This window comes from Sander lucioperca, chromosome 7, assembly GCF_008315115.2.
Source record: "Sander lucioperca isolate FBNREF2018 chromosome 7, SLUC_FBN_1.2, whole genome shotgun sequence".
Classification (NCBI taxonomy): domain Eukaryota; kingdom Metazoa; phylum Chordata; class Actinopteri; order Perciformes; family Percidae; genus Sander; species Sander lucioperca.
Genome location: NC_050179.1, coordinates 14,083,465 through 14,225,308, shown reverse-complemented (window position 1 = coordinate 14,225,308; position 141,844 = coordinate 14,083,465). Strand labels below are relative to the sequence as shown.

The 141,844-nt window shown below is 41.6% G+C and overlaps 9 protein-coding genes and 1 long non-coding RNA gene across 21 annotated transcripts in view; 6 read left to right on the top strand and 4 right to left on the bottom strand.

Moving 5' to 3' along the window:
* Positions 1-14,171, bottom strand: part of si:ch211-233h19.2 (uncharacterized protein LOC565175 homolog) — a 16,663-nt gene extending 2,492 nt beyond the window's left edge. The window contains exons 1-16 of the mRNA XM_031293541.2: positions 13,868-14,171; positions 12,207-12,327; positions 10,787-10,976; positions 10,562-10,709; positions 9,552-9,641; positions 8,490-8,595; positions 8,223-8,375; positions 6,378-6,466; positions 6,094-6,274; positions 5,863-5,991; positions 4,970-5,060; positions 4,757-4,859; positions 4,499-4,636; positions 1,640-1,903; positions 405-578; positions 109-295 (exon numbers count right to left, since the gene is read on the bottom strand). Coding sequence (XP_031149401.1) covers positions 109-295; positions 405-578; positions 1,640-1,903; positions 4,499-4,636; positions 4,757-4,859; positions 4,970-5,060; positions 5,863-5,991; positions 6,094-6,274; positions 6,378-6,466; positions 8,223-8,375; positions 8,490-8,595; positions 9,552-9,641; positions 10,562-10,709; positions 10,787-10,976; positions 12,207-12,327; positions 13,868-13,963 — 2,260 coding nt within the window. The 5' untranslated portion in view covers positions 13,964-14,171. The remainder of the gene's footprint in view (positions 1-108; positions 296-404; positions 579-1,639; positions 1,904-4,498; positions 4,637-4,756; positions 4,860-4,969; positions 5,061-5,862; positions 5,992-6,093; positions 6,275-6,377; positions 6,467-8,222; positions 8,376-8,489; positions 8,596-9,551; positions 9,642-10,561; positions 10,710-10,786; positions 10,977-12,206; positions 12,328-13,867) is intronic.
* A 14,316-nt stretch (positions 14,172-28,487) lies between these two features.
* On the top strand, positions 28,488-50,079 carry fam107b (family with sequence similarity 107 member B). 3 transcript variants are annotated; one of them, XM_031293560.2, is made up of 5 exons: positions 42,688-42,915; positions 45,175-45,346; positions 48,571-48,727; positions 48,939-49,104; positions 49,138-50,079. In XM_031293560.2, the coding sequence occupies exons 1-4, from the start codon at positions 42,873-42,875 to the stop codon at positions 49,056-49,058; spliced, it is 492 nt and encodes a 163-aa protein (XP_031149420.1). In that variant the 5' UTR covers positions 42,688-42,872; the 3' UTR covers positions 49,059-49,104; positions 49,138-50,079. The 3 variants fall into 3 exon arrangements, with proteins under 3 accessions (XP_031149421.1, XP_031149420.1, XP_031149419.1); XM_031293561.2 differs by lacking the exon at positions 42,688-42,915 and adding an exon at positions 28,488-28,698 and having other exon boundaries at positions 48,939-50,079; XM_031293559.2 differs by having other exon boundaries at positions 48,939-50,079.
* Positions 50,080-51,739: 1,660 nt separating this feature from the next.
* Positions 51,740-54,430, top strand: LOC116045713 (glycine cleavage system H protein, mitochondrial-like). The gene is made up of 5 exons (XM_031293558.2): positions 51,740-51,936; positions 52,150-52,232; positions 52,376-52,439; positions 53,318-53,449; positions 53,850-54,430. The coding sequence occupies exons 1-5, from the start codon at positions 51,786-51,788 to the stop codon at positions 53,945-53,947; spliced, it is 528 nt and encodes a 175-aa protein (XP_031149418.1). The 5' UTR covers positions 51,740-51,785; the 3' UTR covers positions 53,948-54,430.
* An 87-nt stretch (positions 54,431-54,517) lies between these two features.
* Positions 54,518-63,472, bottom strand: si:ch1073-390k14.1 (deoxyribodipyrimidine photo-lyase). The gene is given in 13 exon segments (XM_036002952.1): positions 54,518-55,006; positions 55,472-56,244; positions 56,247-56,389; positions 56,391-56,431; positions 57,249-57,298; positions 57,424-57,649; positions 58,496-58,687; positions 58,858-59,086; positions 59,192-59,274; positions 59,398-59,570; positions 59,713-60,006; positions 60,185-60,845; positions 63,159-63,472. Coding segments are annotated over 12 exon segments (2,589 nt in total). The 5' UTR covers positions 63,393-63,472; the 3' UTR covers positions 54,518-55,006; positions 55,472-55,981.
* Positions 63,473-67,325: 3,853 nt separating this feature from the next.
* On the top strand, positions 67,326-70,311 carry LOC116045718. Of its 2 annotated transcripts, none has more exons than XR_004103988.2 (2): positions 67,326-67,550; positions 67,691-70,311. It is a non-coding gene; the product is annotated as an uncharacterized LOC116045718 (long non-coding RNA). The 2 variants fall into 2 exon arrangements; XR_004897823.1 differs by having other exon boundaries at positions 67,326-67,587.
* Positions 70,312-72,889: 2,578 nt separating this feature from the next.
* On the bottom strand, positions 72,890-90,210 carry LOC116045705 (zinc finger homeobox protein 3-like). The gene is made up of 11 exons (XM_031293540.2): positions 89,883-90,210; positions 85,757-87,458; positions 85,141-85,679; positions 84,769-84,982; positions 83,993-84,100; positions 83,723-83,859; positions 83,415-83,525; positions 81,771-81,921; positions 76,845-81,592; positions 76,042-76,707; positions 72,890-75,908 (listed from the first exon to the last, which is right to left on the bottom strand). Exons 2-11 carry the CDS (start codon positions 87,420-87,422, stop codon positions 75,792-75,794), a joined length of 8,457 nt encoding a protein of 2,818 aa, XP_031149400.1. The 5' UTR covers positions 87,423-87,458; positions 89,883-90,210; the 3' UTR covers positions 72,890-75,791.
* On the top strand, positions 89,397-99,008 carry gtf3c6 (general transcription factor IIIC, polypeptide 6, alpha). Of its 7 annotated transcripts, none has more exons than XR_004897821.1 (8): positions 95,858-95,953; positions 95,988-96,077; positions 96,517-96,597; positions 96,721-96,784; positions 97,624-97,668; positions 97,753-97,860; positions 98,069-98,291; positions 98,338-99,008. XR_004897821.1 is itself a non-coding variant. In XM_036002950.1 (7 exons), exons 2-7 carry the CDS (start codon positions 96,054-96,056, stop codon positions 98,197-98,199), a joined length of 453 nt encoding a protein of 150 aa, XP_035858843.1. In that variant the 5' UTR covers positions 89,397-89,510; positions 96,044-96,053; the 3' UTR covers positions 98,200-99,008. The 7 variants fall into 7 exon arrangements, 5 of the variants coding, with proteins under 5 accessions (XP_035858843.1, XP_035858842.1, XP_035858844.1 ...); XR_004897822.1 differs by having other exon boundaries at positions 95,859-95,953; positions 98,072-98,291; XM_036002950.1 differs by lacking the exon at positions 95,858-95,953 and adding an exon at positions 89,397-89,510 and having other exon boundaries at positions 96,044-96,077; positions 98,069-99,008.
* Positions 99,009-99,105: 97 nt separating this feature from the next.
* calub (calumenin b) lies at positions 99,106-103,652 on the top strand. 2 transcript variants are annotated; one of them, XM_031293557.2, is made up of 7 exons: positions 99,106-99,330; positions 100,354-100,601; positions 100,786-100,979; positions 101,124-101,290; positions 101,383-101,443; positions 101,623-101,822; positions 102,572-103,652. In XM_031293557.2, the coding sequence occupies exons 2-7, from the start codon at positions 100,381-100,383 to the stop codon at positions 102,674-102,676; spliced, it is 948 nt and encodes a 315-aa protein (XP_031149417.1). In that variant the 5' UTR covers positions 99,106-99,330; positions 100,354-100,380; the 3' UTR covers positions 102,677-103,652. The 2 variants fall into 2 exon arrangements, with proteins under 2 accessions (XP_031149417.1, XP_035858840.1); XM_036002947.1 differs by lacking the exon at positions 99,106-99,330 and adding an exon at positions 99,371-99,475 and having other exon boundaries at positions 102,572-102,676.
* Positions 103,653-104,552: 900 nt separating this feature from the next.
* LOC116045696 (cadherin-related family member 5) lies at positions 104,553-112,694 on the bottom strand. Of its 2 annotated transcripts, none has more exons than XM_036003516.1 (16): positions 112,440-112,694; positions 111,580-111,708; positions 111,272-111,486; positions 110,236-110,292; positions 110,055-110,147; positions 109,833-109,919; positions 109,635-109,745; positions 109,016-109,186; positions 108,472-108,562; positions 108,277-108,383; positions 107,964-108,164; positions 107,708-107,839; positions 107,395-107,473; positions 107,111-107,301; positions 106,988-107,008; positions 104,553-106,350 (listed from the first exon to the last, which is right to left on the bottom strand). In XM_036003516.1, exons 2-16 carry the CDS (start codon positions 111,668-111,670, stop codon positions 105,325-105,327), a joined length of 2,673 nt encoding a protein of 890 aa, XP_035859409.1. In that variant the 5' UTR covers positions 111,671-111,708; positions 112,440-112,694; the 3' UTR covers positions 104,553-105,324. The 2 variants fall into 2 exon arrangements, with proteins under 2 accessions (XP_035859409.1, XP_031149368.1); XM_031293508.2 differs by having other exon boundaries at positions 111,580-111,706; positions 112,434-112,674.
* Positions 112,695-115,067: 2,373 nt separating this feature from the next.
* LOC116045666 (kielin cysteine rich BMP regulator) lies at positions 115,068-141,472 on the top strand. Its single transcript, XM_031293453.2, has 46 exons — positions 115,068-115,773; positions 116,650-117,182; positions 117,380-117,452; positions 118,200-118,504; positions 118,596-118,764; positions 125,500-125,570; positions 125,695-125,788; positions 126,969-127,051; positions 127,136-127,229; positions 127,321-127,400; positions 127,488-127,573; positions 127,802-127,892; positions 128,343-128,442; positions 128,531-128,616; positions 128,918-129,011; positions 129,116-129,265; positions 129,350-129,456; positions 129,539-129,632; positions 129,749-129,922; positions 130,000-130,082; positions 130,186-130,279; positions 130,980-131,162; positions 131,353-131,523; positions 131,658-131,831; positions 131,949-132,031; positions 132,124-132,214; positions 132,290-132,372; positions 132,455-132,628; positions 133,304-133,483; positions 133,623-133,887; positions 134,504-134,586; positions 134,666-134,759; positions 134,836-135,009; positions 135,110-135,192; positions 135,512-135,632; positions 135,718-135,800; positions 136,182-136,281; positions 136,401-136,489; positions 137,142-137,244; positions 137,415-137,557; positions 137,836-138,008; positions 138,892-139,003; positions 139,088-139,189; positions 139,296-139,460; positions 139,563-139,863; positions 140,767-141,472. Exons 1-46 carry the CDS (start codon positions 115,671-115,673, stop codon positions 140,985-140,987), a joined length of 6,315 nt encoding a protein of 2,104 aa, XP_031149313.1. The 5' UTR covers positions 115,068-115,670; the 3' UTR covers positions 140,988-141,472.
* The last annotated feature ends 372 nt before the right edge of the window (positions 141,473-141,844 follow it).

Genomic DNA, 141,844 nt, shown 5'->3' with positions numbered 1-141,844 from the left:
ACCTTTTCTTGTCATTATACCTGTATCTTTAAAAGCAATGACGGCAGTATAAAACCCACCGAATGCGGCTCTCCGCACCACCACTGTCTGCTTCTTATGCTCACTAACCAAGTAATGTGTCAGCCAGGTTAATGGACTGCGAGGCGAGTGCTGTGTGGAAGCCTCGTCCAGTAGCTGGGATTATTGTTGACTGACAGATGAAGGTCTTGACAGCGTTGGCTCCCTCGCCGTTCTCTCTCTGGGAGTCCGTGATGGATAGGTCTGTTACATTGTCTGTGCATTCCGCCAACTGACTCTTAAATGAAGAAAAAAAAATAGAGCAAATAGCAAGGACAGTGCATTTGTACACACAAACTTTTGATTGTATTTTCTCTGCTGCATGTGTGTGTGTTATCTCTTCACACCTTTCCTCCACACAGGCTGATATTGAAGTGGTGGAAGTACTTTGTTCCTTTGGAGGTAAAGCTCGGACCATTCATCAGTGATCCTACAGACCCAAGGAGGCTGAAGTCATAAGTCAGAGTGGCATTGCCCTCTGCGTAGGTGAAGTGACAGTCACTGTAACAAAAACTGTGGTCCTGTAAAAAAATAAAAATAAATACAGGTATATGAAGCTCAGTGTAAATTATTTCAGGAAGACGTCTAACTCCGGATTTCCACTGGATGCGGAACGTCTGCGGACCGGCTCCGCTGCGGAACGGCTGCGTGCTCCGCCGTCCGTCAATACCCACCAGGTCCGGATTTGTTGCGGCACGGCTGCGGCCATGACTGACAGCTGTAGTCACGAGGACCCACAATATCTCGCGAATTCACGTAGAATAGAACCACAAAACCAACAACTGTTTGTTTCCATCCAGAGGAGTAGAGGGGAAACAACGCTGTGCTGTGTTTTCAAGGTGTAGTGCAGGGAAATATGATCGGCCGTGAGCACGATGTATTTTATTTTGAAAATTAACCAGATTTTGTTTCTGTGCTCGACTTCCTGTCCCGCACTATCTGCCGTGTGCTGAATTGCTGCGGAGCTCTCCGGCGTCCAGCAAAAATAGAAGCTCTGCGTATCTGCTCCGGAGGGCTGCGGACTGCCAGAGCTGGGACGGAGTCGGAACGCAGCCGTTCCGCAGTCAGTGGAAATACACACATTGACTTTAATGGAAACCTAATGACTCCGCCGACGTTCCGGAGCGGATCCGCAGCCGTTACGCATCCAGTGGAAATTGCCGGTAAAGCTTTCTCCTCTCTCTCTTTTCTAAACTGATTAGCTGATTCGGGGCATTGACGCTTCAGTTAAACCAATCAGAATTTGCCATGAATCCCATTAGCCAATCACATCATTACATCCCTGCTTTAAAAAAAACAACCTGTTCTTCTCTCTGCTGCTGTCAGTTGTCATTACAGGCAAATCGAGCAACCCTCCTCGTCATCATTCACAGCACCCTGGGTCCTCCCTGAGAAGACCCGCTCCCCTACATCCATCCAGTTCTTCGGGCGGGTTCAATCTTGTGCATTATGTGATGAATAAACTTATTTGCACCTGTCAACAAAGTCTCTCCTGATTGATATGGTTGCATGTCATAAATAATTAAAAGTTTCACAAAAACAACTAATCAGAATAGGATTTCTTTCCACATCACCAACAAACCTTGTCGCACTTGCTGGCCGGTCCGCAGGGTTTGCAGGCATCGGGGCCCGGCGTGGTGTGAGGGATGAGGTATGTGTTAGGCGGACACTCTGTGCACTGGCTGGTGCGCGTGTCTATGTAGTGTCCAGGTGGGCACGGCACACATGCAGAGCTGGAGGGTTGGGTGCTGAGAGCACAAGCCCGGCACCCAGAGGACACCCCATCGACAGCGTTACTCACTGAGATGGAGTAGATTCGCACCACGTCGTTGACATACCGGCGTACCTGAGAGAGACAAACAGGTACAGATTGATGTTGCGAATAGGTGCTGTGGAATTTAAAAAGGTGCTGTACTCGATATTCAGAACTTTAATATAGCAGCAAACTAATATTTTCTATGTAAAGATATAGTTGAGTAATGGTGTCCTGCGCAGAGAATGAAGTCACACTTCCTTCTTTGTGTTGTAATCCGAGTTTCTCTGTTATTTGTTTGATAGCCGGTCTGGCCGCGTGTGCATGTTAGTGCATGTGGCTGTGGAAAAAAACTCAATATATTTTCACATATTTGGGAACGGTCTGCGAGACCCATGTGGAAGAAATCCCAGCCCGCTGTTCTTTTCAGTATTTCGAGTACCGCCCCTTAAAGCTATAGTAAGTAGTTTCTGTCTCCCCCATGAGCAATTCTAACGGTGCAGATCCACCTGGCCGTGCGACGCTTCTGTCGCGCCGCATCCACTCTATTCCTATGGGTGACGTCAAGCGACTTCAACGTGCACGCAAAGCATTCCGGGAAGGCGGCGCTGCATTTGAGAAAATGTTGCGCGTGAAGAAGCTCGCCGATGCCCATCTTTATGCAAATGAATCCGTTGAACGCAAGGCGACTATCCAGTAGAAGTAGACGAAAATCTTTTAAACTGACCTTTGTCGATCTGAAATGAAGACAGATTCAGCAACTGTATGGCCTATTTCTCGCTTAAAATGTTTTCAGAAACACGTTTCGGTGAACTATTTTCGTAAAATACTAGACCGTATTCTTAACGAGCCGCCATGACACTCTGTTGAAATTCTCGAGAAGCCAAACCCACGTCAGGCGTTCGTCCAATCAGCTGCCGGTCAAGGGCGTGGAGCATCAACCATGGATGTATGACGTCGCGACACCACACTTCAGTCGTGTCGGACATATGGATCTGTACCGTTAGTAATGACAACAATTCTGTCGGTGCATCCACATGACACAAGCCTTCCGTGATCGCGCTTCACCCCTACCCCTCCTCCACACAGTTGCTATGTAGCCAAGGAGGACACGGAGGATTAAAAAACATGATGGACTCTTCAGAAGAGGTAGTTATCTTTACTTGAGTTTCTGCGCACAAAAGTCGCCGGACGACACCATTTCTAAACACAGCCATACTGAGAAATACAGAGAGAGTTGTGTGGAGCTGATAGTCATAATTAGCTTTGTATCTTTACTTGAGTTAGTCATAATTAGCTTTGTATCAACTCATTTGGCAATGGCTTGAATGTACCGGACGTCCATTAGGACGTAGGAGGTTTATACAAAAAAATTAAAAATAAATTCCAGGGACTCCAACACCAACCCCTACACATGAGTGGATCGTAACACACAGTATTGAACCTTTATACAAGATGTAGTTCTGCCCTCACTTGAAATGCCCACATTCCTGCAAATCAGGTACTTTAAAAGGGCAAGTTAAAGATTTAAGCTCCACCTACAGTAAGTGAGCAACAGTCTGTTTGATTTATGGTTTCGTTTAAACACTAACACCACCACAGATAGCATCTTTAATACCAAACAGAAGGGAGTGTTGGGTGTACCAAGTGTGGAGTGGATTTGCACGACTAAAGGTTGTCCCAGCAGTTGTTTGAACTTGCTGAATAAGCTCTGAAAAACTGTCAGGAAGTTTTCTTGTTTCTGGACATAAGACAATGAATATGAAGGCTGAACCACCAGACGGCAGGCCAGTTTGCCTGACTTTTTGAAGGACCAAGAAGCCAAATCCTGGGTCAGTGGCCTGGCCTCCACGGCTGAGCACATAGAGAGAATGGCATTATATATGTGAACTTGCTGTGTGATCTTCTTTAACCCTTGTATGGTGTTCGGGTCTGTGGGACCCGTTTTCAATGTTTGCTAAAAGAAAGATTATGCTATTTATTATTTCTTCTAACTCAAACTCATTGGCCTTGGCTCATTTTCTGTGAAGAACATAAAAAATAACTTATTTCCCCCTACACATAACTATTACATATGAGGTGTTTGGGTCTACTGGACACGAGTGTATTTAATTGTAGGTGCTATGAAACTATGTTGTCTTTCTGCACCTGCTATTCCCACATAAAATTAAAACAAAGGTTACATTTCAAGCACTTTAACCTGTTCTGATTAAGTAAAAATCTTGTTTATATATTTTTTTACCTTTTTTATAATTGAATTTCCTTGTTTTCTCACAAAAAAACGAAAATGATCATGTGCTCATAAATGTGATCTCATAGGGGTAAATGGCAAATATGAACCATAAATGATGTATATATCATTGGTAATTGAGCTAAAGTAAACATCTGTTAAGTATTTTTACATAAATTGTCATGGCTGTATTGATTTAAAAGCCTAATAATGTGGTGGGTCCACCAGACCCGGGAACATTGGCTGTGTAACAAAAATATGAACACCACACAAGGGTTAAGAAATCATTTCAGGGGGGACATTATTGAATAATTGCTTTATAGAGCTTTTAATAAAACAAGAAAACTGAGAATACAAAAAAATGCCACAAAACAATAATATAAATAGTTACTAAAAAATAAACATTATATTGCCAGCCCTAATGTGAATATAAATGAAACTGGGCAGCTAATACTTACATCAGAAGGTTGGTTAGTCCTCTGGAAAGCCCATGTGTAGGAGACCGAGGCATTCTTTGTCATAACATGTGTGTAGGTCTGTCTTGTTTTCGTTTTCTCCCATGATTCCACCACCGTAGTACTCTTCCTGTTTACATCCTGAAAAAAATAAATAAAAAAAATAAAAAATAAAATAAAAACACACATGTTCACTTCATTCACATCACCTCGATAACAATGTATATATAGCAGCAAACATTTGTCAGGAGCTATTCTCACCATCATGAAGTAGAGCTCACAGTCAGCTACACACACAGTTTCAAACTCAAATGTAATGCGACCAAACTCCGTCGCAGAATGGCTTGACATGGACGTAGGGAGCCTGGTGGCAGATTCAAACAGAGAAGGCTGGAATTTGTGACAACAAAAAGAAACAAACGGCTGAGTGACGAGAGTGATGGATACTGAAAAACATAACATCACAGTACTAACTTGAAGCCAGGAATATGGATGTTGAGGATGAGGTAATCATTATCTGAGCTCCCTGCTCCACTCTGGATATGATCACCTGCCACCTCCCAGCCTAAAGTACAAAACAAATCACATTACTGATGAGATTTTTTTATATATATATATATATATATATATATATATATATATATATATATATATATATATATATATATATATATATATATATATATATATACACACACACACACACACACACACACACATATCAGTACATTGACTTGTCAATCACATTGCGTAACATTGCTTATTTCCTTTCTTGCAGACAATCAGATGAGAGAATCAATACCACTCTCATGTCTGTATGGTAAAAATAAAGGTTAGCCGGTTAGCTTCACTTAGCACAAAGACTGGAAACAGCTACAAGCTAGTGTAAAACCAATTTGTTGTAGTTTTACAGGGGGCTATGTGACAGACTATTTCTTGGGGATTAACCTCCTGGAGTGTTGGTGTCACTGTGTGGTTGCCAGGCAACCAGTGGAAACTCCAAAAAGTTATTAACTCCCTGCAAAGAAATACTCCAATATATAATCAGTGAGCTTCACAGGTGCTGGTAGGTGGATTTTGTTACCTTTGGACAGAGCCAGGGTCACTTTTTCCTTTTATTTACAGATGTTGTGTTGTGCTAAACTAAGCTAAGCTAAGCTAACCATCTCTTGGCTTTAGCGTCATATTTACCATACAGACATGAGAGTGGTATCAATCTTCAACTCTTAAGTTTTCGCAACAAAGCGTATAAGCATACTGTATATCCCACAATGTTGACATGTTCCTTTAAGAGAGGCATACACGGAGAGAAAGGCCAAGATAAAGAGAGAGAGCACTACTAGACGTTTGTTGCCAGAAATACCCACCATTCATATTGTCACATTTGTTGTTGCCCACATTGAAACAACTGGTCTTCATGTTTGGAGGAAGAATATTCCACCATTTAAACTCATAACCCAAGGAGGGCTCAGTGCCTGCTGGGCACCACGTACAAGCTGTGGGATGAACATAAAGACAAATACAATTAGGAAAAACAAAAGTAACTGAAGGAAAATAACAGGGAGGAATAAAATATATATCAACAGAGTTGTCAGTACGTTTCATCCCATCAGAATAGGTCCCAGGTGGGCATGGGGAGCAGGTGGCCGTGTCGTTGTTATAGAAACCGGGGTTACAGGGGGGGCAGGGCTCCCTTTCTCCACTTGGAGGCAACGACTCAGCTCCAGTCACACCCTCCAGACAGATTTTAGGTTCAATCCACTTATATATGACCTGCGTCTGAAATTACACAGAGATGGAGGATGATGGACTAGAACAGAAACTATGATCACAGAATGGGACTTCTGAGTATTTAATCTAGCTGTGTCCTCATTTCTCTCACCTTGCCTTCGTGGTCACATTTTGTGTGGATCTGGAAATAGTCCTTCCTGGAACATGGAGGTCTGTCCTTACACATAGCGGATCCCTGGGCTTGGAAAATTGGTTATAAGGCAAAAATAAAACTACATTAGCAAAAGAAAATATGTCATCAATCATTTAAAAATGCAACTGCAGAATATATTTTAGAATTTACACAGAACCCCACAAATACTGTAGCACTTTAATGAGTAAAGCAAAATATATTTGCTATCCGCTTCACTCATTAAATAAATAAGTGCAGTTGAGGAATAAAAGAATAGAAAAAATAATGTGCTCTTGAAGAAGAGCGCTTTGGCAGCAAAGCAAAAGAGTCATACAATATGCAAAAAGAGGTATACTAAATGATGTAATGTGTTCCGAATACTCTAGTAAATGCATTAACAGCATCATATGATATGAATTTTAACATACCAATGGGAAGATATATACACAAGATATAGACTTGATATCAAAGCAAATGATAGAGGAGAGGGGGAAAAGCAGTCTTTCATTAGACTTTCATTTCATTAGACCACGTTACACTATCACAAAAGGACAAAAACTGTCAGGTTATTCAGATTTCTGTTATCATAACTTATGTACTATTTGGAATAACAGGGTCTATTACAGTGACTGCCTTACATGAGGCAATGTATTGTAATCCCTGTTGAGAAAAAAGCAATATGCTCCCAAGATTAGGGAGCATATTGCTTTTATCCTCAGAAGCAGCATATTAGAAAACAAAAATGTGTAAAATGTATTATAGTAGCTTTATGAAAAATACAAGAGTATATTCGCTACATCATTTGCCAAAATCTGCTACTCCCTTGTGATCACACAAGCCCTCCGCACTAGAGCTTAGATCGGCCCAAAAAAATCAAGCCCGAACCTACCCGAGCCCGAGCACGTTGAGTCCGAGCCCGGCCTGAAACATTAACTGTAATTATGAGCCCGAGCCCGATTTAAACCCGACAATTTTTTAATACGTGGGCCGTTATAACTGACGTTCTCAACTACAATTCAGAGTTGTTTGAACTGCAGAAATCTGTTTAGAATAATACAACAAGGACTAAGCATGTAAACTGCGCTGTTTGTTTAGAATGGAACGGATCGCAAGTGGATCCGAGTGAAGAAACGTAAAAAAACAAAGAAACAATGATGAACAACATATTGTTGTCACTGCCCACGACTTGTTTAAACTGCTTCCATACCTCCGACTTTCCTCCACACTTGCTCAAAGTTAATTCTCCTGTTTTTCTTTTTTTCTTTACATCTTCAAGCTCCCGGTGTGATGCGTGCGAGAGGAGGAGACTCCGCGCATGACACGTGCTGCATTTTGTAACTGCAGCCTAACTTTTGTACACATTTGTTACTTTTATATAGCCTATATATATATATATTTATAATATTTCTGATTATGGCATAGCTATCTCCCCACCCAAATAGGATAATAAGGTAATGGATAAAAAAAAAAAAAAAAAATTGCTTGATCAAGTGTCCGGCCCAGGCGCGGTCCGGCCCGAGGATGTGGCGGAAAATAACGGCCCGAGGTCCGGTCGGGCACGGGTCGGGCTCGGGCTTGGGCCGAGAATCTAAACTCTACTCCACACTGAACTAACAAGCATGTTTCTTCTTTTGAAGTTGGACTAATGTGGGTGAAAATAGGACGAGCTCCCTTTCTATCCTTTGGCTGTGTTATGTGCTTCTGCGAGCAGCACTGATAACAATTAGGCTACACTGAACACTGCACTGCAGTGCAGTTTCATTGTGTTGTTCCAAAAATTCAACATGTGCACATCTTTTTCTGTGTGTCAGAGTGTGTTCCTACCTGCATACTGAGTGGTAGCGTTACAGGGGGTGCAGGAGCTGGCACCGTGGCCAGCGTAGGTGTCCCGAAGACAGGGTTCACATTTGGTGGAGCCTGGGACTCGGCTGAACGTCCCCGGCTTACACGGGAAACACTCTGATGTGTAGGCGACTCCTGGTAGAAGGAAATGACAGATAGAGAATGAAAAGGAAAATAAAAACTGAATTATTGATTGATTTGACATTGATTACAGCGAGAAGTTTGGGAAAATTAAAATGTGTTGCCGACCTTCTATTTGAACATTTTTCAGCAAAACAGGCTTCAACCCTTTGCTCCCCATCAGGACCCCACGTGTCCTCCAGTACAGGATATTGGTGCCAGATTTCAGGTTCACCTAGAATACACATGATTTCATGCAATATTCAAGCAGTAGAGGAGAAAAAAGGCTTCAAACTTCAACAGAAAACACTGTAATTGGATTGGTGTATACAGCATGTCAATTAAACTGACACAAAACTATGCTGCATTAACACATGCTACCTATAGCTACCCATAAGCTAAAGAAAAAAATACTATTAATATGCTATTTTAAGAAGATCCATATATTGATCCCACATTACAACTAATTGTTCTACCTACAGTGCAACAACTGAACTATGTACATATAGCAACTAATTTCACAGTGTGACAACAATAAGTGATGCCAGCATCTTAAGCATGATTTATGCTTCTGCGTTAAGTCTACACCGTGGCTACGTACGTAGATACGTGGTAACCCGGACCATACGGCGTAGCCCGACGTGCACCTCTTGAATAATGTAACTATATACGTCGCGGCGACGCAGGTCGCTCAGCTGTGTCTTGGTAGCGTTGCATTTCCCCCTACTCATTTCCTGGTTCTCCTTCTCCATAAACATGAAATCAAGGAGAGGGTTAACATTTCCTGCTACAGATTTCCCACTGTGGTCAGAAAGCACAGGGGAGACACATTGTTTCTCTCACTATGACTCTAGAGTCACTACTCGCTCCGAAGCTAATCGCCGTCACTCTCTCACTCGCTCTAACACACACACACACACACACACACACAGCTATTCTCTTAAGGAGACCGACGCACAAGTATAAACTTCAGGCCACTTAAGTAGGCTACAGCGAAAGCTCTGCGTGGAGCCTCCGCAGGACCATAAATCACACTTTACTGTGTACTAACAGGCTACTACTTCCTACTTGTATCCACCCATTTCTTGCTGCTCTGCCTGAGTTCAACACATTTATTTTGAGAGACCCAGGCCACCTGCCAAAGATGTGTCCTCCGTGGCTATTGTTTATCTTACGGCATGCAATACTTACCGTATGGGTTGCCCATTCACCATTATTGGTGAGCTTGAGCCACTTTGTATCAGCAGACTGATCCATCTCCTGACATTGGTCATTCTGGATCTAAACACACACAAATCATCAGTGTCCATCAGCTGAAACTCTCACCTATTTTATGGTAGTGTTTTATAACTACAATATACATTACATACACTGATGCACAATACAAAATATTTACGTGACTTTTTGTTTCGAGACAGAAATGTGTTTTTGTGGGGGCAACTCTTTTAAACAATAAAATATCGGTCTTTCATAATGTAAAAAAAAAAAAAATATATATATATATATATATATATATATCTGAAATGTCCTCAGTTTACAGATCACCAACATTTGATTAACTTCAAATCTTAAATCTTTTCAGCACACCTGCCTTCAATTAAGCACGGATTATGAGACTCGTCATTTAACTTGCCATAGCAAACAAAAGCACAGGTGCAACTAATAACATTAATTATGGCTCTGTACTATTTAGTGCCCCAATCTGTAAGCCATGCCAGTGAGCCAGCATGCACAATACCAGGGCCCTGGAACTGGTACAGCCAATGAATGCAGCCAATAATAGTGTTATTGCTTTTCCTGCTAGGACGTGTCAGTATGCCTGCCATGAAAAAGGTCTATTAACAGATTCTCAAATACAATTTAGGTCTAGTGTAGTATAGTATGCTGTCTGATTCATGCATCTAATTAGAATGACAAATATCTGGGGCAATTTGTAATTAGATCTAGCATTTTTTTTCCATTAACATTAGCATTGTGGCCATTACATTTTTAGGGCATTCATGACGAGTAAATTGCTTGAGATTTAACAAAAGAAATACGGAAGTACTCTACAGGGTGTCCAAAAACATTTCACTGGCAGTGAACACACAAACACACTATGTAAGTACAAACAAACAGCATCCACTTAAACAGATAGATAAACAGATCGACAGACAAACAAGAAGGAAAAAGATATAATCTAATGAATGTTTAAAACTTACAAAGAACTCAAACAGCAGATTGTTGTCTGGATACTGGTACTCAAAGCTGACAGAGCCCTTTTTCTTCAGATGAACAGCATAAATGAGAGAGACTGTGCATTCATCCCTGTTGGACTCAAGATAGTTTCCTTGAGGCAACCAGGAAGAACTACAAGGAAGAATATCTCAAATTAATTATACACTTCAAATCCGAATTTCTGTTTTTCTTGCGGTCTACTCACACACCTGTTGCAGGTGGGCCTATCATCTCCGTTTGGACTGTTTTCCAGTGAGGTTGCCAGGCTACTGAATCCAACAGGCATGGAATCCCATTGGTCGAAGCGGATGCCACTGCCGAGGGAGTAGCTTCCTGCTGCACACTGGGTACACTCCTGAGCCGACATCTCAAGGAACTCCCCAGCCTTGCATGAGAAGGCTAGAGGACACAGAGAGACAAGGTACAGAGGGGTGGAAAAAAGAAGAATATCACACTGAATAAGTCATTTCTTAACCGTCTTTGCATTCTGCTGCAAAAATCATACACCTAATATAGAACACACACAGACTAAGGTGACAGAGAAATAGTCATGAAAATCACTGCCACATTCAGTAAAATGTAGCCCCTGTGATCAGGGAACTTAATCCTTGCATCCTGTTTCACACTGTCTTTTTTTTCCCCACGGAGCCATAATGTCTTCTGTGTTTTCCAATTGTTTGACTGTTTTAACAGCGCCAGCTTTTCATCATGCCTGAGTTGGTCAAATGCCATTCATTGGGATGCCTTTTTATGCTTCAAAGCAACCAATGCAAAAGGTGTGTCGTTAGGCTAGGGTGTAGCATGCTGTGAGGGTAAGTGCTGTGTGTCAATGTGTGCAGCAGGAAGTGCTCGTAGGTGTGATTTGATTTAAGGATAGTTTGCTGTGGAACTCATTTCCATGGTGACATAATTAATAGGTGACAGTTAACTTTATCAACTGGGCCTCTTGCAGTGCATTATGGTGCAATGGATAGCACCCTCATAACCTATGCCAGATAGTGTGTCCAATTACTATGAGGAAACAAGTGGCTGGTGTTCTTCTAGTGAAATATGTACGAGTTTGAACAGGAAGAAGAAAACAGAAAAACGTCAATATAACAAAAGGTGTGTAGAGAGTTACCTCTATGAGCCATTTCACCTTCCTGATCCATTATCATGTGAATAGTTTCCATTTTATGCAGTTTATACATTCAAATATCTATGTTAGAAAACACTAGTTGACCATTAACATGCACCTTATTCTGTGAGTGATCTTTCAAGATCTTGCACGTAGATTTTACCAATGATAATCTCATCTGAGCCATTAGTGAAGCGGTGTTGTGACAGCAGTTCTCGAAAGGTCTAACAAAGAACAAATTGTATGATCGCCTCATATTAGACACATACAATTATTGTGTGCAACAACATGACCCATTAATGATTGACCAAAAAGCAATTATGTGACAGCGTTTTTCTCAGAGTATTGGCCTGTGGTTTTGCTCTGTGTTTGGTTGGAGAACATCCAAACTCGGTCAGCCAGGTTGTGGTGGTGAAAATTCCAGGCTACTGATAAGGTGAGATACCCACATCAACACACACACACACACACACACACACACACACACACACACACACCACAAATATACTTACTGCACTCTGTGCCATGTACTGGTTCTGGTAGTCCAGTGCAGGCCCCGGGGCTCTGTGGGATTGCCACTCTCCACCGAGATCCTGTGCTGTCACACTCTGTGTACTCATAATAGTAGTCCGTCTGCCAATTACACACACACACACACAAAACATCTGCATAAGAAATCAGTCGCCACGACAGTCTTGGACCCAAACTATGAGCAAATGTAGGTCAGAGGCAGGTCAGTAAACATCACACCACAAGAGGCCTCCACCCACATCAGAGCTCTGACTCATCTCATTCTGGGTGACAATACATCAGAGCAGACTAAATGGCTGGTGCTACTGCATTAGCAACCAGCACTGAAATTAACTTCCGTATCCAGCTGCTTGGGCCTTACAAAACATGACTGCTTGTTACGCTGCGTTATCTCTCAAGCCACAACCACTCTTCTGCCCTGGATACACAACATACCATCTCCACGGCGATGGGAATAGGGGGGATGGCAGCAGGCGGAGGCGTTTTACCAGCAGCTTTTCACATTTTTCAGCTTCATGAACACTTAAGACATTTGGTAATCACACGTTATAGTTATAATTTGTGGTCTAGAGTGAACACCATTAGCTTGATGTTCTCGCCTCCACAGAGCTTTTCTCCATCTTTCCATTTACAGAGGAGGGTGGCCTAATATCTGACAGTTTACATAATGTTGCTCCTTGAGCAAAACCAGATTTTGACACCGCAGCACATGCAGGCTGTTGATGTGAGAGGAATGATTTCCACTGGTGTCTGTGGGTCTGGAGATAGAGCTCAGTCACACTGATGATAAGGGGGGGAAAAAAAAGCAGAATCGAGCATAATTATCACCCAAAATCAATGTTTTAACATCACAGCTGCAGTGATTTGAGACATGAGAAATGTACTGAGAATAGGATTGTATTCTGAACTATGTTGCACTCATTATCTCTTGGGACTCCTACAAAGAGCTATGGTCAGTCACTGATATGGCAGACTTTCAACACTCATCTCAATCCATGTTTCAGCACGAAAGTCTACGCTCCTGAATGCACTTCGAGATTTAAAACAAGATATCAGCTCTGATGGCATACGTTGTCATCCCAGAAACTTTAGCACCATATAGCACTTCACTGGAGAGCTGCAGTAATCTCTCGGCCAGTGTGAAAAAGAGAGATTGAGCCAATAACTCAAAGGAATGTTGCTCCTCTATCTTGGGACTGTCTGCTGTGTGACTGAGCTGCCAGCCTGGACTGAGGAGGTGTTGAGCTGAGCCAGACCAGAGGGGAAGGAAAGGCCAGTCCATGCAGGAAACTGATAACAGCCTGAACAGCACTGAGTGCTGAAGTTCAACATACACCAGACCCCATCAGAGATTCGTGCTCCCCCATGTTGTTCAAACTTGTTCTCTTTACAAAGAGAGCAATGAGCATTTTGTCTACCAATCTGCTGCAACAGATGATGTGGGAATTCATTTTAAACATCATACCATAAATCGGCCCGGAAACGTGTCATCAATTTTTAGTCGTAGGCTATTTGATATCTGGATTACCAACTAGCTGCGCGTTTTTCTTATTGCCATCCCCTGTAGTGAGCTCAATAAACAATAAAAACGGAAGCACTGAGACATGATGAAGCCTTATCGATCGACTATGGCATCTCTCACCTCGCTACACAGTCGCAGTCCATTGGCCCAGTCAATCAACCGGAGCGTGCAGAGGATGAGAGCGCAATTGGCCACGTACCAAGCCGAGGACCGCATTGTAGAGCATCAAGGGGGAGAAAAAACAACAACCTCGATCCAGGATGGATAATTGTATCTTAAACGTGAGCCAGAAATATTTCTGGTCCAGATCGACACCCGCTTCTGTCGCCTCTTGTGGGCAGATTGTAACCCTTACCACCTGCGATTATCCTCAGACTGTGCGCTCCAGCAGGGCGGCCTCATCATCACAATCACACTGGGCAGAATAAAAGAGTGCTTCCGGTTAATGTTTTCAAAGTAAAAGTCGTGACGCATGTGTGAGGGACAGATTTGTCACCAGTTTATTTATCCATGCCTGTTTTTCCCCCAATAGTTTTGATATAATTTAGTTTGTATGTAGTCTACATCAGTGTTCATTGCCTCCAATGTTTAGGAACTATTTTGTCACTTTATTTTGAAGATGAAAATGTAATACGTCTGGTATTTGTCTGGCTGACTTTACGCTGCTTTGCGTGTGTGCCCCGCTCTCTTAATATATCCATGGTGTGCCCTTAACCACCGCCTCTGACGCTGCTATGACGTCGCTCAGGAAGAAATATATTTTGTTATCTTGACGCTTTAACAAATCAAAACAAACAAACGCGATATAATTTGTAAGCTATATTTAGCTTACGTGAAATGTTATAAAAGTAAGACCTAAAGGCAAGTTAACAGCCTCTAACGAGGTCATTGTTGCATATTTTTTTAGGCTAATGTCGCTGTGAGAATACTATTTTCAAAGCACCAAGTTGCATTTTGTATTCATCTTTGTCTTGAAAACAGCTTCGGTTGGACGCACTGTAGGCTATTGTTCTCAAATCCCAACCATTGTAGTCCATATCACTGACCGCCAGAGGGAAGCAGAGCTCTGCTACATTACTGCTAAAAAGATGGATCACATACTGTAGGCTGCTGTGTGTTAGCCTATTTATCAGCCTGTAATGAGAACATTCAGTTTGTATTTTCGTGCCTAAATGGAATGATTTTCATACACATAAATGGCTCATTTGCAACTATGGAGGTCTGGCTTGTGGAGCAGAGTTTACTCAGCTGCAAAGTGCAGGACCTGTGCTGTGGCAAAAAGGCAAACTGTAGCTTCAGAGAGGCTAGTTTTATGCCTCTCGGTAGGGTGTGAATAGTTGGTTAAAATGAACACAGTAACAGCTGTGCTGATGAGGCTTAATTCACCATACAGAGGTAGAGGAAGCAAGAAATGCAATTATTGTAAAATAGTGTTCAGCTGTGAACCTTCAGAATATAAGGCCCTCTCAAGACACCCTTGCAATCATTTCAATCAAGCTTGCTGCACCAATTTATTGTTTACATTGAGCAAAAGTGAATATACAATATGCGTCTAAACTGTATATTCAGGAATTCCTGTTTATGACAGAATTCTTCTTTATGATAGTTATCAATTTCCAAAAGGTGTATTTCAACATCTAACACCCTATTTATTAATGTAGTGCAATGGTGGTTCTTTAGTAGTGTAATGATGGTTGGGCACCATTGTTCTACTTCTTAGAGGGAATCTGACTGAATCCAATGTGTTACTGTCTTTAAGAGCCACAGTTACGCAAGAATATGACCAGTAGCTGCTCCGTCATTCTTTTTTTTGCTGCTGTCATATAAGTAAAATATTATCCAGCTTTCTCTTTTAACCAAGTTTTACCCTCATACTGTAAGTTAGCTTTAAAGGTGCTGTAGGTAGGATTGCAAAGATTTAGGACTTAGCCAAAGACAACTTCTCAGTCCCTCCCCCCTTTCTGCTAAAGCCCAAAACGTTCTCCTAAGCCCCTCCCCCCACAAGGGAGAATGAATGGGTGTGCATGAGCAGTGATTGACATGCAGTTAGACACACCCCCTTGTCTCTGATTGGTGCATCTGAACAGGGAGCTGTGGATTTTTGCAAATCGCACTACAGGCTGTAGGTGGTACCAGAGGAGCTGGATTTTTTTTTTTAAATTACCTGCTTCATGTAGTTCTACTGAAACATAGGGTCAGTTTCAGCAAATATGACAAAGTTATTTTTATAAGTCTTACCTACTGCACCTTTAAGTAGCCTATTCTATCAGAATTAAGATGTTGCAGACAATATATATCTTCCATAGCAATACACACAGTTATCACATGCTTTTTATTAAATACTCTGCAACTCTTGCAACTATATCCCCTCACAAAAGAGCTCATGCATGTTTCAGGATCACACCCAGGTTCAATTTGTCAGGGTGTGTTACACTCACAACACGGAGCTGCCTCAAGAAGAGAGTATGTTGGAGAGACTCTGTGTGTTCATAACAGATTTAGGTTTTTTATAATGAGAAAGAGAGGGAAATAAACTGAATATATTTACATGAGGGCTTATTGAAATACATTTTAGAAGACAGATATTACGATTGAGGTCTACTACCTAAACAATGTCTACTCTTAAATAAATAAATGCAAGTGTAAATGTTTTATTAATATTAGTCAGTCACATCTACAACTACAAGACTGAGTCTTGCTGCTATCAGAGTGTACCACAATCTTCCCAACCTTCAGGAACAGATCACTGCTTAGGAGAAGATGTCTTGTGAGCAAGAGGGTCACATTACCATTGTAAAACAGAAGAGCAATATAGATTAAAGTGGGCAATATATATAAAAAAAAAAAAGCAATACTGTGGCAATTAATCAATCAACAGTTAGTATAGTATTTACTCCTACATTTCTGGGCCCTGCCCTATATTTCTGGGCACCAATAGTATATTTCTTAAATCTCAGTCATCTCTGCACTATGACCAAACTGTAACCTATTCATTTGAACTTGCCACCCAATGAATCAGTTGGACCAAAGGTACACCTGTAATTCATCTTTAAACACAGTTGAATGAGGTATTTGATTTTTCTGGAAGTATAAATTCAACCCTTTTATTTTGAAATGCAGAGTGTTCACAAGTGTTGCTCCCCCATATACTTTATGGCCAAGACATACTGTCGCACTATATATTGGCCATCCTGGGCGAGTTTAATGGCAGGCTATTTAACCCCTGATGAAGCTGAGATGCTGGATTGGGTGTTTGCAATGGAGATTAGTGTTTTTCCATAACCCACCTGCTACCACATAGACTATCCGTTGCATTTTATTGGTATATAGGTTTTCAAACATACATCGAAACAGTGTCTGTACTTGTTAAATAACTAGTCCAAATCCTGGGAAACAATCTGAAACCCAATGGCCAATAAGATGCTCTGCATTTTTGTCATAACTCTACACTTGATGTTGTTTATAAAAAATACATATTCACCAGTAGACCAGGCTGGATAAACTATTGATGCAAGTCTGCTTTATGTGATTATATTAATATTTGAGTAGCCGTTACCCAAGAGCAGCTGGGTTTTTCCTGTCTCACACATTCTGTCTGAAGGTCTCTCTCTCTCTCCCTCTCTTCCCTCCTTTCTCTTTCTCATCTAAGGCCTATCGCTTACGTGTTTGCCTGTAACCTGAACTCTCATATTCAACCATCTGTAATACTCCAAACACCTTTACACTCTAGGCCACTGCTCTGTGATCAGATGGGTTCATTAATTAATGGTAGGGAAGTTTAGAGCAAGTGTATTAGCAACTGACCCTGAATCAGATGGTAACCAGAGCCATTGTGGCAGCACCCCTGCCTCCAAACTCACAATAGACCAGGGACTACCTGTTCAAGTAATGAGACACCCAGCACTGACACACTGCAACTCACACACACACACACACACACACACACATACATACAGAAAACCCTGAGACTCTCACACTCACACAGACAAAGGTTGTAGGGAGGCAGATAAGGGACTACGAAGGGCTGAAGAAAGAGTGACCCTCGCTTGTAAAGAGTGGTTGAAGAAACCTGGCTAGGAATCTATTTTCTGTGAGAGAAAGAGAGAATGATGTGCTGACAGATTGCCCTACTGACCGTGAGATGGCCGACACAGACTGGACTTTTAAGGTTAAGTCTGGGATAAACTGATGATCCATTGATACAGCTGCTGCTGCTGCTGCTGGTGGTTAAGTGGACAACTAATGTTGCTATGACACACCAAGACATGCTGACATGGAGGACAGCTTTTGAAGATATTTGTTGGCATGGATCAAACTGAATGTCTTCCCTGGATAAAGAGATGTTTTTATTTCATTCGTTACTTCAAAAGTGGGGAAATGGTTGGCACGTTGTTATATAGTGCATTTGCCTTCTTACCACTTAAAGGGAATTATGTATATTCCTTACTGGTTATTGTTCATACTCTGCTCAAGTGTTTGCTGATGTACAAAATGCTACTCCAGATTAACTGCCTAATGTTGCCCCACACACTGAAAAACCCCAGATCCACCTGATGTCAGTGCAATTAGGGTTTATTTTACTCTCTGTTTTGGTCATTTCTGAATCCGCCAGCATGCACGGACTACCTTGTTCCTCTCTAGGCCACTGTTTTGATAATTCATCTGATGTTAACACTGATCCAGCACCTTCTCAGGAGCAAAATAATTCCAGGCAAAGCACAAATAACCATGGACATCCGGCAGCAGACCCAGTTATATCCCAACCAGAAGCCCTACCATGCAGCCCACAGGAGCAGCAGCACAAACAGCCTCAGAGGACTGTCAGCTGTATCTCTAACCACTCCACCAGAACCATTAAAAATGGAACCAACTCAAACTCTATCTGCCACCTGCAGGACACAGATGACGACCCATGCCTTGAGTCACCCCCGGCCTGCCGAAGCCTCTCCCAGAGCTCAGAGGATGATGAGCTGGAGGTGGAGTTTAGTCCTGAGCTGGAGCTGAAATATCCTCAAATACCCAGACCCTCCATTATTATCAGACAACCTAAGGTAAGACGGCTGTGGTCAACTGATGTTGTCAATAATAATCAATAACGTAATTCAGTATGACAGCAATCATTTTGACAGGAAGCAAATAAATTATGGAGTAAAAAAAAATTCAGTTGTGTCGATTTCCTGTAATACATTATATCACCACAAGGTGGGTATAGAAGATAAATTAATAAGTTATTCACATGGTGGTCTAAGTAGACACTGCTCTCCCCATGTCAGGATTTAATTAATTCATTTCTCATCAGAATACTACAAAATCTTCTTATCAATAAGATGTAAAGCTCTGAAACACACACACACACACACACACACACACACAGTTTGCAGTCTGAGTGCCTTAGTGACTGTAGATTAGGTGTCAGTGAAATGTGAGCTCCTGTTCAACATGATCTGTCTCATGACACGTGTGTCTTGTCTGGGTGTTTATGCTTGTATATGTGACTTACCGGTATTTAGTCTTGACTAAAACTCACCAAACAGTCTTTCTGCACACAACCCTCCCCCACCCCCCATTCCAAGAAGAGGATAACACATTATGTAAGCTGGGCACCTCAGGCTCTGATCAATAATGCTGATCAGCAGTGGAAACTGCATGAGAATGAGCGGGAGGAGGGGCTGGTGTTAATAGGAATCCTGGAATTTACATTGTTGATTACTTCATCCAAAGGAAGACATTTCATCAGCAGATGTTTTGACATCTATTGGCTTGATCGTTTTAAGCCAGAGGATTGTCACTTTTGATACAGTCTAAGTTGAGAAATGTGCCGTGAAAGCTGAAAGTATGAGAAATCCTTGACCGACTAAAACATTGAGCCTACTGTAACCATTATTTAACGGTTTACATAAAGGCGCCCTTTAACTACCTTGCACCAGCCTCACAATAAAACTGCAGCAAAGCTGCTCATAGGCCAACACTATAATACATGTAGAGGACACCTCCCAGGGTTATAAGACTGTGAATGTATACAACTGTGACCTCCTCCAACATAGCCATTATTGTGCTGTTACAGAATGAGTTGCAAAAGAGTGTTTTTACACAATCTATGTTTCTGACATTGTCTGGAAACAGGAAGGAGGTTTCACAATGTTTACTGTAGCAAAGCAAATATTAAACGTGTAAGCTTACACCCAGGGTTGCTTCCTTATTGAACTGTGATCTAGACAGCAGTATCAAAGAATTGATCCAGTGGAGCCCGGGCATGATCTGAGCATGTCCATTAAGCCTTGTAGCCCCCCAACTCCTCAGTTGACCCCTCACAAATCACAGCCAAAAGCCTTAGTGATTCCTGCCCTTGAGGCACTAATTAATGTCCTCTCTGTTGAAGAGCTCAAGGGACTGAATGTGAAAATGCTGGCAATTAACGACTGTATACGGCTGTATAGTGTGTCCAAAAAGAGAAATGAGTAGGAGTGTGTGAGCATGACTAACAGAGGGTGACTTTTGGTGTATTATGTGCCAGTCCATCGTGTCATTCCACAGTGTGCAATTCCTCTGACTTGATCATTAATGTCTTTGTTGAGATATATCCAGCAAAGCAACATACTGTATGTAGCTTTGATCTCCTGGGCCCTGAGGCTGTATCTTTGTGTGGGTGTGTTTGTGTGTGTGTGTGTGTGTGTGTGTGTGTGTGTGTGTGTGTGTGTGTGTGTGTGTGTGTGTGTGTGTGTGTGTGTGTGTGTGTCCATATCAGTGTGTGATAATACGGTTGTTGCATTTATCTCTGACAACACTCCCTCAAAGGCAGACGTGTTTATGGGACACTTCCCATATCCAGAGCAGAAACGACTTGGTCTCACACACACACACACACACACACACACACACACACACACACACACACACACTCTCTCACTCACACACACACACACACACACACACACACACACACACACACACCCACAGGAACAATGATTTTATGATTCATGAAAGAATGTTTAACTATAAACAATCATACAGATTCTTCAGTCTCTTTTACATGCACAACACACAGAGCCACACACACAGAAGTGAAAGATTACTGTTATTATGCAAATGGTGGAGGTGGTTTAAACAGGATGACAGAGAGCAAAGAACATGAACATTACCTTATAGAACCATCACTGTCTATCCTACATGTAACACTGGCTTCAAACTGTATCTGACAGTAATTTCTTGTTGTGTTGCGTTGCATGCAGACATTTAGCAGGAGATACAAGGGTGATAAGCCCTGAATTCCAGTCCCTTGGTTGTTAGTGACCTTGGCCATATATGACAATAGTAAGACACTCTTTACTTGGTTAAAATACCTCCTGTTGACATTAAGCATTGCAATAATGTGTGACATCATGTATGACGAGTGTTAAGTGCTAAGATCCTTGGCTTTGCCTTTTTATTGCCCAATAATTACACCTTGCTTGGTTCAGCCTCATGCAGGCATGTACATATTGTAATGTCCACTAGATTGATGTGTTTGTTATTCAGATTCAGGTGGCCTTACAATGACTGACAGTATCCCTTTGTGTTCCCTTCCCACACTCCCCTCAGGAATCAGAATTCCAGGAAACGGTGTCTGACAGGTCGGACGGTAGGGAGACAGAGGATGGAGGGTTATCAGGTACGGAAAACAACACAAGCTTCCTCCTCTCTTCTCTCTACGCTCCCTTCTCCACCTCCGGCTCTTGCATACTGGAGCTGTTGGGCACTGATTTGACAATGGAAAAAGTTCTGGCTGGAGCTGTCCTCCACTGATGGAAAAACAACTTAGATTTTTATGTGGAGGGGAACATATTTGTGAAAAGAATTACTCTGTGTATGAGGAAATGGTTCACACAGTTGTGCCCCCAATGTGTCAACGTGTCTTCATGAAAGTATTTTTGTTCTATAACTTGTCTGTTCATGAGTGATTAGGGAGCCTTCTCTTTGTCGGTCTGAATAGTGATCCAGAGGAAAGGACATTCTGTGTGTGTGTGTGTGTGTGTGTGTGTGTGTGTGTGTGTGTGTGTGTGTGTGTGTGTGTGTGTGTGTGTGTGTGTGTGTGTGTGTTCACTCACCTTACCAGGATGTCTGGGAGGAGCTCAGTGTTGGCGGTTACCTTGGCGATGAGTCTTGGGGCAAAGCACTGGGAGGGGTGGAGGGCTAAAAATGGGTTTAAGGATGGAGTTGGGTAGTTGTTTAATAATGTGATTGAGTGTGTACTTTGTGTGTAGCTAAAGTTTGAATTTGAGTGTCAGTAGACCTACAGGAGAGGGTGTGTGCAGCCTTGGCATACACAAACCAAGGCTGTCCCATCTGCAGTCAATCTCTCTGTCTTTTGTTTTCTAACCCCATCTGATAACATTACAAAGAATATTATTAGGGGTGGGGGTTGGGAGATAAAAACATCTCACAAAATAAAATAAAAACACAATAAACTGCGGCCTCAAAAATTACAATATGAGTGAATCTGACGCAACAACATTCAAATTTTTAAAGTGTTACAAAGGTATATACTGTACGTATATATCCCATGCTTTTTATGAGGTATATTACATGTATTTAAGGTAATGAAAGGAGGCTCTCCTCTTCTGTATGGAGGGTGGAACAAGAGGCAGAATAAATTAACCAAACTACACTTTCATGAAGGCTTTACTAACCCAGCACTGTTCTTTAGGTGCTTTTAAAGGATTAACATCTTTAACTATGCCTCTGTGCCACAACCACATGCGCACACACACTAAAAAAACAAAAAAGAGAACATCTGCTACATGAGGTTCTCTAAGAGTTGTAATATCCAAACAAAGAGTACAGTAAGACTGACAACTATGGTCTCTGTATTCCAATGAGAGCCTTTTAAACAATACAAGCACAGTTTTGTCCCCCCCCCCCACAGCAAGGAAAAAATGGGAGAGATTATGATGCACCAGGGGGTAATGTAAGTACAGAACCTCCTCTGTCTCTCTCTCTCTCTCTCTCTCTCTCTCTCTGACACACACACACATGCACACAATTGTCACACTGACCTTGATTTCCTTCCCGTGCGTGCGTGCGTGCATGTGTGCGTTGTTGGAAGGGCCTTCCTGCTCTGTGTTGGAAATCCTGCTTATTCAGCTTATTCACACAAACAAGTAGACAGACAGACAGACAGACAGACAGACAGACAGATGATGAATATATGATGAACTGTGTGAATGGCATACAAAGATCCACATAACCTGTAGTTTATGTCAGTGCTGTGAGGGAGTACTTGAGTTGGTTTGTACTATATGTGTACATATTCCCAAGAATAAAAAGCTCTTTATGCCTTTAGAAATTGTACAAGGAGTGATGAATTACTTGATTTGTATATCCATGAAAAAAGTGTTCCTAGTTTGAACATATGTACGTTGTATCAGTTCCTAAGTGTCCAGCAATGATTTATATCCCAGACACATATAAACTTACTGTGTCTGTGGTCTGAGTGATACAATAGACATGGTAAGTATTGGGCACTTTTGTCCACTCTGTGTATATGTCACCCTCACTGTACTGTAACAGAGCCATCTGCTGTCATTCCTGTTGGCAGTCATTAGGCTAAGTGGAAAGGCTCTGTACAGTAAAGCTCAATAAATCTGGGTGGCTTGACCAATAATAACAGTCTCTGCTGCGACAACATTCAAAGACTGCAGTTAAATGACGGTATCTTGATCTTTTTGCATGTGCTCCCATGCATGACATTCAAACACATGCAAACACGGACACACACGAAGGCATACAAATGCAGGAAATGGCATGTAGTCATTTTCTCATCTGCTACACTTCAGTGAATCGTTTTTCATTTGAATAGAAGTAATTTGTTGTCAAATTTATCTTATGTGGCTGGTAGAAATCTGTTGTAACAGACAGCTAAGAAGGAGGTACACTGTAATGACTAAAACTAAAACTAGTGACAAAATCCTGTCTAATGCCATCTTTGATTACTGTAAGCAAACAACAATGTACCACAGAGAGCCAGCCCTGAAAATGTGTTAATGTTGAAAATTGAGATTTATTTGTCACAGGAATTATTGTTGCTCCAGACTGTGTTTTATGTCGGTCTCTGCGATGTATTCATGGCAAGGGAAATGTCTGGGTTGGTATTAAAAAGAGACACCAAAAAAGGGAATGCAGACAAGTAAATAGTGAATGACAAAGAATACCAACAACAGAGAGAATGAAAAAGCATGACAGTGCATCAGCTGATATAAAACAGAGACAGGCTAGGGAACAAGAGATTATTTCACAAGTGTCCTGAGAGGCTGACGCAGCAACAACCTCACAAACCTCATCCAGCCAGGCATCATGGTGCATGTGTTGTGTGTGTGTGTGTGTGTGTGTGTGTGTGTGTGTGTGTGTGTGTGTGTGTGTGTGTGTGTGTGTGTGTGTGTGTGTGTGTGTGTGTGTGTGTGTGTGTGTGTGCATCCATGCCTGCGTGCATGTGCATCTGTGCAGAAAGGGACACTGTGGTGTGAGTCATCCAGCAGTGATTGAATTAGCTGAACTTTGACTGAACACTCACAGGGAAAAGAGGGACAGGCAGGAAAAGCAGAAGGCATTACGTTACCCCAAGAACTGGTGAACACATCTCAGAGACAGTGGGAGTGTCACCCTGATCATATTAGAAAATCTGCCAGCCTTATTAAAGCTACACAAACAGCCTGCACACACCCTCTTTGTAATGTGCACATTGTTCACAAAGTCGCTTACAGTGACCTAATTGGCTATAAATGTGGAATATTACTACAGTACAGTGTTTTATCTTGTGGTTTTTCCTTGAGGTTATATGGCCTAGCTGTTCCTGGGTCAGACATGAGGAAGAAAACAGAGTGGAAAGAATGCATTAAGTCATTAAGCAGTAAGTTTGGGGGCGAGTGAGAAAGAAAAGAAAATGGTGGCTTGATGTTAAAAAAGATGAACTGAGGATTTCAACAAGTATTTCAAATTTAACCAAGGGCTCTTGAATGTACATTGCTTCAGCATATGGTGGCTCTACTGCTGGTGTAAACCCCCAGTCATTCAGAAGTAGGTCACACACATTGGGGCAGTGTTTACGTACACCACAATTACATGCAATTATTTACCATCTACTCCTTTCCTGTTTTTGTGTGCTGTTAAAAATGCTTTAGATTCTTCACAACAGCAATTAATACATTGCTTACTTCTTTTGCATTTTCAAATTCAAATTCTATTATATTTCATTTTGTGTCAGTTTACGTCGTCATTGAGCAACAAACATTAACAAAAATTGAGCACAAAAATTGCTATTAAAGCACTTCAGTTAATTTAATACAAATACCACCCTTATCTCATATTTATGACTTGCCCAGAAAAGAATACCCCTTAAACCTTTGTCAAAATAGATTCACTATTATCAGTTTTAAGACCTGCCCTCACTTACAGGAAGGCCTCTCTGTCACCATGGTTTTCAGATAACTGCCATATCCTGTTTAAAGTGGGAGGCCCTTGGAGGCCTGACAAAGAAAAAAACAAGGGGCCTCACATGCAAACCTACATACTACATACACACGTTCACACACAAGAACTGTGGGAAACTCTGGGACAATCACAGAAACATCTGTCCCAGATGTTAGACTTCAGATACCAGCAGCGTAAGATAGAGAGGAGGGGGCAGTGAAGCTGTCCACTTCCAGGCAATGACACTGAGAGAGGACACCCCCCCCACCTCCCCACCCCATTTACTGTACACACAGGAAGAGGCAACAACATGAACTTCAGGATCTAAACCTGTCCGCTTCACCAACTAAGTCTTTATTTACGGTAAAAGGATATATTCAGCACTATGGACTGTGTCTATATGTTGACATTGTGTCCACACAGGTCAGTCAAGGGACATTTTAATGTTTTGAACCGACATCCCATTGTGTACAAAACTGGCTCAATGCACGTGACAAGGAGGGGAGACCAGTCAAGTTAAAGTGCCACAAAGTAGTTTATTAGAAACGAGCACAACTATTTACAAATAAGCATGGGGTGTAGAGATGAAATGCATTAGTAGTGAGTGGAATGTATGGATGAGTGAGGAATGTGCAAGTGTTGCAGGCAGCAAAACGTTCAAACAAACCAAAACCTGGACCGAAAAACCTGTGGATCCTAGGAGAGAGAGGAAGAGACCAAAGGGCCTGGTATTTATAGGCTTGGGGGAGGCCTAAACAGGCCCTCCTGACTGCAGGCTCCTGCAGGAGGAGACAGGTTAGTCCAGTCAGTGCAGACAGAAAACGTACTGTAGGTATTCAGGGTAAAGAGCACAGTGGTTTTAAGCGGAATTTTGTGTCTTTTCTAGAGCAGTAAAAAGAGGTTTCCAAACCACTATTTGGGCGGGTCTCAGCACTGTGACTGTCCCGCTCAATCTCTATAACTCAGATGTGGTTTATAGGAAGAAGAAGTATGAAACTTCAACGGAAACCACTGACAGATGCAATATCTTTTCTGATCACTGGAGAAGTTGCTTCACAAACACGCCGGTTGCCATAACATTGAGGAAGTACTTTCTTCCTATAGTGGTAAAGGTTTTAAATTTAACATGGCTCAAGTTTAAATAGCAGTGAAAGTGAATGATCTAAAACAGTCATGTAAACATAAATAGATGAGGTAATGTCTGTTAGATTATTTTGAGTTAAGTTTTAAGTTTAAATAATAGTTCCACATTTTGGAAAATACAATTATTCGCTTTCTTGTCAGAAGTTAAATGACAAAATTGTAATTTTTACATTTAGGTTTTTGTGGGGATTAAACAAACGAGATATAATGTGTTAATTAGTGAGCTTTAGAGTTGCTGGTTGGCACAGAGCCAGGCTAGGTGTTTCCCCCTGTTTCCATTTTTTATGCTAAGCGAAGCTAACTGGCAATAAGTACATATTCAGCGTACAAACATAGAGTGGTATCAGTCTTCTCATCTCTTGAAAAAAGATAGCACATAAGCGTAGCTCCCAAGATGTCGATCTATTTCTTTAAGCCATAGTTTTTACTCTCTTACATACATACACATCTGTTTCCTGCATGGTGGGAGCTCTAAATGTGGAGGGAGTGTCCTCTCTGTCAGGGCGACCCTCTCATGACTCATATTGTTCAGCCCAACACTCTTAGTCACCCTTCTCTTAAAATATGAGAAGGTCCTTAGGAACGGTTTACTTCTCTGACACCCCCACCTCCCACATGTTTAGATTTCAAACCCAATCCTTGGGCCATTTTCTGTTCTTTTTGTCATTTCCAGTAAGCTTGCTCCGGTAATTGGACAGCAACTTACCGGACTTAGATCTTTATACAACAGAGATTGAACCCAGTGAGATATAGTCAAGAAGGATGTCCCCCTGAAATAAGCAGGGCAACGTAAATGATAACATGAAACTAGGGGTTTCAGTGAGCCGAATTTAACAGAAGGGTGGTGGATAAGCAGATCCACTGACCCTTCATCAGTAAGCAGATTACTCTTTACCAGAAAGAATGCTCGGGATAGTCAGTCTGCTACAATAACAGACAGCAGACTGATCTGTTGTAATCAAAGTGAAGAATGCATGATCTTCCTGAGGGAGTGCTGCAAACTTCATTCTTGAGTTATTAAAGAAAAAGAACCATCATTTTTGAAGGACACTATAGTACACTTATTAAAGTCCGGCTGAATTTTGGAGCAATGCATATAAAATAAGACGCAGCACATCTTTTCACTTGATGATGTCTTTGGTCTGAATATTTCACTATGTTAAAACATCATATAGCTTGAATGTAGAGTTGAAACAAGATAATATAGAATATAAAACATGATATTGATATAATACCTTAAAGTTACTTAAAACAATTTTGCCACCTGGGAGCAGCCCAACAAGCCTTAAACATAATACTGACATACAGATTTTGTGGCAAACATGCAAACAGTTGCTTATTTACACATCCAGCAGACACAGATCAACATTAGCTTTCATTTGTATTTTTCATGAAAAAATCCACTCTCCTTTTATCCCTGTTTTGGTCTCCATCAGCTTAGAGAAATAGCTTTTCTTCAGCTGTTTGACTGACAACAGCTGCCGCTGGTAATGCGGGTCATGAGAGCAATGACAGTGAACCTAAAAGTTGTAGGCCAAAACCAAAACAATGAGTTGAAAGATGCTAAAACACTCTGTAGAGCTGAAGAGGATGGCAGCTGTGTGATATATGTGGGTTTGCCACAAAGAGAGAGCTCTTTCACATTAAGAGCTGTTACACTTACTACCATTCAAATATGTATAGTGCTGCTTTAAGGGAAAGAAAGGGAGAACATTTAAGGGGTAAAACAAATAATATAACTGAACACAATTCAGTTATTGCAGCTTAACCCACATGTCAAAGAAATCATATTGAAGGTTAAAACTCCAGCAACACTTGTCATAGGGTCAGAAAGAAATTATATTGGAATATCACTGGAAATAGCCTCACATAACATATGTTAACATATAAAGTAATTATTTTTAATGAAACAGACAAAATACAAATGTCTTACAAAAAACCTACCACAGGCTATAACACTTTTCAGTAAGGCTGACATGGATACCTATGATAAACATTTCAAATCTAGTGTTTGTTTGTGTGCGCGTGATTGTGGGCGCGCGAGCCCTTCCATCCACGCCCCGCCCTGCGCTCGAGGAGTCCCCACTCATCTACTTCAGTGATCAGATGAAGACGGAGGAGGAGTCTGTGCGTGACGTCACGCCATCCCTCCCACCCAGCTTCAATTTACATTTTCAATGGGTCCTGACTGAGTGAACGTGTGTGTGTGCGACAGCTATTGAGCAGTTAACAAAATCAGAGTCTCGCAGACACACCTCAAGCCTCAAGAAGTGTTCCGGAGACGCACTGATGTGGCCTGAACCACTTTGTCATTTTAAATATTAAACAGTTCGAGTTGGAGAAGTCGCGTCGGGGTCGACTTTGAGGTAGGTGTGTATATGTGTGTGTCTGGAGCTCGTTTTTTTGTTTTTTTTCCGTGAGGTTGTTTCACGAGCGCACTAACAAAAGCAGCACCTTTTAACTGGACGGTCTGCTCCCGTCGGCAGCAGCAGCAGGTTTGGGGTTTTTGAAAAAGCTGCAAAGTAACGAGGAAAAGATTGAGATGAGATTGCAAAATACAAACAATTGTTTCATTGTCTCCTTTTGTTGCGGCGCATGACTTCAGCCGACGGGACAGTGAAGAACAAACACGTTGAGGTTGTTGTACAGCATGTACAGACTAGCCTACAGTTACGTTTTCTTTGGAGCCGATACTATTATTGGCAGTTGATAGCCTAATCTGGCAGAAAGATAGTAAAAGAAGAAAAATGTTATTTCTAGTGTGTGTGTGAGGTGTACAGAGAATATGTTATGGGTGCTTATGACATATGTGATACAGTTGGCAATATCTGGACACAATTCTTCTAAAATATAGAATCACTCTTGTTTTTAAACCAAGTCAAGATTATTAACCTATCCCAAAATCCCATGTTTGCCTCAGAGGGCTTTACAATCTGTACAACACAAGACTTTGCTATGCTCTCATTTGTCACCATAGTCCCTAGACCATAATGTAATCTTAACTCTTGAAATGTGGGCCATTAGTGAGACAGACATCAGAAGAGAACATATTTAATGGATGACCTGTATCTGAATTCCTCCTGTATGAGTAATACTGTGTGTGTAATAGCACAGCAATGACTGCTGCCTTCTGTGTCAAAGCACATGGCTTTCAGTCAGAGCTGACACACTGGCCTGTGTTGTCATGAGGCGCACAGACCAACTGTCATGTGAAGAGGTGTGTGTTTGCATGTATTATTTTTATTTTGATGTGGCAATAAGTCTTAAACTTATGGTGTTTCTTTTTTTACAGAGCCCTGTAAAAAAAGCCTCATAGAGTTGCTGTCAAACTTTAACAAGACATTAAACAAACAGGGCTCAACTTTAGCCCTTGGGGATGTTTGCTGGGTGGAGGTGGAGTAGCAGCCAGGCAAATACGACTGAGCAGCTTCAACATGTGTAGTAGTTTAACTCTGGCTCATCACATGTGTTCTAGTGATAGGAGAAGTGACAAAAGCAGGTGGTATGAATGAGTATGTTATACTGTCTAGATGCAGAGTTTTCAAGAGTGGGTGAGTGTATGCAGGGAGGGGGAAGTTTTGTGCACATGTGTTAGTCATTTAGAGGGGAGTTTGCTAAACGATTTACATCTGTTTTCTGATCTTTGAACCCCCTCCTTCCCTCCTCTCTCTCCTGTTTCTCTTATGCTGCCGCTCTTGCTGTCTTCTGTTTCCCGTAAGGGCTGATGCTGTCACTGTGTGTGTGTGTGTGTGTGTGTGTGTGTGTGTGTGTGTGTGTGTGTGTGTGTGTGTGTGTTCTTGTTTAACTATATTCATGGGGTCCAAAAACTAGGAATACAGTATACTTGTGGGGTCCGGACAGCTTTGTGGGGCCAAAATGCTGGACCCCACAACTTTAAAGGGCTGTTTGAGGGTTAAGACTTGGTTTTAGGATTAGGGTTAGAATTAGGTTATGGTTAGGGTGAGGGTAAGGGTTAAGGTTAGGCATTTAGTTGTGATGGTTAAGGTTAGGGTAAGGGGCTAGGGAATGCATTATGTCAATGACAGGTCCCCACAAAGATAGTGAAACGCACTTGTGTGTGTGTGTGTGTGTGTGTGTGTGTGTGTGTGTGTGTGTGTGTGTGTGTGGTGGGTGTTACAACTGGAAAGCTCTCTGCTCCATTATTATTGCACTCAAATGAATTTAAATATGTGAATGAAATGTCCGAGTTTCCATTCTATAATAGCACGTGTCCATTAGTGGTTCTGGTGCGTTTTCTCAGATGTATCATTATAGAATCTGTGTCCATGTCAAGGACTCAAGCTGACCTCAAGAAAAGCAAGGTATTTGGGTCAGGAATGGGTGTGTGTCCAGGAGGGGTAACTGGCAACCACATGTGTGTTGACAGTATTATCTCCCACAGTCCTGCTGCCAGTCTGTCTGTGGGCACAAAACTTCATTACTCAGCAGAACGCACTGATCCTTTAGATCCACACTGCACGAGACACAGTGTTGCTGTGTGTGCGCGCTCGCTTGTGTGTTTCATGATCAGCCTCTGTTACTAGACATTTTGTTCAAGAGTGGTGAAAGACTACCTTGTAGTTGTAGCGAATGTTTGTAAGTCTTTTCCCCTGTAATGAGCGATGTAAACATTGAGTGAGGTTTCAGAGGGTCTCTGTACTAAGAGTGGAGTCCTCATGGTTTTAGCAAACACGTCCCCTTTCTGTTCAGTTCTAGCCTGCCCTGCAGAGATACTTAAACTTAAAAGTGTGAGCCTATTGGGCTAGGTATTGTTTTGATTTAAAGGGGAACTATGCAGTTTTTTTTTGTTGCTTAATTTACCTTAACTGAACAGCTTCGGAGTCATTGGAATGGTTATATGACTTTTTTCGAGTTGAATGGTGGTCGTCTCGCTTCCCCGTAGCGCCTGTGAGCGGAAAAACTACCCTCGCAACTTACAACTCGCCGGCCTCAGCGTCAGGAAGTATCGCGTGATATCTCGCGAGAAAGGTCTCGCGATGTAACGAATTGCTTCACGGCACTGCACACATACGCACATTCAGGAACCGGCTAACAGGGTAGCGATAGAGTTTTTCACACTAGCGTCATGAGCCAGCAAAAAAGAAGCAGAAAGCTAGGAAAGCATTGTCGGAGGAACGGAGAAAGAGGCAACGGCAGACTGACCGAGTGAGGAGTCAGACACAAGTAAACATAGGAGCTGCCAAATATCTATTCTGAAGCTGTAGGGGGAGCTCTACAGAGAAACCTGCGAGCAAAAAGCAAAGAAATGGCCAAAACTGCATAGCGCCCCTCTAAAAAAAAATGTCAATGCCATATTTGTGTTTTGATACTGATGCCAAAACAATACTTATTTAATACCTTACTTATGATGTTGAATATGTTTTCTTCTGTACCACCTTTCCTAATTTAACAAAACAAATACAGAAGTATTCAATGTTATTTTTACACAAACTGCCATACAAAGCAAGCCAGTGTACAGTTGGAAGAGTTATGACTTACATCAGGAAATATCTACCATTACTAACATCATCATTTTTTTTTTTTTTTAAATGAAATATTAACTTTCAGAAAATTCTATTTTACACAGCAAGTGTCCTACAGTTGAGTGTGGCTATTGTTAAAAAATATAAATGAAATAGGAACTTGGTGGTTTGTCACCTCGTCTAAACATTTCCTGAGAGGAAACCCTGAAGACCTGAAAAGCATTTGAGGCTAGGTCTTAAACACGTGACTTAATACTTAAGGATACAACACATTTCAGTTAGTATATGCCGTATGTGAGCATGGGCATTATTGGTGGGCATTTATTAATCTTGCTAACATGGATGTGTTTTGACAGACACTGGATACTTTACTGCCCCTCCCAATGCAGGCTGAATGAAATATTATGATGCAATGAAGACACAAGTGATGCAACAGAATCCTACAACAGGACAAAGGATCTGTTTACGTTCTCTTGATACATCCATGGTATTACACTGTGCTGTGGTTTTGTTGCCATGGTTTTAAATTATGATGTCACAATTCCTGTATTGAGTTTCCTGAGAGAGAGTGGTGTGTGTGTGTGTGTGTGTGTGCGTGTGAGAAATGTACTCTTCTGAGGACTGAATTGTGTGTCTTTGCTCTTGGTTTCTTCAGTATAGGAAATCTTTTAGGACAACAACATAGAAGAGTACCATCTCTCCAATTATTGAAAGGATTTGGTGTTAACGTGCTGCTCTGCTCTCACTCATATATCGTCTTCTCTCTGTGTGTCGTGTGACTCGTCTAATCTATGCACTCTTCTTCTGTTATGTGCATTTGTATAATTTGGATCATATAGAGCTAACATACCAGCATGCCAAGCTTTCCATGTTATATTTCTCCTAGAAAGTGGGTGTGTATGTGGTGTTGTATGGCTCGGACTAACTAACTGTGAGTTGAGAAGTTGAGACTGAGAAGAAACTGCACAAAACTACCTACAATTATTGATAGATAGAAAACACTTTGGAGAGTTGATTTCTAGTTGTTTAACAGCTTCCAGCGACCAGACAAACTCGCCTGTTGTTCTCCCCATTATCCTGCACCAATTGTTGATTAAGTTTCAATAGACTCTCACTAGTTGGTTTCCTCCACTTAGTCTCCTTATAAATGCAAATGACCGCTGAGTGCTGCTGCACTGTCAAATCAATAGTCTTGGACTATCAGAGCCTCAAACACTAACAGATTACTAATGTGTGTGTGTGTGTGTGTGTGTGTGTGTGTGTGTGTGTGTGTGTGTGTGTGTGTGAGAGAGATATATGAAAGTCAGACATGCACAGGCTTGGTTTTATTTGAGCAGGCCCAGGGCTTGATGTTGATTTAAGATAAGCTATGCGTTCCAAAGGCTTAAACAGAGACATGCATACACACCTACAGAGACTCAGCTTCTCAAAGAATCCCATTGATTTTGCTGCTGTTATGCTGGAGCTTCAATCACAATAACGCACCATTACTGTGCTGACCACTTTGCGTAGTCTTGGAGAATGGATGATACACACAAATGCACGCACACAGACTGTAAATGCCTTCCTCCTCGCAGCTTGTTAGGTTGAAGTATAAAGAGATTTGGAGTCTCAGCGGCATGAGTTGGATTAAGCTCTGTGTAAGTCATTATCAAGATATATGATCCTGTCTTATTACAAACGCAAACAGGAGACAAAACACGCCCACGGCGGAACAGAGCCATTTCTTTCTGTTACAGCCTGAAGCCGACAGGACTTTCTGAAGTATACCCATACCGGCTTTGGAAAGTTTCACGAGACAACGAAACCACATGATTGCCTACTACCCCAACTAAAAATATGCATGTATACTGTGTATTTTGAGTCATGTCGAGCATAAAGCAAAGAATCAGAGAGAACAAAGACTCTTCATTTGGCCTGCTTTGGACACCTGATTACCTCATTACACGTGTGTGCATGCACGATCAGCTTGCACCTCTGTGTGTCTGTCTGTCTGGCTAACTGGAGATCGTCTGGTTGCCCAAGGTAACAGTTGTTATTGGGGTTTTCTCTGCTAGCATGTAAACAAAGGAGAACCTCTCAAATCCTCCCCGGGTGTGCCCCCCTGGCCAATGAGAATTGAGCTCCCAGCTGGGCTCAGCCAGTAGACGGTGAGAAGGGGCGTGACTCTGCTCCATAAGGAAAGAGCAGCAGTAAAGCACAAAGCTTAGAATCTGAAGCCATAACAAAGACTCCTCCTTTATGACTGAGCGGCACTTCACACTGCTGCGCCAGACAAAACAGCTGTAGGTTTTCAACTATATGGCTTTTACACCACTACGGAGACCGATTGAAACTTTAAAAGGCTGATATGTGTGTGCAGTAAATGAGCACATGTTTACATCTCAGTGAGGAGGAGCCACATGAAACATGCTTGTGCTCTGCCTATAAATTGTCTTCTTAGGGTGTGTCTATCAGTGGGGGAAGTTACTAAGTACATTTACTCAAGTACTGTACTACTGTACAAGTACAAATTTGAGGAAGGCCTACTTGTACTTGAGTCTTTTCTTTTCATGCCCCTTTCTACTTCTACTCTACTACATTTCTGAGATAAGTATTGTACTTTTTACTCCACTACATGAATGTGACAGCTTTAGGTACTAGTTACTTTACAAATTGACATGTTTGCACACAAAACCCATTATAAATTAACCTACCCAACAATATATAGGCCTACAAGTCCAGCTGAAATGATTAGACGATTAAACACAGAACTGTTTTGATCGTTTCCAGTTTCTAAAATGTGAGGATTGTTCAGGTTTGAGGACTTTTACTTTTAATAAGAAAAGATAAGATACTTTATTAATCCCACACTGGGGGAATTCCTTTGTAACAGCAGCTCAAAAGAAAAAATCACACACATCAGAAGAACACAAATACACATTAAATAGACAGGAACAAATATACATAATACTTTAAGTACATGTTCCTGATGATACTTACACACTTTTACTTAAGTAACATTTTCAATGCAGGACTTTTACTTGTAACAGGATATTTTTTACAGTGTGGTATTAGTACTTTTACTTAAAGTGCTGACATTATGCTCATATTCAGGTTCATAATTGTATTTAGAAGTTGTACCAGAATAGGTTTACATTGTTTAATTTTCAAAAAACACCATATTTTTGTTGTACTGCACATTGCTGCAGCTCCTCTTTTCACCCTGTGTGTTGAGCTCTCTGTTTTATCTACCGAGTGAGGCATCTCACTTCTGTTCCATCTTTGTTGGGAGTCGCACATGCGCAGTAGCTAGGTAAGGACTACCAGCCAGTCAGAAGCAGAGTATGAGGGAGTGCCACGCTAGCAGCTAGGCGAGCATTATAACGTGTGTTACAAAGTGACGCACATTCGTCACGGAAGTAAAGGCTGGACTACAATAGAGCAGTTTGGAGCAGTTTGTGAACAGTGTTTTCTGTTGGAGATGGTAAGTCCCTTTGGGATGGACTTTGGGATTTTTCACTTTGTAAACTTATAACGTGCACAAAAAAGATATATAACACAATAAAGGAAAGGGAAAAAGCCAAAAAGCATAATATGAGCACTAGAGGTGCAACGATGAATCGATTAATCGATTAGTTGTCAACTATTAAATTAATCACCAACTATTTTGATAATCGATTAATCGTTTGAGTCATTTTTTTATTAAAAAAAATAAGATCTCTCTGATTCCAGCTTGTTAAATGTGAATATCTTCTAGTTTCTTCTCTCCTTTGTGACAGTAAACTGAATATCTTCGAGTTTTGGACAAAACAAGACATTTGAGGACGTCATCTTAGGCTTTGGGAAACACTGATCCACATTTTTCACCATGTTTTGACATTTTTATAGATCAAAGAACTAATCGATTAATCAAGAAAATAATCGACAGATTAATCGACTATGAAAATAATCGTTAATTGCAGCCCTAATGAGCACTTTAAGTAAAGGATCTGAATACTTCTTTCATCACTGGTGTCTATGTAACCTGTAACGTCTAACCCTGTGCATATGTCTCAGTCCACCTGTTCTCATCAGGCCTATACATATACATACAGGACCACGTGTCAGTGTCAGCTGTGAGAGAGTATAGACCAGCCTTTTGTATTTGACTGACAGGTGTGACCCCAAACTGTACCCCCTCACCAATTTTTCAGGACATCTGTTCAGAATTTGGTGTGAGTAAGCACTTTGATTTTAACCTTTCATAGAAAAGTGCACATAGCGTGCATCCAAATGTTTCTGTCACTCGAAGATGTCGAGTGTATGAAAATAGTTCTCTGGCTATGTGTCCCTACATGTATATGCTGTTGTGTGCCCCAAGTAAGAATCACTTTGCAGGTTCATCACATTCCCACAGCATGACTCAAAAGTGGTGTCTGTGCCTTTTCAATCCCCCCCCATTCATTCTGTAATCTGCCTCAGCCCGGGGCTCACAACGTGTGACAACAGGACAGTGCATGAGCCACCGCATGGAATAACTTCAGTCATTGTTGAACACAAACTGTCAACACCGGCATGTTTAAATTCAAAGGGGGAGATCACAGATTGACATGATCAGTTTGTGCTTATCTGACACAATACAAGATGTCACTTACTCATCATCCAACACATTAGGACAGATCTGGATACTTGTTTTGCAATCAACTCTTAAAAGCCAGATATGGAAGCAGTCAAACTGTCATTATAATTAGACAAGACCAAATGCAGCCTCTGTGGTTATCCCACAAATGCAAGACATGAAGAGGGATGGAAAGCAACACAGACAAAGATTTGAGCCACAAGAGATGACCGTTTTCATGCCAAGATCACAACACTGTGATTTCAATCAGACCCCAGAATCACATTAACATTTTACACATAAGTGTTGCCAAAGTGATACATGTGCTTTGTTTTTTCACTTTTTTAAAATGGAAAACAAGAACTTGCTTGTGCAGAACATAGACATGAGAAGTAGAGTTATAAAGGTTCTTCTATTTCGGCTGTCAGCTATCAAGAATTACAATGTCAGGTGCACAACAAAGGCCTTTGTGTGATGGGCTAGTTTAAACTTTAAACTTCCATTTCACTGCCTTAAGATCATGAGGAGATGAGTTAGATAAGCTGATTGTGATAGAAAATATAGCCCGAGCGATACAATTTATTTTACATAGACACGTAACAGTAAACGTTTTTTGATAAAGATCTCTTACATTTGTTTTTAAAGAAAACTATGAAATGGCGACATTGTTTCCAAATGATTGCAAAAATAGCAAAGATATATTATGCTGTGTATACGCCAACACCAATTTATCTGCAATAAGCTAATATCGCCTCGGAGGATTTATCAGTCCAGTTATGATATTAAAAACTTTTTTTTGTCAGACAGTAAAGGCAGTTTTTACAGTAAACATTGAGTAGCCAGAGAGATAGGAACTAAGTTAGAAGGAGAGAGTCGCAGTGATAAAGATGTTTTTGTGTGAATGTTACTTGTTTCGTTTTTTTAATCCTGACAGTCTAGAGCCGCCTAGTACTCCCTTAATGACATCAGGGTTTTAAACATCCACAGACACACACACATACAGTACTGCGTAGCTAAAACCTCTCTCACATGATGTACTGTGTTAAGTTATCCTTTCATTGTGTGGGTGTTAGTGCATGGGTGCGCATCTGTGCTTTATGAACCCTAAAACCCTGATTGTAAATTCCCATACCCCCGCGTCTCCCTAGTGACATCATCATATTGTGGGAGCGGGGTGGGTGCTTTCGGAGGTCAGTACACAATGAGGCCCCAGAATTCCCTAGCTCCTCTTCTCCTCTGCTCCAGACCCCCACTCCAAGGCAGGAAATACAAAACAGATCTCAAGCCCCAAATTCCCAGGCATACTTTTCAGGAACCATTTCCCTCTTACTCTCTCTTTCTTTGTTTCTCCCTCAGATCATGTCATAATTCAGTCCTCTTTTGCCAAATGCTGTCAATGTTGTATTTGTAGACTAAATATACTTCATTAAAGATCACATCTTTGTTTGCTGCTCACGCTATCATCTTCTGTAGACCGGTAGTAACTATAAATTTGAGCTATTTACTCAGTTGAAACTGAAACTATTGATAGCATTGTTTACAGACAGAAATGTGTGTGATCCTGACTGGTTTATGGTGTTCTTTCTTTGGCTTGCACTGGCAGGTCAGTTTTTCCTAAGTGGAATTCGCACATTATTTTGCTTACACACACACACTGAAAATAAATGCTGTGGGTATGTGGGCTTTTTTGTTTGAGTTGATACTAACTTTGAATGTCCTTTGTAGTTGCGAGTGACAGGAAAATGTCTGTTTCTATTGTTTGAATCTGTGCTCTGGAAAAATATGCACATGTACGTCACTGCGCTGCCCACCATGATTTATGTGTCGTCACGCGGGAGGCTTGTAAAGGACCACGTACACGGGGCCTTTCCGGGAAATGAGCTCATTGTCACTACTGACTCACTGCTTCTCCTTCACTTTCTCTGTCACTTTCTCTTACACACACACACACACACACACACCCCTGCTCGCCCTCCCCCATCCCCCCACAGCTGTCAGTTAAAAGCCCATCTATCTGTGTGTTTTAATTAGGGCCTCCCCTATTTATGGCTGAATGGCCGCTTCATTAACAACAAGGCTAGGAGATGCACATTCAGATCTGTCTGGCTTGTAATGTGTGTGTGTGTGTGTGTGTGTGTGTGTGTGTGTGAACGGGGTGTGGGGGTTGCTTTAGGGGTATTGATGACGCAGTTTCCCCTGAGGGGTAGACCTTCCATCTGTGAATGGAATAGACAGGATCTGGCCCCAAAAAAAAATAGAGAGTGAGTAAACAAGACGAACTATATGGGACAAGAGGGAGATATAGGAACAACAGAGTGAATGGTAAGTTGAGTTTCTAGAAAATGTTACGTATTTTTCTCAAGTGTTTCATGAAAGTATGTGGCGTCTGAATCAAAGCCAGCTGATCCTGTTTTTTTCTTCATATCATTATGCATCCATGATCAGAATATGGGCAATTTATACTTTTCGTTGAGCATATTTATTCTCATGGAATTAGGTTAAAAAATGAATTGACTTTGGTTTTGTTCTTTCAAACGTCAAATCCCTTTTTCATGTTAGTGTCCGTGATCAGCATACATCAAACCGGATGCTAAAATGCTGATCAGTCCTTTTGCAAAACCTGACCCCTGCTTACCTTTGTGCCGGATAGTGTGGAAAACAAATCCTGGCTCGCTCATGATGGAGTGGGTGTGGTCAGCCATGTGTTCACAACCAATGACCGTTAACGGCCCAACCCCACTCTGTGCAGAGCTCTGGATGGTTTGTGCCTGTATCCTGAAGGAGGACAGAGGGGTCAGATGGTGAAGCAGGCCACCAGCTGCTCTCCTCGCCTTCATTTTCTCTGTCTTTTGAGGCTGCAGCAGGAAGAAGGCCACTGTTGACTTATGAGAGCTAAACCATGTAATTTCTCAGATTTTTTTTTTTACACAGTCTGTCCATCTTGGCACTGATCCCAACATAAAGTTATCTACCTCTTTCCTCTCTTCCATGTCAGTAACAATCGACTTTTTGTAATTATTCCTCTTTCCTGTAGTATTCCCAGTATTGCCTGTTTGCTTCCTAGCAGTTACACAAAAGAGAAGCACTGATAATGGCCAATTTAGGTTATCCGTCCCAATCCCCCATCATTAGCCTTTCTGCCCATCTGTGCTCTTTCACTGTTGGGTTAGAGGAGGAAGAATGCTTTTCATGCATAGATATCCAGCTCTTTAGCTTCTAAATGCTCCACTGTGTTTAGCAGCTTGTCTATCGTTTGTTGCTGAGCAGGTAGCAAATAGTGGGTTTATCTGAGCTTTTTCGCTGAAAATAGCTGCCTGCTGCGAAAACATCGCTATTAGAATGGTGAGAGGGAACTAAAACACAAAAGTTGTGGGCTTGAGCTGAGAGAAGCTATAAAGCTCCGTCAAGATGAGGTGATAATTCTCTGTGGCTTCATCACTACGAGCAACACCTTTCACATTACACATAGTCATTTGATCCATTGCTGTTATAAAAAATGCTTTAAGATCCAGATCCAGTTTTTGAGGAGTGTATTTTGGTTGTTGAAAGTCTCTTCAGTGATGCCCATTGGAAGGCTTAAGATGTCAGTATTAGTTGGCAGCAGCTCCTTCCTGTTCCTGAATGCTGTGTCACTAAATGCAGTGGGGTTGATGGCCGGTCTCCATGGCGCCTTCGAGAAGATGACAGTTGAGGGGGAAATTGAGAAATGAGTCCGATTATGAATGCAAGTCTTTGTGCGTGCTCATATAGCAGAGCTGGCTTCGGTGATGCAATAAGTTGGCACAGTGCAGGCACTCTTATCCTTCTCTTATCATTCTATCTGCTCTAATGCAACCTGCCACTGTGGGGTTCACTTTAACACACTCACTGCAAACTTGCTTATCAGACACATTCATTCAATGACTTCCTTTTTTAAAAACCTTTCTAAAAAAGCTGCCAAACACACTTCTCGTGAAAAGCAAAGTCAGTGTGTGAGCATGATATGAGTGCTATATTATTGAAAACGTATGTGGATAGTTTCCGCCTCTATGTGGATTTAACTATCTGTCCTACTTTTTTAGTTTTTCTTTTGGTATTTTTCATTGGTGATTGATCAGATATTTCCTGTAGCTGGCTGATTCAAAAATGTGACATTTCACAGTATATGAGATCACAGTCATACGGTCATGAGGAAGACAGGGAGAGAGTGAAGTAAACAGAGGAAAGCTGTCTTCAACTCCCTCTTCTCCTCTCCTAGACTCTCCTCTGACCCAGTTTTTGTCCTTTCTTTTCCATTGTTTCCACCAACTTTCTTCTGCTTTTATCCCTTAATGCTTGGGCATTTTGAATCCTCTAAATGCTGAACCCTTTCTCTTGGACATTCAGGTCTTTTGGCGGCTCATTAGAGAGAGAGAGAGAGAGAGAGAGAGAGAGAGAGAGAGATGTACTCTTCTGAGGACTGAATTGTGTGTCTTTCCTCTTGGTTTCTTCAGTATAGGAAAACTTTTTAGGACAGTACCATCTCTCCAATTATTGAAAGGATTTGATGTGGGTGGGTGGGTGGGTGGGTGTGGGGCCGTTGTCTGTAGTGTAACGTTGTGTTTCCAAAACCAATAAACAAACTGTTTTAATGGGATTCCTGGAACAGCAGGAAGTGTTTTCCAAAACACTGACATGCTTGGAGGGTTGCTTCCATAGTACACATTTTGTTGTACAATGTTGCAAATATCAACACGTACAATCTACTGAAAGTGTTAGAAGTGGCTGTTCATTACACAACTTTATCGTTCTGAATCCACACATGGCAAGATACCTGTAGAAGGACAGATTTTGGGAGACAACTATGCATTTGATACATAGTTGGAATCTGGAAATCTGGAACATGGAACTGGAACATTGGAACATGTTAACTTGCTTATCTACTGTAAATTGCTCTTTAGGTGGTGGACTTTTAACTGATAGTGAAACATGTTATCTTGATATAAGCTTTCAAGTAAAACCAGAAGGGACATTGACTATAACATGCAGAACTACCAGTGATAAAGCAGAATTTAAGGGACTCCAGGGCTTCAATTTGAGGTTGCAGGTTCCTTTTGAACTCCCTATGTCACTTCCTCTCTCCCTCGGGGGACAAAGGAAGTAGGAGCAGATGTGTTAAGCTAACGGACACTTTGACAACACTGCCAGTCTGTTAAGTTCCTCTACCCCCTACTACCGGCATTAACAAAAAACACCTTTGATGTACACAGCACGTGTGTGCTCGCACGCAGCCCCTGATTTCAGCCACAAGCTGTTCTGCCCACTTCTGCCACCTCGCATGCACAAACACTGTCACCATGTTCTGGCTGTGTCACAAAATGCACTGTCTGGCATGTTCTGAACAACATTATAGCCAGTGATGTAGTAGCATGTAGATGAAAGTCGTTAACTAAACTGGTAAAAATGTCTTTATTTTTAGCAACTGATTCATGAATATTTTCTTTTTTCGAAACTGACCCTTAACTTGTCAAATCTAAGATAGCGATTTTATGAATTTACCGTATACATGTTAAGATTTCTGTTGGCCACATAAGTGAGGCCACAAATGCATTTTTTTAAAGGTTACTAATCTGAGATTAGAAGGGATTACCTATCACTGTGACTGTAGATCACAGCCAAAGCAGTGTTTTCATTTGTCAACATATTCCACTATATCCATCAAGCGTATTTATTTTGTGGTATTTCTCCCTCTTTGTTCTGCAGTGTGCAGACACAAACCATGTTTATCTTGGGCTTCTTTGTTATGTAACTGACACGGTTTTGTTCCTGGAATGCAAGAATATGGACCTCTAGTGGTGTCTTTAACTCATTACAGCAATCCTCCACGTGTATGTTTTGATTCTGAGGACACACTCCCACCCCTCCTTTGTGTCTAGCACGTGCAGGAAAATGCTTTTTTTGGTACCCTTGATGAATATGATTGGCCCTCTCAGGATCCAAAACATCACCATGTTTTTAGTCGCAGGCAGGAGAGACTTGCTCACACGCACTTGAGAACATGATTGTTAATAAATCTGAGTCATTCCTCAGACTGTGGGAGAAGAAATGCACGTGACTTTGCTATCTGATCTCAGCTAATTTATGTACTATTATACCAATGTAATGCTATTTAAAAAGACCTCTTGTGACCAATTCTATTTTACCGACAAGATCAAAAACAATACCATTAAGCTCCATACCGGGACAAGCGAGAATATTCATTCATCAGTGAAGAATCTTTAGGGAAACATTGGTTATAAACTCTTCTTCGCCTAGAATCGAAGGGGAGTGGGAGGGAGCAGAGAGAGAGAGAGAGAGAGTGTGAGCATAGCTATAAAACAGACTCCAACCAGCTCAGTAGCAGACAGTTGTGCAGGACAAAGCACCTCTCCTATGTAAGGCTCTGCAAAGTACTGATAAACAGGACAGGGAGTTTTAATAGATTTTCCTGGAAAATAAATTCTGGATCAAAATAGCAGAGATGACGAAAATGTTCAGATGCCCCGTCTTTCCTCATCTGCAGGGTGAGTTAAGCCAAGATTGAATGTCGTGCCTTTTTTTTTTTTTTTTTTAGAGTAGGCTAGATAAAAATGAAGTACTCAGCTTTTTTAGAGTTTACCAAATATGTGTTAAAACATCTTTTTAGTCAAATATTCTGTTCTAAATTCAGTTGGTTAGATAGAAACTTGTATCTAAAAATTCCTGATCATTCATTATAATTAGCATTATAATCATTCATAAATATAATTTAAATGGAGCATATTAGCTGTCAGTCAGATGCAAGTTGCAATATTTTCATTGGGCAAAGCAGACTGGGAAACAGTGGCGCTTAGCTGCCAAAATTACTAACTGTGGTGTTATTGTATGTAACCTGTGATTAACATGAGGCATTGGTCAGACTTACTGTATCCCAGTTATTGCTCAGCTTTGAAATGACCCTTTTGGTCAGGAGATTTCCACACACGAGCTGGTTTGTTTTCTATAAATGGAAGAAATACTGTGTACACTATACTTGTAAAATACAGAATATATCCAATGAGCTCATATTGAAGCAGTGTGCCTACATTTGGGGATCATAGATAGGAATCGCAGTGATTTTTGAGGTCATGGAAAACAATGGATTGGACCTTTTTGGTTATGTATTAGCAACTTCTGAAAAATGTATATAACTATGTGCCTGAAAGATATTGACAGTACTGTTCTGATTCATTTCTTCATTATATTGCATATGGCTTCTGAAAGGGGACTGAAATGTTCCTCTTTACTAAGTGTGAACAATTATGTAATTCCAGCGCTGAGTCCTTCTATCGCTATAGAGATGATTCAAAAACTCTGAGCTTGTGCCAGAGGATCAGGCAGATGCTCATATGACTTTTTGAAGGAGCAGCAGTGGAAGAAGTATTCATATCCTTTACTCAAACCCTTGTGTTGACTACGGGTCAAACTGACCCGTTTTCAATTTTTGTTTTATATCAGAAAATATGGGACGTAGAAATAAGTGCTGAAAATGTGTAGAAGAAAAATGTAACAATTTAAAACGTTGGAAAAAGCAAAAACAAACTGTGAAAAAAGGCATCAAAAACGTTTTTTTCAAGGTTAACAGGAAGACAACACAAGGGTTAAGTAAAAGTACTAATACCACACTGTAAAAAATACTCTGTTACAAGTAAAAGTCCTGCATTGAAAATGTTACTTAAGTAGAAGTATGTATCATTAGGAAAATGTACTTAAAGTATTAAAAGTAAAAGTACTCAACGTAAAAAAATCCTCACATTTTAGAAACTGGAAACGATTAAAACAGTTCTGTCAGTCAAGTAAGTCTTTAATCGGCTAGTCATTTCAGCTGGACTTGTTGGCTTATATATTGTTGGGTAGTTTAATTTATAATAACATAACCTACTTTATAAACTGTGTGTTTTGTGTGCAAAAATCTTAATTTGTAAACTAACTAGTAACTAAAGCTGTCAGATCAATGTAGTGGAGAAAAAAGTACAATATTTCTTTCTGAAATGTAGTAGAAGTAGAATGTAGCATGAAAAGAAATGACTCAAGTAAAGTACAAGTACTTCCAATATGTACTTAAACCTACATTGTGTAATTTTTTGAGTTGATTCTTAGCAAAAAAAACCTTAGTTCTTTCACAAATATGTACTCATTCATGTGTAATTACTTCCACCAACTAATCAAAGTATTCTCGTAAGCGTAGAATCTGATATTCAGAATCATTCAGAATACATACGAGCGACTCACTCGGATGACGGCAGCCATGTAGCACCTCCATCTTTAAAATACATTAGCCAAAGACGGACATACCTCAGCATTTCGCCCTCTTACACCTATTGGCATCGTGACGAATGCAAGGGGGAAGATTACTCACCAGGGAAGCGAAAAAGAGAATTAAAACGACAACACGACAGGCAAAGCAACAAGACCAAAGTTAATATTGGAGTGGCTAGAACAGCTGCGTGTAAACGATGGAGAGAGCTAATTTCGGGTTCGGCCACCGTAGGAGGAAGGGCTAGAAAGTAATATTCAGTTGATTGTCATATACAATTTCACCGCTAGATGGGAGAAATTCTTACACAATGTAGCTTTAAGTACAGTACTTGAGTAAATGTACTTAGTTACATTTACACCACTGGAAAGGAGACATAATAAAAGATCCCTGAACATGTTTTCTTTGCAACACAGATTTAAATATTTCTGTCACCACTGCACTGTTGTATCCGAAACCCACATCTTAGTGACATAGTGGTTAAATGAAAGTTTTTCTGTCGTTTCAGATCCGTGTGACCCTGGTCTATCGCTGTCACCAGGAAGGAGTGTCATGGCGGAGCCCGACTACCTGGAGGGAGACTGTGATGAGCTCATCAAACCCAAGAAGTTAAACAACCCAGTCAAGAGCTCCCGTAACCACCAGGACCTGCACCGAGAGCTGCTCATGAACCAGAAGAGGTCAGGAGACAAATACACCTTCAATACCTTTCTCCCTTTGCCTCGTCTTCTTTCTTTCCTTTCCGTTTCCTGGAAAAACAAACCGTGGTAATTCCCAGGTTACTATTAAGGAAGGGATTCTTATTTTACAATTAGCAACTCTATCATGGTTTAGAGCACATAAACAAAATCCGATCAGTGTTCAATTCCAAGCCTACGAATGGAGATAATGGTTTATTCATTTATTGGGTGGTAAAAAAACTCTGTTAATGTCCAACACTGTCTGGATCGTCATAATTTCCTTGTTTTGTTCTTGGCAACAATATCAAGTTTGCCCCCATCCAAAACAAGTTAGACAAAGGAAAACAATACAGATTCAGGCTAATGTAGTTTACTAATGGCGGATGACTTAATAAAGTAACCCTGCTACTTTGTTGTAATTGGTCGGATAGTAACCAGTGGGTCACTGTAGTCGACTTCCGCGAGTGCTGGGGTTTTATACAATATGTAAAGGTCACAGAGACATACTGTACAGGATAAACCTGCTCTGGCTGCTGATACCGGATCATACAACTCTGGATTTGATGGAGTCTATGTGAGCATCCATGCATCAGTCTGAATGTGCATGCATACTGGGGCCTGTGATCACTGATTTGGCACTAAATGTTTGTATTTTCTCTCATCAAACGGTGGCGGCAGCTTTGTGCCTGAGCTATAAATAGCTATGTAAACACACATGCTGTTGACAGCTGTTACATCACAGCAGCGATGCTCTGTCCTAAACAGGTCAAAGAGTGAGGTGCTTTTGTAGCGATGGTGGCAGGGCATTAATAAATGATGGGAGAGAGGCCAGGGTGGGCAGGATAAGGAGGCCATAGAAGAAATGTAATCAAAAAAAATATTAGAAAAAATTCCATACCAAATGCTGCAGAATATTGTTTCTAGTCGTCTAGACGGAAAATGTCCTGGAATATCAGCAGAAGACTATGAGATAAATCTAGTAGGAATTTGGGGGGGATATACTTGTTATGACTGGGCTTTTTATCGTGTACTGAAAGTATAGAAAGCTTGCCTGCATAGTGGATTAGTCACCCTGACGAAGGTGGGGTGGGTGGGTGGATGGATGGATGGATGGATTGGCTGCATGAAGAGAAAAAAAAATGTGTTATGTAATCAAGATTACAAAACCATTTCTAGCTGAGGGCCTTTCTCTGCCTTTCCTAGCTAAGCTGTGGTGACCCTTCCTACACACACATACACACGTACGCGCACACACACACACACACACACACACATGCAGAGGTATTTCAGACACCAAGACTAGTGAAGCAGTTAAGCAGATGGTGGTATTGATGTGTGGGATTTTGAACAGACATTCTTCCTAGTCTGCTAGAGGGTATACACTCATGGGAGGGGGGTCATGGATAGGAGGGTCAGTGTTTATGTAAACGTTGCCAACAATAAAAGGAGAGTGGAGTAAGCATCTTTTGTAGCCTGTCTTATTGCTTTCAGCGGCCTTGACCCTCCTCCCTTTCTGCTCGTGGTGGTGCTCAAAAAACAGCCCGACCCGATCACGCCCGTTACCCTCTGCTCTGCTTCAGCACGTTAAGTGCTGTCATAAGACCCGCACTGTCAAGAAAACCAGGGCATTTAATTACAGCAGTGACTTGAAATAAAGTAGTGCCGTGTTGTGAATTAACTCCCACTCCTTCTTGGAACACCATGAACTCGGTTATGCAATCTTCAGGATTTAATAATTTATTTAATTAAGACGTTGTTGTTGCGGAACTGCAGGCAGGTAGGCACGCTGTGTTTTCTTTGAAGAACAGACGCAGCCTGTGCACAGTCAGGCTTTCATGGCGAGAGGAAAATTAGTAACCACGGGGAGAGTAAAGTAATCTAGATAATGTCTTTTTAAATTGAATCAATGAATTAATCAAGGGCAAGGAGAATGTATATTTGACCAAAAGATAGCCTCTGTCCTTATACTGCTTTTGATTATTTATTTTTCTTGTGTTGCACTTTATTGTGCCTCCTTAATCCTTTTGTGGATTTTGTTTTGTTTAGTGGCTTCTGCCTTTTCTTGCTGACTCAATCTATCTGTTCCCCTCTGTCATAAGTAGCCCTTCTCCCAAACCTCATCCTCAGCCCCCACCCTTGTAATTTGAAGGAGTTTGGAGCATTACGTAATATTTGGTATTTTTGCTCTTCTTCGCAAGACACAATCACACTTTACTGATGTCTCTTTTAAAGTGCCCATATTATGAAAAAATCACTTTTTCTGGGATTTGGGGTGTTATTTTGTGTCTCTTGTGCTTCCACACACATACAAACTTTGAAAAAAAAAAACACCCATGCTGTTTTGAGTGAGATAATTTAGTGAGAATAGTTTCTGAATGTGTCCTGCCTTCAGTCTCCGGGTGAGCTGTTCAAAATCTGCACGGCTATCTACGTAACTAGCCGAGGGGCCTGGGGGGCTAACCATTAGCATGCTAGCGCTAGCATGCTAGCTCGTTCTCAATGGCTAAATACTGCTACAACACACACAAATTCACCCTAATCTACAAAATAAATTGTATAGAACTACTTACATGTCCCTGTTCTGCAGGTATTCCACACAAAGTTGGAAATGCGCCCTTGTTTAGAAGAAGTCTAGTAATCCTGCCTTGTACAGGCCGAAGTTGCAGAAACACCTACCTAGCTGATGTAATCCTTACCTAGCTACTGGGCATGTGCGACAGACAACAAAGATCTTACAGAAGTTGAGAGGTCTCGCTCTGTAGCTAAAACAGAGACCTGACACAGGGTGAAAAGAGGAGCTGCAGCAATGTGCAGTACAACAAAAATATGGTGTTTTTTGAAAATTAAACCATGTAAACCTATTCTGATACAATCTCAAATTACAATTATGAACCTGAAAATGAGCATAATAATAATGTCAACCCTCATTTCCAAAATCAGTTTCAATGCTGGCCACCACTGTACCACCACATACACAGATTAGTAAATGTGGAACAATCTGTGATTGGGTTTAAAATCCAAACTTTCCTGAAACACGACTGACATGTCTAATCCAGAACATCTACTACAGATATGCACGTTAAAATGAGAATGAGGTCATGGTCATCATCTGTTAGGCATGAATGTGAATGCAAATCTCCCTCTGAGTGGGGTCCTGTAGTGTCATCGGAGGTTGTTCATGAAGCTTTATTTTAGTAACATGCTGTCTCACTGATTCTGCACAGGGGTCTGGCTCCTCAGAACAAACCCGAGCTCCAGAAGGTTATGGAGAAGAGAAAGAGGGAGCAAGTTCTCAAGGCTCAGAAGGAGGAGCAGGAGGCCCACAAGAAGAGGAGCGACCTAGAGATAGAGCTCATGAAAAGACAACAGAAACTAGAGCAGGTAAATGATTGAAAGCATACGTAGAAACTGTCATTTTAGCACTTAGATGGATGCACATTGTTACTGTATCTGATCACAAGAAAATAAAATGATTTAACCCTGGTTTTGGACCTTGAGACCTGCAACAAGATGCGGTTTATAGATGCTATTAACAGATTATTACCTCTATAATTTATTTAATCTGAATTTACCAATGTCTGTGTTCTTGCAGCTGGAGCTGGATCAACAGAAAAATGAGGAGGAACAGGAGAACACCCCCGAGTTTGTGAAGATGAAGAGCAACCTGCGCAGGACCAAGCAGGAGAGCGACGGGGAGGAACGGACCACCTAAAAACCAGCAGGGTGTCTGGGTCTGGCTGATTGTGCGCGTGTTTGTGGGAACGGAGACATAAGGAGTGTGTACAAAAGAGAGAGTGTGTTGTCTGTGGTGCACGGTGCTGACCTGACTGTGGTCCGAGATGAACTTCCTGCCTTCCCCAACCTAGCTGTTCCATCCCGCAGTGAGGAGAGAGACTTTACAGACTAAGACCCCCTCTGTTTGCCTGCCACGGACTGCCAGCACTTGCCTCTACTGCCCACACCCATCAGGCAGCACACAGCACCCCCTGCAGGAGGGACCTAACACAGACATGTTACATGTTAAATGCCTTTCAACGAGGGCGAGCAAGCTTCCATTGAGCTCTGATGAAGAAACAACCAAACACACACACACACACACACACACACACACACACACACACACACACACACACACACACACACACACACAAGTTTTCATCCCATTTCTTTTCACTCCTCTCTCAGCAAGCTGTCGTTTCTCTTTACTGTTATCAATGTTGTCGTTGTTGTTTTTTTTGTTCTCATCTTCAGAATCAAATAAGGAAAAGTGGACACTGGATGGACTCTTGAAGCTGTGTAATGTAAAAGCCAAACAAATGTGCTTTTGTTATTTATGTTTGTAGCTTTTAGCCCAAGTATAGGGAAGGACGCTTTTTAGTCGTTCTGTATTTTAGTTTGTTTTACAGCATAGTTTATGAAGCCAGAACAGGACAAAGGGAGTGTATGGTTGTATGAAACACTCATGTTTGCTTTATTATTATTTTTTTAAATTCTAAACATGCCATTTCCTCAGCTAATGCAATTTGGAGCAATAGTAGAACTCCCAGGCATGAGAGTGACCTTTTCTTTATATATTCTGTTGTTTTGTATAAATAAAAGTGTTACTACTAATTTAAGTTTTTGTTAGGGTGGTCAATAAGAATAAGCCCTGAGCCATGTCTGATCAGTCTTTGTGTATTTTTATGAACAAAAGACTTACAGCTCCAGGTAGAAAGCTTACACATGTAGGCGACCTGTCAAAAAATATATAATTGATTAGTAGTTCTGGGGATATCTGCGTGGCTTCTGAAACAACTCTGATAAGTGTTATGGAACTTTAGTATTTTGTCTTTATTGACAATGGAGCCATGAATGTGCAGACAGATAACGTTAATCAGCGAATCTGAAATAAAGTGGCCATTATCTGCAAAACAATTTAACTATGTAGCCATTACCATACACATTCCAAAATGGTTACACAATGTAAGAAACTGTGATAACTTTGGATGTTAATGTGCACGTGCAGTGTTTATTTAAATACCACACACAATAGTATTATGGGTCTTACATTCTGGTGTGTGGGTCTCCAAGAGATGATAGCTATTATTCTAAAGGGAAGAATCAGATTTATAACATAACCATGTGTTCTTCACCAGAATCTTCTTTTAAATAAACATAATGTCCATTTATTTTTTTTTATTTTGTGTGCTGCTAGAGTCTGAATTTGTGGATTTATTTTCTAAATGGAACGTAAAATAACCGCAAAGCAGTACGCCTATCAATCGGAGTTTAGTGCTGTTATGAGATCATCTTATTTAGTCTGAAGCTGATGTTGATTTTCCTCACAAACTGCAACAGCAAAATGTCTAGACGAGCAGTATTTGGAACAGAAACAGGGTTAGACAGTTAGGCTTGCATTGTGTGGTGTGGGGACTTCAGTGCACATAACCCATTGTGGGGGAAGTGATCAAACTAATGACACCGGTAATAAAAGATTTGTTAGATGGGAGGAATATAGTGTGCTCAAATAATTGTAGTAAAACAGATAAATACAGGAAAGGAGCCCATGCTCGTTCTTACATTGGTTTCTAATAATATATGTGACTGGAAAGTATATAGAAAGAACCGTAGGTAGTGAGCATTGTCCAGTCTTGTGTAAAATAAACACTGATGCATTAGTGACTGAAGTGGACAGGGGTGGAAAAGTTTAAGGGAGATAGTGATAAATATCAGAATCAGAGTAATGGTTATATGACTATAGAAACTCTTGATAATAAACTATAAGAAAGGGTATTAGAACAGCACACCCTAAGTGTGTCCATCCTAAGATCCATCCCTAAAACTAAAGGTACATAGTTTAAAAAAAAAAAAAAAATATATATATATATATATATATATATATATATATATATATATATGATTGAATCAATTAGTAGTACTGTATAATATGGAAATAAAATTAGATGTAGAAAGAGTATAATATGCAATGTAAGGAGAGGCTTATGATACATCGAATGGGAATTGGAGGAAAAGTTTTTATAAGAGAACTCCAATAAGTATGAGGTAGAAAACGGGACACCTCAGGGGTTCTATACTATCTCAATTATGGTAAATGATAGGGTATTTTTTATTTGCAGATGGTGGGGCTTTGTGGAAAAGAGGGAGACATTTGGGTCATCAAGAAATTGACAAGGACAAATAAATCATGTTGAAATGTGGGGGGAGCAAAGGGGATTTCTTTTCTCAGGAGAAAAAAAAAATAAAGGTAATGTTCTCCACAAGAAGGAACATTGGAGAGAATAGCGGACAATGTAGGAGTTAACCATAGACTGTATACAGTCTATGGAGTTAACTAACTCCAGGAGATGGCAGTAATGCAACACTAAGGATGCCAGCAGCGAAGAAGCTATATCCACGAAGAAGAATTCCACCCTGCCCTCATCATCAGTGAGCGACAAAGATGGCCGCCTGTGGGCAATTCCGCTCCCTTTCTTCCAACTTTTTCACAGTTTTGCCTTTACTTACCCGCTCGGTACCTCTTTCACCGTTGCGGCTGGCATCTAAACCTTACTTTGGAAGAACACTAGCCACTTCTAGTCGATTAACAGCAGGTATTCCCTTGTGGATGTGTTTTAGTGTAGCATGTTAGCTCACCTTTTCGGTAGCTAGAGGGTAACGTTAACATTAGCTAAAGAAAAGGACACGAAAGCTCACGACGCTGCTGCATGTCTGTCTGTTTTTCTTCTGTCACCCTTTACAAAATACTTCAAACTTTTCCAGCGGAAGGCTTTTTGTATTTCTGAGTCTGTTGTGTTATCTTACAGCACTTAAATTCACAGACAAGCACGAATGGATTCGAGTAGAAGACGACGGAATTGGGACTGTCGGTATCAGCAAGTTTGCGCAAGTAAGTTCCATTGCCGTGCGCGCACTCACACAGACACGCTCATGTACACGCGCAAGCACCTTCTTATATACTGTCTATGGCAAGCACACACTAAAGTAAACCATTTGCTACTACCTTTTGACCTTGCTTTCTGCCACTTGCAGGAGGCTCTGGGAGATGTAGTTTACTGTGGTCTGCCAGAGGTGGGAACACAGCTGGCTCAGCAAGGTATGAAGTTCAGGGCAGTTTGGCTCAGGCTTCAACATTACAGTACACACTTGTAAGGTACTAATATGAAGGAATGAATCTTGATATTGTGCATCTTATTCCATGGCGGTGTAGAGACAATTCAAACTGTTCGCTCTATAGTTGGTGATACTAATAGCCTACAACAAACATTTTGTGATTTGAGATTTGATGGCTACAATACAATGATGTAATACGATTTTCTGAAGGTATCTGAGCAAAACAAACAATTATGACAATACTTTCTTGATGAACATGCTATTGATTATCAGATGTTGTCAGTATCATCCCAGTTATTACTTTATAGATGACAGTGAGGTCGCTTGCACAGGCTTGAAAAGTCAGTTTCCTGTATGAAGTGCTTTTTTCTTCTGCCAGTTTTAAAATCTAATCTTGTTTCAGTTCAGGGCATTAAAAATGCCACGCAGGATGAGTTTGGGTTATTTTGCCTGAGAATAAGTCTGAAAAAAAATCTCAATTGTTTGTGTTCCATTTCATTGACGCAAGTTTTTCCTAATACAACAGGCCTTGCAAAGCATGGATATAATAATAATAATAACCAATCATTCTGCATTTTAAAGTAAGAGCTACATTATTCCCCCCTCAGAAACAGTTGTTGAGAAACAAGCAATTGCTCAACTATTTTTGATTCTTTCGCTATACGAGTATTATTTTTTGCATTTTGTTGTAGCATGACTGCACCTGTTTTTGGCAGAACATGTATTTTCATCATGCCACAAAAAAAACCTTCATTAATTAAGATCAACATAACTTAGCAATATTTGTGCCTTCTGTGTAGTTGCCATACTTTAGAAATTATGTAACTTTGATTAACTTTTTTCTAACATCTACTGCCACAGATGAGTTTGGAGCTCTGGAAAGTGTAAAGGCTGCCAGTGAGCTCTATTCCCCTTTGACTGGAGAAGTTGTAGAGGTCAATACACTACTGGCAGACAACCCTGGTCTGGTGAACAAATCTTGCTACAAAGATGGTAAGCACACATACAAATACATAATCCAGTCCATGTAGGTCTTTCTGTTATTTGAAGAAGCAATTGGAAAGTGAAAGAAGTAAAATATACATTAGGCTATTGGGAAAGCTTAAACAGGAACAAAGTTGTAGGTAGGATTATGTTTGACTATATTACCAACTCTCTGGAGTCTTAAGGTCATTTGTGCAGTTTGTACATTGACACCAATCTACAGACAGATTCATTCGACTGTCGATTGGTGTACCTTGTACAACCTGGTATATTTTGTATATTTCAAGTTGAACCATCTTTATTCTATGCCTAAAAAATATGTGGCTTGTGCTAAATTGGCTTAAGTATGCAAAAACACTGATGTGTTTCTTAATTTATACCTTAACCTGATTTTACCTTTTCAATATAGGCTGGCTGATGAAGATGACCATTGGCAACCCTAAGGAGCTTGATGCTCTAATGGACGAAGCAGCCTATGAGAGATACATCCGCTCCATTGAGGACTAACCCAACACCTCCTAATAAGTGCTATGCTCCCTCTCTCCTTTTTAAAACACAACTGGCAGGGAGATCCACAAGTCGTGCCTGTGTCAGCTACAACTCTATGCTTAGCATCCACCAGTGGAGCTCAGGAGCTTCAGATTGCTGACCTGCCAGTGTTGTAGAGCTGTGAACATTAGGAATCCTTTATCTACTGTTAAAGACTGATTCTAGGGGACCTGTCAATCTGGACTGACTAAACATCCAATGTTGAGTTGTTGCAGCCTCAAATCCCCAAACAGAAGAGACTGAGACACGGTCACTAGAACAGTTTACACACATTTCAGTCAAAGAAAAACTTGAATTTCTGTTGTAGGACATTGTTAGACTTAAAAAGCACTTTGGTCTTCATGGTATTAATAATAATGTTGGTCTACACTGCATGTATGACAGCTAAACTATAGACATGGGACCGGTAAAATAAATAATAAACATTTCCATTTCCAGACATTGCGTTTTCTCTCATTTTTTACTTCCCAAAATTTAGACTTTATATTATAAAAGTAGGCAGTATTTAAAAAAAAAAAAAAAAAAAAAAAAAGTCTGCATGTCATGTAGTTTTACTCAATTTGTATTTGTCACATGAAATCATATGAGGTACAATTCCAGTAAAATGTAATCCCTTCAGCTCCTTCAACTTGTGCAGGGCTCACCACAATGCAGAACGTGGCTGCCAAATCAGTACACAGAAAAACAGCCACCCTGGTGAATGCCGCCGGCAAATCATGTGACTTAACAAGATATTTGCTATTACACAGATATTGAACAGGTAATATGCTTGACACTTAGAGCATCACATAATATAAATGCTATTTGCATATTTTGTTATTTGCATCACTTAAAACTGTTTCAGTCAACCCACCTGCGCCACACACACACACACACACTAAAGTTAGAACCCACTGTACGTACAAATGTATACAAAAAGGTAGCCTCTGAACCTAAATTTAAAAACAGCAGATTGGAGCCTGATACAAACTCCATCTTGACCTAAGTAGTTTGATAAATTGCTGCTGTTTACTAGGCCTGCACGATTCGGGGGGAAATATGAATCACGATTTTTTTAGCTTAGAATTGATATCAAGATTCTCTACCACAATGTTTTCTCAGGAAGTGTAATGTTTATTGCACACATGAACCATGACAAAACAAAACGGCAGTACCAAACCTAGATTTATTTTTGGTACCTATAGCACATTGCGCATCACCACAAGCCTGTAAACATAGAGGCTTCAATGAATAAAGAAAATAAAATACATACTGGCCATTTTAAGTACAGTAGGCTACCAAAAATAGTGACATAACACATTGAACTAAAAATGGCCCTGATACAGGCTCTATCTGAACTCCTTGAAAATGTCTTTACATAATTAAAACATGTTAATGTCAAATGCTTTCAATAAAGCCAGAACTCATTTAAAAATTAAATCGTGAACGGGTGAATCGAGATCGCGATTTTATAACGATTTATCGTGCCGGCCTACTGTTTACATCAGTTTGTAAACACTGTAAAATAGAAATCTATTTTTAAAATGACCTGCTAAGATACACTAAATGACCTCAGTTTTGTGTGTTCAAAAATGCAGACTGAGCCTTTTAAGAAAGGAAGCTGCATTGACATCAAATATTTCGTTGACCCAGACCAATGTTTTTCACCTAGGCTGGTATAATTTGCCTGATATCAAGACAGAATTGTCAACTAGTTACACTCTGTTTACATATTCATCATTTAACTCTGTGGAATGGGTGGATTCAAAGGTCTGGACCCAGGCAATGGTATACAGTAATACCTGAGATTATATTGCATACTTGATGTACAGCATCTTGCAACTCTCTGGTAAACTTGTCAAGACAAACGCATGTTTCTCACTCTATCCACAGCGTTGTTCTTTCCCTATCTTTGCACTTAAAGACTATTGTTCTGTAACATTTTGTACTTTTTACAGCTAGAAACCGTCTAGTCACTTTACGACCTGTAAACCTTCAGTGTTGATCTCTGGTTCACCTGAGTGAGGAGACCGCCCCACCAGGTACTATAGAAAACCTGTCCTTGGATGTTGGCGTTCGTCTGGCCCTGCCCTGAGGTGCAGGAGGCTGAGGGAGTCCCTCGATTCTGCAATAATCCCTCTCCAGCCTCTCTCCTTTCTCTGAACTCCCTCATACATCACACTTGTCTCTCTCATTAAGGAAAGCAATGTTGTCATCCCTCTTGCAGCTCATGTATCCTTTTAGAACAGCATTGTAGGGATTTGAGGGGGCATGCAGGTGATAACAGGCAATAGGAACTGCTTCCCTTCTGTCACCACACCGCCATCCCTGTGTGATAAGCCCAGAGCCTCAGAGACTAGGCGTGGAGGCAGAGGCACCAAGTCACACCCTGTGCACTTGTCCACATACCGTCCATACTCTACGCACCAGAGCTACTTCTTGCAGGGAACGACTCCTCCGCTCCTCCAGGTCCAGGGTTTCCCGCAGCACTTTGCAGCTCGGGCGGCCCGTCTAAGCTGGGGAACCCTAGCGCCTTAACTAGGTTGTCAAAAAAAAAAAAAATCCGCTGTACAAAAGGCCGTCAAGTGCATCCCGGACAATAGCGCGGACGTGTTTCACTCCGCGGGTGGGCACGCGCGCCACACGGCCGAAACGAGAGAAAGAAAGAGACGTGGTCTGTCGCTGTCTGGAGGATAACTAGCCAGTTGATATCACGCGTGTCCATGAGAACAATCGCCAATTCACCGTCGCGTGTGCGTCGGAGTTTGTCAACAAATGTGCGGCAGCTGGGGCATTTATATATGTTTCTCTGTCCTGTTTTTCACATCAGCGAGGCTTTCTTCTCTTGTTTCAACGAAGTGAATACATGACGAAGTGACTAGAACTATCCATCACGCGCGTGGTTTTGCGATGTCCCGGCTGTTGCCCGGTCTTTGAGACACAGCTGTTGTCAGTTTTTTTTTTAATCACTACACGCGGTTCACAATACACGGTTAGTTAGCGTAGTTACACACAGTGAAATTACGTGTCCTGTTTTTATTTCACGCATACTATCTGCTGGAGTTGTGTGAAGCTATGGGCTGAGCTCTGTTATCTCAGCGCAGTTTTGGAGAAGAGTTGTCGTGCAAAGTGGAAGAGTGTGTGTCACGGAGGATAATGGGAGCAATGCCAGTAAAATTGTTATAGCCCTTTTTTTGAAAATATTTTACTGAGCTTAAAATTGCCCACCCAGTCAGATGGCAAACCTACCACCTTAACTAGCACATTTTCTGCAGGAAACCCTGAGGTCTGTAACTATTCGCTCAGGATATGTCTGACCAAACACCACACCTAAGCAGTGAGTATAGCAGGGAAAGGAGATAGCATGTTAAGGTATGGAATTGTATACTGAAGGTTTCAAAACAAAAGAGTTTTATTATTTTTAATTTTTTTTGGACTGAACATAACTTTCTCACCAGCACGTCAAAGCATGGACGCAGGACATTTCCAGGGTTTGTGAATAAGCTCATCAGGCAGATCTGCAAGTTCAGGACACCATTTCCTAACATAGCTGGCGTAGGGGTCACAGGTCATCGCTGCATCAACGGGGTGCATGACAAAGTTCCAGTGATCCAGACCACACATGCCCCCATTCTGCCACTTCATAGCATCTATGGCAACATCTGCATCCATTAGGGTGTCCTAAACACATGTAAATGTTGGATACAGTCAGTAAGTAGTACTCAGTGTTGGGAGTAACGCGCTACAAAGTAACACGTTACTGTAATTCCACTAATTTTTGCGGTAACGAGCATGTAACTAAATATTTTGTTTTATCAAGTAACGCAATTACAATTACTGAAATTTAAATGAGTTTGTTACTCGCGTTACTCTCTTTTGTGAAAAATGAACGCTTGCAGACAAGACAGGCCTACTTTAGCTGCTTCTGATCTAACGCCGCAGGACCTTATGGTGGCGCAATGATACACCAATCGAACAATGAGCATTAAACCACAGCATGTGCCGATGTGCATAGAATGAGCTTTCTCTCCTGGAAGTATGGACATTGTAAAATGATAACGAAGGAGGCAGTTTATCATTTAGTCTTCTTTTACTCTGAACTCCTGATGCACACACACGTTTTGGGTCCTATCGTATATATCAAGGTATATGCGCAGGCACATTCTAACGACGAAGTATTAAAAGGGACTTTTGTACTGCTGCTTGATTTGAAGGCCTGTTGCCCTGTTGATTACAATAAATAGGTCTAAAAATTATGTTTATTGTGTTTGACTGTTCAGTACTGTTCATATTTACATTTAAAAAGCAGACAAAAGTAACTTAAACGTTACTTTCCCTACTAACTAATTACTTTTGATATACAGTAATTGTTAAGTAATTCAATTACTTTTAAAAGAAGTAGTAACTGTAACTAATTACTAATTTTCAGTAACTTGCCCAACACTGGTAGTACTGAATATACTGTGTGTTGCTGCTATATGATATCTATGTGAGTGCATTTTGTGCCTGTGTGCATGCACGTGTCACCTGGAACCAGCGATAGCCTTCTTGCCAGGGCAGATAGAGATATGCTATGAGAAAAGACGCCACCACATGTCTCATGTAGTTCATCCAGCCTGTCAGCCACAGCTGCCTCATGGCTGCGTCCACCAGTGGGTAGCCTGTTCGCCCTTGCTGCCAGGCCTTCAGGTGGCCAAGATCACTGCTCCACCGCAGATCCTGCAAATAACATTGGATGAATCACGCTTTGTAATAAACACTTTTTTCATAGTGTGATGTAAGCTTTTCATTACTGATGAAGAAAGAAGGCTTGTTCACCTTTACGTACTTCTTTCTTACGTTAATAATGTATATTTTAATGTGTTATCAAAATGTCTGCCAATTTCTACCTTGTATGGAGGTCTGAGGGATTCCCAGGGGAGGTCAGGAAACAATGTCAGTTGCCAGTAAGCCAAATCTCTCCACGCTAGTTTGCGTTGAAACTTTGGGGGTCGACATCGTGCCTCTTTGGCATCCCACAATAGCCAACGTGGACTGAGCTGGCCAAAGTGAAGGTAGGGAGACAGACAGCTGGTATTTGGGGCATCCGCCCTGCCTGACTCTTTCATATCTACACACCTAGAACACATGGAAAAATCATAAGATACTGTTAGATCAATGCCATACTTCCTAACATTCCTCCAAACAGCGTATAATTAAAAATGTGCACGCAATGTGTCTCACCAATCGAGAAAAGCCTCTAGCTGGGCACATGCTCCTTCCTCACTGAAATCCCATGATTTACGGATGTTAGCCGCCCAGTCAATCTGAATGCCAAAATGGACAAGAAAATGTTGAGGACTTCATGATGTAATCTTAATTGTATTTTGGGCCATTTGGGGCATTTTGAGTTTTTGGCCTTACAGGGCTGCTATGCTGGGGATACTGACCGTTGTGCCATCCTTCCTGCGGGGCATGCGTGCCAGGCCTAGCGTGCCCAAAGAGACACCCTGAGGCCAGTGAGCAGGTGTGGGGAGAGATCCGGGAGAGTCCAGGGGAAACCCTAACACAGACCCTGGGTTCTGTCTACAGCAGCTCATGAAGTGAGACACTGAACCTATTCCTAAATCAGGAGAAGAAAAACACAGTTCACCATAAAATTAACTCATTGCCAATCAGCTTTTATTAGTATACCTATTTTAAGCTTTGATATTTATCATAAGTATTCAAGCTCAGTGCACCAAATTAATTTTGTTGTGACTAACCTCTGAGTCCCACACCCTCCGTGCTGACAGAGTAAGGGTCTCTGAGACAGTACGAGTGGATCATCCTGCATTCAACACCATGTTTCTGAAGGGCTGACACCACCACATCATCCATGTCCTTCAGCCAGGGCTCATAGAGGGCGGTAGCCAAGACCGTTCTCGCCCCCGTCTCCTTTACTAGCTCCTTAAGGGTACGCAGAGAAGATCCATTTGCCTTGAGGAAGACAAGATGGCTGCCAATGCTCTGCAGGGATGAGGAGAAACAAGACAATGCTTGATGAAGCCAGTATTTACCTGTTAAAAAAGAAAAGATGTGTTTTGATAACAGTCAGGAGACTTGCAAATAAGTAGTCATAAGCTTTAGTTTTGTATGAAAAGTTATTGGCAAGTACAGCCACCACAAAGGGCAGTGATGCTGCATTGTGCTTTGACAAAGATTGCCAATAATTACTCATTTCTCTGTCAACTTACAAGCTCCCCCCCATAGCCACTGTGATCCCAGGTCCCTCCTCCTCATCAGGGCTCCAGATGAAGAGAGGGATGACAGGTGCACCAACCTCCAATGAGCCAATGAGAGCAGGGTTGTCCCCAAGTCACAAGTCCCTCCTCAACCACAGCAGTACCGGTGGCGGTGCTGATGGAGAACAGGGCAAACCTACAACCTGCTGGCCAGCACCTTTACACCGCTGTCGCCTCTTCTTAGAGCGCTTTAGTTTCTCTATTTGATTCAAATCTCCCTCATCCATCATTTGGTCACCTTCTTCAACCGTGTCTTGCTTGGAAAATAAGCCAGACAGTCTGGAGACACAAACAGTCTGACTTGTCCCTGGCGTCTCACTTTTATATTCGTCAACATGTGTGCTTTTCTGAGGCTCAGTTTCTCGGGTTGTCTGTGGTGGGCCCGCCTTGACCCAGGCTCCAGTTTGTGGTGAGTTGGTGTTTTCTACGTCTGCTAGCTGGGCGTGGCTGCTTCCCTGAGGCTGAGATACAGAATTCAGTTGAACAGAGCATCTCTGATTCGGTCTGTCTCCAGGTTGCTGTAGTCGGGACTGTTGGCTGGGGGTTGACAGCTGGTGATCTTTCATTTCCAGTAGAGAGAGAGCCAATGCAAGTTCCAGTTCATCATCTTCAGTCTACAATTTAATTATGACAATTCATTATTACCGTTAAAATAACAATGTGGTAGAGATGACAACTTTCATGTACAATATGGGACGAGGCAACAATGGGTCAACGGTTTGCAAGCGCGGAATTTGTGACCCTGTATGGAAATGACCTGGCTCTCATGAAACTCCTTAAAGTTTGCAGGAGATTAAAACACAGTTGTTCAAAATCCAACAATAGCGACTTGTTTCTTCTGAGCTGAGAATGAGAAGTCAAGGTCATGTTTTTATACAGTGTGTTACAAATTCGTTAGTAGCCGGCTGGAGCCAGAAGATCCAAACTGATGAGAGCACCACCAGGGATGGGACAGAAATGGATAAATAGACAGTATCTTAACTTAGCAGCACCTGATGCTGGGGGAGACTCTGTTGGTCCGTTAGGAGAGATAGACTCTGCCTTGTAATATCAGATCCGTGTACACGTACTTGTATTCTGCAATATCATTTACTAAAGTTTGTTATAATTTTAACTGAACGAATCCTGAGTTTTATTTCTCTGATCTACCAGTAAACGAACACTTTTCAGGGTGCAGTGACCAAAGAATTGGAGGCAGATTAAGTCTGGCCTTTTTAGGGCCAGACCAGTCAATCGGTCACATTTTAGAATAAAATCATATATATATATTCAAGACCACAAAGTTTCTAGTCAGCTTAAAAATTCTGCCTAAAAGTACAGTCAGAGCCGCACATAGCAAATGTATGTAAGTTTGAGTGTTTATGTGTGTACATTGTAGGGCTTTGACACCGAACTTCGATATTCGAATATAATTCGAATATTAAAAAAAAAATTGATATTCGAACGAATATTAGGCAGCCCTTAATATTCGAATTTCGAACCTGTTATGGGCATTATTTTTTTGTGTTTGCTTGTAAACCTTGTTTTCAATTCAGATTCCGAGGCTTTTTCACGCATTTCAAAATGTAACTGCACGTCGCGGCGACGCACGTCGCTCGGCGTGGCTTGGTAGCGCATTTCCCCCGACTCATTTCCTGGTTCTCTTTCTCCATAAACAACGTAAAATCAAGGAGAGGGTTAACTTTTCCTGCTACAGATTTCCCACCGTGGTCAGAAAGAACAGAGGAGACACTTTGTTTCTCTCACTAAGACTACAGAGTCGCTACTCGCTCTGAAGCTACCGGTAATCACCGTCACTCTCTCACAACACACACTCCCTAGACACACACACACACACACACACACACACACACACACACACACACACACACACACACACACACACACACACACACACGGCTCGACGCACACACCAGCGCAAAAGTATGAACATCAGACCACTTACGTAGGCTACGGTGAAATATCCGACCTTCCTGTTGAAAGCATATTGTTGTTTAATCCAGGGTCTGACTTTTAATTTAAAAAAAAAACAGTGGTGGCAGTGTGTTTTTCTTCTAACAACATCATTGCACGCCTACTGACTGATACACTGCCCTCTGGTGGACAGAACATATACGAAGTTTGATACCAATATAAGCCTTACTGAAGGCATTTAATGGTCAAAATATTATTAATAAATATTCGAATATATGCGAATAATAATATTCATAAACAAACGAACTTCGAATATGATTTTTGGGCAAAAGTCAAAGCCCTAGTACATTGAGAGCAACAAAAATACAGTCAAATTCCTTGTATGTGTACACCATACATATATATATATAGCTATGTGTGTACACACTTACTTTGCAATGTAAGCTGATTGTGATTAGTTATTAGTTGTAGTAGGTGGTATGGCTCTCATTGTATGTGGTATGTATTTGGTCCGAGACAGCCCATACTGTTCCCAGCACAGGAGCTAACACAAGCTAGCTTTACCTGACATATAGCTAGCTAGCTAAAGATCATGGAGCCAAGAACTGACTGGAGAAGACATTATTCAGCAAGCCAAGAGTCATTTATTTTTTTCTCAGGAGCTGGCTAAAATGCCAATGAAAGTACTTAAATTCGCCCATGTTTCTCTATTTCTGCTCATGTCAACGTACGCTAAGTTAACGTGACAACTAGCTTGCTAGTTAGTTAATGTTACCTGTTTGCTGTTAACACGTTAGCCATGACAACTTTGGCTTATTTGGAGTCTTTTCGCCTCTCGTACTGGTCAATGATCACTAAATACAGAGTAAATGGGCTAGCTAGCTAGCTAAGTAAGACACAACAAACCAACTTTAAATTAACGTTAGACAAACGTCTTTTTTTCTAGTTATTTCATCAGTAACTTAGAACCAAGTTTATAATTATACTTAGTTATTTAACAAACACGCACTGACCTTAGAGAAATACCCCCTGTAAATGGACGTGAGGATGGAGTGCAGGGAGCTATTGGTGGCCGTGGATAGGGGCTGGATGAGGGATAGGAACTGTGAGCGGGTCTCTTGGTGCCCCAAAGCGGACACACACATCGCAAAAAACCCCTCTGGATCCTCTCGACCCACCAGCACTTCCCGTAACGTCTTTCTCACCAAGGCTTTGCTATCTTCGGCAGCAGCCACTGAATGAGGCATCTTCAACAGTAAGGTGACGATAAATTATAGCTATAAAATGTAGCTATGTGACGTTAAGTCTAGTAGGCTATAGTTTCGCACATAAGCCACCGCGTCCTGAACATAACGACACCCAAGTACCGGTTACCAAACAGCTGACTTTGACTTACACAAGCCATGTGTTCGTGTTTTGTAACCTGCAAAGCTAAATAATTGTAAAGGGTTAATATCGCCAGTAGAGGGTGTACCAGTCCTATAAATATGATCTATGTAGGAAGGATAGTGAAACCCATGGCTCCCTGGCTGTTTTTTCACAGCATCTGTGTAACAGTTGGGATTCCCTGTTTACATTTCATTAATTTAATAATATGGTAGCGGGATATACATATGATACAGGCTACGATAATGTCTGTTTTTGTCATAGGTTTCTCTCCCTCTCTCTTTCTCTGTTTCATCTTCTCATCTACAGTGTAATCACTCCTTTACCAAATTGTAGTCTATACTAAAATGTGTCATGACAAGGGCCCACACAAGATAAATCCAATCAAATAGAGATCTTTGGTTCAATTTGAATTTATGTAAAAATTAAGGGGGGACATCTCCCTTAAGAAAATCATTCTATAATCTTTGCATAGCCTTAATCTTCACAGGAATGTGGTCCTTTTCAAGTGCACCCTGTGATGTGAGACTGAAAAACAAAGCCAGAAAACATTGTACCCAGCAGTGAATTTTAAATAATGGTCTTTATTCAAACTGTAGAGGGGTTGCTAATAGTAGTACTTTTTTTTTAATGAGACCATGCATATGCTTTTGAATATACTCAGCAGGCAACAATAATGTGTGACACTTGTGGACCAAACTCTAAAATGCTTTGTAGTTGTAGTTTTTTTTGTTAATGCTAAAAATGTTCTCAGGTATTCATCTAAAGTGTGACTCAGGGCATAATGTACAAGGACATATAGTCTCAATTATTTAGGCTTTTATCTGAGAAGAAGATAGTATGAAAGGAAGATGTGTTGAAAGCTGTGGTATGTGGGTCGAACAAGACAGAGAGGGAGAGAGAGAAAGAGATTGAGAGAGAGAGAGAGCGAATCAATAGTGTTTAGACAGAGAAGTGGAGTCTAAGTGTGTGATCAATAGAGAGCAGAGAGGAGAGATTAGCTGCTTTTCTCTCTCAAACTAACACTGACAAATTGGTGAATTGGTGTATCGGCCCTTGGGCTAAACGGATTGACCTGCTGTTTCCATGTTCCAACGTGTACTGTCAATAAAGATCTCTGTTCATTGTGGCTCTCAATGAAGAGAGTGAAGGAAGCACCAGAAAAGAGAAAGGAAAGGAAGGAAGGGAAACGGGAGAAGTCTAAAGAGTTAAAAAGCAAAGTATTGCTCAGGTGCCCAAGTAGCCTCGATCCTCACAAAATGTCCACACCTTTGTCTCATTAACACATACGTGCACTCATATGTGCATCCTCGTGCACACTGTTATAAAACCATAATAACGTCTCCACGAAAATTAATGGAAAGACAGATTAAAAACTAAGTGAGGAGAAACGGGCCACTGGTGTAGCTATTTGCAACTCATAAATCATTCTGACACACCCACGCGCATGTAGACACATGCATAGACACACACACATACACACACACACACGTACTGTAATTAACCACAGGCTATTTACTCTCTCCTGCTGTAAATTAGACATGCAGACACAGTTATTACATTAGGGGGATCTGCCATGCAGAATACTAACAGGAGGGGGGGGGGCACTGGTCCAACAAACCGCTCATACAAACACAAACACACACACACACACACACATGTACACAAGAAAGAGGGTTTGGAAGAATCATAGACTGACGGGGGTGAAAATGAAGCTGCAGCACAGAGAATAGGGGCCCCCAGCTCTTTGTTCCCTGCTGCATTTCATTATCTGAAACGCCAGCCAAGACACACGACACACACACAACGCACCTCCCCCTTCCCTAAAGCTGTCTGCCTCCACTCCATGCACACAGCACAAAAAGAGAGGAAAATAGAGATACTGCGTCAGTGCCATTCACTGGCATCTGGACTCGGTCATGACAAGCATGTCTGCATGGTCAGCCTGAGCAGATCAGCCCGAAGCTGATCTGAGTTGAACACTTCGCAACCTGTGCTGGCATTAGGCGCTTCCCCATATATTCTATTTTAAGCAGAACAATAGGAGGTAAGGACTTGATTAAAGCAAGTACTGATACCCTGTCTTGGGTAGCTTGTCTCCATAGTTCATTTGAAGTCTTTTTCTGGAGGTCCACTTCCTTCTGTTTGTGTGTGTGTCCTCTGGTTCCCCCTACCTCCCTCACCCCTCTCTGCCCCTCGGTTTTCCCACGGTGATCGATAGCTCATTACAGTCATTGACTGCGGCTCATCAGCACCTGTTAAGGTCTGGAGAAAAAGAGAGAAGGTGCATGAGCGTCTGAGAGTGTGTGTTGTGTGATGCATGCCTTTTGATAAATAGAGAAGATTGGTCTGGAATGAGTCAGAGGTGAAGTTTGACATTTGAATGGTTATTTTCTGATTCACATTAATAGCTGCGGGTGTGTAGTTTGTCGCTGCTTTATGGTCCATGGTGTTGGAGAACATCTTATTATGCAACTCACGTGGGTACCATGGTTTGTTGCTATGGTGATTGCCAAGGGAGCCAGTGTATTATAGGTGTTTATCCTAGACAGGCGCAAGGCTACTCACCGTCTATCACGACATGCTTCAATTTACCGCACAGTTTGGACCACACATTGAGATCAACACAGTCACAAAGGGACAAAGAGAAGACGCAGCATAAAACATAGTCTAGTGTGGATGTGATTTAGTGGGTAGATTATTCAGTATTCATTTTCCTGGAAGAAAGACCTTGTTCAAACACTCAGTTGTTGGTTTAATGCGTCACTGCAGGGTTTGTAGAGGACAGTCTGTGAACAGAAAGAAGCAAACAGAGAAAAACAGAGAGACTCTGACAGAGTATAACAAACTACAAACCATGGTTAAAGGCAAGGAGATGTAGGAGGTGTAAAAAACACAAAATAAAAGAGACAATAGTAAGACCTCAAGAAGTCCCCAATGGATTTATTCACAGGATGTGGTCTAAGAAAAAGAGGAAAATTGTAGTAAGAGTGTGAAATTTTAAGGAAAGGGGATATAAATAGAGTGAATACAATGGAGAACTGAAAGGAGAACAAGTCTCTTAGCCCATGCATAAATTACACACATCATTTACATATTCATTATGTTTTGTGTACTAATGAGAGTATTTGCTTAATAGCTCCACCACCACTGGCAGCTTTTGTTTGACACAAGAGATTTTACAGAGTAGAGAAAAAAACAAGGGAGCAAGGGTCATTTTAGTAAAGTGGGTGAGGTCACTGGTACACAATCGATTTTAGTGATAATCGGATCAATCGTATTGCTGTATAGTGCGTGCTTGAACAAGCACAACCTGTACAAGGCTCTTAGAGATGTGAAATGAAGCACACATGATGGGGGTTGGTAAAAGTTAATTAAAACAACACAAGCTTTATCCAAACTCAGGGCTCTCTTTGTCTTTCTCCTCTTGTCTCGGTGGAATAAGTAACTGCTGCTGTAATTACCTACAGAGCATTCACTCAGAGCATTCCTTCAGGTGCCAAAAAAGTCTCCCAATTGACAACAAAGACAGCCAATTTGCTGCACGCATTTAAGAAATGAAAAGTTGTATATGCGTCAATTTACAAATGTAGTGTAAATATACAAACACAGCATTTTATACACACGGAGAGGGTAAATGATTCAGAAAGTCGATGAATGAAATGAGGGGAAGAGAGAGGGATGGAAATGTAGAGACGGGGGAAGGGCAACGGAGGGATGAGCTACAAATGAGAGGGATGGCGGTGGCAGGTTGGCACAGTGCCATCCAGTCAGGACTTGAGCGGGGGCGGGCATGGGCATGGGCGAAGGGGCGAGGAGAATAAGAATGGAAGAGGAAGAGAAACAGACCTCCATACTGCTACCATGGTGCCACCTTGGCACAGGCACAGTGCGGCGAAACGAACAGCAGAGCGGGCAGAGAAAAGGAAGCTATCCGCTGACAGCAGAGCATAGAAGTGAGGAAGATGCCAGCAGACACAGGATGACTCAGATGTAGATGGATGAAGGGAAGCATAGAAGTATGTTGAGGAGAGAACTGGGTGATATTATGAAACTGTAAGGTGTAACTCGTTGATGACCGTTGATCATACGAAGAAAAATATCAGCGAAAAATCCTGCATTCCATTAATTTTTCAAATTTTCTTTCTCTCCATGCCAGCCATTGCGTGCCAGCCAGCGGGCACCATGCCAGCCTGCAGTCGTGGCACAACCGAAGCGATCAAAGCGATCGGCGGAGAACTGTCTTAGTCAAAGACAAGGGGACTCACCTCCTGAGGATTTGCTGCTAATTGCCATTTGTTTGCTTGGACAAAGCCAAGAAGAGGTGCCCAGGCAACGGTTGCCAGCGATTCTGTGATGGCATCTTTTCAGGGGCGGCAAGGGCACGGGGAGAAAGATGGCATGTGCCAAGCCAACATAACACACATTTGCAAACAGAAACCTCCATACGGTAAGCAGAACATTTCGGATGCCTTAAATGTTTTGGCGATGGCATCCCCTCAAGGGAGAGACCAGAAGCAGAGATGGCATCATGCCAAACGCAAACAGGGAGGCATTCACGGGCGCCACCAGAAGCTGTAGAAAAGCGTAGTAAATGCGGACACAAAATAGTAGCAGAAGGTCTGAACCAGAGCTGTATGCAAGTATGGTAGGAGTATGGGACAAATACCATTTCCTCGATGCCAACCCTGCTCAGTGCCAACTGCTGCACTGAAAGGAAGCTGCTGCCCATTACAAAGAGCTACAAGGGATCATACCATTCCATTATGAAGAGGAAGAGTATGTGTAAGAAGAGGAATAATGAGCAAAATGAATAAAGTATATAGAAGAAGAAAAATGGGGAATGTTGTGCTTTACGAAGAACATGAGGAGTGGGTGGACAAGGATGATGAAGAGCCCCTTTTCCTACACATGCACACCTGGGACATTCTTAAAGGGATATCCCCTCAGACTGCTGTGTGTGTTAAAGGGAGGGATGTGTTGGCATCAACTCCAGGGTGTCAAGCTGCGTTTCTCTGTTGCCAGTCAGGGAGGGGGCTGCAGTCGTCAAGGGCGGGCAACTGTCTGGGCATCTCATCTGCAGCTAATTAACAGCCACACACTAATTCTAACAGCCGATCATAATTAGCGATTTAATCGCTCGTCAACGCTTTACTCCCCCCTTAAATTGTGTCTCCTATTTGGACACGTGCGGATAAGCTAAGGAACGCCGGATCCCCCCTCCCCTCCTCCTCGTCCTTCTTTCCTTCATCCTTGGCTCCAGACTCCAGTGGGATCTTAATTAAGCCTGGGCTTCATTATGCAAATGGAGTACAATAAACGACAGCAGAGGTGGAGCTGGATCCAGACTGAAACGGAACAGTGGGAGGGGAGCACTGGAAGTGGAAAATGAAGAGATGTGGAAGGTTACCAAAATCGTCTATATGATGTTACTGCGTTCCAATAATTATATATTGTTGTAACATGTATGTCTTCGGTGTACCACTACCACATGTGGTGTGAGAACCAACATTTCTCGCTCTGATGCTCCATCTCTGTTGCCTTTGGAAAAAACTCTGAAATAGCACTGGATACGCAGAATGTCATCTCTCACAAAGCAAATTCATAAGGGAATGGTGACAATGAACCCCTTTAATATCACCAGTTGGCCGTTGTCGTGGATACGAAGAAAGATGGTAGAGATAGGAAAAGAGGAAGGAGGTAGACAGAAACAGTGACAGTGGCTACAGCATGGCAGCTAATGTCATCTCAGTTTAATCATCGCTTGGGATCATGGGGTTCATGAAAATTAATTTGCATATCATTAAATGGAGAGAGGTTATTTGGTGCAGGCAGCCAAAATGGGATTGGATGAAGCAAGAAAAAAAAAAAAAAGGCAAATGGAGGGACTCGTTATTAAACAGCAATGTTTTATAGTCCGCCAGCCGATTCATTTAATTTGGGCGTAATTAAAATGTGTCAGACTCAATCAATCATTCCAACTGGGATACTATCAATGTTTCAGTCTGAAAAAAGACTAATCAGTAGATATGCGGTCGGACATTTTCCAATAACAGTTTAAGTGCTTTAGTCTACTGTGAGTTTGACCCATCCACTCTTTTTTCTAATTTATCTGTAGGAGTTTATCAAAACATCCGTTGTGTCAAGACATGTCTATCTCTGACAGGTGGTAGTGCCACCCTGTGTTAGTCAATAAGAGGATAGCTCACACTAGTCATGTTTCCATCTAATTTTCAAGCGAATTTTAAGCGAACTTTTAAAAAAAAAGCGAATTAGAAGCGTTTTCATCAACTGGTTTAGAGCGAATAAACTAGACTACGCAAAGGGTAGTTTCATCACAAGTTGACGTTACGCATGGTTGTAGATTGCAAACCGGCTAGCTAAATCAAAGAGTTTAGAAGCTTAATTCTTTTGCTAAATGGAGAGAGGTAGCATTGTAGAAGTTGGCAACCTGTGCAGAATACAGGTTTGTAGCAGAGACATTTGGTGTCAGTGAGACAACCATTGACCGCTGTGTATACGCAGTGTGCAGGGCCATACGATTCAAGCTATTGAACCAATTCGTCAATTTACCCGACGTGGCTGAGGCACAGGCTATAGCACACCGCAACTCCACAACGCACCTTGTGCCACAAGTGTACAGCGCACTGGATGGGACCCATATCCTGACCCTTCCCCCATCCGATGGATACCGGGACTATAGTCATGTGAGTTACATGTTCGCAACGTCACAACTTATTCGGTAAAGCTGTTTCCATCTCCCATTTTGCGCTCTTTTTCGAAAAAAAAGGCAAAAACCACCTCAAGCGAGCGGAAAAACTTTTTTGCGAATTTGAGTACGTTTTTTTCAAGTGTTGCCGTTTCCATCAACATTTTCTAAAGCGATACTTTAAAATGTGCTTAAAAATACATTGATGGATACATGACTACTGTCTTTTTGACCTTAGTAGTAAGCTGTCAGTGGTGTGTATGTATGTGCATGCATATGTGCTTTTCTCATTTGCATAAGTGATGTAATTAGACCACCCTTTCACATGCAGATCAGTTTGACAACATGGCATTCACTTCAACACACATTTACAGCCATACACACATACACAGACAAATACACGCGACGGCACACGCCTACTGCCGTGACCACCCCCATATCATGGGGAGTCTGTTGTCTGTGAGCAGAGAGTGTAAAGATTAACATAATCCAGCTAATAAGTGTGAGTAATATTCACACAGTGACGCGTGGCGTAGACACTGTCCTGCTGATGCGTATTTGTATCTCATTATAGATGTAAAGCGCTGAAGGGGGTCCGACAGGGAGGGTGCCAGTGTGGCTGGGGGATGGTGAGGGGTCACAAAAAAGTGTAGGCCTTAATGTAGAGACACCCAAGAATGACAAAAAGCAGCAGTATTTTTATAAGCTATATCATCCACCCTTTCTACAGAGGTCTAGTGATATAAAGACAGATTACACAGGGTACCTCATAACTAGGATGCAGGCGATCGGTATAGGAAGTCTTTCTATTGTTTCCACAAAATCAGAAAGACAATTTCACTCATTTTTCTGCTTGTTTACAGTAAAAAGAAGGCACAGTGTCAGTTTTTGCAGCAGAATGTAGGAATTATAAATAGAGTGTATTTGCGCTTGCAGGCTAGCTCTGCCACATGATTGATTAGGATGGTGTGACGACCATTAAAAAGTCATTTAAAAGATGGATAGGGACCACATTTCCAAATAAAAACCACTTTATACCTGATGAAGTGCTGAACAAACTCCTTCAAAGACATTTACTGATTACTCTCGGTGTGTGAGTGAGTGTAATGTGGGAAGCACCCATGTTCTGTGTGTAGCTCTGCATCAGCTGTAGAAGATACCAAAGCAATCTTCAGGACACAGTTGAGCAGTGGGTGGTGGTGTCCACATTTTTAAAACTAAAATTAGATCTCAATTTTTTAGATTAAAAGAAGCAGCATGATGCTCATTTGGGAACAGATGTAATCTATCTGCATATGCACAATGTCACAAACAGGCCTACACACACACACACACACACACACACACACACACACACACACACACACACACACACACTGATTGAAATGTATCTGATAGCACAGAGTTGCTTTGGCTAAAGCCTTATCCAAAGAGGCAGAGCTGTGTCTAAATGTGCGAATGTATTTCAGCTCTGTCTCTTTAACTCGGGGCTCCACCATAGCAGCATGCTTTGGGATTCATGCATAAACATGAGCTGGCCTTTCAGCTCTCTCCTCACATAACCAATCTAAATCTAAATGAGCCCCCACTACAGATACACCAGCAGGCAATGACATTACACCCCAGCCACAGCCCAACCCCCTACTCTACCCTACTACCCCCAGCGACACATATACACCAGCAGGCAATAATTTCACGCCATCTCTCAAAGCCCCCCCTCCACCTCCTCTGCACACTCGTACCCCCTTTTGCCGCAACCCCACCAGCTGCACAGTACTCATTTGATTAAGAGGGGGAGGACAGGGAGAAGGAGAAATGGTGGGGGATCACTTTATCGGGATGACTTTCTAAGATGACTATCATCAGCTACGAAGCTATCTTAAGCCCTCTTCTGTGTTTACTTTCTATTGTTCTCCCCACGTATCTGTTTGTCTGTTCCCTGCCTGCAACCCCAATCAGAACTGTTCCACAGATATACTGCCTCAGTTGTCGCATTCATGTGTAATGGTTAAATGAATGGCTTGCTGCTACAGAACAAGGAGCAGCCACCAGTCTGTGCTGGAAACTCATGGTCACACTGGACGACACATTCTTGCATTGTAGTTTTTTCTCTGGCAAGTTGTCTCATCAACCACTGGAAGGTTTTACACATAAAAAGTAAATTCAACAAAATAAAATCTGTTCTACAAAGCTTTGCTGTGGTCTGAAATGTTGCATATGAAAATCTGCGTGTCCTAAATGTGCTGTAGTGTGCAATTTTACTCCCCTTTCTCCCAGAGTCGTAAAACACATTATCATCAGCAGCAGCAGAAGCAGCAGTGTAATTCATCCGAGGTCGTTAATATTCATCATATTATTTAGTCACAAAGGAAACTCATCTGGCTGAATGTCACAAATGTAATTAATGAAGTGACCCCAGAGGTCATGGCTCCTTTCACCAAACGCCTTTCACACATTGCTGTGTGTCACACACACACACACACACACACACACACACACACACACACACACACATCAAAAGCCTTCCAGCCAAACACACATTAACACTGAACATACAACCTGGAATATGAAACAGACAGACACCTTCGCATACCACAACATTCATAAAATGGCTTCTCTCGGTTAGAGCAAAGGGATGAGACCAGAGCATGCACCAAAGCAGACTTTATTTAGCTCAGTGGAGTATGGGAAGGGAAAGGAAGAGAAACACACACCAGTAGGGGAAAACTTGGGGAGGGAGAGTATAGAGACACACTAATCCACTGGAGCAGGACATAAGGACAGGTGCACATCACAGGTATCTTTTTGGTCATCACTATGGCAACAACATATCCAGAAAAAAATAAAAGAATAGTTTTACCTACAGTAAGGATAACAGAGTCCCTTCACCATAGAGGACCCCAATATGTACATCTTACAGTCACTAAGATCAAGAGAATATGACAAATTAAATTTAAAATAATCAGTATACAAAAAAACTGCCTTTGTGGTATTTGGAATGCACATTTCTGTACAGAAGAAAGCTCATTGGTATTGTCGTAAACATTGGTTAGTTTAAGAACAAAACATGACAGAGTTAGTCAGTCCACATCCTTTGGAAAATTGGCTGTGATGTCAGTCTGAGTTCAGCAAAGCTGTTTTAGCTGGACAAATGGACTAGAGACATAATCAACACAGAAAGACTGACACCATACCAGTGAAAGGTTTGGGGCTAAACTCCTTCAAATAGCTATGCAGTATCTCCATAAGTATTGAGAAGTTAATGCCCCAAGCAGGTTTCTCTAAAACTGGAAGTTTGAAAAAATACTTCTGGTATTACGAAAGCCATTTTTTTAATCTTCTGAGTAGGGGTAATTAATAGGATACTGAAAAACAAACCTGATGGAATTGAGCCCCACATATTCATTTGTTTTCAACATAGGAGCAGTTTATCAACAGCATCACAGTTATCATTACAGTTTGTAGTCATTAAAGCCTAGTGGTAAAGCGATCAGAGCATGCATCTTTCTACAGTATCGTTAGAAACTACAGTACATTAGCAGCAAACTGGACATCCTTAAGGGCTGAAGTTCAACACTATGGTAAAAAAGAAAGAAAATAAACTGCAACATTTCTCAAGAGAAGTAAAACTCTTTAACCGCTATATTACAGACTGCCATGGCTCTAGTTTGGGATTTTGGTTACAGTCTCCAGTGTGCTTATGAGAGGCAGAAAACAGTAGCTTAGAGATAGGGACTCCTTCCTTCTTTAAAAACAGCAATACATCATCAAGTAAACAGTAGCGCTTATTTTTGTAGGTCATATGGTTAAAGTATTATCACGTCTTTGGATTTTTGTCTTAAAGCATTAATTATTGTTTAGCTATTATTGTTATATTATCATTATTACAGTTAGAATAAGGACTGGTTGCAAATGAACACAGGAAGAAAGGTAGAGAGCAAAAGAGGAAAGGAGGGAGAAAGAGGGAAAATAAATTAAGTGTACAAAAATAACATCGATAACATCCAAAGTTGTTCTCAGCTTTCCGCAGTAGCTCCCTATTTATAAGTGAAAAAGGGAGCCATGTCTCAATCATCCAATGAAGTCTTGAGTCAACCATACAAAAGCTAAATACTGTACATTTACCCCTCACACTATTAAACACTTTAGTTTCAATAAGGTTTTTGTCACAATCTATTACTCAGAGGTGAAAAGCTCAGATCTTTGAAATACAGATGTTTTTGTAGATATCTTTAAATACTTAGTCCAAGGTTAAACCACGCCTCTTCTGTTTTAAAAACAGAAAAGTACAGTATTAAGATCACATTTGAAGCGGAGCCATGTTGAGCTGTTGACCTGAGCATAGAAAGCTTTACATTAATCACATAACATTGGTCAGCCATTGGTATATTCAAATAGAACGGAAAGGCAGTAAGTCACCTTGCCGGAACATATCAAAGCTGTCATAATCTTTTCATAATCATGACACCATTATATCGAAGCAAGACAGTTTATCTCAATCCATAAGATTTATATTAAGAAACTATTACTAAACACACACAATGTAAATTTGAGTTTGGTTAAAGTTTTCATATACAGTATAATGGTTGAGTGCTATAAAAAATAGTTTGCCCCGTTCAGGACAAACTGGCCTTTACGTTCTGTGCTATTTGGGCTGTTATCCACTAAAGGAACATAGAAGGTGTACATGTACAACAGAAGACTCATCATTGGCTTGTGGAGGGTGAAGCTGCAGTCTGGCACCGTATCAGTCTATTGGTACTCAGCTTACTTTTGCCAGCTGCAGATCTCACCCATTTACTGTACAGACGTCAGCTCTGCAGTTTGTTATTGAAAACAAACATGTTGAAACTAAATCCACAGACATGTAAAATTTTGGTTACGAGCTTTGGAATCTGAGTCAGTCTTTACAAAAGCTCTATGTGAATACCTCCATCTATTTTTCCGTGTTTTTTTTCATCATCTTCTTTTTCATCCACTGTTAACTGCTTTGTTTTTCTTCAAGTTTATCTTTTGGAGCTCTCTATTTACACTAAAATCTCTTTGACAATTTCTTTTCCAGCCTCTTACAGACTGGCACTACATGCTACACAGCTAGTCATTAAGCACTGTCTGGTGGAGGGCCCACTGTGAGTCTGTCATGCAGACTGAGAGGTAGACTGCAGGTCTAGCTGGGCAGTGAGGTCACATACTTGGAGAATGCTCTTTGGCCTCTGTGGCATCTGGTTGGTTTTTATCAAGGTGGTGTTTGGTTGTAGTAAGGTGTCTGACGGATAGGGAGAGGGGCTCTTTTCAACAAGAAAGGACAGACCAGGAAAGAGTTTAAGAACAATATGAAAAGAGGAAAGCTGTGGTGGAGAGGACTTGGTTTAGGCTCTTTCCTACTTTCAGTTTCTCTTTGGGCCACTGTGGCTCGGCATCTTTGGGGTGTTTAGGTTACAGGTTTGGCAGCAAAGTGGAAAGGGTATATGGTTAGAGGACGATAGCAGGTGCAGGAGAGGTTTTGGGGAGAATGTAGTAGAAAGAAGCAAAGGGACCGTAATCTGCCTCTCTAAGCTCTGTCTCTTTCCCCTGCCCCTGCGGACAGCTCGGACTGCTCCCTCTCGGCAGAATCAGAGCTCAGGCTCCTGGCCCTCTTCTCCTTGGCTCTGGCATTCTGGAACCACACCTGCAAAGAATATTTGTATGTATACATGAGCTATTACCCTTAAAATACTTAATTGTTCTGAAACTATCGTTTTTAATCTTTAATACATTCAGATCAAACTGCATTTTATCATTTATGAATATTTGAAATGTACCTGCACCACTCGGTGAGGCAGTCCCAACTCTTGGCCCAGTGTCTCACACTCATGTCGGTTAGGGGTACGGTGGCTCCTGTAGAAGTCTCTGAGTTGGAGTACTTGGAAGTGGCTCATCTGTGTCCTTTGGCGCTGCTGCTGATGTTGGTGCTGTTGCAGACTTTGCGTCTCACCCCAATATGAGCTTGGGCCCCCAGATCCCTCGGGACTAGGAGACCCTTGGTCAGCCATACTGGAACCCTCCTCACATTGGTACTCCTCATCGTCTTCCTCATAGTCATCATCCTCCTCTGGGTTGTTTAGATCAGTGGTTGAAGACAAAGAGGTCACAGGTGGCTTTATAGTTATCTCTTTGTTAATGATGACATAGCCATGGTTTGGGATGAGGTTGGAGGAGATAGATGGGCCTGGTCTGTCCATGACAGATGACATAGCCATCCCAATCTGCCCATTGGATCCATTACTCATCGATAAGTTGTAGCCTGCTCTTTCAGCCTCTGCCCAGTGGCGTGACCTCATATGGGCATCCAAAGCACTTTTCACCTTGAAGAGAGCCCTGCAGAATGGACAGCGTAGGTGGTTCAGACCCAAGCTGAAACTGGATCCTGGCCCCATTGACCGGAACTGTCCTTTTCTCTCTCTGGCTCGTGTATTCTGAAACCAGACCTGTGAAGGAAAGACCAGCATGTTTTAAAATTCGAGATACACAAAGGCATTACGTCATTTTCTATACCTTAATTTATGTCTCTCTCTCTCTCAAAGCATTTACACATATTCAGACATAACAAACATTCATAAAATACCTGAACCACACGTCTTGTAAGGCCTACATCGCGTGCAATCCCTTCCAGGACTCCTCTGGTGGGGTTAGAGTCCATGCTGTAGCGCTGATACAACACTTCAAGCTGTTCTGGGGTGATGGTGGTTCTCTGACGCTTATCCCTTCTGTGCTCCTCCTCAATCTCTCTACTGCTCCGTTGGCCTTCAAAACTGGTCTCTGACATAAGCTTTGAACTCTGCTTCATAGGTGTCAGAGAACTTTGAGAGAGGCTGCTGAGGGTGTTAGTCGAGTGATCAGAGATTGTGTTCTTAATTTGTATGCTATTTAAGTGTGAAATCATGGGATGTGTGGTATTAGGGTGCATCTGGGACATAGCACCTGAAATCATTTGGCTGGCCATCAGGGAATGGTTGGGGTGGAGCATCATGTAAGGCATAGGTCGGTCTGTGAACCCAGGGTGGAGAAATTGGACCTGGGACTGAGCTGCCAGGAGGTGCCTGGTCTGATGCTCCTGCCACAGCTGGAATGAGGGCAAGGACACTGGGCAGAGACTGCACTGGAACTGAGTCTGGGTTTGGGGTTGGAGATGGTTTTTTGGCTGGGTTTCAGTGGATAGGCCAGAGGTGGCACCAGGCAGCCGGATGTGGCCTGTTTCAGACTCTGGAGCAGCAAGGAGGCTGAGTGATGTATCAGCAGGCTTTTCAACAGCTTTATCAGGAGGAGGGCTGTGCGCATGCCCGGGGCTGGAATGAGCTGTGGACGCGGTGGTGGGTACTGTTTTTTGTAAAGAGGAGGAAGAGCGAGGCTGGGTTCTTTCTGGAGTCCTTTTTGGCTGCAGATTGGGCTCAGGTTGTGGAGAGGACCCTATTTTTATGGCCTCAACAATTTCCTTGCGTTGGATGTCTGCATCTGAAATTCCATCTTTAGTTTGAACAAGAGCTGTGCTCTTGTTAGCCTGTGGAGAGATTGTGTTATCTTCCTGTTTCCTAGTAAGAGGTGTTGGTTCACCTTCGGCTGTTAGATGCTCACTTTCTGTGCAGTGAGAGGAAGAATCAAGGACAGGTGAGTCAGGGTTTGTGTAATACTCATAAGTCAGATCCATGGAGTTTTCATTCTGAGATTCACCTTGTCCTTCATCCCCACAGCTGTTATCATCATCATCATCGTTCTTATAGCAGCTATTTCTCTGTCTGTGACTGTTGTCAAGCTGGTTCTTCCCCTCTAATCCATTGTCTGCCCCCTGGTCTTGATTTTTGCGGGCTCTTTGCCTAGCATTTTGGAACCATACAACAATTACTCTGTTAGGAAGAGACAACAGAGCAGACAACCTGTCATATTCTTCCTCTCTGGGGTAGGGGGTCGCCTCAAACACCCCCTGCAGGGTCTCCAGCTGTTGCTCCGTGAAGCGGGTTCGGGAAGAGCGTCTGCCTCTATGGGGCTCTCCTCTCTGGAGGTCTGTTGTCAGGGTCTGTGGGGAGGTGTTGGCTGGAAGGCCCGGAGACAGTGAACATGGGGAAAGTGTCAGAGGCAGGTTTTGTGCTACTTCCTCTCTGGATTCATCCAGGGCTATGGTCGGGGGGTTATTAAAATTGTAAGGAGAATCCTTGTCTCGCTGGCGCTCTTTAAATAGGGTGTTGCGAAACCAGTGTTTGATGACTTTATGAGGCAAACCAGACAGAGCAGACATCTTGTTGATTTCTTCATCACTGGGGAGGCTGTTAATATCAAAGTGTTTCCTCAGAACAGTCAGTTGCTCCTCTGAGATTCGGGTTCGGGTTCTCTTACCCTGTTGTTCAAGTATTGTTGGGCTGACTTGGGGTTGCTGTCCTGTTTGGATAGGGCTGGGTTGGGATGGTTGACCCAACAGCGCAGAATTGAGCTGTGGAGGCTGACCTTGCAAAGCTGGGCTGAGCGGTGGTTGTTGCCCTAGCAGTGCTGGGTTGAGTTGAGATTGGAGTTTTGCCAACTCTGGGTTCACACTTGAGTCTAACCATGGTTGGGGCTGGAGACCCACAGACTGCATCACAACCGGAGAGAGGAGAGGTAGGTCCATGGGAAAAGGAATGTGGGGTAGGGGAAGCTTTGGTAAAGGTAAAGGAAGCTGGGGCAAGGAAAGAGGAAGCATTGGTATTTTAGGTAAGGTACGGGGTATGGAGTTAGCTGTGGATGTGGTTTGAGAAGTAGCTGTAGCAGATGTGCTTGGGATGGGTGCCTCTTGTTGAAATTTGTGAGGTTGAGAAGAAAATGGAGGAGAAGAAGGTGCGGGGGCAGTTGGTGTTAGGTCTGTAGCTGAAGTACATGTTTTGGTTATGGGATCTGAAAATGAGGGTACAGGTGAAGATGCAATACTTTTAATTTGAGGCATAACTGGTTCCGGTGCTGGTTCTGATTCTGAGGATGGGACTGGGGCTGCAGCTGAAGCAGTTGAATTATCCCCAGATTTAGGCTGTGTGAGTGGGTACATCTGGTCATACTGCAGTCTGTATTCTCTAGAAAACCTCTCCAGTGCAGGAGTGGGAAACAGTATCCTATGAATGTACTCCCGGTGGCTTTTTAAAATCAAGGCATCTGAAAAAAGCTTGCCACAGTCTCTACACTTTTCTCCTCTTCCACAACATCCTTTCTCTTTGTTTGCCGATTCCTGATCATTCTGCTTTTTCTCTTGTAGCAAATGTTCTCTCTCTCTATTGCTCTCTACTCCTTTGTTATCCTTTTTACAGCCTTCCATCATTCCATCCTGTAGTCCACTAAACTCACATTTTTCTTTTTCTGAGCATACCTCCATTTTGTTGGTATCAGAGCTCCCCTGTTTATCTGGTATCATATGAGTTGATATCTGCTGCTGGTGTCTATGTCTACTTTGTATATATTGCAGTGCCAACTCATAGCCATAACTCTGCAGCAGGGCTCGAAGAGGCTCCCCATTCACAGCAGCATAGGGCACTCTGGGGGGAGGACACTGCAATCCAAGAAGATTAAATGAAGAGGAATCAGTTTCCAACTTCTGACTCTCATTTTTAACAGTAGGAACAAGCATTTCTTCTTTTTCTTCCTCAGGACTAGAATTGCTGTGTTCTCTTTCTGACTGGTTGATGGAGGATCCGCTGCAGCCAGCTTTGACCTTGGCTTCACACCGCACATGATCATTTGGTTGGTTAACAGTTGAGTTTGAACTTTGTTTTTGGGGTTGTTTCTCTTCTATTTGAGGTTGGGACTCCCTTTTAACTTCTGCCTTAATCTGTTCTTTTAGGATAGAGTTAGCAGATAATAACTGACTAAGTTCTAGACTCTTAACAGCCAACTCTGGGTTAAGATTCATGTCTCCTGACATGTAAAAGGGCAGAAGAAGTTGCTGATGCAGAGAGAGCAAGTTGTCTGATGCCAGGGAGAAGTGTTGGTTAAGGAGATTATCTGTCCCAAAGGATAGGTGCTGCATCAATTGGGACTGGAGCAGAGCTGTGTGTTGTAACTGGGCTTGGGCCTGGGCCTGAGCCTGGACTAACTGCTGCTGCTGCTGTATTAGCATTAGCTGGTTTCTTGATGCTATAAGTTCTGCCACTCTCTTTTTAGCCTGCTTGCTGTCAGTTGGGTTAGAGAGGGTTGGCTGGGCCTCTGCTGCTATGCCAGGGCCTAAAAGTAAAGAGGTTGAAGAGCTTACTACATCTGGCCTCTTGGTGAAAGGCACACTCTTGGATGTTTCTTCTCTGGTGGTAGCAGCCTGAGTGGCAGTAGTGGAGACTGACACTGGAGCCGCTATACTAGATGCTGGGCTCTGTGGAGCTAAGTTCTGGGCAGCACGAGCTCTAGTCTGATGAAGGACAGAGCGAAGATGTATGTCCAGTGTGGAGCTCTGGCTATAGCCCACTCCACACAATCGGCAGCGGTAGGGCCTAGGATCTGGGCCACGGGGAGCCTCGGGGGCAGCAACACCTGTGCCAGAGTCCTGTAGGGCTCGTCTGGCCCGGTGGAGATGGGACACAGAGTTATAGTGGACCAGAAGAATGGTTTTCTGTGTAAAAGATTCAGAGCATATTGTGCATTTATAGGGCCTGGTTGGATCCAGATAGCGGTCCATTGTGGGGTTAGAGCTCTTTTTGACAAAAGAGCTGGAAGTAGGTTCAGATATGATCTCTTTCTCTGGCTCAATTAAATTCTCTTCACCTCCATCAACTTCACCAACCATGTCCTTATCATTTAATTTTACTTCTTCTTTTTGTTCCTCCTTTTCCTCCATACCTAGTGCTTCTTCCTCTATCTCTTCATCCTCATGCTCTCCTGCTTCTTGACCCACTTGAGGTGATAAGCTAAAATCTTGTTGAACTGAACTCTTAGTATGCTCCATGTATTGAGTGGTGTGAGGCGGTAAGAGTGTATTCTGCCCCTGTGTGTTGTCAAGCTGTGAGTGCGTATTCTGCATGTGTCTCTGCAGGGCCTCCTGACTGCGGCATTGTCTCGAGCAGAGAGGACACTCTGTCGCCGCCCTCATGGCATGGTACTGCCAGTGCAGCTGGAGCTTCTCCTGAGTGGGGAACGCTAGGCTGCACCTGCTGCAACGGAAACGGTAACCATGGCGATCAGTAAGGGGAGGGGGGTCGGCGAGCGGGGAGGAGGGCGGGGAGGAGGATGGGGAGGAGGGGGGGGTCTGAGTTGGGGACTGAGGAGCCAGTCTGCCATTGGAAGGGTGAGTGGTGTCTTCCAGGGGTGGGGTGAGTAGAGCTGTGACATCTTTGGGTGCGGCTACATCTCCCTCAGTGTTTACTACTGAAATTCCTGCAAAATGCATAAAAATAGTAAATAGTAATAGTGCATTTTAAATAACATTAGGCCAAGAAGACAATGTGTTTTGAATGAATTACCATGACATGTTTGTTTGGTTTAGCATTTATGATTCTTCAATTGACATCTAAATTGATGATGACTGTCAGTTTTATCATAATTTTATACCAACCTTTGTTTTTCTGTGAATCAACTGAGGCACTGGAATCAGCAGTATATGTACAATTTGTATTGTTATTCTTGGTGTTTTTATTTTTCTGACTATCATCTGTCTGTGGTTCTGTCTGCAGCTGAGGCTGTGGTTGTTCCATGGATAGTGTGACCTGGAAGAAAGAAAATGTGACAGTCTGTCAATTTTGTTTGTTTTTTTATTGCTTGTTTTTTTTTATTGCCAGTTACACACCAATTCAGAATATGAAAGGAATATGGGATATTACCATATTTTCTTAATCCCACATTATGAATAAAACATTTAATTGTACAGCATAATAGCAAGCAAATATCAAGATGTATAAACATGAGGGCCTGCACACCCTGTCCTAATATCATAAAACATTAAAGTGTGAATCTGTAAGTATATCGTTACATCTTGCACCTGCCTGCACAGCAGTATAGACAGCAAGGCACATCAATTTGGTAATAAGTGTATATGTTTGAGATATGTGTGTGTCTGCCCTTCAGCTCTTGCGACACCCTCCAACATGCCCCAAGGGTTTAATAAAACTTTACTGAGCTGAATAATGATTTTTTTTAAATGATTCTTCATATAGAAAAGCTCCATCTCCACAGCTTCGAGCACTGAGAGCAAATACTATATCTATGCGAACAGCTAGCTACCCTTAGGAAAGGACGGACAGCTAAAGATGAGATTTACATGACAAGAGTTTTCTCTGCGTAACAGCTTCATAAGAGAGAAAGAGAAGAACAACCACACGCACACACACACACACACTGCAGAGAAAACTGAAGGTCAGGCTTAATCTAGAGAGCGTAATTGGAAAGCAAGGTACATAATGGCCATCATCACCTCAGTCTGAATTAATGAACCTCAATTACTATCAGAGAGAGTGAGGGAGGGGAGGGAGGGAGGGAGGGAGGACGATGGTGGGGGGTAAGGGTTGTAGAATATGAAAAAGAGAGAGCAGGGAGGGAGAAAGTATGGGGCAATGGAAAAAAAACTGCTTCGGAGAGAGAGAGTGAGTAAGGGAGGGGTAACGCATAAGAAATTGAGAAAGAGCTTGGGAGAGACAGAAAGGGAGGGGCAAGGACAGAGATTGCTGAATAGGAATGATAGGAGTAGCTGGAGGGGGGAGGGAGGGACAGCAGAGGGGAGAAAGGGTGAAAAGCAGTCAGTCAAGTGGAGGCGAAGAGTGCGAGAGACAAAGGCCACTTAGCATACGGGCCAGGGATATGGAGGATGGTGATGTGGATAGATGACCAGTCTTTGTTAGTTGGAGAGACACAGTAAAAAGCATGGGGGCCCCTTTTTAGCTTGACTGCACTTCTGGTAATAGAGGGCTACTTAAACATGCATTATAGAAAGACTGGCTCTTCCCTCACTCAGTCAAATCCTCTCTCTTCCACTCTAAAAGACGCGCATACACATACACACAGAATGCACGGCTGCATCAAAGATGATAGCGGGGAGCTACTTAAACATGCATTAAAAAAAGCGCTGCCTTTCTCTGTGGTGCCTTCTTAATGGAATTGTCTCCCTACATTTCACTCTCCCCCATCCCCCATCGCTTTGCCTTCTCGTTTTCTTTTGCTTCCTGACAAACGCAAATACAACAAATACACACTTGCATACACTTACTGTGCTGATGAGCTTGTCTACACAGTCCTGCGCCACACTGTGCACATGTGTGAGATGCTGTCGAAGGTGTGCGTGTGGGAGTTTAACCTGGCACAAAGGGCACTGGACAGTCTAAAAAAGTTAAAAAAAAGAAAAGAGAGAGAAGTGAGAAAAATGGTTAAAAGATGTGTTGGATTAGAAGGCTTAAAGAGAGCCCTGATGTGCTGAGTTTGTGGAATTACACTAGGACAGCATTTATTGTGTCGGTTATTACATTTTATATTCACCTGGTCATACTTAAATTATTAAAAAGTGTGTTAACTGCTCACCTGCTGGTTCTCATTTTGCTGGTGTATTCTGGGGCGTTTGGTTGAGATAGAGTTTTCCACTTCCTCGCATCCAGAGGATGGACGCTTGACTGAGGGCAATGACTCCCTCTTTTCTCTTTCCTCGTCACTTGTTTCTTCTTCAAGTAAAAATTCACATGGACATGTAAATAAGATTGATATTTATGTAATATATTATCATGCTATCATTTGAGTTAACTATAATATGTTGTAGAATGTGTTGAATTGTTTTGCACATTGAAGCAGCCATACCTGTCTCCTCAGAAATCTGCTTCACCCCCAAGTTACAAGTGTCTTTGGTTGTGTCCAAAGGACTAGTGGTGGTCTCACTGGAAGTTTCCATATCCTCACTGAGCTCTCCTGGGAGGGGACACAACAAATAATTACGTTACACAAACATTGTGCTTCAAACAATATGTTCTCATAAACTATCAGGCTAATTGTAGTTCATATTATCCTCTAGATAGCATCCTTTAAAAAAGACCAATGTCTTTGGACCAAACTTCATTCTTCTTGCTTGCCTCCATAGACTATTGATCAAGTATTGATTCTCCATTAGATTCTCCTCAGGGGTGGAGTAGACGTAATATGGACTTACAACACATCAGTTCACCTCAATAAGTCTTAATTTGCACATAGACAAATCACATGATAGACTTAGTTTACAACTGAAGTGTTGAACTACTAATTTTAGATGTTGTGCCAGCAGTTCACGCAATCCAAACAATGTCAATTCAGTGTTTTATCTTGAACAGACTGCAGACTGGTGACTAGCCTCCACCTCCCCCATTCTTATCCAGGAGATTTGTATTGGTCCATTGATTAGCAGGTGCTAGTTAGCTGTTGCCAGGGGTTATTGGGGATATAACAAGGATGTGTATCGACAAATCAATTTACTTGGTCAATATCTCAGCAACAGCCATTATTCATTTTCTCACTCTTTTCATCTTAATCCACTGTCTGCTCACTGATGTCAGCAAACACATGCAACATGAAATCAAATAAGGCCGCACAGTTCACATTCTCACCTGTGACACCATCAGGGCTTTTCCTGATGGTAAAAATGGCTGCCAGCTCCTCTCCGCCTAGTGGCTGCAGCTGTAGTAGCCCTTCCCTCTGCTGATGGGTTGGGGTTTGACTGTGTTTCAGTACTTGGAGTTTAGAAGAGGAGGAGTGGTTGCATAGGAGACAATGGAACAGCCACGAACCTCCATCAACTTCACCATCATACTGCTGCAGGAACTAGAAATAATGAGGTAGAGAAGGAGAGAAAGAAAATAATTATGGTTGGACAACAGTTCATAAATCTAGTCTGATTATCATGGATTGCTGAATACATTTTTCATTTCAAATGCTGCTTGCATGTCCTAAGACAAAGTTATTATTGAGAGTGTACTGACTCGGTAAACCCGGACGCTGGCCTCGTGGTGTGAACTGAGGGAATGTCCTCGTAGCTTGTCCAAACTGCTGGTCACGTAGTCACACAAGTTGCATCTCAGCTGGACGGGGTTGCCCTTAGCAATAAGGGATGCCCCCTCCTGACCCCTGTCTCCACCCTCTTGGAGGTGAGCAGCCAGCTGGTACCGGGTGCGGTGTCTGTCAGTCTGGCAGTGCAAGGAGAAGTTAGCCCTCAGCGGGGTGGTGTAGCCGCACAGCTTGCAGTGGCAGCCACCAGCGACCAGGGAGCACCACTCAGACTGAGGCAGAGAGCGAGGGGCGTTCAGGTGCTGCTCCACAGACTCTAAGCTGTCGGACGAAAAGCAGGAGCAGACAAGGCATTGAAACATGCCCTGAGAGAGGGGTTCAGTGGGGGACAGAGATGGGGCTGGAGGGGGAGAGGGGGAGGGGGAGGGCGAAGGAGTCAGTGTAGACCCAAGGGTGACTGGCTGATCTGTGACTTGTTGACTGGTCAGTCGCATGTTCAAGGAGAGCTCGGCACCTAAAACACAGAGGGATCTCCTGTAAGAATATCCTAATTTTTAATTTTTGGATTACACCGAGAGACGCATTACTCACCTGTGTTTTGAAGGTGTTTGAGCTGCGGGGCAAGACTCCGGCAGTGAGACAGATAGTAACCTCTCTGGAGCCGTAGCATATTATGTGTGTGTTTCTCGCTGGTGGTGTGTATGCGCAGGTTGCGGGCAATGCTGGTCTCATAGTCGCACACATCACACCGCCACCGCTTACCATGAGAGTGAGTGTGTGCAGCTGGTGTGAGCTTGGCGGGCTGGGTAGTGGGCGTGGGAATAGAGAGTGGGGGCTTGTATGTGGGTTCATCCGCTGTGTGGCCGTCGGAAGAGCTGCTATTGTTGGTAATGTTGGAAGTGTGCATGTGACCATTTGAGTGTCCCCCATTTTGAACATTATTAAGGTGTTTATCCGACTGCATGTGTATGCTGAGGTTGCCTTTCGATGACGTAGCATAGTCACACACCTCACAGCGGTAGGGCTTGTAGCCACAGGCGTAGGTTTCACCACGGGCCAAGCGAGGATGGGGTTTCCCCGAACTGCAATATCCACACACACCTCGTGTTGAACCGCCACACACACACTTTCCCCCGGAGGCGCCACACACACACTGGCCTCCAATCTCCGGATGTTTCTCTTTCATGTGGACTTGCAGTGTATGCTGAGACTTATAGTGCCAGTTACACTTGGGGCATTTCAGCGTCTTGCAGGAGTTGCGTGAGTGCATTATGGTCATGTGACTGGTCAGTGAATTAAGAGAGAGGTCTTGGTTGAGGTTTTTAAGGACAGCTTCTTTCTGTTCTTCTTCTTTGTCTCCCTCGTCATCCACCTCTGTGTCTAACTGGCTGTCATTTGGTTCTGGAGCTTTGGCACCATCTCCATTGGAAATGGAAGAGTGAGGAACCCCTGCCGGCCCATCATCCTCAGCAGGTGTACTGGCAGGCTCCGTACCTGCCAGTGGAAAAGCCAGAGTAGACTGCTGGGATTTAAAGCTCTGAGGAAACCCAGAAATCCAGCCCTGATCTTCCTTAATGTCTTTTACCTCTGTCTCGCTCAGCAGGGCAGAAGAAGAGGACGGACAAGTGAAGTGCTTTGGAGATGTGTAAAGAAAAGGGGAGGACTTTGGAGAGGTGGAAGGAGTGGGGGAGGGCTTTGGAGAGGCGGCTATTTTGCTGTTGAGTGTGCCAGTGGCCTTCGCAGTGCTGGAAGAAGAGCTGTGCTGGCTCTGTTGAGGTATTAAAGAACATTTGGATTTGGTTTGGCTTTGGTTTGAGATGGCCTCCTCCTCTTCCTTCTCCTCCTCTCCGCTTCTGCTGCTAAGGGTTGCTGGGAGGCCCCCTGTAACTGATGCCTCTCCCACACCTACATGTACCTCCCCTTCTTCCTTCCTTTGCCCTGACAAATATCCCTCCCCGAAGTTTTCCTTCATCCCCTGCTTTTGACACGCTCCATTCTCCTGCAAATGTCGGCCTCGTTCTTTCTGCTCACCTCCCTGGGTCTCTTCTCTAGCCTGGGACCCCTCTGCGCCCTCCTCCTCCTGCTGAGGCAGGGTCAGGGACTCTTTGGCAGGGGCCATGGCTGAGGTATGAGAAGATGACCCCTGCTCCGGAATGACCGCTAGGGTCAGGAGAGGAAGAGATAAAGCCTGGGGACTGAGGTCAGAATCTCTCTCCTCTCCTCCCCCTCCATCCCCTCCTCCCTCACCGCTGTCCATACCAGAGGCTACAGCTGCCACGCATTACTACCCCACCTGTGTTTCAGAAAAGAGAAGAATAGAGCAGGACAGACAGAGACAGAAGAAAAGTGAAGAAGAAAAAAAAGGGACAAAATGAAATACACGAGTCATGTTAATAATATTGCATAACAGTGAAGGCCATTGATTACAGTCCCTGGATAGCATCTGTTCAATACTGCCCTCACAGTGCGCAATACAGAGGCTGGTTATTCAGAGGTTAGCGTTAGCCCTTAATGGGAAAATCAATAGCATGAGCACTAAACTAGGTAGAGGAATGCGGGTAAAGGCTACACAGGAGGTCTATAATATTCCTCAGGGGATAGGATTAAAAAAAGAACTGAATGCTTCTGAGCTAAAGGGCTTCCACTAAATTGCCACATTTAGACAAAAGCGGATAAAAGAACAGTTTTCAAAGCCAGTGTATCGGTCTCTACATCTTTAACTGTGCATTGGTACAGAGATATTATGAGAGGAAACTGGATCTCTGTTTAGCACGAGCCATTTTATGATACGCAGTGCAAACACAGGGGGTGGTCACAATATATTAACACCTGTATAATCTAATTTAGTCCAAAATACAAAATACTTGTATGAAGCTTTTTTGAATGAATGAAATTAATTTTTGTTAAGATTTCAGACGCGTGTGTTACAGTGCAGTATATTACATTTCTCCTCTCCCTATTGGATGTGTAGCATTGTGTACACCTCCTGTAAGTCATATTGCTTGCACACTATATACACAAATACTGAAGCAATGATGTACATTAAAATAATGAATCTCTTTTTGCAATAAATGGAAACGTTATGTATTATGCATATATAATGAATAATGGTGGAGTGTTTAAAAAACAATTTAAAGCAAATTAATCTCTATTTCAAGATTGCATTTCCTTGGCTTTTGGGATACAACATTTTATCATGCATGAATGACCATAAACATCTAAGTTAATCATTACAATTTCCCAAAATTGATTAATAAGGTTTACAAAGAATCTGAATGACCAGCACAATCATGCATCACTACAGAGACTTTCTAAAAAATAAATCGGGCCTCTCCTCTTCTGTTTCTAACTGACAGATGGATGCCAGATGAGACAGATACATCTCTCTTAATCTGTGTGTCCCACAATCTCATTACGGACCTTTTTTTTTTTTTTTTTTTTTTATATAAAATCAAGGAGAGACCTTAATGTACCCTTTCACCTTCTCCTTCAACCACCCAACCAACCCCCTCCTGCTGAAACACCCTCTCTCTCCTGCAGCCACCCCCTCTCTACACCTTAAAGATATATGGCTCATATCGGCACTCTGATAGTGCTTTAATGTACTGTGTTTATGTCACAGGCCACAGACCCTTGCCCACTGCAGCTGTCCACTGTCCCGCTGGATAGTGCTGAGGGGCTAGCTTGCCTGCCAGCAGCTGAGAACAGTCTCTAATCTGATAAAGATTTTCATTTACACTGCAATCAATACCCTGTGTCTATCGGCAATGTAACTATTTATACAAACATTCCTGGCTCTCTATCGATCACAAGTGCAGGAAACCATCATTTAACAGCGTGTGTGTACATCTACTGTATGTGTGTGTTAATATGAGTAAATCCTCTTGTGCACTGCAAACTAATTCTGATAATGTCAATTAAGCACACACACAAATCACCTGAAATCGTACATTTAATTAATAGAAATATGAATGCACAAGACATCTTTTTTTATTATTTGAAAGCAACATAAAATGATGTCTAAACATCCAACAATAAAGTGTGTCCCCTGAATCTCTATGTTAGTTAGTGTGTGTGTGTGTGTGTGTGTGTGTGTGTGTGTGTGTGTGTGTGTGTGTGTGTGTGTGTGTTTTAAGAATAGAGAGAAAGGATACACAGGGGTGTGAGGGGGAGAGAGAAAGACACAGAGAGAAGAGTTGTGTGGCTATACTTTAGGAAAATGCATTTTGTTTGTCTTTCTAGGGACCTGGACAAATAGCCTACAGTTGGACATGGACAAATACTGTTACGAACGCAACTGCTTTGCGTGAGGACCGCGCATACAGCCTATTACACCAGTCTCAAGGTAATATCACTAAGCTGTATTTTGCATTCTTCTGGGAACCATAATAACGGGACTGTTGGAGAATACCAGACGGGCAGCGACTTGAAGTACACTCCCCGTCTCTGTCTGTGTTGTCAAGCCTCTGACCAACACTCAGCCTCCACACTACTTCAGCCTTTGTTTACAGTGGACCGCACCGTACCACACTCCGATTCAGCGAAACCAAGAGTGATCGCGTTCAGTATCCAGTAACAGGTGACTCAATGCACAAGCAGATCAACAAAAACTCGATTTGTGCGATTTACAGGCTGCACTAACCAAACACCCCTTCCTCCCCACCGCTGGGTTGCTTCCTCCCGTCCCTTTAATATCGTAAACAAATGGCAGACTTACATTTCTGCAGCGACTCTGGTACAAAGCTCCGTACGCTGAATGTGTAGTAGTCCAGAAAGCAATCGTATAGAGAGCCCACTCATTCCTTATGAATGATCCTCTGCGTTTTTACGGAGCCAGGAGGAAAAATGGGGAGAGGGAGAGAGAGCAGCGGGGTCCAAGTTGTTACCAAACAACAGTGTAATTAAAGCTACATATAGGCTGTAGTAAACAGAAGATGGGGGACGGAGGGGTTTGTGCGAGCTCCAGAGGTAGAATGAGTTCTGATCACTGTGGGGGGAAAACACTTGGCTCTTTATTCCTGCTAATTAGTTTCCTTCAAAAAATGGCTGAGATTACGCCCAGTGCGCATGTGCGTAATTGCGCAGACACCGCTAATTAGCCCGTTTGGATCAATAGGATTCCGCGACAGAGTGGGAAGGAGGAGGGAGGGGAAGAGGCTACAGGGCACCTATAGAGAGGACAAGGAGGAGAAGAAAATATTTAAAAAGTACGAGAAATTATAGCTAAAACGTGGAATTTTTTATTAGAAATACGTTTCGCTGTAAAATTCCAGTAATACATTTTAGATGGATGTTAAGAAAAATCCCATGCAGCATTATCTAAAAAATGTAGAGATAAGATATCGCAGAAAAATCTCTAGTTGCACCAAAATACGTGATAATATACCACGCAATAATGTCAAAAAAGTCAATTGTCACAAAAGGCTTTTTTTTGTAGAATATTGTGATGCCAGAAAATCTGCTAAAAAATGCGACACTGTCACCGTGATTCACTATTAAGAACCACAAGCACATTGCAAGGCCCTGGAGGATTATTTTAGGAATGTTATATTGACATTTTGTTTGGGATAAAGCAGCCGTTAGACGCTCACATGTAAGCATTATGTCCCAGACTTAAATAGCATTATTTTTCATAAAATATTCAAATTTCGGTGTGATAGCCCACTTCCTTTGGAAAAGTTGTAACTTGTAATCGCAAGGTTTTTGGCAGACACATATTCACGTCTAACAAAGAGATACAAAAAAATTATGTCAAAGGGAGGGGGGGGGTCTTCTAAATATGTTTGAATATAAAATGAGACATTGCACCCTTGACTGTTTTTGGACTGATGGTTGCAGGTCTGGGTTTCGGGCATTGGTTTGCTAGTTCATTTTCTCAGTTTGGAAAACAAAAACAATATTTAAGCCTAAACTGATGTGTTTAGGTCATCATAGAAGACCTTTGGGGTTTTTCTGCTCTGGCCGTCATCCTTGCCACTCGGGTCTATTGTTATGATAATACTATTGTGAATTTCACGCTGGATGTGCAATCTGTCGATCGTCCATATTTTAGAAGGTGAACACGGCATTTATTTGTAATATCAAATTGTATCTTTTAACTTTATTTTGATTGTCAAAGCTGACCTTAGGCTTTTATAAATATAAACGTAGAAAGGTGTGGAAGGCTACAATATTACAAAGAAAGTCCCTATGGAAAAACAATAAAGGAATATTATAACACAGAATATAAAATAGGCTGTATAGCATTAACTGCAGTAAGGTTACTATCAGCTCACTGTTGCGTGAAACAACCGCACTACAAGGCCATATCGGAATAGTACATGAATATTGATGACATTTCGCTGTGTTCGTTTTGTGAAAGCTACTGGCATTTTGATTTTGTTTAGTTTTTCTTGGTTTGGTCTGATTATTTTCTTGCATGTGTGCAACTGTAAATATAGAATCGATGCATTGGCTATTAGTTACAGTAATGATTTGGCCTGTGTTTGTAGAACATCCAATAATTATTTTACGATTTGAAAACGTTTAACGTAATCGTCTGTCTGGCACGTGCCACCAAGCAAAGATTGCAGGTTATCACAAACATAAATCAGGCACTGTATTGTTCTCTTTTATGCATACATGGATATTTTTTCTTTTGTTGTAATGATGGCTGCAGTCAGAACGTTTACAATTGTATGTCATTTTATGAGCAAAAGACAATGACAGTGAATGGTGATATACATTTAACGTTGGTCCTAGGTGTGTGTGTGTGTGTGTGTGTGTGTGTGTGTGTGTGTGTGTGTGTGTGTGTGTGTGTGTGTGTGTGTGTGAGAGAGAGACAGAGACAATTTATCTGCTAGGTGCGTCTGTGCCTTTATGGGTTTGAATAATAAGAAAAATGTTAAAATGTTAATTGAAGCTAAGGCAATATTGGAATCTGCTGTTTATGTTTATCCTTACATGTGCATATGATTTAACACTGTACTGTATTTTACCATTACATTTGTGTAAAAATTATACCTGTAAACAGATGTGATGCCTATTTGAAATTCATCATAAACAAATCATCTTAAATTTTACACTATAGTGCTGTGACGCAATAATAAAATTATTTCAAATGATCCATGATTATTTGCATAGCTGGTTCTTATACATTTATATCTGTATTTGCAATTGCATTTTTTGGCCCCATTTAAAACAATGAAAAGGAACGTGAACACATATTTGATGTCTACCTTCACGTGGGAGGAATGTCATAGACTCTATTTGTGGTTCACAATTAATATACACTGAAATACAGAGTCCTCTCTAAAGCAGTCCTCACATAAAGTCACATTTTACAGAAAAGAATAGAATGCAATAATGCTCCTGAATGGTCTAAATGTACACTTTAAGAAAGTCCAGCACAAATATGACAGACGCTCTCCCTAATGGACACTGCAAGTTCATTTCCGTAGTGATAAATATAGATTATTTAACCAATATTAAAGCTCTCATGTGAATGTACATTTACAATTTACACACTCACACACTTCTTGCATACACACTCAAACATGCACAGGCCGTACTGTAAAATACGCCATGCCCTCAGGTGTATGCCAGGGGTTGTTGTTTTCACTGTAATATATAGTTAGCCCTTCCACCAATTTACCCTGTCAGTGTTAATGGGACAATTAACCACCATGATACCCCCCAGGCAGAACAAGAGCCAAAAGCTCCCCAACTCTAAACTTGTCTTTATGACATTTAGATGACAAAATATGGGGGAAGCTGGGGACCTATCTGACACCTTGGTGGGTCCTTAATGTCACTCCCTCCCTTGCCCCCACCCCTTTCTGCCCCAGGGTATGGCACTGAGCGGGAAGTGTAATACATCATGTACAGGAGAGGCTCGTCCAGGAGCAGAAAACTTAGTACTCTGCATCCAAAGCTTCAATGGGGCAACTCTGATTTACACACTGTGTCCACTTCAGCGTGACTCTGAATGTAAACTGGCCTTTATAGTAGGCCACACAAACACACTTCCAGCTAACATATTCCAACTTGACCTCTCCCTTCATTTAAACTCTTTTTGGTGTCTATAAGTCCCTCTATCTTTGTCTCTGCTCACATTCCCCCTGTCCTTCTTACATCCCCAAGGAGGCAATAACCTCCCAAGCAAGTGTTCCCCCTTGAGCCGTTGTCATAGTAACTTGTGGACTGGTCGACATGACAACCCCACCATGGTCCAGATATAGATGATAGGCCAGAAATGGGGAGGGAAAAGGCACATGGGGGATTTGCACCCCCTTTAATTTGGTTTGCCTGAATCTAATAAAAAAAAAAAAAAAAAAAAAAAAAAACTCTTTCCAAGGGAGAGGATTATTCAGCGTCAATCTGCGTTGCATTTATACAGGTATTTACAGACACTGTCGGCATCCGAGCAACACCACGACTGTTACCTGCCTTTCTCTACGGCACCTGGATGGACATTGTAAAAAATTGTAATAGTAAAAATATTAATGGATGTGGATGATATGCGCTATATTCAGAATTTATTTTTTTTCAAAGAAAATGAATATGCATGGTCAATGCAGGAAACCTGTATGTTTTTACATTTTGCTCTTTTTTGGCATTAAACCCAGTCTGCTATTTACAGTTATCACCAAATTCATGAACAGGAAATGCAGATATCTGAAAAACCATGCAGCATAAAAATAGCTACATATTAAACCCTCGTTTAGACTCCATTTCCTAAATCTGAGGACAGTACTATAACCATCCCAGCACCAATTTAGTGACTTTGTTATACCACAGTTAAACAGGTTCAGTGTTACTGCAATTCACTCCATCAGTCTATTACGAAACGTGCTGTCGGTGGACGAGAATTGAAAGCTTAGTCTCTAACACAATGCAAAAGATTCCTAGAATATTTACTGAATACCAAACTGTACATGGCACAAGCATAGTTGATAGTTGACCTAGTAGATTTGCAGAAATACATTTTTATTTATCACAACTGTGCTGGCCAGGATGGTCCTTCAAATGGAGTGCTCAGTGAGAGAAACCATCCCTACTTCAGAATTCCTGAGCGAGATGATGAATCCCAACCAGCTCCAGGGGTGCTGCCCCTCAGCTGACCCTGATCTTTGACCTCTGTGTAGAGGGTAACAAACTAAAAGAGATATGTCCTATAATAATCAATATGTACCATTATTAATCAGGACTATTAAATACATATTATATTTCAAATATATCAACTGTCTGGAGGTGCCATTGTTTTCAGTTTTCTGTTTCATTCTGTACATGTGATATGGTCATATAATTTGCTTTTTGTTTTTTAGCTGTTATAGTACAACAGAGATTAAGAGAGAACTTGTGTTGTGGGCTGGGACGGGGGGGGGGGGGGGTGTTAAAAGTTGTAATTGTAATTCCAATAAAACATCAATAAAAAGATTGTTAAAATATAGGTCTATATACATATCAAATGTATAATATACATATCAAATATACATGTACATAATAATATACATTAAGTCCAGACAACTGAATGATAAATAAGTTTAAAACATTTCACCTCTCATCCTAAGGGCTTTATTATTCTATTGGTGAAGAATCCTGTTTAAAACTTTGTTCACCAAAAACTGCAATACAACATTTGTTTGATTAAAAATAAACATGTTGTTTGCCAAAATTCAATAGCATAAACAAATGAAATACTGGAGAATTTCCCACCCCTTAAAAACTGATAAAAACTGTGTTGATGAATCACAAAACGTCTTTAGCTCATAAATTATGTTATATGTCCATAATATTTAATTATTTTACACTTTACCTCCTAACATAATGATAGAAATACATTTGTAATTACAGACTGTGATTTTTACCTCAAGTGTGTGTATCAGGAATTTGCTCAGGCACTGGCCTACCTCCTGCCTGTTACAGAGACCTCCAAATTGACTTCTGTGCAATAAATGCAATCCTGACAAACAAAACAGAATTTTTTACTTATTGTGCACTTTGATTATGAATTAGTTGTGCTTCACATCTGGCTTTCTGTTTCTTTTTTGTTTTGGATATGTTTGATGTGTGAGCTTGTTTTTGTTGCCTCTGCCTTTTGAAAGATGAATTTCTCCTTGGGGATCAATAAAGTGTATCGTCTCATTTCATCTCATCTCATCTCATCACCTCCGCTATGGCCTCCTGCAGGAGAACATTAACATTAATGTTAGATGTGGATGAGTGTGCCTACAGGTAGCCAATATTTAGATCAAATCATACTCAACCATAAGTAGAACAGACAAACAGACAGACAGACAGACAGACAGACACACACACACACACACACACACACACACACACACACAGACACACACACACACACACACACACACACACACACACACACACACACACACACACACAGACACACACACACACACACACACACACACACAGACACACACACACACACACACACACAGACAGACAGGCAGGCAGACAGACAGACAGACAGACAGACAGATAGATAGATAGATAGATAGATAGATAGATAGATAGATAGATAGATAGATAGATAGATAGGGTGGGTCGGAGGGAGGGAGATTGCATTGTTATTTATTCTATTTGCAGCTCACATGAAATGGCTTTGCAAAAAAACATGATGCCACAAAAGAACTGAGCAACAGCGCCCCTCGTTGTTCGGGGCCCGTAACTGAATTTATGCCAAGCAGAAGAGAAAAAAACAAACACAAAGGGCTTCTCGGGCACCGTACATTCGCGAAGTTGTAAAAAAAAAAAAAAAAGATGGGCGATTTCTGTATGTAAAACCTATGTGTAAAATCCCTTATATACAGTCTATGGTAAAGCCGAGGAAATTGTATTTACGTTAATTGCTATCATTCGTCTTTATTCCAGGACTTTCAACATGGAAGATGAATGGGAAGAGGAGGTACGAAATACCATCAGCGTAACGTTTCTAGCGTTTACAGCGTAGCGGTAAACTTACCAACATTAGCTTAATGTGGCTAGCATGTTAACGTTAGTTAACGTTAGCCTGTCCTGATGGGATGAGGACTGCCACTGGTTTAATTTCACCATTATGTTAACTTTAACCTTTCAAGTAAGAGCTCCGGGATCAAACTTCCTACTAAATATTGGTTTGGGTTGTAGAGTGTAAATACGTGTGTGGGACTCCCTGAGATAGTCATTCTCTGGTCCAAATATTGTGTAAGACCCCTGGCAATGTAAATAGTTAACTATATTGTAATTATTTTATGTTTTCTTCTCTATGCTATTTTGACTGTTGCAAAATCTAAATTACGCTTTATTTGTAGAGAGTGTCGTTGTGTTGGCCTACAATCCCTCTTTTTGTCTTTCCGCTTGTTTAGGAGCAGCTTGTTGTGGTGGAGCTCTCTGGTATAATCAACAATGACTTCCTGTCCAAGTGCCGGGGCACATGCAAGATTCTTGTGAGTATAGGATAGTAATGCTTTGTGGTAAAGAAAAAGAAGAAGCCTGGCCATCATGCATTACATCAATGTCTGGTCCCTATCCGCAAGAGTTACTAAATAGCTTTTGTCCATGTGTTCTAGGACATTGACAGCGAGAAGCCCATGATGCAGGTTGGGCAATATGTGTTTGCAGGAGAATATGAAAGTAAGAACGCAGCTAAAAATCGAAGGAAAAGCATACAAACTGTTGTGTAGCTTAACTTACTTGTGCCTGCTGTTAAAACAAACTGCACTCTCCTTCTTTCTCTCTTCTAAAAGCAAGTGGTCATGTTGGAAAAATTTCTTTTTACACCACCTCCAAAGAGTAATGTTCTAACCTGAAATGCTGTCATCACTGCCAGTGATTGACTTTTGTGTAGGGCTGCACAATTAATCGCAATTGTATCGAAATCACAATATGGACTAGTGCAATATCCAAATCGCAGGGGGTGCAATATTTGTTAATGGCAAAATATGTGTCAAACCATTCTGAATTAAGTATTGTGGTGCTGCAGAGCCTACAAATCGTATCCTACAGACTAAAGAAACAAATCTTTGTTTGGTACAGATCTTCGCAAAAATCACACTAATCATTTTAATTTCTTTCAATGTTAATATTTTTTTATGAAAATGAGAATAATGATACAAAAACTATCATTCCTTCCAATATCGCGAATCATATCGCAATCGCAATATCGGTCAAAATAATCGCAATTAGATATTTTCCTCATATCTTGCAGCCCTACTTTTGTGGTTTCAGTGATAACGAATGGCCCGACTGCACCCTCAAAAGTCTGATTCTCATAGAGTCAAGAACATTACTAATACCTTATTTTGCAATAGAATGTATGGAAATAGAGGCATATTTTGAATAAACATGGTTTGTCATAGTGCTGCTGACTATTTTTACCAGCACAAAAGGCCTCCATGAACTCCTATAATAGATTTTTATCATGAAAATGATGTTAAACATACATTTGACTTGCTGTCCTTGCCTCTTGTAAGACGCCTTGGGAACTTGTGTGCTGTTCGAGGAGGGACCACAGAAAGGTAAGGTTCTTCATATATTTTCAATGTATATATTTTTTTTCTTTCTTTCACTTATTGTCCATTATGATTTTGACACGTCTGCAGAAAAAGCAGACAGTGTTCCAGAGCTTAAGTACATGTGCCACACTGTGAAGAAACTGATGATGCAACGAATCTTCCTCGTTGAGAAGAAAGACGGAGAAACCAGCACAGGTCAGCCAGAACAGCTACACTCCCCATGCTGCAAAATCTGTTGTGATCTATCTCTTCTACTACAGTTAATTTAACTTGTGTTTTGTGAAACCCATTCTTATACAGTGTTTCTGTTTAGGAGTAGCTTGACCCAGCTCTCTTTATATTATGCATCTTTACAAATAATCCTTTGCACAACATTGTTAAAAACCTTTTTGTGTTGTCCTAGCAGGAAGTGTTGATAGTGGTGAACAGATGAACACAACTTACCAGTCCGATCAAGAAGAAAATGCCAACCAACAGGGAGAGACAGAAGACGATATGGGCAACACAGATTTGGAAGACTCAGCAGTGGGCTGAGAAATGGAGGCCTTGGCATATTATGACCTCCCTATACAAGTGTAGAGACACACCAGCATTTGCGAGGCTGTAGGGGACTCCATGTCTGAAACAGACAATTCAAAGACAGTTGAATTTATACAGTTCAACAATAACAGGAGGAAAGTGTCAGTGTTAATGTAAACATTGTGTCGCTATCCTTTTCCAAAAACATGTATTGCCTCTTCTTTACTGGACCTCAAAATAAGTGAATTTCATATTTGATGTGCAACATAAATATGGCTAAATGACACCTAAAGGGAAAACAGTCTTGTACAAATTATCATGTAAATCCTTTCTTTCCACATAGGAAGGGTCTTGGGAAGGACAGTCACAGAAATGTGTCTGAAGACCTCAGCTTAGCAGCAGGAAGTCCTGTCATTGTGCTTTTATATCATCAATTTTTGTTTCCTCTGATCATGATAAATCATTATACTGTTTAACCAGCAGAGGGAGAGGAATCTGCTTGAGCTGCAGGGTTATAGTACATCATTTATACATTCAAAGAAGTGAGTGAGGAGTACCTGACTTAAACAAATACAAAGACCCTATTTTTTCTGATTTATGATGAATGTACTTTGACTATTGATTTGCTGTGTTAAAGCCAACAAAATAAAGCCTTATTTTTTTTGAGTGGCCTCAGTATTATTGTGTTGTTGTTTTGCTTTTGTGGAATTTCTGCCAGAGAAGATGTGGATTTGGCATTTGGTTACAGAGCAAAAAGCTGTCAATCAGGCAAAATCCATTTTTGTTTTAGGTTTCAAGACTGTAAATAAAGTTCTAATGCAGTTTATGGTGTTTGCCTTTTGTTTATTTGAATAATACGCGAAAAAAAAAAATGCTAGTTTGGGGCTGCTTTCTTGGAGCTTACCTGTCCTGTACACTGGCGTTTGTTTTATGAATGAGCGAAGTTTTGTTGACTTTGAGGACGTGGCGGTTCTCGGCCAATCCAATCACCGATGCTCCCTTAAAGTGGACCAGTGAGCGAGCGACATCGCACTCGCCTTCTCAGCGCCTGATTGGTCGGCTGGCGTTTTAGCACAGGAAGTGCATGGGTGTGTTTCCGAGGGGGCAGGTCTTAAACTGCATCGAAGAACTTCCCTGAAGACACCGGTGAGTTCTCTTTATAAATTGTGGTTTAAAATACAAAAAGTAACTAAAATGTGTCTCATATAGCTGGTGTTTAGAAAGACGCAATATGGACATTACATAGTTGCTTAGTTGCTTTCACTGGACGAGTGAAATTGCAGCTCAGCAGGTAAAACTAACGGTACGCTAGGTTAGCCAGTCGAATGTTAGTCCCCAACCTTTGATTTTGGATGGTAACGGCAGCTAACTAATTGGAAATAACGGCGACAAACTGTTGCTACTGACTCGTTATACAAAAACGATGGCAAGATTTAGCTAAGGTGTCGCGACGTGCAAAAGTGAGACTACAGATACTGTGCTGTGTCACACGAAAGCAGCCACGTTAGCAATGAACGTCTTTAAGTTACATTGAGAGTGGCAACGGAGAGATTTCGAAATTGTCAAAAAATAATCTTTTCCCCTCTAAATACTGCATTCAATTTCCTGCTGTCATAATAGCAATAACGTTACAGTCTATTTATAAAAACTTGGATTGCTAGCAGGTGATTTTTGAATATGTTCTTGTGAATCACTCTAAACAGCTTAGACATAGCGTTAACCATAACATTCTGTTATGAATGAAGGATTAAATTGCAGGGCAGTTGTATTATACTGCATTGGTTTTAGCTATGCTAGTTGTACCTAATGATAGATTTAAAATTTTGAAATGTTAGTTAAATAATGCATAAATTGTTGCACATGAATGATAATGTTAATATTTTTGAGAATTGTTGAGCTGGTGTTAATACACTATATGGGATGTGAACTTCTACAGCATACCAGAGGTGGGACAAATAAGGGATTGCATCAGCTAGAACAGATTAGCCAACAATTCCCCTCTCACATTTGCTTGCACTGAGTCATGCACTTTTAAACTTGTATGCACAGAGTTAAGTAGTACAGAGAAGTTCACGATAAACTAAGATAGCTATGCAATACAATGTTTTAACCAGAATGCCCTGTTTGAGCAATAACCACAGCTTCCTGGTGTCTTCTTTTTACCCCTAGTTCAGACAGCGTTTGCACGTACGCAGGATGGAGCTGCGACCACTTGTAATGTGCTTTGCTCTCTGTGTGGTTTACGCCACCAGCAAACCCACAGAGAAGAAGGACCGTGTTCACCACGATGAACCCCTCAGCAACCGAGAGCATGATGATGTGGAGAACTTTGACTATGACCATGAAGCCTTTCTGGGACAAGAGGAGGCCAAGACCTTTGATCAGCTCACACCAGAGGAGAGCAAGGAGAGGCTCGGGTAAGAATGCATGTCAGGGAGACTGTGCAAATCTGTTCTTATAATACTGGGAATATATGAAGTCACTGTGGTAATGACCTAGTTTCTCATCAAGGAGCAGTCAAGTTTATCTGAGGTGGCACACCACCGGATAATCTGAGGGAACAAACTGATCTTCTGCCAAATTTCTTTAATTTATTTACAGCATGTTGGTTGAACGTATAGATGAGGATAAGGATGGCTATGTGACAGCTGAGGAGATGAAGAAGTGGATCAAGCACGCTCAGAAGAGGTGGATCTACGATGATGTGGATCGACAGTGGAAGAGTCATGACCTCAATGGGGATGAGGTGGTGTCCTGGGAGGAGTACAAGAACGCCACATACGGATACATTCTTGGTATGGCTGCAGACAATCTTCTTCTTTTTATATACTTGATGTATCCCTGAAGTATCGCCTGTGTACTGGATGGACACAAATTTACATTGCACACGTTGCATACGCATGCACACTCTATACAAAGTTGTGACCTCTGACTTGCAGATGATCCCGACCCCGATGATGGCTTCAGTTACAGGCAGATGATGAATCGCGATGAGAGGAGATTCAAAATGGCCGACCAAGACAATGACATGAAAGCCAACAAGGAGGAGTTTACAGCCTTCCTTCACCCCGAGGAGTACGACCACATGAAAGACATTGTAGTGCTGGTGAGTGACACACGCACACAGGTGTTAAATGATGACACTAACACTGTTTAAAATCCCTTCTCACTGCCCTGTGGTCTCTTTTCTAACTATAGGAAACTATGGAAGACATTGACAAGAATGGAGATGGTTTAATAGACTTAGACGAGTACATAGGTGAGTTCTAGCCCATTGTCATATAAGCATCATCAATTTGTACCACACAATTTTGGGTTGTTATTAGTGGAAAACCAATGCAAATAGATAATACAAAGTTAAGGTATTGCTCAATGTTTGAGGAACCTCTATGAAATGAGCATTTGCAACATCACCAATGCCATCTTTCTTTGCTTTAGGTGACATGTACAGCCAGGAGGGAGATGCCACAGAACCTGAGTGGGTGAAGACAGAGAAGGAACAGTTTACTGAATTCAGAGACAAAAACAAAGACGGAAAGATGGACAAGGAGGAGACCAGAGACTGGATCCTGCCCAGTGACTACGACCATGCTGACGCCGAGGCCAAGCATCTGGTCTATGAGTCTGATACAGACAAAGTACGTACGGTAGAACTGTAAATTATTTCAAATTTCATCAGAAATGCACAAGTTGTAATGAATTTGACGTCTTTTGACGTCGTTGTCTTATTCACTGAATATTGGGGGAGGGGGGGTTGTAGTTTATTAATTTTAAGTGTGCTTTTACAGTATGTGCAATAAGTAGTGGTAGAATGTTTTGACATTGCAGTGAAAATATGACACTCAATGAAACAAAGAAGCACAGACAAGTCTAGATTCATACAAATATTTATGAAATAATGAGTTTGCTTTTAGCAACTCACTCAAAATGTTTGTTTCATGCCTGCATTTGTTTCCCCGTAAAAACCAGTGTGTGACACTTCATGTCTTTCTGTCCCAGACGCGTAATGTAAACAGTCATATTTTAGTTGTGTGCATTTTTTTTTTTTGACATTCTTTGTTTGTCAGACAGTTTAGTTTCAGTTTAAGACATTGGATCTTAACAAAGCGTGATAAATGCAAGAGATACAGGCTTTCATCTCAGGCCTGTCTGTATTGTAGCCCTTTGGGATTTGTTTATTGTCTAACTAAGATGAGAAAATATATCTTATTTATTGTCTGCACCCAGTGACGCAAGTGCAAATCACACATGACGTACCAAATACCTATGGTAACACATAATGACAACAAGTACCTCCATATCTTGGTAACAGTTATTTTTCCTGAATAGTCTTTTTGTACTGACACAAATATGAGGTTTATCATGTGTTTTATTCTCTCTCCATCAGGATGGCCGCCTGACCAAAGCAGAAATCGTGGATAAGTACGACCTGTTCGTGGGCAGCCAGGCGACTGACTTCGGAGAGGCTCTGACTCGACACGACGAGTTCTAACATCCACCTGCCTCCACAGACTCTGTGTTCATTTTGTGTACCACCTTAGTCCTCCGACAGTCGATGGAGTATTTCAAACGAGATGAGCTCGCCTAATCCAACGCCACGGACAGTAATTTATTTGATTTGTTGAATGTGTCCCAGTGTACACACACTAACATTACACACTAACAGTGTGTCGTCATGCTCAGTTGTGTGTAAGATTGGGATATATCGCCAGCCTTTGCTCTGCGTCCACACACTACTCTTCCCATTTTCTAGGTCAGTCGAAGAACAAACAGTGTTACTGTAGATGATCATTTGTTTTTCTTTGAAAGAATCATTTTATGAAATAGCCATGTTTTGTTATGAAATCCTAAAAGAGCAAGTTTAAGTTTGCAGTATACAGAGTACTTTGTTGTACCATTTCTTTTTGCAATGCACTGGACTGTGAAGAGTAAAGCTGATGTCTAGCTAGTTTTGTTCTACTACAGAATTTGTTCTACTCCTCTTGTCTAATCATGTAATCGGGCCCAAACTGAAAAGTAGTTTCTGATTCACTTGTGCTTTATTTTCATGTCTTTATTGATCGTAATGCTGGAGTATAGGGTGTTTGGAACGAGGAGTAAATATTAAATTCCAGTGACGATAAAGACTATTTGGACTAGTGCAATACAGTATAATCAGTGGGACCATGCTGTGTTTGCTATACTGGTCCCCAAAGTATCCATGTTAACACAAGCCGTGGATCCCACATAAGGGCGGGTTGTGTGTTAGTTGAAGGAATCAAGAATTTCTGATTTAATGACTGATGGATGCTTTGTCCTCGAAGCTGCCTCCTTTTTTTTCCTCATCACCTCGATAGTGCGTGTGAATCTGTGTGTACATATATTACTTGTACTCTTAATTTTTTGATGTTTTTGTTGGTTTCAGCTGAACAAACTAATTTGTGTGCCAAGGAAACACCTTTGTCCTGTTTTGTAAGCTGTATAAAAAAGCTCTTTCATTTTCAAACACGTCCCCCTCCTAAATATGTTTGTAATGCTTGTATTATCACTTCAACCATTTATAACCACTGTTGAGAATTTTTATTGTATACTATAATGTATATGATGTTTTTTTACAGGCTCACTGCAGCGACCACCCTTTCACTAGTGACTTTACTGTAAATAAGTTGTTGGTCTGCAAACTGAGCACTCTAACAATCAGGTCCAGTTTTTGTGATTGAGAAGAATGTCTCAATAAAAACAAATAAAATTGGAGCTTTTACTCTGCTGTATTTTTTGGACTTAAAGTAATAGTATCAGGTATTTTTCACATGGCAGTTGCTATTACAAGTGCTAGGGTGTTAAATCACATTCTGTAGCCAAGCTATTGTTCTCAGAAAGTTGTTTTCTGCGGAAAGCAAAACATACCAATACATAGGTTTCTCTGTTGTCACCCTAAAAAAAATTCTAATAACGACTTTTAAATTGATCTCATGTAGTAAACGTGGAAGTTGAAATTTGCCTGTGTTGCATTAGAATCCCTGTTTTTCCCAACATTTTTCCTTGTTAGGGAATGTTCCGTTTCCTGCTTTCCTTCGGGCTGTTGACCCACTGATCTCCGGATTGTTGTTGTTTCAGACCATTTTCCTCTCACCATCTGTTTCAGGAGAATCATTTGTCGCTTAATCTCCCCATAATAAATCAAACATTGGCTATTTCCATCTACAGACACTCATAAAGTATCAGAACTGAATACATATTGTATGCTTGTCTATTTTTTACATATCAAACAACTGATGCTTGAAGGAGCTTTTTCTTAGCCATTTACATCTCAGCATGTACGTCAGACATACTTGATCTTTTTTTCAGTTTAACCAAATAAGGTTTGATTAACTTGAATGCTTTTTTTCGGCAGCTCTTGCTTTTTAATTTGCCATTTAGGAGCTTCAATGAAGCAGTTTAACTTATCCTTATTCACCACCAAAACTGATTTATAATAACTTTAGACAATAACTTTACTCGTGTTGAAAACTGAGGCAGTTTGTAGAGTAGGCATAACAAAACAATTATATAAAAGAGGTACACTATGTGAGAGTTTTAAACATACAGTAGTTCTCTGCAGCTATTTCACCGATTTATGTGATGACAGTGGTCAGATATTCTGCCTGCATGGAACTTTAATCCCATAGATAGAAGTGCAACAGTTTTCATTTCATGTGCATTTACCTTTAAAATACACACACAATCTCATTATAATTTGTAGACATTCACAGACAATGTATTTAATTAATTACTGATTCAATCAGGCTATTCTACTTATACTAACTTTGCAATGAATAAGCATGTTGTATCCTTGATGAATCCATTCATAATTTATATTGACAAATTTGATTTAAGAGTGGTTTTTTTTTAACTGCATTGTGCATTCAAGGTCACTCATTCCTGTCATATACGCAATGGAACATTATGTGTTGTAATTGTGTAAATGTCTATGTTTACATATAGATATGTATTCTGTCTTTGCCTCATTAGTTCCTACAGCACAGCAGAACCACACTGTAGCGTTTCTTTCTTGCTCGATGACGTGTCCGGCGTCTGTGATCCGGCGTCTGTCATCCATCTTCAGCTTACCTTCTCATCGTCTGCCCCGTCACTCTCAGTTCACACAATATTATAGTGACATCACTTAGTAGTAAATGTGATAAACATGGGATTACAACGAGCCATCACTCTCAGCAGCTCTTCTTCGTCTGACGCTAACTCATCGTCATCCTCACTGTTCTTGTCTGCATCTTCATCTCCCATAAAACCATCATCATCCACACCCCCGGCCCCGCGGCCGTCCTGCTCGTTTCCCGAGTTCGTTGAAGGCCTCCTGTCCCCAGATGGAGTTTCGGCGTCTGCAGCCCCACCCAGCAGCTCTGATTGCTCTGTTTGGTCCAGTGATGTGGAGGGTTGGTCTACCTCTGTGCTTTGAGTCATAGATTTTCGCTCTGGTGTTACTGGAGGTGTATCAAGAGGAGACGTATCTATATGTCCAAGTGTGGCCTTTAAAGACGCATGCTCTGGGGCGGGTGAGGACAGTAGGGGTGCACATGGGGGTGTCTTCACACGAGGTTTGCGGAAGGGTTTGTCTATTTCTGCTGAAGCAATACGGGTATGACTGCATGGAATACTGGATTGAGAGGAGGGGCTGGTGACAGGATCAGCAGGATCAGCAGGGTCAGCAGGGTCAGCATTGTCAGCAGGGTCATCGTTTGTGGTTGTTTCTGTAGTTTGTAAATCAGGAAAGGTGAACGGTGGAGTGTCAGTGTCACCAGGGGATCCAGGGCTAGGACTGGTGTTAGGTTGTGCCTCAGTATGGTCAAGGGATGTATCATTTGTTTTTTCTTCGGGTGGAGCAGCATTTTGAACCATACCTATGGGGCTCATCTTCACAGTGGCTGGGTGAGAACTGGAGGAGATTTTGATTGGTGTAGAAACATTATTATTGAAGATCACAGGGCTAGGCACAGTTTCATTGGGGATGAAGCTGGTGTCGGGTGCAGCGGTTGTTTTGGGTGGAAGGGGTCCTCGGCAGGGGGGGAGGTTTTGGTGGGTGTAGATGCCAGGATTGTCTGAGAAGCTGAAGGAAGGATTGCAGTTTCCATATTCTTCATTGTTGTATGGTGCTTCCTCCATGTTTGTCGTGCTGCTATTGTGACTGACCTGGAGAGCAACAACAGTGGAAAAAGTAAACCACTACTGTATTTCAGAGATAAGGTGAGTGAATGATCCCGGTTTAGTGTGACATGTGTCGAAATTGCCAGGCCTTCTATCAATCAGGCAGTCAAACCTTGTAGTGAGTGGGAGTGAGTTGATTAATTACAATGTGAGTAATTTACTTTCCACACTTACAGTATGATTGTATGATACTGAGCTTGAAGGTATTCCAGACCTTAGAAACAGTTTGACGAGAAAATCCTCAAAACAAGGTCTGACTTACATGTTGCTTTCGACCACATCTTGTGGCCTTCATCAGCGGATAGAGTTGTTCAGTTGTCATGAAGATGGTTTAGTTGTTGTCATGTGATATTCCATACTTAGGTCATGTTACAAGAACTAAATCATCTCCATGACAACTGAGAAACTCCATCCGGCGATGAAGGCCAGGAGATCGAAAGCATCAGAAACAGCTAATAAAGAATTCGGACAGTTCAGACATGAGCTAATTAGAAAACTATAAGTAATTGTGAAATGGAGATCATGACTAGTGGACTGTACAGAGTTTATTAAGGGCAGGAAATATAGGACAATGAATGATGAATATTATATAAGAAGCTTCGATAGTAAACGAATAACTCACCAGTTGGAACCACCGTAAGCTCTGAGGGAGAATATGCAGTAGAAAATATTTTAGAAACTCAAATTTACTGACCAACAAATTTTGGTAAATATAATTCTGGAGTACAAAGCTTAAAAATCTCACCACATTGGGGTGTTTGCCCTGGGCCACACAGCCTCTCTGCAGTGGGTCCCTCTTTCCTTTGTGTTTCTTCTTCAGCCACATCACCATAAATAGGATACATCCAAGTACAGTCATGAACACCATGCTCAGAAACAACGCTTTGCCCACAGTGCAGCTTATCGGACGCTCATCTCCCAGTGGACTATTAGGGACTGCAGTGTACACAGACAGACATACAGAAACATTGTTTAAGTCTGCAGGCTCATCAGTAGTGAATTCCAGTGTGTGTAAGAGTGTGTCCTTACTTGATTGTCCTTCAAATAACACCTCCACCACTACAGTAGCAAAAGTGGCATCACCTGAGTCCTGGTCTATAGCCATTACCTGCAAAGTATTTTGACTTTTTATCACATCATCGCCATCTTATTGCTTTCATGCTACATAGGAAATCTTTCTAAACACTTACAGTATTTAAAAGAGAAAAAAAGGATGCAAAATGTAAGCTTACATAATGTTGTTTTGTGGTGACCCACGATATGAAAAAACACTGGTATTGTCTTTTCAATCAAATTGAATAAAAAAATCAAATGATAACAAAAGGTTTTCACTGAGGCTCACCTCCAGAATGTGTTTCTGTTTTGCTTGAAGTTTATTGGTCCTAGCGATCAGAAGACCCTCCTGTGTGATTTGGTAGATGTCTGTGTGATTGGATGTAGGACTGAAGGTGAAGTGGATCATGGGATTGAAACCCTGTCAATTTGTGGAGTAAAAGGAGGTGGGTAGGTGACAATGTAAATCACATACAGAACTGCTTTGAGAATTTTTGCACTGTGGGTGTATATGGCATGTGTGTTGAGTAAAGTGTGGTGCGTACATGGGTAAAGTCTTGATCTTGTACGTGTAACATCAGCGCTTTGCTGCCATAGGTATAGACCAGAGAGGCGGGGCTATTTCCGGCAGTTACAAAGCCTTGATATTCAACCCTGTCAAACTGTGGATAAAACTTGTTCACAGCCAGAACTCGGACCAACACTGTAGCAACAGAATATTTTCTGGGGTCGTCGTCCTGATATGCCTGGGTGCAAGACACAGAGAGACAAAAAAAACAGATCAGTGAGATTGGTATTGGGAGTAATAAAAGTGTGGAGTGGATGTCTTTCAAACCTACTGCGAACATTGAATCTTACCATGACCTGTAGATGCAGCTCTGGAGTTGTGAGTCTGTCTCCAATCCCCCGAATCAGTTTCACCTCCCCCGTTTCTGCATCCATCAGGAAACGCCCATCATTGTCTCCTAGCATGAAGACAAACATAGTTACTATAGTTACAGATGTAAGCACAGCACATTTGAATAAATGCTAACTTGCGTTGGTGTATGGTACCTGAGAGAATGGCATAGCTGAGTGGAGAGCTGAGGCCTCTGTCTCCATCCACTGCATGAATGGGACCAGGAGAGAAGTCCAACACAATGTCCTGCAACGTGACACACATTTATATATATATATATATATATATATATATATATATATATATATATATATATATATATATGCCAATATAGGCCAATAATCCTACATTAAGCCATCATTTTATTTCAATTCATTTAATTTCCATCTCCGTCTATAACATACACTCACACACTCACACTCAACAGCGCTGTTACATAAATGCACTGATAATAGCAATACTATAATTTTTATTTACTCATGTTGGCACAAGGTGGTGATTACTGTATGCATTAATCTGGGCTCATTTCACATTTAAAAACAGCAGCTTTATGCACTAATTATTTTTTTTTTAAAGTGCCCCCAAAATTTCATAAATGTCCTGACTTTTTAGACAGTGAAAGTTGCCACCAAAATAATTTCCTACACTGTCACTAGGGATATATGTGTGGTCTGATAGAAGGAGCGTTTAGCAACTGACCTCTTCCCCCTCTGTGACTTTGACTGTGTACACAGGGCTGGTGCAGATGCGACTATTCTCATCCTGAAAAAGTAGCATGCAGGGCAGGAACTGTGGGTACTGGTCATCTCCATCCAGGACGGTGATGGTGATGTTGCTGCTGGTATTAAAGCGCTCAGCAGTGCTCATTTCCTGAAATAATGACAAGTCAAGATTTCTTTAGAGGATATAACCCTGGTCTAGCAAGTTTGATGGAGAAACAAATGAATGCATGAACTGCCACTTATTTTTATTACTTATTTTCATCTTCCTTTTTATTGTTATTATTGTTTTCCGTATGGCATGTGCATGTATGTGTGTATGTGGTATGTGCGAGCATGCGAGCATCTGTTGAATGTTTAATGTACTGTTTCAGGAGATGCACAGCAAGTTTCTTTGTACAATGTGCAATGGCAATAAAGGCATTCTATTACAGTATATGAGGTATGGTTCTGTTTCTCCATTAGTAATCGTAAAGAGCATCAGGGAATCAAATCTTTACTTTATTTTCTTGGGAAGGATGACAGAAACGGATTTAATAAGATAAATTTGTGGATACATTTACTCTAAAACAGTTAAAAATGTAATGTTTATAGCTTACCGAGGCGTGGATGATGATAGTAAGCAGGGTTTTGGTCTCATAATCAAGAGGCTTGGACAGGATCACCTCTCCACTGTTGGGTAGATCAATCTTGAAGTACTCTGCATCAGGCTGCAGAACACACACAAACACATTAACAATGGTGCTTTTTGTGGTGGTGTTTTTTTATAGTGTGAAGAGTTAAAGAGTAGAACTCACTGATGCCTGGTCAATGGAGTAAATGATCTTGTCGTTATCTGCATCTGTGGCCTGGACAGTTAACACCACAGTGTTCACTGGAGTTAGCTGGAAAACACACAGATAGAAACTCAGGCAGAGAAACACGCAAACATACAAACATACAAGATTAAAGTGCTAACACTTTAATCTTGTATGTTTGATGTATGCGTATATGTGCATGTGTTTGTGAGCATGCCATACCTCGCTGATAATGAGAGACTGGACAGTGTCTTCTGCAAACACAGGGGAATTATCATTCTCATTGAGAATCTCCACCATGATCCTGTACACACTCTACAACAACATACAAAAAGACACAGAGGTTTGAATGTGGGATGACACACTGAAGAGTTATGGGTAAAATGAATGGAAAAATGTGTACCTGAAGTGTGTCATCCTCATAACATGACAACTCAGCCATTAGAACAGGACCCTGAGCCTGAGAGATGTGGGAACAAAACATATGAAGATATGAAGAAGACCTTCATTCAATATGATCAAATATTTTAACACAAATCCTAACTCATGATAGCCAACAGGATAACTTTGTGAACAGGCTATTGCCAAGACATTGACTTAGGAAAACACTCAATTTATAATGCTTAATTCCATATTAAAAGCACATAATGTATAAAAATGTTCAATTTATTTTCAAAAAAGAACCCAGTCTTTATAGGCTTTTGTATTCATTACAAAAAGAAATTTGCCTAAAAAAATATAATATTGTAACATGCAGTGTCTCTTATTTGATGTTAATCATTAATCAATCATGCATGTACACCAAAACATATAGAAATAATAGGCCACATAACACACTTTATATATTTCTTGTTCCTTTAATAAAAATGTCATATTTTCCTTTTATGGTGACAGCGTAAGAAATGCCCATTTTTTATCAAGCACGCTGGGAAGACGAGATTTCTATAAGGTGTGTTTAATAAGTGAATTGTACATATGGACCCTCTTGGTCACTCAAAGCTTAGTATACTTGATAAATATGCAATGTTGAAACTATATAGCTGTACTAATGTTTTCTTTTTAAGGATAGAGTGACAGAAGTAGATCAATTGAGAGAGAGAGAGAGAGAGAGAGAGAGAGAGAGAGAGAATGCTAATCTGGTTGACCCTTTAATAGCTGCCATGATGTAAATCAGCTGGCAGGGAAGAGGATGACGGTAAGAGAGATTGTGTTCGGTCCAAGGACAAGGCTGTACGGGTCATCCCTGATAGTTTGCTCTAAACTTAGATACAACTTCCTCATTGCAGCCCCACACTATAACAAGCATTCCTACAGACTCAGCGAAATGGAATTGCACAGATCAAATCTGTAATCCTTGCATTATATTCACGTCTTTCTGTTTATAAGAAAGCTCCAACACTCAGATCAGTGTTTAAGAGGACATGTCCCGACTCAGTTACCTCTCGGTCAAGGACCTTGTCAGCTGATGTTTTCAGCCGGATGCTTCTTCCTTCCAAGAAGAACCAATCAGCATCCTTTCCATCCAGGTTCCAATGAACCCCCTCCATTGTGGTCTCAGCCATGAGTTCAGCAACAATTTCTCCTGAGTGGCTGTTTTCTCTGATTGTCGCATATACATCCTGACCATCCAAACATCCACCCCACCCTGACATTCCTGTGTCAAGGCAAACATATGCAAAGTGTAAGAAACCCATAAATTCTGGCAACGAGTCAAACTCTGATGCGTACAAATGTGACGTGACTGTACCTGTGGCTGTGTGCAGACACAGGAGGAACAACAGTGAGCAGACTAGAGCCTTGGCCTGAAACAAACTCCATTTAAGTTCAATGAGGGCCATTCCTGGGCTCAGTCAGGCCTCAGGGATCAGTTATTTCTAAGTGAAGAGAGAGGAATAACAAACATGATTAGCTAAACACGGTCATCCTTTCACTTCTACGGTATAAATGAGTGGGCTAGGCTTAGCTTTCTTCTGTGCCTTGATGGCAACATGTCTTAAGCATCATTAGGTTAAGACCCTCTCCTAATGTATTAACAAAGCAGCACGCACACACACACACACACACACACACTCTCTCTGCTCTGTCCTATAATTCCCTCAAATCCCCTTAAAGTGTGTTTCTGTCTGGCTTTCCCTAGTCTGAGAGCTAGAGCAAACCAGCAGAATAGTAGCCCGCTATCCTTCTTCTCTTCATGTTTCTCTCTGACCTGGCAACACTTAATGTAAACCCTGTGATTTATATTCTCCCTGCATCTGTGGCTTTTTAAAGGTTGCATTTCCTACAAGCACAGATAAGAGTTATGGGGTTACAATGACTCAGTATTTCAGAAACTTGGCCACATTTGTTCACCACAAAATTCAGCTTCAGTTATATTTCAAGTAAATTAAGGTGTGTGACTTAATGTCTATCATGCTCTTGTGAGTCTCTGGGTGCACTGGGGTGTTTGTCTGTGTAAGTGTTTGAATGGGGTGAGGGGGCTAAATAGGATCTGGGGTCACATCCTAACAGTAACTCTGCTGCAAATGTGAGGTAAATAAACACACACAACTCATATAATGGATATGAACACAAATTGCCTATGCTGTTGTTCAGCTGACTGACCTGTGGTTGTCAAATCCTCTGCAGCTTGTCTGTCAGTCTCCATATCCTCCTGACTTGTGATGAAAGCTGCATCTCTGATTCCCAAAGCCCTGAAAAGCCACTAAACGCCACTCAAAAAGGCAAACTGAGGCTTTTAGGACTGAACAATAGACACAACAATAGATACCACCGGCCACACACACACTGACCCCCCCACATACATTAAAAAGCAGATAGCACCTTATGGTGTGTATCCTGGGATCAACGTCAGCTCAGAGGCTAAAGCCCGAGGGCGGAGTTTACCTGGACAGGGACAAAGACTGAGCCAACCAGATTAGAGATGGCAAGCAGCTGCTGGTGAGGTCAGAGACTGTGGTCACAAGTGAAATTAAGAGATTTGTCTGGTACAAAGACAGAGACATTTTGTCATGCAATCAAAGTTGAACGGTCAGTTCTACTTCAAGCTGTAGTTGCTTTATTACAGAGCATAACAGAAAATGTCTTTTTCCTCAGTAAATTAGGTCTTGGAAGCTTGAAACATACTTTAAGTGTATAGATATACTGTATGTCAGTGTATTGTTTAGGTTAGAACTTGCTAAAAGAGTATGAGTGTTTACTTTAGCTACAAAGCTTTTGGTTGGATTTGATCAATTAGCGACATGTGACAACTAATGGGGCCTGACGAGGGATTAGTTATCAAACATTGGCTGTTCACCTTCTGAAGATTAACTCACATCCCTTTTCACACTTGTCCCAGCATGCATAGGCACACACACTCACACACACACACAGACAGACACACACACACACACACACACACACACACACACACACACACACACACACACACACACGCACGCACACACTTAAAGGAGTATGTCTGGTCTGAACATATCTTTAGGGCTTCTGTGATGAAAGCTATCGTTTGCAGAAATGTTTTGGTTAGAGCAGACTTGTCAGTGGTTTCTATTGTCAGAGAAAAAAACAGGAGGAGCAGAAGTGTAATGTTTGCCTCAGGGGAAAGTTAACTACTGCACAGTCTGTGTCTCTGAGAGAGAGTACAGAGGACAAGCACTTCTCAGATCATATTTTTAGGTTTAAAGATGGTATTTCAAGCAACATTTAGAGTTGTGAATTCAGAGGATGAAACAGTCACTGCACTTTTTGCACAGTTTCTTTTAAGGTTTTTATGTTGACATAATAAGATGAACAATAGCTAAATAGATTAACATAGATAAACAGACTTGTTGAGGTTGTATTATATTGCTGTGATTGGACATGACCACTGGATGTCAGCAGAGATGTGGTTGAAAAGAAGATAGGGAATGGTTGATAGATAATAGTTGGATTGTTGTGTGTGTTTTGCTTTTTCTTGTAATGATGTTACCTAAAATGGCAATCATTAGAAACTTAGCTGAACTTTTGTCGAGGACTGTTAATTGTACTGAAGAAAGACATCTCACTATAGACAAATTGATTGTAGCAGGAGTAGTTTGGAGTCTAACTCAGACTTTGCTGTTTATACTCACATGATGTAAAATATGTAGACACATATGTGCACATATCAAACTCTCACACCGTCACACAAACATTTTTCAGTCCATTTTGTGTCCTTTGTGTGTAATTATGCATGTGAATATGTAAATATTTTCATGGGCAGAAAGGAAAGTTTGCATTACCTCTCAAATACACAGTGGCAATACCAAGTGAATAAATTGAATAATGAAACACAGTGATATGTGAACAAATGTTGCATTAATGTTGTAAAATCTCATAAATCCAGTATGTCGTATGCTAAGGCTCTAAAAATGTCAATGCTGGTCCATCTTAAGTCCACAACTTTGGTAAAGTAAAAAAAAAAAAAAATTGACAGATGATTGATTTTGCACAGACATTCATGGTGCCCAGAGGATGAATCCTAATGACTTTGGTGATCCCCTCACTTTTCCTCTAGCGCCACCTTGAGGTTTGCATTTATGGTTTTGGGTGTAATGTTTCGACAACTATTGGATGGATTGATATGAAATTTGGGTCACACACTCCTGTCCCCCTTTAGGATGGATTTGAATAACTTTGGTGATCCCCTGACTTTTTTTGACTGAACATGGTAAATATTACACATGTTGATATGAGCATGTTAGCATGCTTAGCATTCAGCTCAAAGCACCAATGTGCCTACAGCCTCACAGAGCCTCTTGCATGGTTGTAGATGTATTTGTCTTGTTCTAAGTTGCTCAATTTGTCCTGCACATCGACCCAACCTTCTTCCACTCAAGAGGAAAGCCCACTGGCTACGAAGTGGGTGTGAGAGCAACATTATGTTCCTGTTAGTGTTCCTCTGAAAGACAATTTAACAGTAAATGGCCTCCTTCATAAAGCTTGATTCTACGTTAAAAACTAAATCCCTTTTTTTTTTTAAAAAGATTTAGCACTGTGGGATGCACACTGGGACCGATTCCAAAGCAGTGAAACATGACTACTTGTGTTTACCCCCTCCCTCTGTCTCCCTCTGTCTCTCTATGTCTCTCTCTGTACGTACACACACACACACACACACACACACACACACACACACACACACACACACACACACACACATATTTGGCTGCTTCAGGATGGCTCCTCTCCAGTGTCTCCAGACCAGGTTTTAGCTAATTCTCTAAACGGGGGTCTTTGGGAATCAACAACACTGAGCAGTGTTGGGTGGAGAGATGTTCTTTTTTTTTTTGCTTGACAAATGAGGAAAAACAGGGGAATAAAATACTTCACTCACAGCTATCCTTCTGGGACTGGAAACTGAACGAGACAGAGACAGAGCCGGTGACCTCACACGCGCATTGCACACCTGAACTTTTCTGCATGCGTGTCTTTTCTCTCTCTCTCTCTCTCTCTCTCTCTCTCTCTCTCTCTCTCTCTCTCTCTCTCTCTCATTAGAAATAACAAGCATCTTGAGCAGTCATAGTCATAATCATCAACTCTTCGCCTTTGTGATCATTGAGTGAAAGTGTTTTGTAGATATGGCCCCAGGGGGGATTCTAACTGTGTAACTGCAGAGAAGTGACGCCCTGCCTGCATCCAGATGTTTCATGTTTCCCCCGCGCACTCTTTGGAAAAGTTCTGCTCGCAGAGGAAACAGGGACATCCTACAGTTCAAGGTCCATGTCACCAGATTGAGGTTAAAAAGACGACGAACACTATGTCTTTTGCATAAAGTGGTTGGATTTGAATCCAGGCTTCCCATTGTTTTCCGTCTGGAGAATGGAGAGCAACAAACTGAGGACGCTCATGCTGCTGGAGATACATTTGCTCTGGGTCTTTGCGCTGTCTGTGCAGGGGCACTCCAGTCCACAGCACGAGAATGGTGAGTTTACAAAAGTGTGCTCACTAGAAGGCTAACTCGTTGTTTAGTTTACATTTTTATAGTTTGGTTTATTTTGATTTTTTGATTTGCTATTAGTATAGGCTACTTGAAAACAACAGATACTTTACTTAAAAGTAGCAATACTACAGAGTGAAAGTATAGAAGTAAAAATAAGTTTCCAGCAAAAGTAGGCTGTAAGTAAACATTTTTGCAGAACAGTGTTACATAATATAATATAGGCGATTTAATTATTATTACAGATTAGTTATGTGCAAGTAATATTTTAACATGTTTTAACAATTTTTTTTTAAACATTTTTTTAAAGATGGTCATATGTTTTTATTTAAAATATTTCTTTGAAAAGTAACTATAGCCTAACTCTCAGATACATTTAGTAAAAAGTGCAAGATTTCCCTCTGTAATTTAGTGGTGTAGAAGAAGACGGTAGCCTTTGGAAATACTCAAATACAAGTAGGCTTCTCAGCATTAATTGTATTTAAGTACTTATCTTGTGTACATGTAGCTGCTTTGCTTTCCACCACTGATGGACTCTATACATTTATCCCATACACAAAACTTTCTAACAGTGTAAGCTTTTAGCAGTGAAGAGCTATCTCCAGATTTAATAAGAGACAGAGAGCTCAGACTGACTGTGCCATGCTGTCCTGTTGGTGTTGTGTTTGAGGTCAGTTAGGCAGCCATGTGTGACCAGCTGATGAATGGCTTCATTCTGATTCCCTCTCACACAGACTCAAACTCCTCACAACCCAGAAACCGCAGTGTCATCCTCCATTAGACAGAGCAGGACCTCATGCAGTATGTGTATGATGTTGATGTATACATGTTTGTCACAAGTCTATTTTATCTCTTTCCTAGTGATCGACCTTCTGGCAGCTCTAAACATGTCCCACCACATAAGCGGTGTGGCCAGACTGCAGAGTCCCAGCAGTGTCATATACAAAATACGTCCCAGAGCAACCTACCTGACTCTTCCTCGTGAATATTCCCACTTCTTGTACTCCAACCTTCAGGGTAGCATGGGGGTGCATCTGGTGGGGCATCAGGCATCGGGCTCCAGTGCCACTCTTTTTTCTCTCTCCTCTGAGTCCTCACCCGTTCTCCAAATCATCTCTTCCACCCTCGATAACACTCTGCGTTTGGACTATCAGGCTGGAGGAGGAGCTCAGGGCCTTGCCAGCTTTTACTTCCCCAGGAGAAACCCTTTCTCCGGGGAGGAGTGGGTACAGTTGGCTGTGAGCCTGGAGACTAGCAGGCTGGCATTTTTTGTAGACTGTCAAGAAGCTGTGGTTATACCGTTAAAAAGTGAACAGAGAATCAATCTGGAACTGCCTCAAGATGCTTTTGTCACTCTTGCCAGCACACCAGGGAAGAAAGACAGCAAATTTAGTGTGAGTTTCTTGCACATACTGCATACTTGTACATACTTGCATACTAACAACATGAAACATCTCCTTTACTGATCGACTTACTATTTGCAGTACTCTTTTAGAGAAACAATTGCAGTTACTTAAGCTCCATTTGATGTGCATACTGTATACAGCAACATTTAGAATGTGAGCATTTCTGTGTTTCTTTATGAATGCAGGGTTATTTGAAGACAGCTGAGATTTCAATGAAAGCATATCTAAGGAGGCCATGGCTCTGTGACAATGTTACAGGTAAAGTAAGATTATCTATATCAAAACTAGGTGTAAATTATTTTCTTTGTTTGGAGGGACAAATGAAAGAAAATAATCTGAAATCTGAATCCATTTGAGCACATAAAAAGAATAAATTCATAAGGACATTGCCAAAAAATACCCAAAGATCCTGCAAGCACACCTTTAAAAATAAACATTTCGAAGCTCACTGGAGAGCTTCGATTTTCTTTTTTTCTGGATATGTGTATGCATGTTTGCGTGCACACTCTGTGTCTGTACGTGCGCATCCATCAGTTTGTATCAGCATGCTGAAAAGCAGAAACTGCAGAATAGGCTGCAGCGTCATTCCCTCCTTGTTTTCTTTTGCTCCATTCTTTCTCTTCAGTACTGACCCTGATAATTTATTATATTTTAAGTACTCTGGGAGACAAGACAAGACAATTGTTGTCAGTGAAGAGTTTTTCTGTTATGTTATATAAACTATGAAATAAATGATAAAAATGTATTTTGCAACTCTGTCTAGAATTCCCAACATAGATACTCCTAAAAGTAGTGGGACCACTGTGGTTTACATGCAATAGATCATATCTTTTTGCCCTCAGGCAGAACTTCCCCCAAACAGTTTGTTTATTATTCCTCAGTGTGGGTCTTCATTTTGACATAATTTTCCCAGGATGTTTGTTTAGGCTCTAAATTTGCTCTTTTATTCATTCAAGAATTATTCAGGAATCTTTTCTCCCACCAACTGCCACTGTCTTCTTCCAGATGTTCTGCCTCCGTCTAAGTACGCAGATAGCCATAGCTCAGATTCTCGGACTGACAGCAGTCGAATGTTGCAGCAGGATGCATCCCCCAGTAAACCTGAAACAAGCCGCAGGCCAACGGACCAAACCAACCATTATCCCCAGGACGTCCAGAGTGACCAGCTGCAGAGAGGTGTGGTGCTGGGGCCCCCGGGATCTCCTCAAGGGGTGAAGTCTGTTTCTCAGGCACAGAAAGATGACAGGCTAAAGAAGCTGGAAAAGAGGCTGGAGGAGCTGGCTCGTATGCTGGACATGGTCAAAACTCAGGTACGTATTGCACTCAGATTACATGACTTTCCATGATAAAACAAGAATGTCAAGTGTTATAAAGTGGCATTGCGTTCTTGTTTTTCTACAGAATACAGACCTACAGTCTCGCATACAGCACCTAGAGGGATGTGAGTGTGTGAGGCAGCGATGTGTGTGGGAGGGCCGTGAAGTAGAGGATGGCCAGCACTGGCAGATTGACCTCAACACTGTGTGTACGTGCACATCTGGAAAGGTCAAATGCCAAGCTGACATCAAAGGTAAAACTGATTCAGATTCTGACAGTTTTCATTCTCGCATTTGCTTACTCTGACTCTTTGTCAAACACATACTGTACAAAAACACACAATAAAATCTACCTATGATTTTGGCACACTTTCAACAACCTTACACTAACGCACATTAACTGGTGTTAAGTAGCTAGTTTGCAGATGACCGTCCTTCTCCCAGACCCTTGTCTGTCTAACCCCTGTCAAAATGGAGGCGTATGTGTCGTCTTGACCTCTGACCCCACTGGGTTTTACTGCTCCTGTCCCCCAAACATCAAGGGACCAGTGTGTCAGAAACCGCTGAGACAGGTATTTTTGTGCCAGGATTAGTGGAGTAGAGTATAAAAAAATACAACAACAAACATGTCCATGTTGGTGTCAAACTAGTCTGTCCATGTTGTGAAAATGTCTCAGTTCCAGCCTTTTTTAGCCATGCTAGCAGCAATGTCCAGGGGTGGCGATGTCAGTCCACTTCAGTCCAAATATCTTAACAACTAGGCCGATTGAATGGATTCCCATAAAAATCAGCTTCAGCTGTACTTTTTGTTTAATGCTATGCAGCAAATGTTAGCATGCTAACATGCTAAACTACGATGGAGAACATGGTAAACATACCAAAACATAAGCATGTTAGCATTGTCATTGTGAGCATGTTGATACATAGCTGCTAGCAGGGCAGTAGATGCTATGCTACTTGTATTGCTGAGCATGTAGCCTTGTGTGCCTTTCCTAGTTTCATCTACTGTGTTTGATTGTTTTAGTTTTAAAGATTTGCTTATTGTATGTTTGGTTACCCGACAGGTCTCCAGAACTTTTGAAATGCTTGAGGTGGGTCAATCACAAACCCCCTTCTGTTAAGTGTTGTGTTACTGTAGTTTTCTTATAGTTTCTTATAGCCTAACATTTTCTTTTCAGTAATTTTGTTTTTACTGGCCTCTGTACTTTTCTAAATTTGACACAGGTAGACATTTTGGGAAATACACTTTTTTCATGAGTTAGATAAGAAGGTCAATACCAACCTCATAGTTGCTGATAGGCAGCTTTTTTAAATTTTGAACTGAGTAAGGCTAGCTTTTTCCTTGTTTCCAATCTTAGTGCTAAGCTAAGTTTAATGTCGCCTTGCTGTGGCTTATTTGACGGACAGATGTGAGAGTGGTATCAGCCCCCTTGTCTAACTCTCGGCAAGAAAGCACACGACTGTGTTTCTCAAAATGGCATATTATTCTTTTAATGTAACTGATCTAGTTTTTAGATCACTCTTGTGATTGTGTGTTATGTGTTCATGATTTAGCTGTACCATTGCTTGGCCTGCTGCATTGGTTGAGCCCAATAGCAGTGCTTTGCTTTACTTTTGTCCTTTGTCAGTTCTGGCTAAGGGCATTGCAATGGGGTTTAAGGCTGGGTAAGAGGCCCTGTGTCCCCCCTCCCTACTTCCAGGCATGTTGGGTACCCAAACCAGCGAACAACTGTGAAGGGATGCTGCCGTTTCAACGCCGCTGGGCCTTTAATCCTACCTCTGGCCTCTGTGAGGACTTCCTCTACTGCACTGGAAACAGCAGCAACAACTTCGTATCCTTTAATGCCTGTAGAGACCAGTGCATGTTGGGTGCATGCTGCCTCCGCAAAGCAAGGCAGGGTCTTCCCACTGGCCACCAGAATAATACTCAACATGGATACAACATCTCCTCTGTGAACAAGACTTTCTGTAAATACGACCAGGATAATTTGGAGGATGAAGTGTGGTATGGCAATATAGACTTCAACCGTACTGAGCTGGAAGATCTTAAAGGAAATCTTCAAAATGTAGACTGCAGCGAGGACCCAGATTTTACTTATACTTGTGATTATCTCACTCTAATACATTGCCAAGCTTTGGTGAAGGACAAAGCTGGAGAGGCACAAATAATGTGCTTCTCTCCCGGAGTGAGGTGTTCTGACGTGAGATGTGGTGGAGGTTGTGGCTGCTTCTTTCATCAAAAGCTGTGGAGATATGGGGAATGGTTCAGGCAAGGCTGTGAAAAGTGCACATGCACATGTAGTGGCAGAGTTGACTGTGTGTGCAGACACCTGACTCAGCGTAAAGAGATCAGAGACCTCACACTGAGAGAGAGGAGGTTGTACCAACGGGCTATCAGGAAAGTCTATGCCAGACCAGGTAAGGCTGCAAATCTAAATGTTTTGGTTCCCTTCCTTTTTTAAATTCAAAGTATACCTTTGTATCATTGTTATGAGTTTATTTATGTCTGTGTGTGTGTGTGTGTGTGTGTGTGTGTGTGTGTGTGTGTGTGTGTGTGTGTTTGCATGTGGATTTAGCTGTGTGGAAGGGCTTTGCGCTACTGAGAGCTGAGTTCTCCCCTCTGGCTGGTGATCATGCCTTCTTCCTCCCTTGGCATCGCTACTTTCTGCGATCAGTAGAGCGTGAGCTGCAGTCAGTGTCATCATGCAAACTGTCACTTCCATATTTTGAGTGGACAGTGGACTCTGGGTCGATAAAGTTCTCAGCTGCGTGGCAGGCTGGATTGTTTGGAGGAGACGGTGAGCCTGGCTCTGGCTGCATTCCACATCACCCTTTCCAGGGCCTGACTTCCCGTTTCCACTGGTCCCCTTGTCTCAGACGGAGTTTCAACTCTTCGGTTTGTCAAACAGTGTTTGTTCATTTGACAGCCCACCTCACTGTACTCTCTATACATTGAAGTGCTTTAAGCTGTATTACTGGTAACAGGGTTTGTCTAATTGATTTCCATTGGTTCCTTTAGGTGTGGCTGCCAGATGCAGTGACCCTGCAGAGGACTCTAAACCAGTCAGACTTCCACGTGTTCTCCCAGTCCCTGCAGACCTTTTCTGGCCTCTTTAGGCTTTGGGTAGGAGGTCACATGGCTTCACCTCTAGCTGCTTACGACCCTTTATACCTGTCACACATGGCATTCATGGACAAGCTGTGGGCACAGTGGCAAGATAAACATCAGCATGGATCAAAAAGACAAACTTCTAGAGATGGTCATGCTCAGAGCGACATTCTTTACCCTGCTACACAGAGACATGTGAAGATGAAGCCTTTTGAAGTTACCCCCAATGATGTAATTTCTTCCCAGCAGCAGATGTGTATTGTATATGTGCCCATAACCATTGGTGCGCCTTGTAATATGACATTACGAAAACACCCAAAAGGAAGTCCAAAATATCAGAAACACAACTTTCACCGAAATAGCTTTGTTATTGGGGGCTTTGACAGCAGTGGTTTCGACCAACATGGATATGATCGTAATGGCTATGACCGGAGCGGTTGGGACAGGTGGGACTACGGCAAAGATGGCTTTAACCGGGACTTCATTGATATGGATGGATATGATGTATCTGGCTTCAATCGCTATGGATTCAACCGTTCTAATTTCACCTGGTTTGGCATGCGGAAGGATGGGGAGTTTGTGAATGAGAAGAAGAAACAGCATGAAGAAACAGATGAAAAGGAGAGTGATAATAAGTCACACAAAGACAAGATAATGTCTGAGCTTTTCAGTGACAAAGGCTACAGTATCTATGGGTTTGATCCATTTGGTTTGGATCGCAGTGGGTTTGATGCATTCGGCTTTCGAACGGATGGTTACGACAAGGACAGTTGCAACTGGTTCTTCAATGGGCCGCACTACCTGCGGTTCTACTTTCACACGCAGCAACAGTTGATGTCATCCAGTGACCAAGCTTTAAAACGCATCAGCCGTACCTGCCCTCCAATCACCTCCCTGCCCCAGCACTGGGTCAAGCAGGACTGGATGACTTTTAATTCGGACAAAAGCAGTGCTCTGAGTGGTCAGCAGGAATGGATGGGACAAATTAAGCCAGAAAGTGATGATACTGTTACAAATGCTACTCAAAATAGGAGCAACATATGGCTTCCAATCACACCAGACCACAGGTATCAGCATTACAAAAAGAAAGTTATGATAGTCTCGCAAAGCCAGCCCACAATTTTTTGTTTGATGCTTATTGTGGCATGACACAGCTCAGTGGGTATTTGCTTGGGAGAGGCATCATTTGAAGTAGGTTGATTAATGACTAGTGTTTTCCTTACCCTAGACATAAACAGGATCCCTACATCTTACTGGACAAACACACTAATTGTGGGTGGTCAGTTTTCAATTTCTATCTATTAGTATCGGTTTCTCAAAAACTTTGAGGTGAAAACAAAGCTACACCTACAACAGTGAGTTAAACAGTTGTTCTTAAGGTTTCCAGAGTCAGTGAATCACATGATCATCTAAACCTCTCCCCCAAGCTTTATCATTCAAATGCCAAGCTTTGCGAATCTCAGTAGAATTTTTTGAAACTGAAAACAAAACTTGAGATATATATATATATACCAGCTGGCTTTATGAGACAAGTCATATTATGAATAAGTTTTGTAAGTTAAATCTTTTCTAAGTAGTTTTTTTAGCATTCAACCCAATGTTGTGTTCCCCTTTTCCTCGCAAAACTGTCTGTAGGTTTTGTTTCAAGCTCCACTGGTTCAGCGGATGTCCCCTTGGCTCTGCGCCTATCAGCTGTCCTGACCTCTGCCATCAGGCCCGTTGCCAAGTGTACCCCAAGGCTGTCTGCCATATGCACAATTGTGGTTCCTGCTTCACAGAGTGGCGGGATTCAGCGACTGGAAACCTTGTAATATGCCATGGCTGGTAAACACTGGACCCTTTCCTTTACTGGACAGAAGAATAGAGGAATAAAGTACTTGTCAGTGAGAAGAGATTGGACCATCATTCGCTACCTACCTCGTCTCTGTGAGCTCAGAGAAGCAGAAGGCAATTCATGATAAGGATGACCGTTGAAAGGACTGATACTGGAATGAAATAGGACAAATACTTCATTACCATAGCAAAACAGACATTGAAATATTTTTACCTCCAAACCAAAAAATTCTGCAGAGCGAGATACCACCAGAAGTCAGTAAAACACAGGGCTTTAAGCTGCTCTAGTCAATCTTTATATATTAACAACGGATCAAACGAATACTTGTAATGTAAAGGGTGTCACAAGTAGTGATGAGCCCACAGAGAATGATCACCCAACATTGCAATCATGTTAGCTCTATGGAGCATTTTAGCATCTTTCAGCTCATTGTTTTGGCTCAACTTTCCTGTTGGTTCACTTTCACCACTCTCATCAACCTTGTTTCCAGCTGCAGCAGGCAACTGTTTTTGGCAAAGAAAAAAACTCTTAAAAAACGTTTTGCAAGCTCCCAGACAGCAGACAGACCAAGTTCAACTATCTGGTGATCATAGTGTAGCAATTAGCTGCGGAAGAGCCGGATATTTCCCTCAGACATTGGTAGAAAGCTAAAAAAGAGTGACTATTGGACTAACATTCTTCAGGTGATACAGAACTTGTTGCTGCTGGATCTGTAAATAGGCAACTGTTTGCTAAAACGTTCACCATGTCAACTTTATAAGGGGATAGTTTGTCACTGTTGTGTTAACAGGTTAAGTATCATCCTGGTAGTTTTACATGTTTTTGCCAATGTTTTTTTTATATTACTACCATTTTTCAAAACTAAGTTTTAGAGTAATTTGTTGTTGTGCAGTAATACATTTGTGATCAACTTCCTGGTTGGTACATTTGAGGTGACTGTGCACAACCGCCTGTCATAATGGAGTGAAACAAACATATGGGACTTTACTTGATGTTGGACTGGCTTAATTTTGTTTTTTAAATGGCTTCATTAAGGATTCTCTGTCTCTCTCTCCAGTAGTCCACTCTCACAGAGTAAAACAAACGTTGTTTTGTTCTGCTTATTGTGCGCATATTTGCCATCAATGTAACACACACATGTGCCCAAACAGCCCTCTGTCCTCTCTCTCTCTCCCCCCTTGACTACTCTCTCTGTCAATGTATCTGCCTTTTCATCCATCTTCCCCCTAATTGTTTCTGCATGTAGGCCGAAGACTCCAATGGCACCCAGTTGATACACACTCACTAACTCACACTTTGATCTCATGCATGCTTGGCTTGCTAGAGGAAATGCCTGTTGGCTGCTGGCACAGTAGGCAGCCTCACTAGCCTCCCCCCCACTCTGTGATTATTGCCCTCTCTAACACACAAACACATTGTCTCTGTCTTTTCGAGAGATGTCATTAAAATAATTGTCTGTTGAAATGTCCAAGCTAAGCAAAAAATATTTGATGAGCTCCCTGAAAGCCTTTGATGAAACAAATTGAGCGATGTTACTCTTCAGTGTTTGGTATGCGCTGTACTGTAAACAATTTTCTTTTTCATCTAAATAACTTAAACAGCCACAGAACAGGGCAAGTTGTTAGGGCCATGATCTGATCTGTTTCTCTTACAGTAAATCTTTAATAGATAGTGTTAATAGACTTGCCGGTGGTAGTGTTTAACGGCTGGAAGCCTGCAGGCACTTGTGGTTATAGTTACGGCCCATAAAGTATAGTGTGTGTGTGAGAGCCAGCACATGTATTACATCAGAACCATGCTGTTCTGTCATCACTGGAGAGAGAGCAGAACCAGATGTTCTCCAGTGACCTACAGTAGAGAAAATGTGAAGCAAATCTGCATTGATAGACAAAGATGGACCATCTGTAAAGCTCAAACTTATTTCCACATTCCTCTTTTCTTACTGAAACTATCAGTATACACTCTAACTTTATCACTTGGGAAATGCAGACACACACCCACAAGCTAAAAAATGTGTATGCACTTAAACTTCTGTCTCATCTTCAGGGTGTGAGCTGGATGGTACAGTTCATAATGTGTCCTACAGTATAGATGGCTGTCAGACATGCACGTGTAAGGTGAGTACCTTCATTGTTACATACACTTACACTAACACAAACATATTTATTGAGCCTGAACAATTGCTCTGTCTTCCACTGTTCATTATTTTCTCTCATCTCTGTGTCCTTTCATTGCCAACAGGGGGGTAACAGGGAATGCTATCCCCAACCCTGCCCTTCACTGGACTGCACACACAAGGAGACTGCACCTGGGGACTGCTGCCAGCGGTGCAGAGGTAAGGAAAATAAAATAAAAATCTGTTCACAATGATCTTTGTTAGTTAAAGAAAACCTAAAACAAAACATTAAAAGTGCCTCAGTAAACTACATTAAAAACTGTATTGAGATCCATCAGTATTATCAATATTACCATTTCACAGGATGCTTATATGAGCTCATCTTTGGTAGTCTCTCCTTAGTAGGTCTTTTTACACTTTTATGAATTACATTTTGGTTCAAACAAATGGAATAGTTTTCATTTGATACCCCCATAAATTAAAGGTATGTTCCCAAAAGCATAGATTGTTCTTTATATTTAAAAAAAAAAACTTTCGGAATACGTCCAAACATTGAACTGGTTTAAAAAATATATATATTTGCACAAGATCTTAACCCTCATGTTCCCTCAAAGTTTTCTATATCAGCAATTTGGGTTTCTTTCAACCAAATTGCCCAAAAATAACTTGGATAACTTGGATGCATGCATGTATGTTGTATGGAAGCCATACAACATTCTTCGCAGGTTAAAGTAATGATTACTTCCATTACATTTTGGGTGTTTTTTAAATGGTTTTAAACAGTCTCCTGACTAAACTTTGACACTGTGATTCACTCAACGTCATCATCGGTTGAAATAATTCATCATTTCTGCTTTGAAAAAAAAATATATCATGAATAAAAAAAGCATTGAAAAAAGTGACAGAAATGTTTTTAAAAAGCATCAAAAGAATAGAAAAAAACAACACAAATTTTAATTTTCAATTTTGACCTGAAAGAACAACAAGTTCATTGTCAATGGGAAGACAACACAAGGCTTAACACATCTTTATGCAGCCATTAAATGCTCCTGTTGGTTTCGGTCAGTGAGAACAAAGACAAGAGTTGTGGCAACAAAAAGTTATTATTACTCAGACTTCTCTATTTTACATATAATACAATGTGTTGACAGTTTAATACTGACCAGAAAAATCTCTCTCAGACAGCAGGGGGTGCAAATGTGCTTCCAGAGTTGAGGGCTGATATTGGTCCATTTGTCTAAGCTGACAGATAAGATTGATTAGCAGGAAAAGGGTTGAAAGTTTGCTTCTGCAGAAAGAGACATTTTTCTTTCTTATGTGTTCTGGTGTTGAATTAATTTTTAACCACTTCACTGCCTGTAATAAACAGTAAAGCAATCTGATGAAGATGTGTTTACAGGCTGTATCTATTCTGGTGTCCAGTATGACCACAAAGCCAAGTGGAGGCCGGTAGAGAATCCCTGTGATGTCTGCTACTGTTTGGTGGGTCTGATACTGACTGACAATTTAACACTCCATCTTTTCAATCACCTTCATCTTTGTTAATATCGTTCTCCCCTTTACCAGGAGGGGCACGTTCGCTGTGAGAGGGAGCGGTGTAACACCCCATGTAAATTCCCATCTGCTCCTCCACCCAATACCTGCTGTCCAGCTTGTCAAGGTGGGTTTCTTCAATTCACTGAAGTGGTGTGTATGTGTGGGTTCGTTGAACTGCAGAGACAGAGTATAGTGTGTGTTTGTGTGTATTGTAGACTGTGGTGTGAACGGTCATGACTTCCCTAATGGAGCCGTGATCCCTACTGGAGACCGTTGTCAAGAGTGCACATGTGTGGTATGTCATTTATCATCATATTCCTTATTAAGTTTCATTTTTGTGTGTATAAATCAAGTTTATCTTTATTATATCTTTCACCTCTAGAATGGAAATGTGGCTTGTTCACCCCTTCCCTGTCCTGCCTTGTCTTGTCGAAACCCTGTGCATCGGGCCGGAGACTGTTGCCCACGGTAACCAACCTGCCTAACCTCATCCATATCACTTTCAAACCTTCATCTATCCACCTTATTAATCTCTCTCTGCTTTCAAGACAACTGAAACATTTCCAAAAGTTTTAAATGTTTATAGTTTATTTGTGTTTGTGTGTGTGTGTGTGTGTGTGTGTGTGTGTGTGTGTGTGTGTGTGTGTGTGTGTGTGTGTGTGTGTGTGTGTGTGTGTGTGTGTGTGTGACCTGTAGGTGTGAGCAGTGTGAATATGAGTCCAAGGTGTATGTGGATGGACAGACATTCCCCTCCAGGAGAGACCCCTGCCTTCACTGCCGCTGCTTTGTGAGTTCAGTCTGGCAAAGCTTTTTTTATTATGTTCATGACCAAGGGGTTTAAAGAAATACTGTCAACGCCTTTTGCACTTTCATAAATAAATGTGATTGGGGTGTGTGTGTGTGTGTGTGTGTGTGTGTGTGTGTGTGTGTGTGTGTGTGTGTGTGCAGGTGTGCAATCACGGAAGGCTCACGTCATGCGGATGCGCCGACAGTGTTACTTACTTAGAATTCCTCATGGGGGCGACAGACACTACGCACTATAGCTTTAAGCTGTTTTTTAAACCCTGAAAATGACATAGATGCTGATATGTCTGCAATAACAGCCAATATGTTGAGGCAGATTTATTGATCTAGGTCTAGTTTGTCTAGGTTTGAGCTTTGTATCTGACAGCTACTGAATGTTAAAATTCTCTATAAGAGTGACACATTTAACACCTTCTTGTGTCTATCTGTCAAGGCAGGTGAAATGTCTTGTGAGCGTATGGATTCATCATGTCCCACACTAAGCTGCAGTCATCCAGCTAAGCGCAAAGGAGAGTGTTGTCCCACATGCGATGGTCAGAATTTCCTCATGTACTTGTCAATTTCTTTTGCCTATGGCTTGCCATTTTTAAACATAGTCAGAGTTTGTATTTGTTCCCACAGAATGTGAGTATGACAGGAGGGTGTATGCTGACGGAAAAGTGTTCACCCCTGCTGGAAGTGGACCCTGCTTGCAGTGCAGGTGTAAGGCAAGTCTGTGCTGTATTTGCAATAAAGAAAGTGGTGAAACTTTGAGGATTTTTGTCCAAAACATGTTCAGTTTAATGAACAAGTGTGTATTATCTTCATTCAGTTGTTTTTTCTATCTTTGTCTCATGTTTGAAAAATTACTAATTCTTTCACTTTCTTTTAGAGCACCATATAATTCTATACTTTTGAATGGCCCGTTCATGTACCCGATGGCACATAATAGCTGTTATGTTTCTGTATGCTCTTATAAACTAAAACACACTGTAGTCACAATGTTTTCATACCATGTATCTGTTATAGGGTGGGAATGTCATTTGCCGTGAAGAGAAGTGCCCTCCTGTCCAGTGCTCCAACCCCATTATAGACCCACATCTATGCTGTCCAATCTGCAAAGGTAATAATGCGCTCTCACACACACACACACACACACACACACACACACACACACACAGGTGCAGCTCATCAATTAATATGACAACTCCGCTTTTCTCATTGTAGCGTGTGTGTTGGAGGGTGTGGAATATGAGGAAGGCTCCAACTGGCAGCCTGAGGGTCCCTGCGCCATCTGCACTTGTGTGAATGGAGAAACGTTGTGTGCACACACACACTGCCCCCCCACCGAGTGCCTGCATCCCAGCAAGATCACTGGTAAGAGTGTGTGTGACTGCCTCAGCTTTGTTTATATGCAGGTGACTGTGTAACCTCATTACACTGTCTCTTTTCTTTCCCTAGGCTCCTGTTGTGCAGTGTGTGAAAGCTGCACCTATAACCATCGTATCTACAGCAACGGCCAGAGGTTTATGACCCCTGACCACCCCTGTCACATCTGCACATGTGAGGTAAGCGTGTATCCATTCACACACACACTACACAGTACTGTTCAACTTCAAACCTACTGATACAGCCTTCCCTTTTCCTCAGCATGGCAGTGTAGAGTGTGAGAGGAGACCCTGTCCTCCACTCAACTGTTCCAACTCATACACACCACCTGGAGAGTGCTGCCCTAAATGTCCAGGTTCTCAAACTCAGAAACAGACATGGTCATGAATCAATTTATCTATGACCATTGAGTTTTCTTTTAGTTTATTATCAGTCAGCTCACTATAACGTCTGTGTTTGCATCTTTCCCAGACTGCTCCTTTGAAAACCGCATATTTGTTGATGGAGAAGCTTTTCCTAACCCTGTGAGTGTGTGTGAGGAGTGTAAGTGTGTGAGCGGCCAGATTGACTGCCACCAAGCACAATGCCCTCATCCTCACTGTAATGCGCCTCGAGCTGGAATGTGTTGTCAGAACAACTGCAATGGTGAGGAAATATGAATTTTATATCAGGAATACAAATAAATGTAACAAATTAATGTACACAACATTCCTCTGCATTAGGCTGCAGCTATGCTGGGAAAGAGTATCCCAATGGACAGGAGTTCCCCCATCCTACTGACACATGCAGGACATGCAGCTGCATAGTAAGAATAATGATGATCACAGCATGACTCACCCTGCTGTGTTGATTACCTGTGGTCTTCTTAAAGCAGGTTTTTACTTCACTCTGTGATGTGTTTGTTGTAGAATGGGAATGTCCAGTGTCTGATGAAGAGGTGTCCACCGCTGCCGTGCTCCAACCCAAATGTGCTGCCTGGAGACTGCTGCCCCCAGTGTCCTGGTAAGGATGTGCACAAGAGAAAAGTTCAGAAGGGTGAGAAATAAAAGTTAAAAGAGTGTGGTGGGAAATACCTCACATATTTAGGTGCCAAACTACAATAACTTGTCCCTTTTACCATATTGCAAGCGGTAAAAGGGACAAGTTATTGTAGTTTGGCACCTTAATTTGGCCCATTTATTAATATGGTCAGCAGTTAGAGCTCATCATAGAGGCTATTAGTTTTACCATTTGCGTCAAAAAGTGTACTTTCTTTGAGTCAAATCTGAACACAGACATGATACACATATTTTTAGATTGACTGTTTCATATTCTTAGTGAGCTATTTCAAAACCAGCTATTATTCCCCTTTTTCACACCTATTTTTAATTGGTATTTTATCTTTATATAGTAAATGATGGCTTCATATGGTCTTCATCTGATCCTTATTTGGAAAAGAGAAAGCTAAACAGGGACCATTATGAAAATCAGTTTCAAATTATTTGCCATTAAGAATTTAGAGTTTTAAGGTTTTCCTTTCAGACAAATGCTATACCTCTTAATTTCACTGTCCGGTACTCCTTCTGTAGTTGATGTAATGTTGATTTGTGAGCTCATCTACTGTTGAGTTTGTTTCTTGGCTTTTGATGATCAAACACAGCATCAATTAGGAAGTTGTATAGTGGAAGCATGCAGTTGATTCTTTCCACTGATATTCCCTCAGCTCCTCCATCGGATTGTGTGTACGAACAACAACCCTACAGACACACTGAGCGTTTCTACCACCCAACTGACAACTGTCGATCATGTACCTGCACCAATGGGACAGTTCATTGTCAGCGCAAGCCCTGCTCCTTTGCTCCATGTTCTCACCCCATCACACAGCAGTGCTGCCGGACCTGCGAAGGTACAATTTCTTAGTCCTGCCAAGATGTTGTAACATAAGGACAAAGCAATTTGTATATGTGGATCAAGCACATTATGTCATATGTTGCAACAAAAGACCTCAGCAAGTTTGACACAGTTGTTCAGTCACATACGAAACTGCACTTTTTCTAGTTTAATCATGTTTTCTATTTGTCGCATATCCCTTGCAGGCTGTCTATATGAGGGTCGTGAGCGAGCTAATGGGGAGACATGGGATGACGCATCAGATCCATGTGCAGTATGTGTTTGCCGTGAGGGCTCCGTCCGGTGTGAGAGGAAGCGCTGTCCACCGTCCAACTGTAACCACCCTGTCCAGAGACAGTGCTGCATGTCCTGTGATAGTGAGTGATCGAAAAAGCTAACAGCAAATGTCCCAGAAGATGATCCACAGACATTTCTGTCAACAGTTTTCATTGGGAACTATTTTCCCAAGGTTGTCACAAAATTATCTTAAGCTCCAGTTTTCTACTTGCAGGCTGCCTGTTTCATGGTAAAGAATACCCTGATGGCACTGAGTTTGGTGATGACAAAGACCCATGTGGCGTATGTTACTGTTATGGAGGTGAAGTCATCTGCACCAAAATACCCTGTTATGGAGAGTGCAGCCACCCATACAAACCACCCGGACAATGCTGTGGAGAATGTGAACGTATGTAAACTCAAAATCAAACTCAAATCCTAGTTGAGGATCATTGATTTTAAATTGTGTTTGTTCATCATTCACATGATTATAAAATGACAAAATAAACCTGTCCTTATTTGATAGGCTGTTTCTATAATAGTGCAGTCCTTGCAAATGGGCAGTCAATCCCTGATCCAGGAAACCTCTGCTCTGAATGTACCTGCCAGGTAGCAGCAACACACACACATTCACGTACACATTTCTGCTGAATAATCTCTTTAGACAACATCTGCTTATTCTCATGCTTATTCTCTTACAGAGTGGTTCGGTGCGATGTATGAAAAAGTCGTGTCCAGCAGCTCGCTGTCCTCACCCGGTCACTAATCCGTGTGGCTGCCCTGTCTGTGATGGTAACCAGCTTATAACATATGACAGTTCATGTTATGTAGAGTAAGTAAATAACTGGTGTTTCACTCTGTGTGTAGGTTGTCAATTCCAAGGTGTGACCTATGTTGACGGACAGATCCTTCCAGGAGGAGAGGGAGGGTGCCAGGACTGCACATGCTCAGTGAGAGGGAGAAGGGCTGCATTTAGTTTTGGGACCTGCTGAACCCTCACAACTACTGTATTAATTATCTTTTTTTCCACAGAGAGGTGAAGTGGTATGTGCACACAGAAGATGCCCTGCTGTGTCATGTCCACACCCAGCTCTGGATGGCTGTGCATGTGGAGTGTGTGACGGATGCAACTTTAATGGACGAGGCTGTTTCAACGGAGAACGATTTCCACACCCTACAGACCACTGCCAGCTTTGCTCTTGTCTGGTACTACCACGCATGTATTTTTTTTAAAATCTGTATCAGATTTATAAATTTAAACCTAAAAACCATCAGTTAACTGAAAGCAAGGTGGTCTACCTTTGCAAAAGATGACCATGTTACACGTTGACATTGTATTAAAGGAATAGTTCAACAATAGTCTCTGAAAAGTTTGTAGTTTGCTTCTTCACGGAGAATGGCAGCTGTAATTTGATATACAGCAGTTACAATGGATTCCGGTGGCGACCCGTCACAGCAAAAAAATACATGTGATCATATAAACACGGCAATTGCGCCACTTAACTTTTCAGTATGTTACAAAAATCATTGCTATAGAAATTGTACTTTTGGTGGCACTTTGGAGCTACAAGGAGGTAACGTAAGTAATTTTTTTGGTGGAGTATTCGTTTAATCCCATCACCCTGGCCTTGTGAAGAGCACTTCATTTTATTTATTGTACATGGAGCATGAATAAACCTCGCTACCACTCCATCATCTATTTATCTTCAGTTGTACGTAAGGACTATAACTGACTATGTAAAAGAAATAGTGTCAGCTTCAATGTGTATGTGTTTGTGTGTGTGTGTGTGTGTGTGTGTGTGTGTGTGTGTGTGTGTGTGTGTGTGTGTGTGTGTGTGTGTGTGTGTGTGTGTGTGTGTGTGTGTGTGTGTGTGTGTATAGAACGGTGGTGTGGTGTGTACACATGTTTCTTGTCCAAGTGTTGCCTGTGTGCGACCAGTGACCCCTGCTGGGGAGTGCTGCCCTGTCTGCACAGGGATTTGTCTTCATCGGGGGAACGAGTATCAGTCAGGCTCCTCCTTCACTTCTCCCTCTGATCCCTGCTCGTCATGCTCCTGTCTGGTCAGTCTGACAATTCCTACCGAATGAAAAATAAATGATCTGACCATGCATTTGATCCAAATTCAAATTGTCCGATTAATTCCATCCCTTCTCTTTTTCTGTGTTTCCAACGTGTCCCTTCATCCCCTCCTCTGATCAGAATGAGGTGGTGAACTGTCAGAAGAGACCTTGTCCAGTCCGGTGCTCCCACCCGGTCCCTTCAGACACCTGCTGCCCCGTCTGTGACTCCTGTCTGTATGAGGGTGTTGTCCAGTCTCACAGTCACACCTTCTCACCCACCTCCAACCCCTGCCAGCGCTGTACTTGTGTCAGAGGCACCGTCACCTGTGTGCCCCTTGTCTGCCCACCAACACTATGTGTCCGACCAATTACCAAGCCAGGACAGTGTTGTCCTGAGTGCACAGGTACTTCCTGAACTGTTTGTGAAAAGGATATGTGAAGGCCTACATGTTTCTATCGATTCCTGTAATATGTTAAACTGTAGCAAATTTGCGGCCTTTATATTTATTTTAAATAAACCCAGTCTCTTCAATAAAACAAGAATTATAATTTTTCAGCATGAGATGGACACATTATTGTGGTTTTTTTGCTCTTTGTTTTACAGCTAAGTTGCATTAGCACATCTTCCGTGTATGCTACTTTCAAGCTTTAGTCTGTATACTGTTTGACAGAAAAACGTCTATTTAAAAGTCTACTTTAAACAAAAACTTGTACTTTTGAAATTAATATATACAGTTTTATAATCGACAAATTGACAGAGTTTAGGGTGTGCTTATTGTGCTGATCTTATGAGAATGAACCTTTAACTTTTGTATTCAGAAATCATTTTTCCATTGTTTATTTCATTTTGAATTTAATCTTAGAAAGCACCTAAAAGTATTTATGATCACATGATCACAAAAATCATCCGTGCAGAAATGTATACACACATAAAAAACATGAAACATGATAACAAACTATATATCTCTAAAAAGACCAAATTGAGAAATCAATTTGTCTCCTGTCTATCTCTGGTCTCAGTGTGTACGCTTGATGGACAGGAGTTCAATGACGGGCAGACATGGACCCTGAGTTCAAACCACTGCTCCACCTGCACTTGCCAGGTCTGATTCCTCCATCTCTTGTCTTTTCCCTCCAAATTTGTTCCTTGTGTTTAAATGCTAATCCATCTGAGTCTTGCAGGCAGGTGAGGTGCAGTGTGCTTCTCCCGAGTGTCCCAAGCTGCCTTGTATGCATCAGGTGACTGATCCAGGAGCCTGCTGTCCTCGCTGTAGAGGTAAATATATTGCTGAAAAAAATATTATCACAGAAAGAAATAGTTTCTACCAGTGGTTTTTAATTGTCCTTCTCAGGTTGTGTGTATGGAGGAGAGGAGCATACCGAGGGCAGCAGCTGGTTCGCAGACTCCACTCCCTGTATGACGTGTATGTGTGTGGACGGGGTGACCACCTGCTCTGAAGTACGCTGTCTATCTCCCTGCATCAACTTCATCAGCGTTCCCGGGGAGTGCTGCCCTGTGTGTGCTGGTAAGCAAAAGAAGGATAAGGCACAAACGTTTCATGTTTCATATCAGGATTTTCTGTTGTTTTAGTGCATGATAATCTTATATGATTGTTTGTTGAGTAGACTGTGTATTGGATGGCAGAGTGTATGGTCCAGGTGACAGTTTCCATCCAGCCGATGACCCCTGTCAGATCTGCACTTGTGAGGTACGATGCATACACACCTGACAACTGGAAACCTGATTGTGACATTTCTATGTTTAACTTCTTAACTTATTGATCATATTGATTTATTTATTTTTTATGTATTGATTTAAGCAGTAAATCATTAGCCATTTGTGTTAAATAGATGACTAAAATGATTAATAAATTGTGAATCAATTTATAGAAGAATCAACTAATTGTTGAGGTACACGCAGTAGTAATATAAATAGACGTGGAAGATCCAGAGGTGATAGTGGTAGTAGTAGTTGAAATAGAAGTAGTATTATAGTGGTAGTTGTAATCCAACCTGTGTGTGTCCCAGGTGATGCCGGACGGAGAGCAACACCTGAGGTGTTACCGAAAGCAGTGTCCCAGTCTGGTCGACTGTCCTAAGAGCAATATCCTGTTCTCTGGGCCAGACTCCTGCTGTCCTGTCTGTGCACGTCAGTACTAAACCACCTTTTGTGATACACTGTGTATTATCTCTGCACCATCACTGAGATCTGTAACATTTGTGTGTATGTTTAGAGCCTCTAAGTAACTGCACCTCTGCACTGATTGGCAACGAGGTCTTGGCGACAGATGACCCTTGTTTTACCTGCCAGTGCCAGGTACCACAGCAACGACACTTTTCTTGCGCTCTGTTCTGCATACAATATGTCAGGAAAAATGTGTATTAAGTGATCTGCAGCTAAGGAAGAGAATGGCACTGACACATCTTGTTATAGCCTGTAATGGAAGCATATATAACAGTCACATTTTCACAGTAGAACATATAAGTAATCTAATTAGAATATCGTCTGTCAGACATCATATAAAATGTTAGATCTTTGCCATTTCATTGGCTTAAAAATGATGGGAGGTTTCTGAGTGAAGTGAGTTTTATTTGACATACGGCACCTTGAGATCTAAATTGTTACTGTACTGATCAATCTACAGTCAACCTACCATGCCATTCTGTGCAGTACAGTGATACTGTGTTTGTGATTTAGGACCTGACATGGACCTGTTTACACCAAAACTGCCTCCCACTTACTTGTCCTCTTAATGAACAGTTTGTTACTCCAAACTCATGCTGCCCTGTGTGTAAAGGTGAGATAACACCATCTTTCTTCCTGTTTGTCTGATCGCTGTGCCTTTTTAAATTTTCAGTAAGTCTTATTGGCATTAAAACATTCATTATTGTGATGGTTCTCCTGTGTTTTATACAGATTGTGTGATCGAGGGCCAGAACAGACGCGTGGCCAACGGCAGCAGCTGGACAGACAGCGATGACGACTGCGTCACATGTACCTGTAATGTGAGTCTTACAGAAATACTTACACTGCTCATGCAATGCTTCCACCAACATATAATGACTGCACAATGTACTCATTAATTAATCACGTAAGTGGACTGGTAGAATACAAATGACACCTAAATTAAACCTTATTAAAAACCTCACACCTTCACACCTAATATTTGACAATACATTTCCCAAACTAGACCCGAGCAGTGGTGGATGAAGTCTTCAAACCATTTACTTAAGTAAAAGTAGCAATACCACACTATAATAAAAATACTCCATTACAAGTGAAAGTCCTGCATTCTAAATGTAACCTAAGTAAAAGAGAAGAATTATAAGCAACGAAATGTACTTAAAGAATCAAAACTAGTGAAGCATCATATTTTTATTAACTGATCACGTTTTATATGTAAAATCTTAATCTGAAAAGTAATGTGGAGTAAAAAGTGAAAACAAATTCTCTCTGAAATGGAGTAATGTCGAAGAATAAATCAGCATAAAATGGAAATACTCAAGTAAAGTACCTCAAATTTGTACTTAAGTACAGTACGTGAGAAAATGTACTTAATTACTTTCTAGCACTGTACCCAAGATTATTGATAAGTCTTGTATCTATTCAGAACCTCTACTTCTAAAGTAATCTGTTGTTTCTGTGTGTAATCCTTAGTTGGGCTATATTGAGTGCAGCATTGAAGAATGTTTACCTGCAGCTTGTCTGAGTGGGCAGAAACAAGTGAAGATTCCAGGGAGATGCTGCTATGAATGCCAAGGTATCACAGTCAGCCAATACAGTGAGCGTCCATAACTGAAGTGTTCTGCCTAACAAGTGTTGTGTGTGTGTGTGTGTGTGTGTGTGTGTGTGTGTGTGTGTGTGTGTGTGTGTGTGTGTGTGTGTGTGTGTGTGTGTGTGTGTGTTTGTGTGTGTTTGTGTGTGTTGTAGACTCAGGGGCGTCATGTTTGCACCAGGGAACAGTGTATCACTCTAACGAACAGTGGGAGGTGGATGAGTGCACAAGCTGTACGTGTGTGTCTGGAGATGTACACTGTCACAGTGAACGCTGCCCTCCCCTCACCTGTGCAACAGTCAGTATAACAAACAAACACACACTCTTTCTCAGGGTTTCATCGTAGTCTGAAATGTTCCCGGGATGTCTCACTGTTTGAACCTTCAGTCTGTAGAGAAAGATTAAATATCTGACATTTCTTATCCGTGTATACACTCTGGCTGGCTCATTTTGACACGGCAGTCTCCTGTATGTGTGTGTGTGTGTGTGTGTGTGTGTGTGTGTGTGTGTGTGTGTGTGTGTGTGTGTGTGTGTGTGTGTGTGTGTGTGTGTGTGTGTGTGTGTGTGTTCTCTTAGGATGAGATGCCAGCCATTGTCCCAGGTTTGTGTTGTCCTCATTGCCTGCCTCGTCCAGCCTCCTGCATTGCTTTCGGCGACCCTCATTATCGCACCTTCGATGGCCGCATGCTGCACTTCCAGGGAGCGTGCACATACATCCTGGCACAGGACTGTGAGGGTGGAGACTTTAGGTACCCAAACAAGTTCTGTTTGGTAGTAGACATGTTTTTTTGTAGACTACTTCTCTTGTTTGACCTGTAAAAAATCATATAAATGAAACAATCTTAGGAGGAAAAACACAATTTGATTGAACTGCTCACAACTCAATAATAGAGTGATTTGCATGAAAACTAAATGTTCTGCCAAAAGTTTGAACAGATTTGGTTATTTCATATGAGACATTTCTGAGCTCTTCTCACTGGATTGACGTGGGCATGAGTTAGAAAAAGTTGATGCCACTTACTTGCACCAATCAGGATTTAGCAATATTTGAATCAAACTTTGATGGCAGCTGAGGAGTTGTTTGCTTATGTTGCAAGGCCGCTGTTGATCAAATTGGATGAAACCAAACCCACACAGTCCTGATGAAGCAAATTAGCAGAGTTTCTGAGTGTTTCATTTTATTAATAATAACTGAACTTTGATGTTGATTGTTATATATTTAGTTATGTATATAGTAATGTATATTTAATCTTAGGGAGAAACACTTTGGATTTTAAACCAACTTTTCAGTAGCCACAAAAAGGCCACAAGCCAAAAGATTTGGGAGCTACTGTCCTAACACACCCTTTGCCAACAAAATTAACTAGAATTAGTAGCAGCCAAATGGATTGTATGTGTATGTGTCAGTTTGCAAAAACATCCACTTTTCAAGATACTTTGCTTTTAAAACCTGCTGTAGAAAAGACTTGCAACAACTTTGGAATTCAAGTCCTTCACAACGTTAAAAGAAAAATGCCAATAAAAGAAAACAACAATCAACATGTCGTTTCACATGCCCTTTCAATAAATTAATTTTTTTATAAAATGATAATACTCTATGCCCTGCCCAATGACTCCTTTTTGTTTGCACAGTATTCATGCCACTAATGATGATCGTGGGCGTAAAGGAGTGTCCTGGACTAAAGAGGTGACTGTGTTTATAGGAGACGTCACAGTGCAGCTACTCCAGGACTGGGTTGTGAAGGTTTGTGTGGACAAATACTGCAAATGATTTTCGTACACTCATATTTGTGTTATGCATCCACTCAGCCATTTTTGTACTCTTCAGGTGAATGAGGAGGTTGTGACTTTGCCATTCCTCAGAGAACCGTACATCTATGTAGAACGACAAACTAACACCATCTTACTCAACACTAACATCGGGCTGAAGGTACAGTCTTTTTATCACTCATCGTCTTTGTGAATTACGTATGATTGGAAAAAGTTTGGACACCCAATTCTCTCACCCACTTATACACCCACTGGTACACCTTTAGGTACTGTGGAGTGGGCGTTCACATTTGGAAGTGAGTGTGCCAGGCTCCTATAAGGGCCATACGTGTGGCCTCTGTGGAAACTTCAACAACTACTACCAGGATGACCTCCGAATGCCCAGCGGACAACTGAGCCTATCCGAGTCTGACTTTGGCAACAGCTGGAGGGTAAAATACTGTATAGAAGAAATGGAGAGACAGAATAAAATACATAAAGCGAGAAACAAGTCTGTCAACTGCACAAAATCAAAGAACTGTTTGTTATTCTAGGTCACAAATGGTAGCCACTCCCTCTCATCCTGTCGCCCCGGTGAGGATGTCGACCCCTGTAAAGACGCAGGCTACCAGGCCAAGAAGGGGGCTAACGCTCGCTGTAAGCTCCTGAAGTCTGCTGTCTTTAAGCCCTGCCATCGTGTGGTGCCTCCTGAACCGTGGTACGGAGCCTGTGTTTACGACCTCTGTGCCTGCGGGGCCAACACTGATGAGTGTCTGTGTGACACACTGGAGGCCTACGCCAGTCAGTGCAGAGAGGCTGGAGTTATCCTGCAATGGAGGAGCTCATCCCTGTGTGGTGAGTAAAACCCACACTTAAAGGTCCCGATAAAAAAAAAATTGTGTTATTGACAGGACAGCTTAAAGACAGGAAAGAGGAGAGAGAGGGAGGACGAAACGCAGCAAAGGGCTGTGGGTCGGATTCAAACCTGCTGCCGATTGGATAATCACTGACAGATATAGAGATCATTTTGGCATATGTAAAATATCACGCATTGCATTGTGGGATTGTTAGCAGAAAGTAGTGTATGTGCCATGGACAACTTTCTTTGTTTTATTTGTAGGGCACTTTATATTACATAAATTGCATAGAAATATAGTGCACTATATAGTAAATAGGGAGTGATTTCACATACAGACTCTGAGTTTTCCAGTGTTAAACTCTACAAACTCTCTAAAATATTAAATTATGATGTTTTTTTTTCTCCAAACTAACTTTTGATTGTTGCCTATTTTGTCAGGAATATATAATGTTATCAGGAAAAGCATTAGATTTGAAAACAAGTTTTCAGGGGCTTTAAACACTGATTGTGAAACAATAAGAAAGATATGGGGTCATAATTGAGAATTCTACTGAACTACATTTCAAAATGACCATATTATACCTATAAGCACGTGCAGTAAAATAATAGTCATAACAATAAATACGTTTTTATTTCTAGATCTAAAAACGCACTTTGTGCCTCATGATCAGACTCACCAAAGTTCACCTGCTACTATTGTTAACTGCTCAGTGATTTTTTACAATGCTACAAGAAAGCCATACACAACAATTTAGCCTCAAATGAAAATTAAAAGAGTTTTCTCTTGAAAAAGTTATTTTATTATTGAGACCTGCTAATTCCCACTAGTCACCCTTGACGCCATAGTGGTCACAGTGTTCTTAGTCTCATTTTTTTTTCTCTGTCGCTGTCTTCCACAGCTGTGGGATGTCCACTGGAGAGAGGCTTTGTGTTTGACGAGTGCGGACCCCCGTGCCCGGTAACCTGCTTTAACGCTGACGTACCGCTGGGGGTTATAGAGAGCCACTGCTTCAAGCCCTGTGTCCCAGGCTGCCAGTGTCCTGCTGGTCTGGTTCTACACAACAACTACTGCATACAGCCAGAAAAGTGCCCCAAGATCATTCATGGAAACCCCCTATAATTAATGGACTGCTCACTTTCAAGTGGACATTTACTTGTATGCACACACATGCACTGCCCCCTCTAATAATCTCCAATACACTCAAAGACTGCATAAGCCTTCTGTTACTGTATGTTTGAAGTTAGAAATGGAAAAAACAGATAAACTTCCATGAGCTGTGGATTTAACATATTGACAGAAGTGAAATACTGCATTTTAGTGATTCTATCAACATTGTTATATGTAGCACTGAATATTTATACTACACAAAGGGTTTTGTTGATATTGGTATTGTCTCTACCTGTTTTGTTTTACACATTTATGATATTGTCCACAGCCTTTGGAGTATTGTGCCAGTATAATTTACTACCAAAAGAGCATTTGTTTATTGTACAGGTTTATTTCAGCACTGTGCAATGTCTGACTGTAAATGGAGTAAGCCAAATTATCTCAGGTACTCTTTTTTTCGCTCTCCATTGTACAAATAAACAAAGGCTTCACTAATATTTGTGGTATTTCATTTTCTGTCATCAAGACTTGGGTATGATCGTGGCAACACTTTATTTTACAGGTCTGTAATTTCTTAAAGGTCCTATGACATGCTGCTTTTTGGATGCTTTTATATAGGCCTTAGTGGTCCCCTAATACTGTATCTGAAGTCTCTTTCCCGAAATTCAGCCTTGGTACAGAATTACAGCCACTAGAGCCAGTCCCATAATGAGCTTTCCTTAAGTCCGTTTTATGGTTGTGTCGCTCCTACGGCATCATGACCCTTTCAGAGTTCTGCGTCAGGGTTGAACGTGTTTCTTTGCATCGTGTGCATTTCACTGCCAGAACGCTAGGGGGTGTGTGGTTTCCAGAGGGTCAATCGCGAAACT

Bases quoted from the DNA above. Each gene is read 5' to 3' on its own strand.
- LOC116045696 (XM_036003516.1), bottom strand. From the start codon at position 111,670: ATGGCCCTCATTGAACTTAAATGGAGTTTGTTTCAGGCCAAGGCTCTA. The intron at 109,746-109,832 runs GTGAGTTCTACT...TGTGTTCTGCAG, and splicing joins ACTCCATTGACCAGGCATCA to CCTGATGCAGAGTACTTCAA. The intron at 106,351-106,987 runs GTGAGTTATTCG...GTTGCTCTCCAG, and splicing joins GCTTACGGTGGTTCCAACTG to GTCAGTCACAATAGCAGCAC.
- calub (XM_031293557.2), top strand. From the start codon at position 100,381: ATGGAGCTGCGACCACTTGTAATGTGCTTTGCTCTCTGTGTGGTTTAC. The intron at 101,444-101,622 runs GTGAGTTCTAGC...TCTTTGCTTTAG, and splicing joins AGACTTAGACGAGTACATAG to GTGACATGTACAGCCAGGAG. The intron at 101,823-102,571 runs GTACGTACGGTA...TCTCTCCATCAG, and splicing joins ATGAGTCTGATACAGACAAA to GATGGCCGCCTGACCAAAGC.
- LOC116045713 (XM_031293558.2), top strand. From the start codon at position 51,786: ATGGCCGCCTGTGGGCAATTCCGCTCCCTTTCTTCCAACTTTTTCACA. The intron at 51,937-52,149 runs GTATTCCCTTGT...GTTATCTTACAG, and splicing joins TTCTAGTCGATTAACAGCAG to CACTTAAATTCACAGACAAG. The intron at 53,450-53,849 runs GTAAGCACACAT...TTTTCAATATAG, and splicing joins CAAATCTTGCTACAAAGATG to GCTGGCTGATGAAGATGACC.
- LOC116045666 (XM_031293453.2), top strand. From the start codon at position 115,671: ATGGAGAGCAACAAACTGAGGACGCTCATGCTGCTGGAGATACATTTG. The intron at 129,923-129,999 runs GTGAGGAAATAT...CCTCTGCATTAG, and splicing joins TTGTCAGAACAACTGCAATG to GCTGCAGCTATGCTGGGAAA. The intron at 133,888-134,503 runs GTACTTCCTGAA...CTCTGGTCTCAG, and splicing joins GTGTTGTCCTGAGTGCACAG to TGTGTACGCTTGATGGACAG.
- gtf3c6 (XM_036002950.1), top strand. From the start codon at position 96,054: ATGGAAGATGAATGGGAAGAGGAG. The intron at 96,078-96,516 runs GTACGAAATACC...CCGCTTGTTTAG, and splicing joins AAGATGAATGGGAAGAGGAG to GAGCAGCTTGTTGTGGTGGA. The intron at 96,598-96,720 runs GTGAGTATAGGA...CATGTGTTCTAG, and splicing joins GGGGCACATGCAAGATTCTT to GACATTGACAGCGAGAAGCC.
- fam107b (XM_031293560.2), top strand. From the start codon at position 42,873: ATGACGAAAATGTTCAGATGCCCCGTCTTTCCTCATCTGCAGG. The intron at 42,916-45,174 runs GTGAGTTAAGCC...CTGTCGTTTCAG, and splicing joins CGTCTTTCCTCATCTGCAGG to ATCCGTGTGACCCTGGTCTA. The intron at 48,728-48,938 runs GTAAATGATTGA...GTGTTCTTGCAG, and splicing joins GACAACAGAAACTAGAGCAG to CTGGAGCTGGATCAACAGAA.
- LOC116045705 (XM_031293540.2), bottom strand. From the start codon at position 87,422: ATGGACAGCGGTGAGGGAGGAGGGGATGGAGGGGGAGGAGAGGAGAGA. The intron at 84,983-85,140 runs GTCAGTACACTC...CATTATTTCTAG, and splicing joins CCAGCGTCCGGGTTTACCGA to TTCCTGCAGCAGTATGATGG. The intron at 84,101-84,768 runs GTGAGAATGTGA...GTCCCCTCCCAG, and splicing joins AAGCCCTGATGGTGTCACAG to GAGAGCTCAGTGAGGATATG.